The following is a 144,179-nucleotide window of genomic DNA, read 5'->3' as shown; positions in this document are numbered from 1 at the left end:
TAAAAATTCATTCTCGGGAAGTAGGTGTCGCTGGCAAGGCCGTCATTTATTGTCTGTAGTGTTCGAGTATCAATAATACACGGACTGCAGGAGAACAATAATAACAGGTATTTACTGAACAGAGGGTAAACTTAAAACTGAAGTACAGAAGCCTGCTATGGCTTTATATACAGGTGTGGTCACTGCCGGTACTGCAGTATAAAATCAGTTCTCTCTTAAAGGTACATACACAACAATTCCTCCCCTTTTAGATAAACAGTACATAACATTCATTTAACAACTAAATAATAACTAAATACAATTACAATTTCTCTGTACTATATACATCAACGGAAATAATCATTTATAAGTTCAGTCTTTGAGGAGACTTCCTGATCCTGACTGGATAGCGCCTTTCTTGAGTATCCTGTTCTTGCGGCGGAGTCGATTCTGGCTCATTGTCATTGGTTGGTTCGTCAGCTTCCAATACCACTGATTCTGAGGTAGACGCAATCTGTACTTCGGGTTCATTACCAGGTGCACCTGCTCGTGGTATGGGTTTGGCTTGTTCCTGTGACTCTAGAATCTGGTCAGCATGGCATCTCACGATGCTCTCTCCAACGTCCACTGTGTACATTAGTGGTCCCTGCTGTGTGCATATCGTTCCTGGCTGCCATTTTTCTGTTTGGTAGTCGCGGGCCAAGACTGGTTGCCCTATCTTGAAGCTCCTGGTTGGCTTCTCATTGATGTGCTGGAATTGCTTATCCTCAACATCTCATCTTATGTTTGGTTTGAGCAAATCCAGGCGACATCTTAGCCTTCGGTTGCAGAACATTATGGCTGGAGCTTGGTTGGTGACTGCATGTGTCGCATTCCAGTAAGCAAACAAGAAATTATCCACCTTGTGTTGTAGTGGTATGTCGTCATTATACATCGCCTTTATTGCCTTTTTAAAGGTCTGAACAAACCTCTCAGCCAATCCGTTTGTGGCTGGATGATATGGGGCAGATGTGTAATGTTTCACCCCATTATTCCTCAGAAACCTCCGGAAATCCTCGGACACAAACTGTGGCCCATTGTTGGAGCAAATCTGTTCTGGCAAGCCATTCCTGGCGAAGATGGTCCGTAGGACTGCTATAGTTTTCTCCGTGGTGGTGGAGGACATTTTGATGACCTCTGGCCATTTCGAATGGGCATCCACGGTGATTAGAAACATTAGCCTAGAAATTCGGTGGTCTTTGCGCCCAGTTAAGGCGCAAAGAGGGCCTCTGCACCATTGGAGGAGTTTGCGCTGAAATTGAGCCCTGCGCAAATGGCGGCAGTAGTCAGTAGCGCTGCGCCGGCACCGATGATGTCATCGGTGTGCGCAGTGCCCCGGTTCCGCCCCGATGCCGGCCCAACCCCCATATTTAGTTGCGGCGCCTCCTCCGTGGCGGCCGCTACTAACATCGGGAGACCAGGACCTTCCTGCAGCCTTAGTGGGGCGCATAAAGGTGGAGGTGCGGCCGGCCGCTTTTTCGGCGGCCGCCTGGCTGCACCTCCCTCCCCGGCCTCCTCCACCACCGCCCCCGCGGCATTGCCGGCTGCTTTCCGTGAGCCCGGCACTTCTCCGTGGTGCCGGGCTCATTTGCCGGCACAATCCAGCGGCGATCTCCCCCTTGCAGGCACCTCCTCCTTAAGAGAAGGAGGAGGCCTGCAGTACAGCAGCCTGCCGCACCGCATCGGGTGGCGCAGCGGCTCCTGGAGCGCTGAAATTCACTTTCAGCGCCCCAAGCGGGTGCGGGCACACCCTGGAACAGCGCCCGGTTCCGCCTTGGGGTGCTAAAAGTGAATATGGGACGGGCGCAACTGGCTCCGCGGCCAGCGCAAAAGTTTCGGCGCAACCGAGCTGGCGGGGCTATACCTAATTTCTAGGCCATTGAGTCCATAAATGGACCAGCAAAATCAATGTGTACCTGTTGCCATGGAGATGAGGGCCACTCCCATGGGTGTAGCGGGGCCTGTGGTGGAGCGTTTTGGACCTTCTGGCATCCTGTGCACCTCTTGGTCATATCCTCGATTTCTTTATTGATTCCCGGCCACCACACAAACGCCCTGGCTAGGCTCTTCATTTTTACCCCTCCCAGATGACCCTCATGAAGCTCATTGAGCACTCTATCTCTCAACTTGGGTGGAATTACCACTCGGGATCCACACATCAAGGTCCCCTGGCACACTGACAGTTGTTCTCTCCTTGGCGAGAATGCTGGCAACAGTGAGTCGCCATGTGCTGGCCATCCCTTCACCGTCAAATCATAAACCCGAGAGAGTGTCGCGTCATTTCGGGTTTCCTTCTCTATACTTGAGTTTGTAACAGGTAGACATTCGACTATGGTCGCATGGAATATCTCAACAGGGTCCACTGCAGGTGCTTCCTCTACCGTAGGCAACGGTAAGCGCGACAGCCCATCAGCGTTTCCATGCTGTTTCGTACCCTTGTACTCTATGTCGTACTGATGTGCCCCTAGAAAAAGTGACCATCTTTGCAGCCGATGCGCCGTCAGCACCAGAACGCCCTTCTTTGGGTTAAAAATGGAGACCAGGGCTGATGATCAGTCAGTAGGGTGAATTTCTGCCCGTGCAGATAGAGATTGAACTTCTTCACCCCCCACACCAGGCTGAGGGCCTCCCTGTCAATCTGGGCGTAGTTACGCTCGGCTGAGGTTAACGAGCGCGACGCAAAGGCTATTGGCCTCTCTGAACCGTCAAGGAATTTGTGTGACAGCACCGCTCCAATGCCGTAGGGAGACGCATCACATGCTAACCGAATCGGTAGTGTTGGATTGTAGTGGGCCAATACTTCTTTTGAAGTGATTAGGCATTTACATTTCTGAAAGGCACGCTTACACTCATCACTCCATTTTCATGTTACTCCAGTTTGCAGCAGGGCGTTCAGTGGGTGCAGAATTGTAGATAAATTCAGCAACAACTTATGGTAGTAGTTCACCAACCCGAGGAACGACCTCAGTTGCGACATATTTTCTGGTGCTGGAGCCTTCACTACAGCCTCAATCTTGTCTGGCGACTTATGCAACCCTTCCTCATCAATCATGCGGCCACAATACGAGATTTGTCTCCTGAAGAACTCGCATTTGGGGCGGTTGGCTCGTAGTCCATATTCTTGTAATCTAGTGAGCACCTGCTCCAGGTTGGCGAGGTGTTCACTGTCATTTTTGCCCGTAACCAGGATGTCGTCCAAATAATACTGGGTCCCCGGGATCCATTGCAGGACTTGTTCCATCGCCCTCTGCCAAATAGCTGGGGCTGATGCTACCCCGAATACCAGTCGGTTGTACTGGTAAAGACCTTTGTGAGTGTTTATCGTGAGGTATTTCCTAGATGCTTCTTCCACCTCCATTTGTAGATACGCTTGGGCCAGATCAATCTTCATAAAGCGTTTCCCTCCAGATAGTGAGGCGAAAATATCTTCTATCCGTGGAAGTGGATATTGTACTGTGTGCAGGACTGGGTTCACAGTTAACTTGAAGTCCCCACAGATGTGAACCTTCTTCGGCTCCCCAGGCGTGCTGCTCAATGATTTCTTCATTACATGAACGATGGGTGTGGCCCACTCACTCCAGTCCACCTTGGACAGCACACCCGAATGCTCCAGACTCTCCAGCTCTGCTTCAACGGCTGGGCGGATCGCGTATGGTACCGGTCTGGCCTCAAAAAATGTTCAGTTTGCGTTATCTTCGATTTTTATCATTGCCGTTACTCTTTTTAGAGTCCCAAGTCCTTGTTGGAACACCTCTTTCGCGTCAGTTAGAAATTTTGACAGTCGTCCAGGTGTGATGTCATCATCCTTTTTGTCAGCCACAGTTAGCGACTGAATGGAATGCCAATCCAATTGTATTTTTCGGATCCATTCACGTCCCAATAATGGTGGTCCTCCATCTTGCAGTATATATAGATACAATTTCTGTGTTTCCTTGCCGTTGTATTTAACTGGCACCCTTATTTTTCCTCTGGGGTAGACTTTTTGCCCCGTGTATGTCTTCAATACAATGGACGTGTCCTTCAAGGGTATGTGTGAGAATAGCTGCTCATAGTCTCGTCAATTCATGACAGTTAGGGCTGATCCTGTGTCCAATTCCATCTTTACTTGGGACCCTGCTATCATGCGGGTGACCCAAATGGTTCGGTGATCCTCCTTTGCGATCACGTTGTGTAACTTTAGACAACTTAGTCTCCTGCTCCCGGAGTCCTTATCACTCTCCTGATCTTCCGAACTACTGTCTGTCATTTTTTTTACCTTCTTGTACTTTTCCTTAGTAGTTCTTTTAGTGTTGGTTTTCTTTCCCGACCTGCAGACTGTTGCTATGTGTCCCATTTTCCCACATTGCCTGCATACTTTGTCCTTAAACCAGCAGTCCTTCTGATCATGGGTTGTTCTGCTGCAGCAATAGCACTTTTCTGCTCCATACGCCATTTCGTTAGCGCTGTATTCTTGTGGTTTCTGTTGTATTTCCGCAGCTCCCCGTGCTGCTGATTCGTAGGATACTGCCACGCTGAAAGCCTGTTCTAGCGTCAGGTCCTTTTCCGAAAGTAGTCGTTTCTGGGTTCCTTCACTCTGGAGCCCGCAGACAAACTTATCCCGTAAGGTGCCTGCCAGTCCTGCTCCGAACTGGCAGTGCTTCGATAACTTGCGTAGTTCCGTAAGATAGTCAGCATTGCTCTCATCTTTGTGCTGGTTTCTTTTATGGAACTTGAATCTTTCTACTATCAGCAGCGGTGTAGGGTTTAGGTATTCCTGTAAGATATTAACAATCTCTTCAAAACTTTTCTCCATTGGTTTAGCTGGGGTAATTAAATTCTGCAATAGGCCGTACGTTCTCGCACCCATCAAATTTAATAATACCGATGCCTTCTGTTGTGTATGTACCTTTAAGAGAAGAACTGATTCTATACTGCAGTACCGGCAGTGACCACCCCTATATATAAAGCCATAGCAGGCTTCTGTACGTCAGACTTAATTTACCCTCTGTTCAGTAAAATACCTGTTTTATTGTTCTCCTGCAGTCCGTGTATTATTAAGGCGCGGACACTACAGTGGCGACGAGCAGGTTCGAACTCACCTGCAGTGCTGCATCACCTCACGGGGATCTTTCCCTGAGAAGAAGCTTTTGGAGGTCGAAGTTAGAACAACAGGTGTCGACCGCGGGCAACCGCCCAAGGATCCATCGGAGTTCGGAGAGTTGCAGGAGAGGCTGTGGAGAGCTGGGCTTGGCTCCCCAGTCAAGGTGTTCCAGCAAATCGTGCTGGTAGCAGGTAGTGCGCTGACCCTTCCGGACTGCGGCGGGCTCGAGCTCGATCGAACAGCTCTGCAAAGGGGCCGCGCAGCATCGTCGGGCGGAAAAGAGAGAGAGAGAGGGTGGAGCGCACAGGGTGCTCAAGAACCAGGCAGCATAGCGAAAATAAAACAAGGGGAAGGAAAAGTGAGACGCGCCGAAGCTGCGGTTCGCCGCCATTACCCTGCAGAACGCTAGGAGCAGCGTGGCAGCAAGGGGAAGAAGGAAAAGCGCCAGAGGCGCCATTTTATTCCATTGGGGAAGAAGGAAAAGCGTGGGAGGCGCCATTTTAATCCATTGGTGAAGAAGAAAAAGCGCGGGAGGCGCCATTTTAAATCACCCAAGATGCCGAAAAGTGGCAGTATCACTGCTTTCGACAATGAGGTAGAAAACTGGACCACGTATTTGGAAAGAATTGAAGTGTACTGCAAGGCAAATGAGGTGGCCGATGGAAAGAAGGCGTCGGTATTATTAAATTTGATGGGCGCGAGAACGTACGGCCTATTGCGGAATTTAATTACCCCAGCTAAACCAATGGAGAAAAGTTTTGAAGTGATTGTTAATACCTTACAGGAACACCTAAACCCTACACCGCTGCTGATAGCAGGAAGATTCAAGTTCCATAAAAGAAACCAACACAAAGATGAGAGCAATGCTGACTATCTTACGGAACTACGCAAGTTATCGAAGCACTGCCAGTTCGGAGAAGGACTGGCAGACACCTTACGGGATAAGTTTGTCTGCGGGCTCCAGAGTGAAGGAACCCAGAAACGACTACTTTCGGAAAAGGACCTGACGCTAGAACAAGCTTTCAGCGTGGCAGTATCCTACGAAGCAGCAGCACGGGGAGCTGCGGAAATACAACAGAAACCACAAGAATACAGCGCTAATGAAATGGCGTATGGAGCAGAAAAGTGCTATCGCTGCAGCAGAACAACCCATGATCAGAAGGACTGCTGGTTTAAGGACAAAGTATGCAGGCAATGTGGGAAAATGGGACACATAGCAACAGTCTGCAGGTCGGGAAAGAAAACCAACACTACAAGAACTACTAAGCAAAAGTACAAGAAAGTAAAGAAATTGACAGACAGTAGTTCGGAAGATCAGGAGAGTGATAAGGACTCCGGGAGCAGGAGACTAAGTTGTCTAAAGTTACACAACGTGATCACAAAGGAGGATCACCGAACCATTTGGGTCACCCTCATGATAGCAGGGTCCCAAGTAAAGATGGAATTGGACACAGGATCAGCCCTAACTGTCATGAATCGACGAGACTATGAGCGGCTATTCTCACACATACCCTTGAAGGACACATCCATTGTATTGAAGACATACACGGGGCAAAAAGTCTACCCCAGAGGAAAAATAAGGGTGCCAGTTGAATACAACGGCAAGGAAACACAGAAACTGTATCTATATATACTACCAGATGGAGGACCACCATTATTGGGACATGAATGGATCCGAAAAATACAATTGGATTGGCATTCCATTCAGGCGCTAACTGTGACTGATAAAAAGGATGATGACGTCACACCTGGACGACTGTCAAAGATTCTAACTGACGTGAAAGAGGTGTTCCAACAAGGACTTGGGACTCTAAAAGGAGTAACGGCAATGATAAAAATCGAAGATAATGCAAACCCAACATTTTTTAAGGCCAGACCGGTACCTTACGCGATCTGCCCAGCCGTTGAAGCAGAGCTGGAGAGTCTAGAGTGTTTGGGTGTGCTGTCCAAGGTGGACTGGAGCGAGTGGGCCACACCCATCGTTCCTGTAATGAAAAAATCATTGAGCAGCACGCCTGGGGAACCGAAGAAGGTTTGCATCTGTGGGGACTTCAAGGTAACTGTGAACCCAGTCCTGCACACAGTACAATATCCACTTCCACGGATAGAAGATATTTTCGCCTCACTATCTGGAGGGAAACGCTTTACAAAGATTGATCTGGCCCAAGCATATCTACAAATGGAGGTGGAAGAAGCATCTAGGAAATACCTCACGATAAACACTCACAAAGGCCTTTACCAGTACAATCGACTGGTATTCGGGGTAGCATCAGCCCTGGCTATTTGGCAGAGGGCGATGGAACAAGTCCTGCAAGGGATCCCGGGGACCCAGTGTTATTTGGACGACATCCTGGTTACGGGCGAAAATGACAGTGAACACCTTTGCAACCTGGAGCAGGTGCTCACTAGATTACAGGAATTTGGGCTACGAGCCAACCACCCCAAATGCGAGTTCTTCAGGAGACAAATCTCGTATTGTGGCCACATGATTGATGAGGGAGGGTTGCATAAGTCGCCGGACAAGATTGAGGCTGTAGTCAAGGCTCCAGCACCGGAAAATGTGTCGCAACTGAGGTCGTTCCTCGGGTTGGTGAACTACTACCATAAGTTCTTGCCGAATTTATCTACAATTCTGCACCCACTGAACGCCCTGCTGCAAACTGGAGTAACATGGAAATGGAGTGATGAGTGTAAGCGTGCCTTTCAGAAATGTAAATGCCTAATCACTTCAAAAGAAGTATTGGCCCACTACAATCCAACACTACCGATTCGGTTAGCATGTGATGCATCTCCCTATGGCATCGGAGCGGTGCTGTCACACAAATTCCTTGACGGTTCAGAGAGGCCAATGGCCTTTGCGTCGCGCTCGTTAACCTCAGCCGAGCGTAACTACGCCCAGATTGACAGGGAGGCCCTCAGCCTGGTGTGGGGGGTGAAGAAGTTGAATCACTATCTGCACGGGCAGAAATTCACCCTACTGACTGATCATCAGCCCCTGGTCTCCATTTTTAACCCAAAGAAGGGCGTTCCGGTGATGACGGCGCAACGGCTGCAAAGATGGTCACTTTTTCTAGGGGCACATCAGTACGACATAGAGTACAAGGGTACGAAACAGCATGGAAACGCTGATGGGCTGTCGTGCTTACCGTTGCCTACGGTAGAGGAAGCACCTGCAGTGGACCCTGTTGAGATATTCCATGCGACCATAGTCGAATGTCTACCTGTTACAAACTCAAGTATAGAGAAGGAAACCCGAAATGACCCGACACTCTCTCAGGTCTATGATTGGACGGTGAAGGGATGGCCAGCACATGGCGACTCACTGTTGCCAGCATTCTCGCCAAGGAGAGAACAGCTGTCAGTGTGCCGGGGGACCTTGATGTGTGGATCCCGAGTGGTAATTCCACCCAAGTTGAGAGATAGAGTGCTCAATGAGCTTCATGAGGGTCATCTGGGAGGGGTAAAAATGAAGAGCCTAGCCAGGGCATTTGTGTGGTGGCCGGGAATCAATAAAGAAATCGAGGATATGACCAAGAGATGCACAGGATGCCAGAAGGTCCAAAACGCTCCACCACAGGCCCCGCTACATCCATGGGAGTGGCCCTCATCTCCATGGCAACGGGTACACATTGATTTTGCTGGTCCATTTATGGACTCAATGTTCCTAATCGCTGTGGCCGCCGATTCGAAATGGCCAGAGGTCATCAAAATGTCCTCCACCACCACGGAGAAAACTATTGCAGTCCTATGGACCATCTTCGCCAGAATTTGCTCCGACAATGGGCCACAGTTTGTGTCAGAGGATTTCCGGAGGTTTCTGAGGAATAATGGGGTGAAGCATTACACATCTGCCCCATATCATCCAGCCGCAAATGGATTGGCTGAGAGGTTTGTTCAGACCTTTAAAAAGGCAATAAAGGCAATGCATAATGACGACATACCACTACAACACAAGGTGGATAATTTCTTGTTTGCTTACCGGAATGCGACACATGCAGTCACCAACCAAGCTCCAGCCATAATGTTCTTCAACCGAAGGCTAAGATGTCGCCTGGATTGGCTCAAACCAAACATAAGACGAGATGTTGAGGATATGCAATTCCAGCACATAAATGAGAAGCCAACCAGGAGCTTCAAGATAGGGCAACCAGTCTTGGCCCGCGACTACCGAACAGAAAAATGGCAGCCAGGAACGATATGCACACAGCAGGGACCACTAATGTACACAGTGGACGTTGGAGAGAGCATCGTGAGACGCCATGCTGACCAGATTCTAGAGTCATAGGAACAAGCCAAACCCATACCACGAGCAGGTGCACCTGGTAATCAACCCGAAGTACAGATTGCGTCTACCTCAGAAGCAGTGGTATTGGAAGCTGACGAACCAACCAATGACAATGAACCAGAATCAACTCCGCCGCAAGAACAAGATACTCGAGAAAGGCGCTATCCAGTCAGGATCAGGAAGCCTCCTCAAAGACTGAACTTATAAATGATCATTTCAGTTGATGTATATAGTACAGAGAAAATTGTAATTGTAATTAGTTATTATTTAGTTGTTAAATGAATGTTATGTACTGTTTATCTAAAAGGGGAGGAATTGTTGTGTATGTACCTTTAAGAGAAGAACTGATTCTATACTGCAGTACCGGCAGTGACCACCCCTGTATATAAAGCCATAGCAGGCTTCTGTACGTCAGTCTTAAGTTAGTAAAATACCTGTTTTATTGTTCTCCTGCAGTCCGTGTATTATTAAGGCGCTGACACTACACCTTCGTTCCATCGGCCACCTCATTTGCCTTGCAGTACACTTCAATTCTTTCCACATACGTGGTCCAGTCTTCTACCTCGTTGTCGAAAGCAGTGATACTGCCACTCTTCGGCATCTTGGGTGGTTTAAAATGGTGCCTCCCGCGCTTTTTCTTCTTCCCCAATGGATTAAAATGGCGCCTCCTGTGCTTTTCCTTCTTCCCCAATGGAATAAAATGGTGCCTCCCACGCTTTTCCTTCTTCTCCTTGCTGCCACGCTGCTCCTAGCGTTCTACAGGGTAATGGCGGCGACCCGCGGGTTCGGCGCGTCTCACTTTTCCTTCCCCTCATTTTATTTTCTCTACGCTGCCCGGTTCTTGAGCACCGACCGTGCCCTATGTGCTCCACCCTCCCTCTCTCTCTTTTCCTCCCGACGACGCTGCACGGCCCCTTTGCAGAGCCGCTTGATCGAGCTCTAGCCCGCCGCAGTCCGGAAGGGTCAGCGCACTACCTGCTACCAGCACGATTTGCTGGAACACCTTGACTGGGGAGCCAAGCCCAGCTCTCCACAGCCTCCCCTGCAACTCTCCGAACTCCGATGGATCCTTGGGCGGTTGCCCGCGGTCGACGCCCGTTGCTCTGACTTCGACCTCCAAGAAGCTTCTTCTCAGGGAAAGATCCCCGTGAGGTGATGCAGTACTGCAGGTGAGTTCGAACCTGCTCATCGCCAGTGTAATGTCCGAGTATCAATAATACTCAGACTGCAGGAGAACAATAATAACAGGTATTTACTGAACAGAGGGTAAACTTAAAACTGAAGTACAGAAGCCTGCTATGGCTTTATATACAGGTGTGGTCACTGCTGGTACTGCAGTATAAAATCAGTTCTCTCTTAAAGGTACATACACAACATTGTCCACCCCTAGTTGCCCTGAGAAGGCTGCCCCAAGCCTTCTCTTTGAACCACTGTAATGCTTTGAATGGCTTTCTAGGCAGTTAAGATTTAACCACGTTGGTGTGACACCGGAGTTATATATAGGACCAGACCGGGTGAGGACGACATGTCTCCTTCCCTATTAGGACATTAGTGAACCAGTTGGGCTTTTACGACAATCCGACATGTTCACTTTTACTGATACCGGCTTTTTATTTCCAAGTTTGTTGAAATTGAATTCAAATTCTCAAACTGCTACTGTGGGATTTAACTCGTGTTCTCTGGATTATTAGTCCAGCAGCATAACCACTGCACTACCGCACTCCCATTGTATGCCAAAATACGTAACTTAAAGAAAAATGAATTTAATAGCACAGCTAAGAACTAGTGGTTAAGAGGAGTGAATTAAATAGGTGGGGAAACAAATGAGGTGGGGTTCTATCTTCGGGACATAAAGGTTAATTTAGGATATTTTCAGTTAAATGAACTCGATTGCTTCTCAAAACTGCAGCGTCTGCTGAAAGGGGGCTCCAGTTCACCGTGACTATCTGACTGCTGCCAAAGCCTGACCAACTGTTCCCGTGGGATGCTGCCTTGACCTTGTGCGGATCTCCCCGGGCAAAGGTCGCATCACAGCTCCAGCTGACACTCCGATTGAACAACTTCACTTGCTGGGAGCTTGGTAGGGTCACGGCCTTGCCACAAGGTGGAGCAAAGTGTGACAGCAGACGGGAGTAAAAATTATTTATTATCATCTCACTGTTTCGGCCACACGAATATTAAAGAAAGAAAGGCTTGCATTTCCATCGCGCCTTTCATGACCTCAGGACATCCCAAAACGCTTTACAGCCAATGAAGTGCATTTGAAGTGTAGTCACTTTGGAAACACGGCAGCCAACTTGAGCACAGCAAGCTCCCACAAACAGCAATGAGCTATTGACCAGATAATCTGTTTTGGTTATGTTGGTTGAGGGATAAATAATGGCCAGGACACCGGGGATAACTCCCCTGCTCTTCTTCAAATAGTGTCAAGGAATTTCTTAGGTCCACCAGAGAGAGCAGATGTGGCCTCGGTCCGAAAGAACATAAGAATATAAGAGCAGGAGTATGCCATATGGCCCGTCGAGCCTGCTCTGCCATTCAATAAGATCATGGCTGATCTTCTACATCATCTCCATTTTCCTGCCCGATCTCCTTATCCCTTGATTGCCCTAGCGTCCAAAAATCTATCGCTCTCAGCCTTGAATATGCTCAAACACTCAGCATTTACAGCCCTCTGGGCAGAGAATTCCAAAGATTCACAACCATCTGAAAGCCGGTACCTCAAACAATGCAGCACCCCCACAGTACTGCGCTGCAATTTTAACTCAGTGGCCTGAATGGGAAGCTGCTGTAGTGAGATTCCCATCAGGTGAAGGCAGTGGGGGGTGGGGGGTGGAAACGAGAGGGGGAAGGTGGAGGAGGGGGAGGGAGGAGTAGTGGGGAGAGGAACATGTTGTGAAGAGGTCCCTAAAGGTACTTTTTAAAAACTTTTCCTGTGCGGCCAGGAAGAGCAGGAGTGATCCTCTGAGCCCTGCGAGGAAAGCTTGGGCCTTCTCTGTCATGGGTTAACCCCCCATTCCTGATCACGAGACACCTGTGGAATGGCCCCGGCATCCAATCCTGCCCCCTACCTGCTCTTGACGGGCACGTTGTTTTTGTATGCACAGCAATGTGCAGTCAGTACAGTAGGGCCAGTTCAATATGACAGTGGCTCTGAACCTACTCCTCAAAGATCCTTCCGATCGGCTGGCCACAATCACAGATAAAGCACGTAAGCCGGAGGTTCGTGACGATCTTCTGCCGAAGTTACGGCAGCCAATCGGGATAGGACACGCTCCCACTGCCCCCCGCCCCCCCCAACTTCGCCGAGTATGGACATATTCCTAGAGGTTTCATCACATGACCCGCCACGCCCAGTCAGACAGTAATTTTTCCCGACCTCCAATATTGTTATCACTAATAGACAAAAGTGTTCAAGAAAACTGGGAAAAAAATACATTTTGTTCTCCTGTATTTTTGCTGGCTGTGATGTCCAAGAGATTAATCTTTCATTCCTGGAGACGCCAGGGCAATCCTGGTGGGTTGGGAGCTGAGGAGCTTCCCGGTGAGTGTCCCAATTAAAGAGTGAGAGGAGGATACTGGAAATAGATCAATGAACTGATAACGATTGGTGAACACTGGAGGTTCTAGGGCAAGTAACTTTCCAGGATAAGTCTGACTAAACTAACGAAAACACCGGGAAAAAACAGAATTGTACCAGGGATGAGGGACTTCAGTTATGTGGAGAGACTGGAAAAACTGGAATTGTTCCCCTTAGAACAAAGAAGGTTAAGGGAATATTTAATAGAGATGTTCAAAATTATGAGGGATTTTGATAGAGTAAATAAGGAGAAACTGTTTCCACTGGCAGGAGGGTCAGTAACCAGAGGACACAGGTTTAACATAATTGGCAAAAGAACCAGAGAGGAGATAAGGAGATTTTTTTTTACGCAGTGAGTTGTTATGATCTGGAGTGCACTGCCTGAAAGGGTGGTGGAAGCAGATTCAATAGAAATGTTCAAAAGGGAATTGGCTATACACTTAAAAAGGAGAGATTTGCAGGACTATGGGGAAAGAGCAGGGGAGTGGGACTAATTGGAGAGCTCTTTCAGAGAGCCGGCACAGGCACGATGGGCCGAATGACCTCCTTCTGTGCTGTGTGATTTTATGATTCGAAAACCTAATCATCACATAGTAGGGAAAATGTTTCTGAAAAGACAGTGAAGCTTTTCAAAAAACGTATTCAGAAGGAATTATGTAAAATATGACTTGATCCACAAGCAAAACAGCAATTTTGTTTCTTCACGCAACCTTAAAAAATCTATGTAGGGATTGATTGAGTTGGCCATTTATCACACGTTTTTCCTTTATCGATTGGCCAGCTTTACTGTCAGTTACAGTTCACTGCCTAACAATTGATCAAATTGACAGCTGATTAGTCTTTAGCCTGCTATGCCACAAAACAATGCAAGCTCGATGAAGACAGAGTCCTATAGATATTAGAACATAAAATCATAGAATGGTTACAGCACAGAAGGAGGCCATTCGGCCCATCAAGTCCATGCCGGCTCTCTGCAAGAGCATTTCAGCTAGTCCCACTCCCCCACCCTTTCCCCGTAGCCCTGCAATTTTTTTTCCTTCAGGTACTTATCCAACTCCCTTTTGAAAGCCACGATTGAATCTGCCTCCACCATCCTTTCAGGCTGTGCATTACAGATCCTAACCACTCGCTGAGTAAAAATGTTTTTCCTCATGTCGCCTTTGGTTCTTTTGCCAATCACCTTAAATCTGTGTCCTCTGGTTCTTGACCCTTCTGCCAATGGGAATAGTTTCTCCCTATCTACTCTGTCCAGACCCCTCTTGATTTTGAACACCTCTATCAAATCTCCTCTCAACCTTCTCAGCTTCAAGGAGAACAACCCCAGCCTCTCAAGTCTATCCAAGTAACTGAAGTCCCTCATCCCTGGAACCATTCTCGTAAATCTTTTCTGCACCCTCTCTAAGGCCTTCACATCCTTCCTAAAGTGTGGTGCCCAGAATTGGACACAATACTCCACTTGAGGTCGAACCAGTGTTTTATAAAGGTTCATCATAACTTCCTTGCTTTTGTACTCTATGCCTCTATTTATGAAGCCCAGGATGCTTTTTTAACTGCTTTCTCAACCTGCCCTGCCACCTTCAATGATTTGTGCACATATACCCCCAGGTCTCTTTATTCAAGCACCCCCTTTAGGATTGTACCCTTTAGTTTATATTGCCTCACCTCATTCTTCCTACCAAAATGTATCACTTCGCACTTTTCTGTGTTAAATTTCATCTGCCATGTGTCTGCCCTTTTCACCAGCCTGTCTATGTCTTCTTGAAGTCTATCACTATCCTCCTCACTGTTCACTATACTTCCAAGCTTTGTGTCATCAGCAAATTTTGAAATAGTGCCCTGTACACCCAAGCCTAAGGCATTAATATATATCAAGAAAAGCAGTGGTCCTAGTACCGTCCCCTTTGGGAACACCACTGTATACCTTCCTCCAGTCCGAAAAACAACCATGCACCATTACTCTGTTTCCTGTCAATTAGCCAATTTCGTATCCATGCTGCCACTATCCCTTTTGTTCCAAGGGGTTCAACTTTGCTGGCAAGCCTATTATGTGGCACTTTATCAAACGCCTTTTGGAAGTCCATGTACACCATGTCAACCGCATTGCCCTCATCAACACTCTCTGTTACCTCATCAAAAAACTCAATCAAGTTAGTTAAACACGATTTGCCTTTAACAAATAGTGCTGGCTTTCCTTAATTAATCCACACTTGTCCAAGTGATTGTTAATTTTGTCCCTGATTATTGTTTCTAAAAGTTTCCCCACTATGGAGGTTAAACTGACTGGGCTATAGTTGCTGGGTTTATCCTTACACCCTTTTTGAACAAGGGTGTAACATTTGCAATTCTCCAGTCCTCTGGCACCATCCCCATATCGAAGGAGGATTGGAAGATTATGGCCAGTACCTCCGCAATTTCCACCTTAACTTCCCTCAGCATCCTAGGATGCATCCCATCCAGACTTAGTTACTTTAAGTACAGCCAGCCTCCTCTTTATCAAATTTTATTCCATCCAGTATCTCCACTACCTCCTTTTTCACTATGACTTTGGCAGCATCTTCTTCCTTGGTGAAGAGAGATGCAATGTACTCATTTAGTACCTTAGCCATGCCCTCTGCCTCCATGCGTAGGTCTCCTTTTTGTTCCCTAATCAGCCCCACCCCTCCTCTTACTACCCGTTTACTATTTATATGCCTATGGATGACTTTTATGTTCGATGCCAAACTATTCTCATACTCTCTCTTTGCCCCTCTTATTTTCTTTTTCACTTCCTCTGAACTTTCTATATTCAGCCTGATTCTCACTTGTATTCTCAACCTGACATCTGTCATATGCCCCCTTTTTCTGCTTCATCGTACTCTCTATCTCTTTTGTTATCCATGGAGTTCTGACTTTGATTGCCCTATCTTTCTCCCTAGTGGGAATGTACCTCGACTGTACCCGAACCATCTCCTCTTTAAAGGTAGCCCATTGTTCTATTACAGTTTTGCCTGCCAATCTTTGATTCCAATTTACCCGGGCCAGATCCATTCTCAACCCACTGAAATTGACCTTCCTCCAATTAAATATTTTTACTTTAGATTGCTCTCTGTCCTTTTCCATAGCTAACCTAAACCTTATGATACTATGATCACTGTTCCGTAAATGTTCCCCTACTGACACTTGCTCCACTTGACCTACTTCATTCCCCAGAACCAGACCCAGCAATGCCTCCTTCCTCGTTGGGCCGGAAATGTACTGATCAAGAAAGTTCTCCTGAACACACTTCAGAAATTTTTCCCCATCTCTGCCCTTTACACTATTACTATCTCAGTCTATATTAGTTGAGGTCCCCCATTATCACTACTCTCTAGTTCTTGCACCTCTCTGTAATTTCCCTGCAAATTTGCTCCTCTATATCCTACCCACTTGTTGGCAGCCTATAGAATACATCTAGTATTGTAATGGCACCTCCATTGTTTCTTATCTGTAACCAAATAGATTCTGTCCTTGACCCCTCCAGGACATCCTCTCTCTCCAGCACTGTAACATTCTCCTTAACCACCTCCTTTCTTTCCTTCTTCTATCTTTCCTGAACACTTCATATCCAAGAATATTTTATACCCAATCCTGTCCTTTTTTGAGCCAGGTCTTTGTTATTGAAAAGAAAAGAAAGAAAGACTTGCCTTTATATATGGCCTTTCACGACCACCAGACGTCTCAAAGCACTTTACAGCCAATGAAGTACTATTTGAAGTGGAGCTACTGTTGTAATGTGGGAAACACAGCAGAGCGGTCAAGGCAGCAGAACTGTTGCTTGAGTATGCTGATGGTCTGCTCGATGATGTTCCTGGTGGCGGCATGGCTCTCATTATATGAGTGCTGGGCAGGAGTGATGGGGTTGCGGAGGGGAGTCATGAGCCAGGTGGAGATTGGATTGCCCTTGTCTCCGACCAGTCAGCTGCGAGCTTGATGTGGTGGCTGGAAGAGTGCTGGCACAGGATGAAGGCATCATGGCTGCTGCCAGGATAGCGGGCATTGACATTGAGGATTCGCTGTCTGTCGTCACACACCAACTGGACATTAAGTGAGTGGTAGCCTTTGCAGCTACGGAAGATCTTAGGATTGTTATGTGGTGCCCGCAAAGCCATGTGGGTGCAGTCAATGGTGCCCTGCACCATGGGGAAAACCGCTATCCTGCCAAAGCCACATGCACGCTTGTCCTGCTTCTCTCTGGTAATGAGGAAGGAAATGTAGTCCCTTCTCTTTCTGTAGAGAGCTTCTGTAACTTCCCGGATGCAGCGATGGACAGCGAACTGCAAGATGTTAGCTATGACTCCTGCTGCAGACTGGAAGGATCCGCTGGCAAAGAAATTGAGGGCGATGATGACCTTGACTGCCACTGGGAGAGCCGTGGTGATCCTGAGCTGAGGCTCAAGGTCTGGCTGCAGGAGGTGGCAGAGCTCTGTGACCACCTCCTTGTTGAAGAGAAGCCTTCTAAGATACTGTGCCTCAGTTAACTTTATGTAGGAGAAGTGCTCCTGGAATACCATGGGAGGGTAAGGCCTCCTGATGAGAGCCCTGTTTGCCCACCTCCCTCTGGCCACATTTTCCAATCTTTGTCTCCGCCTCCGCTGCCTCTGACGTTGATGCTGGAGGGCGAGGTCGCGTGCCAGTACAGCCCCCATTAACGTAACCAAGTATAGGATTTTGAAATCTTAGCAGAATGAAAGTGGCAAATTTTTAGCAGCCAGACCACTCCTGAAAGTATGAAACATTTACCTCATTGAAAAAGGCTGTTTCACAATGTGAAACTGAGAAGGCAGCATTGATTGGCCACTAAAATGAAAGCCGATGTTGATCCCTTTAAATACCGCTCCTGCAGCGGCCATCCAACTGCATAATGCCTCCTCTTCCTGCCGTTGTTCATGCCTGGCGCTAAGGCAGGGGGCGACAGCCAATGTTGCATCTGGGCCTTTAACGGGGCGTTCCAAACTCATTGACGTCATGATCTGCCAGGCGCTAAAGGCCTAGGCGCTAACTGTTAGCGCCAGCGCTAAATCCTGGGTGAATTTCGCTTGTGGCATTGGATTCACCGCGCCCCGCTGCAAACCCATTAATGCCCCATTAGCGCCCCCCCCAGGCGCTAACAGGAGGCGCTAACATGCCGAGTTTCTCCCGCTGTGTCTTCTGCAGCCTAACCAATCTCCTAACCAGGTCAATAAATTGCCCTCAATTCCATGAGCTTTAATTTTAGCTAACAGTCTCTTATATGGAATGAGGAGAAGCAATATGAACTAAATGGTACAATTTTAAAGGTGGTGCAGGGACAGAGAGACCTGGGGGTGTACGTACACGAATCTTTGAAGGTGGCAGGACAAGTTGAGAAGGCTGCTAAAAAATTGTATAGATCCTTGGCTTTTTAAACAGAGGAATAGAGTACAAACGCAAGGTTGTTATGCTAAACCTTTATAAATCACTGGTTAGGCCCCAGCTGGAGTATTGGCCAGAATTTTCTGGGGTCCGTGCGGGCGCGATCGGAGGCGGGTCAGGTGGGAAATTTTAAAAAAGTCAGAGCGGGTTGGGAACTCGCCGTCATCCCACCCCCCCACATGCCTTTCCCTCAGGCATGTTTGCCGGTGTGTCAGCGACCCGACCGGCAGAGGCGGGAGACCTAATTGAAATCATTATAAGCTTGTCGTCAGACACTTAAGAGCCTTTCTGCCCCTACATTTCAAATTTTCCTGCATGGCCACGGGATTCACGCAGCTCGGGAACCATGTCTGTCAACCTGAGGTGGGAGTTGAGTGCCCATTGCTCCAGCTGATTACTTGACAGCATCAAATGTACTATAAAAGCTCCGACCTCACAGCTGATCACCTTCCTCAGGCAGAAGCTGTTGCTGCCTACATTGCCAGCACAGATTTAACTTTCTGCAGGCTGTAAGTGTTTCCAGCAAAGTCTCCATCCAATGTCACCTCACTGGAAGAACCTCTCTCACCATTGACAGAATGCTTCTGTCAGCTCTACTTGACCTGCCATCTATTCCATCAGCATGGGTGCCGGTTATACTGCCTCACCTTGGTCCTCAGAATCTGTCTACGATCAGCCCCAACACCAGCAGTATCAGGCACACCAGCAGCACCAACAACATTACTACCAACCTTCTCTGCAACCACCTGATGCTGCACAGGACAGAGGGCATCAGCACCTGAGCACATTGTTGCCCGGAAGGCCAGGGATGGCCTCATCATGGCCAGATTTACTTAACTTTATGCTGTACACCCATATGGCTGCCACATGCTGTGCCAGGTTGGCACTACCCCAGAGCAACACCATAAACCATTCCCACAATGACCAAGCCATTCACCATTGGTGGAGGTACCATTATGTCTCACCATTCAATGCGACTCACTAAGCCACTTTCAAAGGTGCACACAAATTTCTCCAAGATCGGAAAGTGGTAAAAATAAAGATTTTTATGGTTGAGATCACATTAACAGAAACTTGACATTAACATTGAATAAAACACCCAAGTGGTTACCTTTGCAAATCTACTTGTGTGTCATCTTTTACTTCTGCGTGCTTCTACGAGGTGCTACCCCTATGGTTTCAGCAGAGGTAGAGGTAATCTGCTCACTTCCCTGCTGCGACAGCTTAGACATGCTTGGCAGACGTCCTCTGGGTTTTGGAGCCTGTGGGTCTGACCAAAGTCTGCTCCTCCTGCGACTGTGCAGGGGCAGGCTCAGCCATCACTGACCAGGGAGGCATCTGGGGCTCTGACTGAGGGAGTGGCATTGGGGGAGAAGTGTGAGCGCTTTGAGAGGAGCCCACACTTGCATGTTCCCTCTCACCATCAACCCTCTCATGGGCCACCTGCACTTCCCTGCTAGCAAGGAGCTGGAGAGCACCTTGCTGCAAACCAGTGGGACCATGAGGACCCATGTCTAAGCTGACATCCCTCCTAGAGAGGAGGTCTATGAGCCTCTGCCATCTATTCTCCACAGAGACCATGTGCTCCTGCGAGTGGCACATTAGCTGCTCCATGCAGGTGGCCATCCTATCCATGGAAGAGCCTACAGTCGCCATTGACTGCGACATGGTGGTGCTCATGTTGGAGATGGACTCCTCCATTCTCTGAACATTTGCAGACATCACGTTCGCAAAAACTGTCAGAGCCCCCTGCACTTCTTGCTGCACCTCCAGGATCGCTCTCTTTCTGGATGGCCCCCGAGGCTCAGCATCTGCATGCAGCTGAGCAGAGCTGGGAGTGTCCTGTGCCCTCCGGCGAGGAGCCTCCACTGCTGTTCCTGTCTCCACCATCTGCTCTTGCTCACTTGTGAGTTGTGAGACACCAGGTGACAACACTACTCTATGACGTGAGGGACCCACAGAGGTGCGTGTACCTACGCTGGTGCTGGGTGCGCCCTCAGAGTTTGCAGGCTCCTTTGAGGAGTTGTCTTCCTCTTCCTGTACAGTGGTGGGTGGGGGAAGAGTAAAGAGATGAGTTAGATATGTCATATGAATAATGGGTACAGATACCATTATGCACATGATGACCATTCAGTGGCTGATGACATCAGTCCCCATATGAGTGACTGATGTATGCCATGTCGCTGTATGAGATGTAATTCTGTCACCAGGTTGTTGAGATGTCTCCCTCTCTCCGTCTCCCACCTCCAGCTGCTCGGCGAATCGCGATACTTCTAGTGCAAGCTCCTCTGTTGTTGTGAAGGTGGAAAATGATCGCATTCCACCTCCGGTTCTCTCCCTCTCCCTCTTATTGTGTGCTCTCTTCTCCTGCAAGGAGGGAAAGAAGAGAAGGTTGAGTGAGAGTGATGGAATGAGTGTACGGAATGGATGGGTTAGATTTTAGAGGGAGACTATAATGGAGTGGGGTGCCAAAGCCAAGTGGCCTCCTTGTGTGTTGTTAGTTGATATGATTGCATTAGGATGAGGCTGAGTGTGAGGGGTGGCTAGTGAGAGTGGGAGAGATGGGTGGAGGTGCAAGGTATGTTGGTGCGAGTAAGGATGTGCAGGAGTAGGGTTGGGAAGGCAGAGTGATGGGGATGTGATGAGAGGCACAGCAGGATGCGGTTGAGTGTGGCTTTGTACACACCTTTCCTGATCTAATGAGATCATTGAAACATTTCCAGCACTGCACCCAGGTCCTCCCTGCTGTTGATCGCCTCGGCAAATTGGAGCCAGGCTCGTTTTGTCTCCTGGTCTCTTCCGCCCATTGGAAGGGAAGAGGACCTTCCTGCGTGCTCTGACTCCCTCCACAAGCATATGGAGAGAGTCATCAGAGAACCTGGGTGCAGCCCTCTGCCTCTGTGCAGTCATGTTTCCAAGTGTTTGGAACAATCAAAATCTCTAGTGCAGTGACTGCACACTCCTAGATGAGCCTTCAAATGCAATGTGACCATGGCTCCTTTAAATATCCCGGCTGAAGACACGTCATGGGTGATGTCATCAGACCCGCACCATTTAATTGGGCCGGGTAACGTGCTGGGCAGACTTAATAGGCCCCATTGACGCAAAGTCGTTTTCTGCAGTGGGATGGATGCTGCAACGGAGTCGTGACCCACCAAGCTGACCGCCCGTGCCCGACCCGCCCAGGTACAGAAAATTCCAGCCATTGTGTCCAATTCTGGGCACCACACTTTAGGAAGGATGTCTACGCCTTAGAGAGGGTGCAGAGGAGATTTATTAGAATGGTACCAGGGATGAGGGACTTCAGTTATGTGAAGAGACTAGAGGAGCTGGGATTGTTCTCGTTAGAGCAGAGAAGGTTAGGGGGAGCTTTAATAGAGGTGTTCAAAATTATGAATGGTTTTGATAGAGTAAATAAGGAGAAATATGCAGAGGGGTCGGTAACTAGAGGACACACATTTAAAGTAATTGGCAAAAGAACCAGAGGCGAGATGAGAAGAATTTTTTTTACACAGCGAGTTTTTATGATGTGGAATGCACTGCCTGAAAGGGTGGTGGCAGCGGATCTAATAATAACTTTCAAAAGGGAATTGGAAAAATACTTGAAGGGGAGGAAATTGCTGGGCGATGGGGAATGAGCAGGGGAGTGGGACTAATCGGAGAGCTCTTTCACAGAGCCAGCACAGGCACGATGGGCTGAATGGCCTCCTTCTGTGTGGTATCATTCTATGATTCTATGTCACAGAGGGATATCTTTTTCTAACCTTTATCTAACTCAATGCCAAAGACAAGTATTTTATTTGATTCTATATCAAGTTAATACTGAAGAGGTGTATTTTGATTGAACTTCAGTGTAGGATTTGTTTGTGAAAGGCTTGATATTGTTAACAGACACAAGGCAGAATCTATGCTTGTCTTGATTATGGCAACACTTAAATCTCACACATTGGTTTTTCAGCTATGAATGAAAAATCGTGGCTGCCACAGGCATAGAATCCTAAATCAACCAATCACTCCCCGCACTTCCTTCATCATTCCTGGTGCATACACCCAGGACACTGACGCCTGTCAGCCCATGTATTGAAGCAGACTCCTCACCTCCTATTGATCCAAACCTGCTGGTAAAAGAGCAAGGTTTGATTTTATTTTTGCCAAACAATGGGTGATTAAAGGGGCCGGGTCACACACATTGCAGCTTCCTCTTTTTAAAATAAATCTGCTTCTTATAAAATTCTTGACCCAAGTGTAATCTTCATGATTGGAAAGAAATGATATTTTTTCCAAATGATCTTTCAGTTCTGCTGTAGCAATCTATTTGAACGCGTTGTGCAATGCTGTGTTATTGTTTTGTATGCAGGATGATAGTATTCATAGCCCCGTGAAGCTGGGAAATCTCAGTGCTCGGTATAATCTGATTTGATCTTTTATATTCAATCTACTGCACACCGTGTTAATATTGGGATTTTTGTTCGGCCTCCATTGCAACGTATATTAGAGGGTCTCTCTTCTTGCATGAAATCCTCTGGAACTAATATCATTATTCTCATTTTTGTTCCAGGCATTAGAAATAAAGACTTGCATTTATATAGCACCTTTCACGACCTCATGACGTCCCAATGCGCACTACTGCCAATTAAGTATTTTTGAAGTGTCGTCACTGTTATAATGTAGGAAACATGTCAGTCAATTTGCGCACAGCAAGGTCCTACAAACAGCAATGAGATCATCTGTTGGTTGAGGGATAAATATTGGCCAGGACACCAGGGAGAGCCCCCCTGCTCCTCTAAGTAGTGCCATGAGATCTTTAATGTCCACTTGAGAGGACAGACGGGGCCTCGGTTTAACGTCTCATCCGAATGATGGCACCTCTGACAGTGCAGCACTCCCTCAGCACTCTGGCAGAAGGTTGTGGGTTCGAGTCCCACTCCAGATCTCGGCTGACACTGCAGTGCAGTACTGAGGGAGTGCTGGCTTTCAGATGAGACGTTAAACCGAGGCTCCGTCTGCCCTCTCAGTGAACGTAAAAGATCCCACGGCAGTATTTCAAAGAAGAGCAGGGGAGTTATCCCCGGTGACCTGGCCAATAGTTATCCCTTAATTATCATCACTAAAACAGATTATCTGGTCCTTATCTCATTGCTGTTTGTGGGAGCTTGCTGTGCACAAATTGGCTAACGTGTTTCCTACATTACAACAGTGACTACACTTCAAAAAAGTACTTCATTGGCTGTAAGGCACATTGGGACGTCCTGAAGTCATGGAAGGTGCTATATAAATGAGAGTCTTTATTTATTCTTCTCTTCAAGTTCATGTCCAATTGCCTTTTGAAAGTTCCTATGGAATCTGCTTCCACCACCAATATTCCCCGTAATATTTTTTGGACCACGCGGCCGCTTTAACAGGCTGCGTGGCCCCTTTAATGGGCTGCGCAGCCCCTTTAACAGGCCGCGCATGAGCGTTTTTTTCCCAATTTAAAAGCCAACTCACTGGATGCTTGGGATCCCTGGAGTGGGAACATTATCCACCACCCTTTCAGGTAGTGGGTTCCAGATCTTAACAATCCTCTGCGTGAAAAAAAAACTCATTTCCCCTCTCGTTCTTTTGCCAATTATGGTTACTGACCCAGTTGCCAGGGGAAACAGTTTCTCCCTACTTGCTCTATCAAAACCCCTCATAAGTACTTTTATTATGTCTCCCCTTAGCCATCTCTACTCTAAAGGAGAACAATACAAGCTTCTCCAGTCTCTCCTCTGTACCCTCTCCAAGGCTTTGACATCCTTCTTAAAGTGTGGTGGCCAGAATTGTACACAGTACTCCAACTGACGCCTATCTTGTAAAGGTTTAGAATTACTTCCTTTTTAAAAAAAAATTCAATGCTCCTATTATCAAAGTCAAGTATCCTATACGCTTTCTTAACCGCCTTATCAACTTGCCCTGCCACCTTCAAGGATTTGTGACTATGCACCCCCAGGTCCCTCATTTCTTGCACTCCCCTCAAAATAGTACCATTTAGAATATGCTGCCTCGCCCATGTTGTTTCACCCAAAGTGCATCACTTCACACTTATCCACGTTACATTGCATCTGCCATGTGTCTGCCCATTTCTCCAGTCTGACCATGTCCTCCTGAAGCCTGCTGCTATCATACTCACTATTTACTATGTTGCTAAGTTTTGTATTCTCTGCAAATTTCAAAATTGTACTCCCTATATCCAAGTCCCGGTCCTTTATATATAACAAGAAAAGCAAAGGTCCTAATACCGACCCCTGTGGCACTGTACTACATGCTTATAAGAACATAAGAAATAGGAGCAGGAGTAGGCCATTCGAGCCTGCTCCGCCATTCAATAAGATCATGGCTGATCTGATCTTGGCCTCAACTCCACTTTTCTGCCTGTTCCCCATAACCCTCGACTCCCCTGTAGTTCAAAAATCTGTCTATCTCAGCCTTGAATATATTCAATGACTCCGCCTCCGCAGCTCCCTGGGGCAGAGAATTCCAAAGATTCACAACCCTCTAAGAGAAGAAATTCCTCATCATCTCTGCCTTTAATGGGAGACCCCTTATTCTGAAACTATGCCCCCTAGTTCTAGATACCCCCACTAGGGGAAACATCCTCTCAGCATCCACCCAGTCAATCCCCCTCAGAACCTTATATGTTTCAATAAGATCACCTCCCATTCTTCTAAACTCCAATGAGTATAGGCCCAACCTGCTCAACCTTTCTTCATACGTCAACTCCTTCATCCCAGGAATCAACCTAGTGAACCTTTTCTGAACTGCCTCCAATGCAAGTATATCTCTCCTTAAGTAAGGAGACCAAAACTGTACGCAGTACACCAGGTGTGGTCTCACCAACGCCCTGTACAGTTGTAGCAACACTTCCCTACTTTTATACTCCATCCCCCTTGCAATAAAGGCCAACATTCCATTTGCCTTCCTAATTACTTGCTGTACCTGTAGGCTAACTTTTTGCGTTTCATGTACGAGGACACCCAGATCCCTCTGTACCGCAGAATTCTGTAGTCTCTCTCCATTTAAATAATATTTTGCATTTCTATTCTTCCTACCAAAGTGGATAATCTCACATTTTCCCACAATATACTCCATCTGCCAAATTTTTGCCCTCTTACTTAACCTATCTATATCCCTTTGCAGATTCTTTGTGTCCTCCTCACAACTTGCTTTCCCACTTATCTTTGTATCGTCAGCAAATTTGGCTACATTACACTCAGTCCCTTCATCCAAGTCATTAATATAGATTGTAAACAGCTGCGGCCCCAGCACTGATCCCTGTGGCACCCCACTAGTTACAGTTTGCTAACTTGAAAATGACCCATTTATCCCGACTCTTTTTTCTGTTAGTTAACCAACCCTCCATCCATGCTAATATATTACCCTCAACACCTTGAGCTCTTATCTTGTGCAGTAACCATTTATGTGGCACCTTGTCAAATGCCTTTTGGAAATACAAATACACTACATCTACCGGTTCTCCTTTATCCACCCTACTCGTTACATCCTCAAAGAACTCTAATAAATTTGTCAAACATGATTGTCCTTTCATAAAACCATGTTGACTCTGCTTGATTGTATTATGATTCTCTAAATGTCCTGCTACTACTTCCTCAATAATGGATTCCAGCATTTTCCCATTGACAGATGTTAGGCTGACTGGCCTATAGTTTCCTGCTTTCTGTCTCCCTCCCTTCTTGAATATGGGCATTACATTTGCAGTTTTCCAATCCGCTGGGACCTTTCCAGAGTCTAGGGAATTTTGGAAGATTACAACCAATGCAGCCATCATCTCTGCAGCCACTTCTTTTAGACACTAGGATGCAGGCCATCAGGCCCAGGGGACCTGTCAGCCTTTAGACCCATTAGTTTGCCTAGCACTTTTTCTCTAGTGATAGTTTTAAGTTCCTCCTTCCCCTTTGCCCCTTGATTTTCCACTATTATTGGGGTGCTTTTAGCGTCTTCTACCGTGAAGGCAGATACAAAATATTTGTTCAAAGTCTCTGCCACTTCCTTGTTTCCCATTATTAATTACCCAGTCTCATCTTCCAAGAGACCAACATTTACTTTAGCTACTCGCTTCCTTTCTATATACTTGTAGGAGCTCTTACTGTCTGTTTTTATATTTCTTGCTAGTTTACTCTCAATCTATTTTCTCCCTCTATTATTTTTTTAGTCATCCTTTGCAAGTTTCTAATAATTTCCCAATCCTCTGGACTACCACTAATCTTTGCAACATTGCATGCCTTTTCTTTCAATTTGATACCATCCTGAACTTCCTTAGTAAGCCATGGATGGTTCATCCTTCTGTTGGAGTCTTTCTTTCTCACTGGAATATATTTTTATGAGTTATGAAATATCTCCTTAAAAGTCTGCCACTGCTTTTCTACCGTCTTACCTTTTAAATCAATTTCCCTGTCCACTTTAGCCAACTCTGTCTTCATACCCTTGTAATTGCCTTTATTTAATTTTAAAGACACTAGTTTGAAACCCAAGTTTCTCACCCTCAAACTGAATTTGAAATTCTTCATTTTATAATCATTCTTTCCTGGAGGATCTTTTACTATGAGATCATTAATTAATCCTGTCTCATTACACATTTCCAGATCTAAAATAGCCTGTTCCCTGGTTGGTTCCACAACATATTGTTCTAAGAAACTGTCGCGAATACACTATGAACTCGTCCTCAAGGCTACCTTTGCCAATTTGATTTGTCCAATCTATAATGAAGATTAAAATCACCCATGATTATTGCAGTACCTTTCTTACAAGCCCCAATTTATACTTTGTCCTACAGTGTAGCTACTGTTAGGGGTCCTATAAACTACTCCCACCAGTGACTGCTTTCCCTTATTATTTCTTATCTCCACCCAAACTGATTCTACATCTTGATCGTCTGAGCAAAGATAATTCCTCACTACTGTACAGATCTTGGCCTAGAAATTGGGTATAGCCCCGCTTGGGGCATTAGAATTGGCGCTGTGCAAATTTTATAGCCAGATGCAGCTTATCGCTACCTCACGTAATATTGAGTTGCAGCGCCCCTATAGGTGATTGCGGCGCAGAATCAGGCGTTACATGGGACTCCTAAGGTGCTACTCAATATCGGGGCGGGCGGGCGCAGTGCAGGTGCTGTCAAAAATCGACCACGAGACTTTCAGGCGCCGGCCAGCTCTTAAAGGGGTGGGTCAGTAAGGATCAGCAGCCACACTCTGCGCCTTGTAAGTCTCAAAATCGGCGCTGGGCATTCTGAGGCGTTACAAACTTTGACCAGATGGAGAAGGTGAGGCAGAGAGCGGAGCGCTTTACCGAGAGGGCATTGGATGCTTTGGTTGGCGCAGTGGAGCGCCGGCGAGCTGTGCTGTACCCCGACAATGGCAGGAGGCCTCATCAGAAGGGACACCGCAGAGCTTGGAGGGAAGTTTCTCAAAAGGTCAACTCCAACAGCGTGGTGACCAGGAGCCCTGTGCAATGCAGGAAGAAATTCAACGACCTCACTCGGGTCGTTAGGGTGAGTGGTGTTTTGGCAATCTTCTTCATCCCTCCATCTGCACCTGACTTTATGGCCAGAGGGTGCGCGATACCCCATTGGCCATCTGTCAGCCAGCACCCATGGCCCTTTCTGGGATCACACATGCACATTAAACTCAGGGCATCATGTAAGGGCTAGTCCACCATGGGGGGCATGAGCTGACAGCTCAGGGCATCATGTAAGGGCTATTCCACCATGGGGGGCATGAGATGACAGTTCAGGGCATCATGTTTCATCACGTCCCGTCCTTTCTCCTGCAGGCCAAGCTGGCCAGGAACCGCAAAGAGCAGCTTTGGAGCGGAAGAGGACGTCCTCACCTCCAGACCCTCATGGACCTTGAGGAGAGAGTTCACCAGATTGTTGGAGGCTGGATGACTGGACCTGTCACCACTGGAGCTGCCGACCCCATTGTGCACAGCAATGGTAAGGTCATCACCTTTTTGATCTGTCTCTTTCCACTTGTTCCCCCCACCAGCATGCTTTTCACTCTGGACCCATGTCATAGCATTGCAGCAATCTTGCATCCCTTGCTGCCACCCTGTCCTTTCGCTAAAGCCACTCTTCAACCTCCCTGCTTTCAGATGCTGCATCACCAGCTCGGGAGATGGGCCCTCAAGCTGCCAGTGCCACGGACTCTGGAGGCGACCAGCAGGAGGAAGCCGGAACATCCGTGCCAGCCTCAGGCGAGCCAGCCCATCTGGAGACTGGGGATAGTACTTCCCTGGAGGGGAGCGGGGTGGGGGGGTGGCTCTGATGAGGAACCAGTTCCAGGAACCAGCGGGCTGCAGCAATGCAAGGGGGGTAGGGAAGCTCGGGGGCCGTCTCCCCGGAGGGCGAGTCAGGCCACGATGACTGCTGCACAGAGCGCGGAAGAGGTGCGGTCCCTCGCTGAAATGAGCGCTCAGGCTCGGCTCAGGCACACTGAGCTGATGGCTGCAGTGGCAAGGATGCCTGAATCCATCGAGACACTGGCAAGGTGTGTCCAAGACTTCAGGGCAGCACAGGCAAGGAGTGCGCAGGACTTCGGGGCAGCACAGGCAAGGACTGTCCAGGACTTTGGGGCAACACTGGAAAGGACTGTCCATGGCTTCGGGTCAGCCCTGGAAAGGACTGTCCAGGGCTTCACCGAAGCAGTGGAAAGGACTGTCCCGGCCTTCAGCGAAGCACTGGAAAGGACTGTCCAGGGCTTCACCGAAGCACTGGCACCTGCCATGCAAGTGCTGAGTGCTGCCACGCAGTCACTCGCTGGCCTCATGCAGATGCAGATTGAGGCCACGCGAGCACTGACTGCTGCCACCCTCGATGGATCAGGCAGGATTACCCGGGGCCCTTGCAGCACCACAGCAGGCCGTCAATCTGTGGACCAGCCGATTGGGGCGCATGCTGCGGTGCTGCCCCATCAGAGTGCCAGTGTGTCGGCTGACGACGGAGCAGGTGTCCGCTCTCAGGATGTCAGCATTCCTGATGCCACCGCTGGGACGTCTCCCCTGCAGCTGCCACCACCTGCAGGACAGACTGCTTCCACCCATGCACAGTTAGAGCAGTCAGCATCCAGGCCCTCCAAGCCCAGAAGTCGCCCACGCCGTCCCTCAGGGGCTTCTGCATTTTCGGACACTCAGCAGGCGTCCCCCAGCCTTGATGCAGCCACTGGGGTCCAATTATGGAGGAGCTGCAGGGAGGGAAGGGGCCGATCTCGTAAGAGAAGTAGGTCACCATCAAGGGGTCAAGAGTAGAGGGAGCTGGTGAGACGTCTTATTTGTAGAATTCAAGGCCGTATACACCTGCTGTGAATGTTAGTAATGTTTTGGGTAGTCTGGCGGGTTTGCGAGACAGTTATGTGTTATTTCGCTAGTTATGCTTTCAGTTGCCATTGCTTTGCCATGTTGGAAGGAAGCACATTTTTGAAAATAAAGAAAAGGTTTTATTTACAATGGCCATCTATACTATTTACAATCATTCTGGCCTTCATATGCCTTGAGTGACCTGGACGGTTCTCTCCCAATGACACCAAGCATTCCGTCAGAGGGGCCTAGAACCGACCCCTTATGAGCCTCTGACGGACGGCCCTTCCAGTTTCTGGAAACCTCCCGTCTTCCTCCTCTGCCTCCTCCTCCACCTCCTCCTCTGCTGGTCCTTCAAAGTCGGCTGGCATTGGCTGGGTGCGTTGGATGGCGAGGTTGTGGAGCATGCAGCAGACAACGACGACGTGGGCGATTCGCTCCGGCGAGTACTGCAGGGCGCCCCCCGAATGGTTGAGACAGCGGAACCGCTGCTTGAGCACACCGATTGTTTGCTCCACAATGTTCCGTGTCGCCTGATGGCTGGCGTTGTACTGCTCCTCTGCTGGGGTGCTGGGCGAACGAAGCGGGGTCATCAGCCAGGTGCACAGAGGATAGTCCTTGTCTCCGAGAAGCCAGCCTCGTGGGTGAGCCGGGGCCTCGAAAAGGTCTGCCACTGAGGTCTGATGCAGGATGAAAGAGTCGTGGCTGCTGCCAGGGTATTGTGCGTTGACCGCGAGGATCAGCTGCCGGTGGTCACAGACCAGCTGTACATTGAGGGAGTGGAACCCCTTGCGGTTGTGGAACTCCTCAGGATTCTGTACAGGCGCGTGCAAAGCCACGTGCGTACAGTCAATGGCACCCTGCACCATGGGGAAGTCAGCTCTTGCCGCGAAGCCCTGTGCGCGCTCCCGCTGCTTCTCCGGTGTCAAAGGGAATGAGATGAATTGCCGCCTCCTCTTATATAGGGCATCTGTAACTTGGCGGATGCAGCAATGCACCGCAAACTGGGAAATGTTAGCAATGTCCCCAGTTGCTGCCTGAAACGAGCCGCTGGCAAAGAAATTCAGGGCTACAGTAACCTTTACGGCCACCGACAGAGAGATCCTGCACCGTATCTTCAGCTACAAATCGTCCTGAAGCAGGTGGTACAGCTCAGTCACCACCTCCTTGTGGAATCGCAGCCTTCTGACACACTGCTCCTCTGACATGGTGTAGTAGGAGAACTGTTTCCTGAAAACCCTCGCTGCGTAAGGTCTGGTGTGGCGACGTCTGTTGGCCCTCCTCCGTCTGGCCACTCCTGGCCCTCTCTCCCTCCGTCTCTGTGCCCTCGCAACATGGTCGACCAGCAGGACGTTCCCCTCCAGAGCAGCCCCAATAATAAGAGCGAACAAGGTAAAGGTTGTAATGTCTCACCAGCAACAAGGTAATGTTCACAGGGCTGACGGTCCTCTGGCACCGCTGGCTGAATGGCAATAAGGCTCTCCCACTGCAGCTCTGCAACTCGCTCAAACCAACCAACAAGTTGTGCTCTCAAAATGGCTGACGCTTTGATAACAGTGCAGTCCCCTTTAAAGAGCGCCCCCCTAGCCCGAGAGTGCCTGGGGAACATTCCAGTGAGCTGTCACTATTAGCGCCAGGTGCAACGGAGGTGGGCGCCAGTCAATTTCCGGTCCGGGGTGCCAAAAAGGTGTTGCACACTGAAATGACGTCATGATCAGCCTGCGGAGCGGGCGCTAAGTTTTTGCACCGGCACTAAGTGCCCACTCAATATGGGACGAGGCGCTCGCCTCGCGGCGCCTGGCCGCTAGCAGCTTAGCCCCCCGCGCCTCGGCCTCTTTAGGCACTAAGCCCTGGCGCTACCAACCGAATTTCTCCCCCCTTATCTTTTATTAACAGAGCTACACCACCTCCTTTTCCTTTCGGCCTGTCCTTCCGAAATGTCAAATACCCCTGAATATTCAGTTCCTAGTCTTCGTCACCTTGTAACCACGTTTCTGTAATGGCTATCAGATCATACCCATTCATTTATATTTGTGCCGTCAGCTCATCTATCTTGTTACGAATGCTGCGTGCATTCAGATAAAGAGCCTTTAAATTTGTCTTTTTACCATTTTTTCCCTACTCTGACCCCATTTGCTGGTGCACTCTTAAGTTTGTACACTCTGACCTTTCCTGTCACACTCTGGTTATCGCTATCCTGCACTATTGCCTTTTCCTTTCTCTTTAACTTTCTAAGTTCCCCCTCACCTGAACCCTCCCCCCCACTATTTAGTTTAAAGCCCTGTCTACAGCCCTAGTTATTCGATTCGGCAGGACACTGGTCCCAGCATGGTTCAAGTGAAGGCCATCCAAATGGAACAGCTTCCTCTTTCCCCAGTACTGGTGACAGTGCCCCATGAACGAAACCCATTTCTCCCACACCAATCCTTGAGCCAGGCATTTAACTCTCTGATCTTATTGACAGTATGCCAATTTGCTCATGGTTCAGGTAGTAATCCAGAGATTATTACCTTTGTGGTTTTGCTTCTTAATTTAGCCCCTAGCTGCTCATATTCCCTCAGCAGAACCTCTTTCTTAGTCCTACCTATGTCGTTGGTATCTACGTGGACCATGACAACTGGATCCTTCCCCTCCAAGTTCCTTTACAGCCCCGAGGAGATGTCCTTAACCCTGGCAGGCAACACAGCCTTCGGGACTCATGCTCTCAGCTGCAGAGAACAGTATCTATCCCCCTAACTATACTGTTCCCTACTGCTACTACATTCCTTTTCACTCCCCCAACTTGACTGGCCCCCTGTACCACGGTGCTGTGGTCAGTTTGTTCATCCTCCCTGCAGTCCCTGCTCTCGTTCACACAAGCTGCAAGAACCTCATACCTGTTGGACAAGTGCAAGGGCTGAGGCTCCTCCAATGCTACCTTCTGGATCCCCATACCTGCCTCACTCGTAGTCACACCCTCCTGTCCTAGGCCACGGACTAAATCTGAAGTATTTAACCTAAGGGGTGTGACTGCCCCCTGGATCAAAGTGTTCAGGTAACTCTCCCCCTCCCTGATGTATTGCAGTGTCTGAAGCTCGGACTCCAGCTCATCAACTCTGAGCCGAAGTTCCTCGAGCTGCAGACACTTACTGCAGATGTGGTTGCTGTGGATCACACTGGGGTCCACCAGCTCCCGTATGCTACAGCTGCAACACATCACCTGCCCTGCCATCTCTATTGTATTTTATTTAACTAATTAGGTTTCCAAGTTTTGAAATACTCAATTGTCTATTAATAGTTTTTAATCTAGGTAATAACCTTGTTTAACTTATTAAATTTAGTTATATGCTTTAGGTCTTTACTGTAACTTTGCCCACGGTCCTAATTTAACCCTAGTTGTTTATATTTTTTATGCATCAAACAGCACCTCTTATCCCCACCTCACCGAATTCCTGAATTCAGTACCCTGTGCTACTTACCTCCATGCATTAGCAAACGCCTCTTGTTTTTATACCAGCAGAAATTCCAAAGCCCTGAGTCAGCCCCTGCTGACAGTAATTACCACAGAGCCAGTTCTAGCTAGCCACCTAATTACCTGTGCATCTGCCACTAGCAGGCACATTGTTTACCACTGTGAACGAAACAAGTTAAGGTGAAAGTTAAGTTAAATGCCAAATGTTAAATGCAAAACTTTACTAAATTTTAGAAAGAAATCAACCCTTAAAATTCCCTCACTCACCAAATTCCCGAGTTTAGTACTCTGTAGAAGCAGTACTCCGTAGACTCTGTGCTACTTACTTCTCTCCAATCAGAAGAACATCCGTTCACCACTACTCTCTGCCTCCTATCCCTTATCCAATTAGGTGTGCAAGTTACCACTCTCCCTTTAATACCATGTGTTTCTATTTTCTGAATAAGTTTGTTATGTGGTACTTTATCAAATTCCTTTTGAAAGCCCATATATTCAACATCTACTGCCACTCCCTGCATCAACCATCTCTGTTACTTCATCAAAGAACGCAATCGGGTTAGTCAGTCACAATTTGCCTTTAACAAATCCATGCTGGCTGTCCTTTATTAACCCATGCTTCGCCAAGTGGCAATTAATTTTGTCCTTGACAATGGTCTCCAGTAATTTTCCCACCACTGAGTTAGACTGACTGGCTTGTAGTTACCAGGTTTACCCCTCTCCCCTTTATTGAACAGGTTGTAACATTTGCAATTCTCCAGTCTAGCTTCTGCTATCTCCACCTTAGCTTTCCGCAGCAACCTAGGATGCAACCCACCTGGACTGGGTGACTTGTTAACTTTGAGTGATGCCAAACAATATAGCACCTCTTTTCTATCTAGTTTTATCCTTATCCAATATCTCTACTCCCCCTCCTCCAGTGTGGCATTAACTTCATCCTTTCCTTTTGTGAAGACAGATGCAAAGTACTCATTCAGCACCTCAATCATGCCCTCTGTCTCCACAAGAAGATCTCCTTTTTTGTCCCTGATCAACCCCATCATTCCTTTAACTATCCATTTACTTTGATGGCCTTTATTTGAATGTGAGATTATTCACTTGGTATCCTAATCTGAGAGGCAGTGTATGACCTTTTCCCCTTTAACGTACACAATAAGAAGTTCCTTTAACTTCTAAATAATGGGAACCCATTCCCCTGCTATGATTTACGAGAAGAATCATTGCCTCTGGATAAAATGGAATTGGTGGGAGACCTCAGACATGAAATATGAATCATCATTATCCTGTCCTAGAAAGATAAGGTACATTTAAAACCTGGCATATGAGATTGGTTGGCAATGTCAAAGTGTTAATAATTACATTTATACATGATGACTGCACCAGTGCTAAGGCAAGAATTAAGTAGATTATGTTTAAAAATAATCTAGTCAGAAGCCTGACTTTTGATGTTCTCTTATGACTAGCATACTATTACAGCAGTGTAATCCATTTAAAAATTAGGATTCTTTAGTAAAATTATAAGTGACCATGATGCTGCATCAAATGATGGGATAACTCAATTGCTTCACATATTGATTCTAGAGTTAGGGAAAGACCATGGCATAAAATGTGATTAAAGGAAATAACTTGCATTTCTTTAGCGTATTTCACAACCTCAGGATGTCCCAAAGCGCTTCACAGCCAATGAAGTACTTTTGAGTGTAGTCACTGTTGTAATGTAGGAAAGGCGGCAGCCAATTTGTGCACAGCAAGATTCCACAAACAGCAATGTGACAAATGACCAGATCATCTGTTTTTTAGTGATGTTGGTTGAGGGATAAATATTAGCCAGGACACTGGGGAGAACTCCCCCCTGCTCTTTGAATACAGCCATGGGATCTTTTACACCCACCTGAGAAGGTAGACAGAGCCTCAGTTTAACGTCTTATCTGAAAGACAGCACCTCCGACAGTGCAGCACTGGGAATGTCAGCTTGGACTATGTGCTCAAGTCTCTAGTGTGGGACTTGAATGCCTTAAATCGTAGATCATGGGCTAATTTCTAGAAAAGGCAATGGCTGGGGTTTCCCACCCAGTGAAAAGTCATAGGCCAGCAAAGGCAGATCTAGAAAGCCAACAAGTCCAGGATGCATCATTGCTTCAAATGCGGAGAAGGGCTGAGGGGATCAAGGTGATTGAGCACTAAGAATGGACTGAATCTGTGCAGGAATAGAGCGTTCGGGGGGACAGGGGCAGTTGTAGGGATGGGAGAGGTCAGAGATAGGGAGAAGTAAGGCCAGTAAGGGATTTAACGGGGTGGTGGGGTGTGAGAATCTTAAGTTGGAAGTATTGAGGACTGAGGGCCAATGTGAGGGTGGGCGGATTGGGCTTGGCGGAGAGTTTTGGATGAGCAGAAGTTTATGGAAGGTGGTGAATGGGAAGCTGGCAATGATGTAATATTCCTTTAAGTTCTTCTCTGACATGTGAAAATAAGTTGGTTAATGCCTCTGTTAGATGGCTGACAGTGGAATCTCAAATGAGCGCATTAAGTGTTTGTCCGCTCTTATCACCAACCATGATTTTGAGCTTAGAAAGTTATGGGAAAGCCCTATCTGATCCTTGCTTCTCCTAACTCCATGCTGGAATCAGCAGACAACCATTGGTGATCGGAATCTGGGACACTGGTCTCCCTGAAAGATCTACTCGACAGATGCAGCAACCACCACATGTTTATTCATCAACAGAACTGTCAAAATGTTTTATTTTAAAATGTAATTTTATTGTACATTCAGTTCCGTAAACCTACAATTGATATCATGGTGCTTAAAGAGTGGTGTTACTGATAACCAACTGTACAAATTAATTGGCCCTTCCGACAAGACAGGTCCATGAATAAAAATACACTTGCGAGTGGAAGAATATGAACAAACAAATGGGAAGAGAAGACTTATTACACTTTTGCAGTTGGCTAAACATTTCCTTTGTAACAGTAGTGTCTTAAACTAAGCTAATGAAAGCAAGCTGAACTTTAAGCATGTTTCAGTAATCGGAGGAGTGGGCGGTGAATTTGCCTGTGAGATTCTCCTCCTTGTCTGCTGTTAGCTTTGGCAGAACACCTGTGGAAAACCCCTATCCCTGACACTGTGAGGTACATATAGATTGAAGCTCAAGTGTTGTCTTTGGTAGTCACCCATTGCCATCTGTGGGAAGAGGCCTTAATGATCTCTTTATTACGATACACTAATATTCCTTCGTTGACACGGGCACTTGGTGTCCTTCATTTGGAAGATGACAACACAAATATCCTCCTTTTGTCTTCTCATCAAGCTTCTGTTCATCATGAAGGAAGAATCGTGCGCTAGTTGCGATGGGTGGCGACGTCATAAATATATTTGCCAAGCTGTCTTCTCCGCCCCACCTCAGCACATCTGCTGCTGAAACCCTCATCCATGCCTTTGTTACCTCTAGACTTGACTATTCCAACTCACTCCTGGCTGGCCTCCCATGTTCTACCCTCCGTAAACTTGATGTCATCCAAAACTCGGCTGCCCGTGTCCTAACTCGCACCAAGTCCCGATCACCCATCACCCCCATGTTCACTGACCTACATTGGCTCCCGGTTAAGCAATGCCTCGATTTTAAAATTCTCATCCTTGTTTTCAAATCCCTCCATGGCCTCGCTTCTCCCTATCTCTGTAATCTTCTCCAGTCCCACAACCCACCCTGAGATATCTGCGCTCCTCTAATTCTGCCACCTTGAGCATCCCTGATTATAATCACTCAACCACTGGTGGCCGTGCCTTCAGCTGCCAAGGCTCTAAGCTCTGAAATTCTCTCCCTAAACCTCTCCGTCTCTCTACCTCTCTTTCCTCCTTTAAGACACTCCGTAAAACTTACCACTTTGACCTGCACAATATCTCCTTATGTGGCTTGGTTCAAATTTTTTTTAGAACGCTCCTGTAAAGTGCCTTGGTGCTATATAAATATAAATTGTTTTTCTGTTCAGTGTCTCTACTACAATCGCAAGCACACTCCATTCCAGCACCCTTGTGATATCCCTGGAAATAGGATAGAGCGAGGTTGTTCGCAAACCATTTATGTCGCCTCTTTGCAGAGCCTGCGGGTTGGGGGGTGCAGAAATTGTTACTCCCACCCCATCTCTTCTACCTCTAAGTATGAGGCTAGGAGGCAGGCAATGAGGCGGGACAGCCGGTAAATTAGGAGAAAGTGGGGGCAGATGGCAAACCCGCCCCCATCCCACCTCTGTGCCCTTTTGCCAGGAGGCGGGAAGATGTGCTGCTTCGGATCCCATCTCCTGGAGGCGGGAAAGGCATTTAATCCTTTTAGCTGCCTGTTAACAGGTAGTTAACAGGCAGAAAAAAGGATTAGTGCCATTTTACCTTCACAGGTGAAGGCTTCCCGACCTCGGAGAACCCCGCCGGATTGGAGGAGACGTGAATGAGGTCTGTGGTGGTCGGAGGCACCTGGAAATAAGATGTAGAGGTGAGTGATGGGTGCAAGTGTGGAGTGGTAAGTATGTAAGGTGAGTGATAATTTTTAAAAAATGTTCACTTACCTTGTTTTCTTCCTACAGCCTTCAGCCGCACTGGATCGGGAGAACCAACATCCTCCTTGTCAATTTCACAGACTGGCTGTTGGAACCTTCGAACTAACAGCCATGTGAAATTCACAAAGTTGAAAGGTTTGATGAGTCCTGAACACAAGGACTAATCAAACTAAGGAGAATGTCAGTGTTTGACAGCTTCACAGAGCTGTCAAACGTTGACATTTCTTCTTTCAAGAAGTCTTGACAGAAAGCATGTCTGACGCTGACGTGCTCTGTCAGTGGCTTCCCCCCTAATTGGCCTGCTGAGCCTGCAGGGCGGGCTTAACAAGGTCAATCAGGGGAAAATGGTTGGTCAGGTGAGGATGGAGGTGGGACATTGACACGACAAGCACAGTCCCACCTCCAACTTGACTCCATTCACAAAATTCAGCCCTAGTAGTCCGATTAGCAAATTTGGCATAAATCAAAATCATCACAGTTAAAGCGGGAAAAATAGCGGGAAACAGGAGAGGAATGATTTCAGTTTGAAGCATTGGGGTGAAACTGGTCTTGGTTGGTAACGCAAAACAGGCAAAAGCAAACTGGCCTCCCATTTTACACTCTGTCCATAGACTTCATTGGAAAGGAAAATGGGGTGGGGTGTAAAGTGGGCTGCCAATTTACTAGTGCCTGTTTTGTGCTACTAATTTCAAAACTGAGAGGTTTATGCCCTATAGGCACCCTGAACAGCTATTGTTTTGTGGGACAATGGGGAATCCTCTTGGCTGTTTCTTTAGGATGGAGTTAGTGGCCAGTAGGGATTTTTTTTAATGGTATAACTGCACCACAAGAGTCACAGGGGACCAGTTAATGTATCAGAGAACGGGAGGTGACCATTCAGCCCCTCGAGGTTGTTCTGCCATTCAATTAGATCACAGCTGATCCACACCTCAACTCCATTTATCCACCTTGGCCCATATCCATTGATACCCTTATCCAACAAAAATCTGTCTATCTGCATCTTGATAGCTGCAATAGACCCCCAGAATCCACAGCCTTTTGGGGGAGTGAGTGCCAGATTCTTACTATGCTTTGTGTGAAAAAATGCTTCCTGATTCCACTCATAAACGGCCTTGCTCTAATTTTAAGATTGTGCCCCTTGTTCTGGATTCCCCAATCAGAGGAATTAGTTTCTCTGTATCTACTCTATCAAATTACTTTATCATTTTAACACCTCCACTAGATCACCCCTCAATCTTTTAAACTCAAGAGAATACAAATCAAGTTTACGTGGCATGTCCTCAGAATTTAACCCCTTTAGCCCTGGTAGCATTTTGGTAAATCCGTACTGCATTCTCTCCACGGCCAATATATTCTTCCTGAGGTGTGGTGCCCAGAACTGAACACTGGACTCCAAATGGGGTCTAACCCAACATGAATGGGGTATAAATCCAACTTGGGTGGTAGTGCAAAATGGGCGATAGCGAATCGGCAGTGTGTTTCACAACCTGCCCGATTTTCTTTTCCATCAACTTCAATTTATGCATTAAGTGTAGGTGTTTATGAAAAATAAATCATAAGTGTCATGATCAACATAACTTCACAAAACTGTCAGGATCAGAGCAATATTAGGAGTGAGACTGAAATATATGAAGGTGAGTTTATTTTTAAAAGTGACATACTTTCATTATAGATCATAAATCTGTAAACCAAAATGCCTCATGTCAGTCCTAATGAATGACACTGGGCAGTAGTCCCAATGGTACTTGTGGTTTGTTCTCCTCAATCTTTGTCAAGAATTCTTCATCTAGTCCAATGGTGTTGGACATCAGTCACAATCTCCCAGGGGCCATCTAGACCAATGGGTTTGATGGACATCAGTCACAATCTCCCAGGGGCCATCTAGTCCAATGGGTTTGATGGACATCAGTCACAATCTCCCACTGGCCATCTAGTCCAATGGGTTTGATGGACATTGGTCACAATCTCCCACTGGCCATCTAGACCAATGGGTTTGATGGACATCAGTCACAATCTCCCAGGGGCCATCTAGTCCAATGGGTTTGATGGACATCAGTCACAATCTCCCACTGGCCATCTAGTCCAATGGGTTTGATGGACATTGGTCACAGTCTCCCACTGGCCATTTAGTTCAATGGGTTTGATGGACATCAGTCATAATCTCCCACTGGCCATCTAGACCAATGGGTTTGATGGACATCAGTCACAATCTCCCACTGGCCATCTAGTCCAATGGGTTTGATGGACATCAGTCATAATCTCCCACTGGCCATCTAGACCAATGGGTTTGATGGACATTGGTCACAATCTCCCAGGGGCCATTTAGTTCAATGAGTTTGATGGACATCAGTCACAATCTCCCACTGGCCATCTAGTCCAATGGTGTTGGACATCAGTCACAATCTCCCAGGGGCCATCTAGTCCAATGGGTTTGATGGACATTGGTCACAATCTCCCAGTGGCCATTTAGTCCAATGGTGTTGGACATCAGTCACAATCTCCCAGGGGCCATCTAGTCCAATGGGTTTGATGGACATTGGTCACAATCTCCCAGTGGCCATTTAGTCCAATGGGTTTGATGGACATTGGTCACAATCTCCCACTGGTCATTTAGTTCAATGAGTTTGATGGACATCAGTCACAATCTCCCAGTGGCCATTTAGTCCAATGGGTTTGATGGACATCAGTCATAATCTCCCAGTGGCCATCTAGTCCAATAGTTTCTCTCAGTGCTTGATGGACATTTCATTCTAATGAAAACAAAGTATATAATCAGTTTTACTTTGAACAATGACGCTAACCCATCCAGGAATAGTCAGAAAAATATATACAATAAATGTGCCAGTGGTTCTGTTATAGCCGATATTATACATATAAATGGGTAATGCACCATGACTCCTGTGATCTCCTGTGTGTATTCCGATTAATACACATCCAATTTTACATGCAAATAGAACTCAAACCATTGTGTTAATGACAGGGCATTCATTAACTGTAAAATTTGAAATAACATACAATTACCTTTTTTATACCTTCTGCATGCTTAACTTTCAGAAATGTGTTAAGTGGCTAAATCAGTACTGTCCAGATCGAATTGTTTTTAAGTTTCACTTTTGTGGATGTTTTTACGTGCTCCAGACAAGTCGTTCTTATACTGGTTTAACCAGATTTCATGTTGAGGAAGTGATTAGCCGAATAAGCGTCCAGCACTGGAAAAATATGTTAACCCCTCGATACCACAGTGAGCATTGAGAAAAGGCCAGTTAAAGACTCTCCTCTTTAAGTCCTGGAGGAATACTGTTGAGTGCGTTGTTGTCACTTTGAGGAATTCTGGGAACAGCCAGCAGAACTCTGTTGCGAATCAGCCACGTTGAGGTAAATCTGTACAGCAGGCACAGCTGTAATTGAGGGTGAGGTTTTGTAATCTAGACTTTTCCATTTCCAATTAAAGTTCAGGAATTTTTCTGGCAGACGTGATTGGTGGCACATGTCATTGTGGCACCACTGATCACATCATTGCACACAATTCTGATCAGAGGCCTGGGTAAAGTATCAATTTATCCAATGCCAATGGGTTATAGTTTCCTCTGTACGATTAATTTTAATAGATAGTAGACATGGAGTGAGATCTGCCAATTTGCGCACAGCAAGGTCCCACGATCAGCAATGTGATAATGACCAGATAACCTGTTTTTAGTGATGTTGATTGAGGGATAAATATTGGCCAGGACATGAGGGATAGCTCCCCTGCTCTTCTTTGAAATAGTGCCATGGGATCTTTTACACCCACCTGAAAGGGCAGACGGGGCCTCAGTTTAACATCTCATCCAAAAGACGGCACCTCTGACAATGCAGCACTCCCTCAGCACTGTACTGTAGTGTCAGCCTGGATTATGTGCTCAAGTCCCTGGAGTCGGACTTGAACCCATAATCTTCTGACTCCCACTGAGCCAATGGTTAGATAGGTGAAAAAAATAGGAGAGAAGATGGGATAAATCAAGTCGAGGTTAGATGACGCCAAACTAGGATTTAAAAAGCATGTAGTGGAATAGGAATAGGGTTTGGTAAAAGAAAGAAAGGAAGGTTGTACTGGACGCAGAGAAAGATTGGAGGTTAGAAGAGACAGGACGATCAGCTGCTGCAAGCTCTCAATTCTGCTGAAAGAGCATTTTGAGAATTACTTGTAACGAATAATTGATGACAGAACCCTGCCCAGTTTTAACTTCTAGGCACAGTTAGAAAACATTAAAGTACTTTGTGAAGAAGAGTTCGGTTTCAGGACCGTAATGATATCAGACACATCTTCGTATTCAGCTATGTTGCTTCAGAGAACGTGGAAGCTACTTGATTCGGGAGGTAACTATGCCTTTGAGCCTATGTAACAGGTTACAATGTTGGGTAAAACAAAGGTTATCCCACTTCTGTTTCAATTACGTTTTTGAATCAATATGAACAAGTACGGAGGAATACTCAGGAACAGGAGGAGGCCATTTAGCCCCTTGAGCTTGTTCCGCCATTCAATCAAATCATGGCTGATCTGTACCTCAACTCCATTCACCCGTCTTTGCTCCATATCCCTTGACACCCTTACCCAACAAAAATAATTGATCCAACCAAAGCTCCAATTGACCCCCGGCATCAAGAGCCTTTCTGGGGAGAAAGTTCCACATTTCCACTCCCCTTTGTATGAAAAAGTGCTTCCTGATTTCACTCCTGACCTCCCTAGCTCTAATTTTAAGATTGTTCCCCCTTGTTCTGGATTGTCCTGAAAAGAAATGGATTCAAAAGTTACCAGCTGGATTCAGTCAAACATCACCTCCTTTTGCCAAAGAGGTGATAAAATGGCAGAAGGTGTTCCACTGAAAACAACTCAGCACTGTGGATTTCTTTTGTTGGCCGTTACTGTTTCTCCTCCTCTTCAAAGTTGCTTCTCCAGATTTCTGACCTTCTCTGTTCTTCTGAAAAGCTACATTGTCCTTACATTTGGGGCAAAGCCTCCTCCTTGTTGAGCTGATTGAATTACCAGTTAGAGCCCGGGGGCATTTTCTCCATGATAGAAGGAGCAAGTATCCGCAGAAAAGGGAAGCACTTGGCCTTCTGTTCTCCCCAGACTGTACAATGATGCGATGATTGGTATCATGAATGCTGATGAGGTTTTTATTTTAATAAAATGTTCTGTTGGCCGTGTTGGAGCTCACCAGCTCACCTTCTGATGTTGGGACTTCTCTTGTGCGGCTCAAGAGGTCACGCTCTCCTACGTAGCAAAGAGCTCCGCGTGTGTCCATCTAGGTTAGTGTCCTACAAATGGTTGTTCTTGGACAGGTAGGCTATCAGGGCCACTGCAACACCCACGTAAATGCCAGTCCCAATGGTGATGGAGAGCACAGCCAAGAAGAGGGCCCGTCTGGAGCTGGAGCTCGCATGGTGGTAGTCTCCCTTCGCCACACCCTTGTTGGTCTAGAGAAGAATGAATAAAAATAAATGGTTTTAGTCAATGCGAAATGGCGAACTTTTCAATGATGAAACTGCCTCTTTATCCAAAGCTGTTTAGCAGCATATCCCACAGTACTGGTTTAGCATCATAACACTTTTTGATATACCGCTGTTTATAAAGTCTTTATATCGTGAGTGTTGTGCTCTTCAAGGTGAGTCATATTAGTGGTGCTGAATGGAACACTTCAGCTACCCAATGCTGGTATCAAGCATTGAGATCAGGGTTAGATGACGAATACACATCACCGTGTCAACTGCGGCTCAGTGGGTATCTCTCTCTAGGTGGGAGGGGCTAGGAGTGAGCAGGTGTTTCCGGTTGCCTGATTGCTGCAGGGAGTTGGAGTGAGTTTGTAAAAAGTTGGTGGTGGGTTTTTGTTTTTTTTCCAGGTTTTATGGCCTTTTTGGCCCATAAACAACAGCCAGATGGCTGCTGAGGGGTCCAGAGTGCCGGGCCCCTCAGAAGACAGTGTTCCTAAGATTAATTTAATTAGGGGAGAAACTGTGGTTGGAAGGGAAAGAAAAAGGCCCAAAGATTTGGGTCGGGACCCCAGGAGGTTTGGAAAAGAAAACATGGTGGTGGTTCAGTGCGAGGATAAGGAGATACAAGCTTGGGATATTATCCAAGCGGTACATGAGGACTGTGGCGAGGGAAGCTGCTTTGCCTGCCGACCAAAGCCGAATGTTGGGTTTGAGGTGACGGTCAGTGGCCGAGAGGAGGTAGAAAGACTTTTACTCAGTTTGAAAGTTGGCGATAAGTTCTTGGAAGTATCTCTGCTATATTCGGAAGAGGTGGTGGTCTCATTCTTAAACTTGCCAGTTTATATTGAGGACGAAGTGCTAATCAAAAAGTTGGAGTCGTGGGACATTAAATTTGCTCAGCAACAACTATCCAGGAACACGGGTAGCAGATGGAACCCATTACGTAAAGGTGCGGTTCCCAGAGGGGGTGAAGTCATTACCGTACAGCATGAAATTTGAGACAATGGAAGGAGTGCAGTACTTCCGAGTACTGCATGATAACCAAGTGAAGGTTTGTTATTATTGTCTTGGACATGACCATCTTGTAAGAAACTGTCCAGACTTGTACTGTTATAATTGCGGTGAGTCTAGCTACATCGCTCGGAGCTGCAAGGCGGAGAGCTGTGGGGTGTGTCACAAAGGCCCCACCCGCTGTGAGTGTGAGGCAGAAGGAAGCTCTATGAGTGACGAGGAGATGGGAGAAGGAGCAGGAGGTGTGAATGGAACAGCCGGAGGAACGGAGCATTCGGAGGACACAGCTGGTAAATTGAAGGAGAAAAGAGCACAGGAAGAGGCAGAAAATTGCGGAGCAGAGAACAGGATGGAGATGGTGGAAAACACACCAAGTACAGTGGAAAAGAAGAAAGACAGCAGAGGGTAGCAAGGGTCAAGTGCAGACTCGAGCCTTAATATGGTTCAGCTCTCCCTAAAGAATCTGGTGTCCGCGGGGGGAGAGGAGGCGGGAGCGGGGTGCGTGGTAAATGTAAGTACTCCAAAGAAAGATGGGGAGTCGGACATCTCGGTGAGCAGGAGGGGACAAGACAAGGAGAGGGTGCAAGAGGCAGGAGCCTTAAAGGGGCAGCAGGATGGGAGCGGCGAGACAAAGATGCCAGAAGGGAGCAATATAGGTGCGCCATTGTCCCAGAGAGAGAAGGATCAGAGAGCAAGGGTCAGCGGTGGAGGTGAGGTCGAAGGGAGCGGCACTGTTGGAGAAACCGCAATAGCAGGAAGACTCTCTATGGGAGATGATGTATCTGACGGGGAGTAGGATTATGTATCTGATGGGGAGCAGGCACAGAGGGTTACAGAAGAGCTTGAGAGTGAGGAATTAGAGAGGGACAGAGACATGGAAGTGGGGGGTGGGGTGGCATCATGTGGAAAGGGAAAGGTTAGTGAGGGGCAGAAGGAGGGAGAAAGGGCAGCTCCTTGGCCCAAACTTAATGCAAGGAAGAGACTGAAACAGCAGGGAAGGTTCAATCAGGAGGTGAAAAAGAGTCGGAGGCTGCAGGAAAAAGCAACAGCTGGCTGAAAAGTTGGGAAGGAGCATGAGAGGAGGGAAGGGCCAGAGATGAAATGATGGGGAGATTATCAGGCATACTTCCCTTCTTCGGAGCCATGATTACATTGGTCTCGATTAATGTGAACGGACTGAGGGGTGAGAAGAAATTGCAGCAGTTGTTGCAGGGTTTTAAAGACACGGACTTGTGTCTGCAAGAAACCCTTTGGGATGAGGATATCCTAGAAAGAGTTCAGAAGGTTTGGAAGGGAGAGGTGTTTGCAAGTTGTGCAAACAATAACCGTAGAGGGGTGGCTGTTTTGGTGAGTCCGTCTATAAAAGAGAACGTTGCCTTGGTGGACAAGGACACTGAGGGGAGATTTTTACGGCTAAGGGTAGAAATGGAGGAATTTATTTGCGATCTCTTTAATATCTATGCATCGAACGAACATTGCAAGCGTCGCAAGTTTTTTCAGAGGTTATTCACTGAAGTGGCAGAGGTGGAAAATCCTTGTATAATGGGGGATTTTAATGTATTTTTATCTCAGATGGACATTTCAGCCCAGATGACCTTTAAGGATGATAACTCCAGAGGGATGATTGTAAAAATGATGGCAAATTTAAATTTGAGAGACTTATGGAGTGACCGGAACCCCATAAAAAGGGAATTCTCCAGAACAGGTTGGGTGGGTGATGTTTTAAAACAGAGCCGAATAGATTTTGTGTTAATGCGGGAAGGGTTAAGTTCTGAGGTGATGGAGATTTATTATAAAAAAGTATTTTTTAGTGACCACTCGGCTTTGGTTCTTAGAATTAGGAACAGCAGAGTTAAGATCAGTTCAGGACTGTGGATTTTAAACAATCAATACCTGAAATAAATTGCTTATAAAGAAGGGATTTTAAATATAATAAAGAATGCTCAGAAGGAACCTTTGTTCTTGAAAGAAAGAAGAGTTTGGTGGGACAATTTCAAATATGAGGTAAAAGTTTTTTCGGTACGTTATGGGAAAAAGAGAGCGGCAGCTAACCGGCATTGAGAAGAGAATATAAACAAAAGGTTTACGGATGTCTGTAAAGCAGTTGACGGAGGGGATAAGGGAGCTGAGACTAAGGGCAGGGATTTCATTGGGCCGTGGAGGTGGGATTGGAGGTGTGTGGGGGGTTAAAATTGCAAAAACTGGTGTGCGGGCCCAACCCCGCCTCCAAGCAATTTTCATTAATTCGTGTCTAATGGTCCCGTCTCCGTCCCGCCTCCAAGAGGCGGGATAGGCCGTTAAGGCCCTTAACAAGCACTAAATTGCCTCTATAATGCCATTTTGAAAGGCCTTTGCGATTTTAACCCTTTTCCCTCGTGAAACACGCCTGTTCTGAAACACGACGGTGAAACCTGGCGGTAGCACAATTGGATTGCTGACTATCAGTTGCAGCTCAACCATTAAAGAGGAGATTTGATCAGCCATCATTTGCAGGTGGCGGGACTTTGTAGTCTCAGGTCTGGGGCAACTTTTAGAAGGCATAACCACAACTGTGGAAGTTTGGAGCCTGACACCCATCTCCAGTGTGACCTCCTGGGAAACCCCTCTCGCCACCCTCACTGAGCACTTCCTCAACTGAGGCATATACCAGAAGCATGGGAGCCATTTATTTCCTTCCCTTCTGGACATTAGATGAGGACGAACACCAGCCGCGGCACCAGCAGAACCATGAACAGCAGCAGCACCAACAGCAGCAGCACCAACCGCAGCAGCACCAACAGGAGCGCCAAGCTACTGCTCACTCACCTAAAGCTGCACAGGCCAGAAGGGGCCAGCGCATGGAAGCCCGTTGGTGCAGGAGATACCCCCAAACAGGGTCTACAGACACAGGGTCAGCTACCTCAACATGTCTGAGCAGCAGTGCCAAAGGCGGCTCCGACTTTCGCGAGAGGTAGTGGGTGACATCTGCGCAATGCTGCAACAACACCTACAGGCCAGAGGACCAGGTGGACAACCCTTACCAGTGGCCGTCAAAGTCATCACCGCACTCAACTTTTTTGCCTAAGGCTCATTCCAGGGATCAGCAGCAGGCATCAGCGGCATCTCCTAGGCGGCCGCACACACTTGCATCACGCAGGTAACCGATGCCCTCTTTGCCATCGCGCACAATCACATCCATTTCATCAAAGATCAAGCAAGTGTCACGGCGCATGCGGTTGGATTAGCTAATCTGGCAGGCTTACCAAGAGTGCAGGGCATTGTTGACTGCACACATGTGGCCCTTAAGGCACCCCATCGCAATCCAGGTATTTTTGTCAACCGCAAGGGCTTCCACTCCCTTAACGTTCAGCTGGTGTGTGACCACAAGAAGGAAATTTTGCATGTTTGTGCCAAGTACCCTGGCAGTTGCGCCAGGGTACTTGGCACAATCATGCAAAATTTCATACTGCGCCAGTCTAGTGTGCCTCCGCTATTCAGTCCGCCAGACCAACTTAACGGATGGCTACTTGGAGACAAGGGCTATCCCCTGAAGACGTGGCTAATGATGCCGTTGAGGAGACCATCCAACGAAGCTGAGGAGAGCTACAACTCCAGCCACATGTCCATCAGAGCCATAATCGAGCAAACCATCGCTTTGCTGAAGATGCGCTTCAGATGCCTGGATAGATCAGGTGAAGCCCTGCCGTACTCAGCAGCCAGGGTCTCCAGAATCGTCGTGGTTTGTTGTGCACTTCACAACATGGCACAACGTCGTGGCTTGCAGATTCCTGAGGACCAAGTGGCTCGTCACATATCCTCCTCAGATGAGGAGGAGGAGAGCGAAAACGAACATCTTGCAGAGGCCCATCAACCAGCGCCAGCAGTATGCGAGAACATTGCTGCCCGGGATGCAAGGAACGCTCTCATCTTGGCCAGATTTGCTTAGCCTAGCCAATCAAGCACTTTTGCCTTGCAGCTTCTTACCTGAGCATCGACAATGGCCAAGGACCAGCGGATTCCCATCAATTTGACCACCATACTGACAATTGCAAGTAATCCTAAGCCCTCAATGTGAAAATCCCATTCGCGAAATGACACTCGCCACAACTACAGCAGTAGCCATCAGATTTTTTATTTACAGTATTCATCTGATGGCTTTTTAACATAAAACATCAAATTTCACCCAAGTGACTACCCTTGTGACTATTTGTGCAGTACCTTTCTCTTACACATGCTCCTACGTGGTGCTTCCCCTGAAGCTTCAGCAGATGTGGAGGCCCCTTGCTCACTTTCCTGCTGCTCCTGTCTCAACACCTTTGGTGGGCGTCCTCTGGGGTTGTGAACCTGTGAGGGCTTGGTAACAGTCTGCTGCTCCTGTGGCTGTGCAGGGGTTGAGATGCCGATCTCAGATGGGTGTGGACTCTGGTGGGGCTCTGACCAAGGGCTTTGCAGTGGCATAGAAGTGTGAGCACCTGGATTGGAGTCCCCACTTCCTTGATGTCTGCCACCAACTTCCCTCTCATGGGTCAGGTCCCCCTCAGCACTTGCAAGTGGCTTGAGAGCACCTTGCTGCACATCAGGGGTGCCACGGGGACCCGTATCTGTACTGGCAGTTCTACTCAGAAGGACTTCTATGAAGGTCTGGTTTCTCTGTTCAATAGATGACCATCACTCCTCCAGAGATGTCATTCTATTCTGAACACTCACCATGTTTTCTGCACTCTGGCGACTTATCCCCTCCATGGAGGTTGCCATCCTTTCCGTGGTGATGCGTTCATGCGCCAATGACTCCACAAAGGCTCTGCTCATGTTCGCTATGGACTCCTCCATTCGCTCCACACTCGCAGCGACCCTGGAGACAAAACCTGCCAGAGACTCCTGCATCTGTTCCTGGAGTTCCAGCACCGCTGATCTTAAGGATGGACCCAGAGGCAGAGGGTCGACATGCTGCTGAGCTGAGCTGGCAGGGTCCTGCATCCTCCGACTAGGACTCTCCACTGCTTTCCCTGTCTCTACAATCTGCTGATGTTCACTTGTGAGCTGTGATACACCAGGTGACAACACTACTCTGTCCCGAAGGTCCCACCGAGGTGTGAGTATCTGCGCTGGTGCTGGGTGCGCTGAATTCTGCTGGCGCTGCACCCTCAGAGGTTGCAGTTTCCTCTGAGGAGTCTTGAGGCTCATGCTGTTCCTCCTGGCTAGTGGGGATGGGTGCTTGCGGTGGTCCTGTGGGGGAGTAAAGGAAAGAGTCAGAGATGTGATGCCAAGGTTACATGCACATTGCATATTGCAGATGATCATTAGTCCATCTGTTAGAGCTTCCGAATCATTATCAGCGACTCATGCAATCTCAATGAGAGAGATGGAAAACTATTCTGTCACCAGCTTGCTGTGATGCACCCCTCTGTCCGTCCCCCACTTGCGCATCTTCCTCCACTCCCATGATCTCCAGGACCGCCTCCTCCCAGGGGGTGAGGTGGGCTACTGAGGGTGGCCCTCCTCCTGTCCTCGCTCTTTCTCGCTTATTATGAGCTCTCTTTTCCTGCAATGAGGGAGACAAGTGGAGGTTGAGTGAGAATGAAGGAGTGAGTGTAGAGAATCCATAGCATAGATACTTAGAAGGAGACAAAGATGGAGTGAGGTGGCAAGACCAAGGGCCCTCCCTGTGTGTTGTCAGTTGTTTTCATAGCATCACAGTGATAGGGAGTGTGAGGACTGCATAGTCGAATAGTTAGGTGAATGTGACCATAGAGAGCGAGGGAATGGGTAAGGGTGCATGGATGTCAGTGTCAAGTGGGATGTGGAGGAAGAGATTGCTAAAGCTGAGTGCTGGTGAGGAAAGGCAATGGGGATCAGATTGAGGGTGATGGGAAATTCATACTCACTTTTCCAGTGCGCAGAAGGTCCTGAAATCTCTTTCTGCATTGAATCCAGGTTCTGTGGGCTACTGATAATGAGTTGACCTCTTCTGCCACCTGGATCCACACAGCCTTGGTCTGCTGGGGAGGCTTCTTCCTCCCTGAAGAAGGGAAGAGCACCTCTTTATGAGCTCTTGCTCCCTCAATTAAAGCCTGCAAGGCAACGTCATCAAACCTCGGAGCAGCCCTAGCTCTCTCGCTGGCCATTCTTCCTCCAGGTCCCTGTAGCATGAAAGGCCAAAAGGTTGGCAGTCTGCAGAAGAAGCAAGGCTTGTTGCAGACCTTAAACGCAGCAGCAATGATGACGTCATCGGAGGCGACTTTCAGACTGGAAAATCTCATTGGCCATGTTGGAACTCAATTGGCCAATCAAGTAAAAATCGCATCAATCTCCCACATCGATTTAGATTCGGGTGGATAACACGAAATGCGGATTACACGACCCCAGCCCGCCCCTGAATTAAAATCCAGCCCTAAGTTCCGGGTGCTAAAGGAAGAGTGGGAATTATTGGAAGCTGAAAAATGCAAGGGGGCCATTCTCCATGCAAAGGCTAGAGATGCATTGGAGGGCAAAAGATGCACTAGATATTTTCTAGAACAAGAGAAGCTGCGACAGAGATTATCATTAATTGGAGAGTTGAAGGTTGGGAGAAGATCATTCATGAAAGTGGGGAGATTTTAGAGGCGGCTAGCAGCTTTTATCAAGAGTTATATACAAAAGAAGACATTGTAGGCGTCTACATACTCCTAGCAAAAAATACTGAACTCGGAGAGGTTCATCAGAAAAGGTGTAATTGTTGAGGTTGCATGCTGAACACAAAATGGAGTCAGAGACTACACAAAGTACGACTGCCTTTCATCAGTGCACAGCTTCGACTGCTTCTCCCCCGCTCTGGGCTTAACTATGTTGCAGATCGAGTTTCTTAAAGGTGTGATCCTTCTTAAAGACATGACGCCTGATTTATAGTCTACGGACCGGAAAGCGGATTGTGTCCTTTCTGTGATCGGTACGCCACAACATTTCCAATTTGGCGATGGAGAAGATTAGTGCTTTTATTAAAGAGGGTTTAAAGGAGGATGAGAGAAGCATGTGTGACAAAGAAGTAGGATTAGCGGAAATAAAAGTAGCAATAAGTGGAATGAAGGGAGGGAAAAGCCCAGGGTCCGATGGACTAAGTGCAGAATTTTATAAAGAATTTTTCGAGATTTTAAATCCATTACTCTTAGAAGTTTTTAAGGAAATTAAAATTGAGGGAAGCCTGGCCCCATCTATGAGGAGAGGTGTCATAAGCTTAGCTTATCTATATATATAAAACGGTCTGTCTTTCTGTCTGTCTTTCTGTCTGTCCGGCTATACAATCAAAAGTTATAGAGCGTACCTACACATGTGTTATATCAAAAGAAAGCTTATGATTATCGAAACCTCATAAGCGTATTTACTTTTTGTTCAGACGGATAGACGGGATCTGAAGAATTGGAGGCCCATCACATTATGAAATGTGGATTATAAGATCTTGGCGAGGGTTATGGCAAACCCTATGAAGGAGGTGTTGCCATAGATAGTTTTGCCCTCTCAGTCCTATGGAGTCATAGGCCGGGACATCGCAGACTCTGTGGTCTCAATCCGAGGTGCAATAGAGCTCATGGAAGAGAGTGGGAGAGAGGCTTATGATTAAAGATAGATCAAGAGAAAGCCTTTGATAGGGTCTCTCATGAGTTTTTATTGAAGGTTTTGGAAGCATTTGGCTTCGGGGAAAATTTCATTGAGTGGATAAGGATTTTTTATTCAAACATATTTAGCTGTGTTAAATGTAATGGTTTTTTATCCAAGTATTTTCTGATACAGAGACCAGTGAGACAGGGTTGTCCCTGTCCCCATTGTTGTACACATTGGTTGCAGAACCATTAGTTTACATGATGCGAAAGAAACTGGGATTGTGGTTCCCAGTTCTGGGCTGGTGTCGGTGATACACCAATATGCAGATGACACAACCTTAACATTGAGAAATGGGGAGTCAGTGAGGAAAGCTATGGATGTAGTGGAGGAATATTGTAGAGCTTCAGGAGCCAGAGTGAATTATAGTAAGTCCCAATGCCTGGTTGCAGGAAGGGGTAGGGGGGAATGGTTGGGGGAAAGTCCCTTTAAGGTGGTGGAGGTTTTGGAAGTTCTGGGGGTGCATATGGGGTGCAAGAAAGACAGGGATGAAGTGGTGTCTGCTCTCCTGCTATCTAAGCTATGGTACTTATTGACGGTGGATGATATTCCTGAGTGGGCGGAAAAGTCCATCCGAGAGGCTTGTGTAAGGTTTTTATGGGAAAGGAAACCAGCCTTGGTGGCTTACAATACCATAATTGGATGGAGAAATCAAGGACTCAATTTCCCAGATATTGATTTGAAGAAAAAATCCTTTAGAATCAAATGGGTGAAGAGATTTCTTCAGAAGTCAAATACAAGTTTTTGGAAGAGTTGTTTTGAGCATTTTTAAAAACGAAGTGGGATAAGAGAGCAGGGGATATTGTATATGGATATTGTATATGGAATACAATAATATATTTTATAAATCGATTAAACTTCTCCCCAGGTTTAATAAGGGGGTTGTAGAGACTTGGGCCCAATTTTTAAAAAGTGCGCAGTTTATGCCCAAGGGGGCTGAGGAATTTTTAGAACAGCCCTTATTTTTAAATACGTGGGTCAACATCGAAGGAGAGGTTTTATTTAATCAAGCTTTTATAAAAAGCTGGTATTATATGTGTGAAAGATGTATTATACGAGGTAATTCCAGGTTGGTTGTCGGAAGCGATAGTGAGGGACATGGTGTGGGAGGAGGATCAGGAGGTAGAGGAAAAAACAATAGGGATCATGTATAAGAAGATTGTGAGGGCAATGCCACAGGATTGGATGGAAGAAATAAATGCGGAAATCTCCAAAGGAAGTAAAATGCGTCCTGCTTTTCCAAGCTTTCTACTGGAGAAAGGGGGAGAGTTGGTCCAATTTGACAACTGTAATACTTGAGATTTCTATGAAGTATTTAGAGAATGGAGATTCAAGACACCTGCTGGTCAGGAGTTTTGGCAGAGTATATACCCACAGCTGGGCTTCAATAGGATTTGGAAGGGAGTGTGGGTGAATTTTAAATGTCCAGAGTGGATTGAACTGGATTTCAAATTGGCTCATAACTGGATTTTTACCATGACGGTCTTGTGCAAGATTGGACGAGTGGAGGGGGCAACTTGTCCAGTGTGTGGGACACAGGATGAGACTCTGTCCCATTTACTGGTGTTATGTCCACAGTTAAATGATTTTAAGTACTATGTTCAACAGTTGTGTGAAGCTTTTTTGCTGGGTGGGGACCGAAGAGCGAGAATGGGAATCCCGTGGGACTCAATTTTGAGATGGGGATTGCAGGAGAGTCTGGCACCAACAATAACAACAACATGTATTTATATAGTGCCTTTAACATAGTAAAACATCCCAAGGTGCTTCACAGGAGTATTAAAAGACAAAAGAAATTTGACACTGAGCCACATAAGGAGAAATTATGACAGATGACCAAAAGCTTGGTCAAAGAGGTAGATTTCAAGGAGCGACTTAAAGGGGGAGAGAGGTAGCGAGGCGGAGAGGTTTAGGGAGGGAATTTCAAAGCTTAGGGCCTGGGCAACAGAAGGCACAGCCACCAATGGTTGAGTGATTATAATCAGAGGACTTTGGAGAGGAAAGGGAGGTTGGCGATGGGGCAGTAGTTTGCAAGGACGGAGGGGTCAAGCATTGTTTTTTGAGGAGAGGCAGATTTGAGGGAGAGGGGGACAGTACCTGAGGAGAACCATAAACACCACCCCACACCAACACCATAAAGCATCCCTACAATGACCAAGCCATTCCTTTCACACTCATCACCATTGCAGGGGGTACCGTTATGTCTCACCATTCACTGCAACTCACTAAGCCACTTCCAAAGGTGCACACAGATCTGTCCAAGAACGCAAGTGTTGAAAATAAAGATTTTTATGTTTGACTCCACAGTAACAGAAACTTTGCATAAACATTGCATAAAACATCCAAGTGGCTACCCTTGTGTGTTATTAGTTGGTATGATTGCACTAGGATGAGGGTGAGTGTGAGGTGTGGCCAGTGGGATGGGAGATGTGATAACATAGATAGAGAGAGATGGGTGGAGGTGCAAGGTAAGTTGGTGTGAGTAAGGATGTGCAGGGGTAGGGTTGGGAAGGCAGAGTGATGGGGATGTGATGAAAGGCACAGCAGGATGAAGGTGAGTGTGGCTTTGTACTAACGTTTCCTGATCTAATGAGATAATTGAAACATTTGCGGCACTGTACCCAGGTCCTGAACACACCCCTGCTTGTGACCTCCTCTGCAATCTGCAACCAGGATGTCTTGGTCTCCTGGGGAGTTCTCTTCCGCTCATCAGAAGGGAAGAGGACCTCAATGTGTGCTGTGACTCCCTCCATAAGCATATGGAGGGAGTCATCGAAGAACCTGGGTGCAGCCCTGTGCCTCTGTGCAGTCATTGTCAGTGTTTGCAGCACTCCAATGCTGTACTGCACTGACAGCACTATGTTAGATTAAACATCAAATGTAATGTGGCCATGGTCCCTTTAAAGATCTCGGCTGAAAACGTGTCATGAATGACGTCACCAGACCTGCTCCATCTTATTGGGCTGGGTAACGCGCTGGGTTAGTTCATTTTCAACAGCGGGATGGAGCCAGCAGGGGGGGTCACAACCCACCATGGACACCGCCCTCACCGGACCCGCCCAGGTAAGCAAAATTGCGGCCATAGACTTTTACAGCACAGAAACAGGCCATTCTGCCCAACAGGTCTATGCCAGTGTTTATGCTCCACATGAGGTCAGAAATGGGGATGTTCGCTGATGACTGCACAGTGTTCAGTGCCATTCACAACTCCTCAGATAATGAAGCAGTCCATGCCTGCATGCAACAAGATCTGGACGACGTTCAGGCTAGGGCTGATAAGTGGCAGGTAACATTCGCACCACACAAGAGCCAGGCAATGACTATCTCCAACAAGCAAGAGTCTAACCACCTCCCCTTGACATCCAATGGCATTACCATCGCCGAATCCCCCACTATCATCCTGGGGGTCACCATTGACCAGAAACTTAACTGGACCAGCCACATAAATACTGTGGCAACAAGAGCAGGTCAGAGGCTAGGTATTCTGCAGCGAGTGTCTCACCTCCTGACTCCCCAAAGCCTTTCCACCATCTACAAGGCACAAATAAGGAGTGTGATGGAATATTCTCCACTTGCCTGGATGAATGCAGCTGCAACAACACTCAAGAAGCTCGACACCATCCAGGACAAAGCAGCCCGCTTGATTGGCACCCCATCCACCACCTTAAACATTCACTCCCTCCACCACCGGCGTACCGTGGCTGCAGTGTGTACCATCTACAAGATGCACTGCAACAACTCGCCAAGGCTTCTTCGGCAGCACCTCCCAAACCCGTGACCTCTGCCACCTAGAAGGACAAGGGCAGCAGGCGCATGTGAACACCACCACCTCCAAGTTCCCCTCCAAGTCACACACCATCCTGACTTAGAATTATATCGCCGATCCTTCATCGTCGCTGGGTCAAAATCCTGGAACTCCCTACCTTACAGCACTGTGGGAGTACCTTCACCACAGACTGCAGCGGTTCAAGAAGGCAGCTCACCATCACCTTCTCGAGGGCAACTAGGGATGGGCAATAAATGCTGGCATTGCCAGCGACGCCCAGATCCCATAAGCGAATAAAAAAAAGAGCCTCCTCCCACCTTACTTCATCTAACCCTATCAGCATATCCTTGTATTCCTTTTTCCCTCATGTGCTTATCTAGCCTCCCCTTAAATGCATCTATTCTATTCGCCGCAACCACTCCAAGTGGTAGCGAGTTGCACATTCTCGCCACTCTCTGGGTTAAGAAGTTTCTCCTGAATTCCTTATTGGATTTATTAGTGACTATCTTATTTCTTCTTTAACACAAAGAAGGACTATTTGGATGAGAAGCCGGAAGGCACTTCAGAACCGTACCACAGGCTTCAGGAGAGGGATAGAGGCACGAGAGCAAATATTCAAAACAATTTATCCATGTCTTCACAGATCTCTGGACGGAATGCGAGGAGCCAACAAAAAGGTCTCCCCTGAACTCTATTTCCCTCAGTGATTGTTCGCAACTTCTGAACCATCAAAGTGCAATGTACGCCACATGGATACTGTCAACTGCATCAACCGGATTCCATTTCATTTGGCTTTCTTGTTGGGCCTGTGAGTGCATCGCTTGTCTTGGATATAAGTCAGGATATTGTTAACTCCACTGAGGGAGTGCTGCACTGTCGGAGGTGCTGTCTTTCGGATGAGACGTTAAACCGAGGCCCCATCTGCCTCCTCAGTTGGATGTAAACGATCCCACAGTACTATTTCAAAGAAGAGCAGGGGAGTTATCCCAATGTGGCCTGGCTAATATTTATCCCTCAACCAACATCACTAAAATGTTACCACATTGCTGTTTGTGGGATCCTGCTGTGTGTAAATTGGCTGCTGCATCTCCTACATTACAACAGTCACTACACTTGAAAAGTACTCCATGGGCTGTAAAGCACTTTGGGATGTCCTGAGGTTGTGAAAGGTGCGACATAGGACTTCCTTTCTCAGCTGGCAACATTCAGCGGGAGCTTTTAATTATTCATGCACGGTCTTTGTAGCTGCCTCGAATGTAAATAAGTCACATTTATGGCGGAAGGAACATTACAAATATAGCTGCACAGCCACAAGGTGAAGCTGCAGTACTTGACTCGCTCAGTGCTGGAATCCGGTTGATATTTTCAGTGTACTTGCTGCATATTACAAGTCACTGAGAGGCACAGGAACCTCAAGGTGAGTCCCTGGGAGGGGAGGAGAATGGGGGGGGGGGAGGCAGGGGGGCTGATCACGGGCTGTCAAGAGTGCTCTTGCTCATCCCGGCTCCACTGGAATGATTTTTTTTTAAGCATAATTTGAATGGCAGCGGCCGCTGAAGAATCTGGAGTGGGGCCTTTGCGGACCAATTTGGCAGATGGGCCTGAATCAGGTCGTGGGCCCAGCGTTTCTGTAAGTGAGGGGGCCTAAGGCCCGTTTTAGGCGGCCTGAAAAATGGCCTGACCCATTCTCGGATTGGATGTTTTTCAGGGCTCCTCGGGGCGCCGGACACTGGGGCCTGAAATCAGACCGCGTTGCGCCTATTTTACACCCTTCAAAGGGTGCAATGAAGTCCAATTTCTACTTGCATAAATCGACAACAAAACAGCACAAATACAATGCATGGCAGTGCGACACAAAATACACACTCAAATGACGCATAATACGCAACAATTTTCTTTGTGTTGAGTAACTGATGAATAAAACTACTAAATCATTTTTTATGAGCCAGTGGAACAACCCACTCCATCACTGGTGCAACACACCACTGCACCAGCTGCTCCACTTAATTGACAGGAGGTCACTGCATATTCCAGAAATATTTCAGGCGTAGTTGTTTGGGTCACACAAATAGCTGAGGAAGATTGAATTCAAGCAGAGCCTCAGCATAATCCAAGGTTGGTGAGATAGTGTGAAGGGCACGTTTCTCTATTGATTCACATTTGTCTCTGTCAGGTGTCATCTGCTCAATTCACTTTCGGTCTCTGCTGGCTAGAATCAAAATGTTAATCATTTCTCGCCTCCCAACATTTCCTTAGCAGGCAAAAGCACTTTGGGGGAAAAATTGGGTTGCTTTGCGTCTCCCGTTAGTGCCCCCGGCGGGCGCTAACGGGGCACAAATCCCTTAGCGTCTGTCGTGGCGCCGCTAATGCCTCCCGCTATATTCAGTGTGAGGTTAGCGGCGGTGGTAGCCGGTAGCGCCTCGCGGCACTGCGCCTCCGGCGATGACGTCATCGCCATGTACAGCACCCCGCTCGCGCCCCAGCCGCAAACTTAGGCTGCGCCCCCTGACCTATCCTTGGACGATATGTTCGACAGGGTCAGGGGGCGTTTGTGCAGCTGCGGCAGCGGTATTTAAAGGGGCAGGTGTCGGGCGGCCATTTTTTTCCGGCCGCCTGCCAGCACCTGCCCCCTTCCCCTCTTTCATATGGGGTGCGGGCCGCGATCGCTCAGCCCGGCACTCCTCCAGCAGGGCCCCTGTCCGCGCAGCGCTAGGCCCCTTCCCTTTAAGCAGGGGAGGAGGTCTGCAATGACGTGGCGCTGACGCGCATGGTGCTGTTACACGTTGCGCCGCGATATTCAGTGGTAGCGCCCCAGGAAGGAGGGTGAGCGCTTCCAGTAGCGTCCCGCCTCCTGCTTGGGGTGCTACCACTCAATTTACAGTGCAGGGGTGCTAACTTTATCCGGGCGCTGGGGCACCACCGAATCTTTCCCCTTTTGTGGTTACACAGCCGGATATTGTCCTCTGTGTGTTTGGTGCAATAAAAGGTGGATTTACTCGAGATTGCTGCTTGGTTTTTCATCCTTTTGAATCATAAACCGAGGTCCCGTCTCCCCTCAGTTGATCATAAAAGATCCGAGGGCAGTGTTTTGAAGAAGAGAAGGGGAGTTCTCCATGGTGTCCTGGCCAATATTTACCTCTGAACCAACATCACTAAAAAAAAAATTACCTGCTCATTACCACATTGCTGTTGTGGGATCTTGCTGTGTGCAAATCGGCTGACACTTTTGCTACACTATAACAGTAACTACACTGCAAGAGTACTTCATTGGCTGTAAAATGCTTTGGAACATCCTGAGTTCATGAATGGCGAGTGTTACCGACTGGGCCATGGCCTGACCACCTAAATAAAGGGCAAGCTGCTAAACTGCTACCACAGCAGTGGAAGGAATGATTGGTGGACAAGGTATACAATAGCCAATCTGGTACAGCTTGCCGGATTGAGACCTCAAGATTGGGGCGGGGGAGTGGGGCAGGGGAAGAGGGGGTGGAATGGTTGCGATCGCGGAGGGTGTGGGTACGGGGTGGCAGCGGCCCAGATTATTTTTGTGGGCCACATAAGGTGCACTCCTGCAGCTCCACAAATTAATTGTACACTTAGCTTTAGACGGCCTCTGTCTCGTCTATCACCCATAGAATTGCCAGAGCCTATTCAGTGCAGCCTCAGACTAATTCCGACCCAGAACACTAGTCGGGGTCTCTATTTACATCATAGGGCCATGGTTTCCATATTAAAAGGGTTCTGTTGCCTGAAACAGGCGGGCATTTTGGACACTCGGCGGTAGGTCCCTTTTCAAAATGGAGCCGGCAGCACGGCTGGTGTTAATGGGGACGTTACGGCTGCTGATCCCATTTTGAGGTGGTTACTGACCAGTTAACATCAGTGCAAATCCACCCCCATGTGCGAGAAGGCCTCGGCCTAGTTACTGAGTAACTTACGTAAGTGGTGACAACATGCAAGATGGAGACTTTTAATGCCTTTGATTCATTTGTCTCAGAAAGCTCTTCACTTACAGAGAAAAATTAGAAGAATGTGGCAATTGCTCCAATTATTTATTCTCATCATGCAAGATATTAATCTCTAATGGAGGACTAAGTACTCAGTTTTACAATTCTTCAACAAATGGCCATGCCACTGCTCAGAACACTGCTGATGATAAATTAAAACATGAAGGGTTTCTTAGCAACCAAGTAGGTTTCCAAGCAACTGACATGTAAAATAATTCAACAGATAATGAAGAAGTGCACATTTAAACGTTTATGGTCTTTTCCCAAGACATTTGATTTGTTTCCCTGATTAAGAAATTGTGGTTGACGTTGTATTTTATTTATTGAACATTTTAGTGATGTTGGTGGAGGGATAAATATTGGCCAGGACACTGGGGAGAACTCCCTCTGCACTTCTGCAAAATAGTGCATGGGATCTTTTACAGCCACCGGAGAGGGAGGACAGGGCCTTGATTTAAGATCTCATCTGAAAGATGGCACCTCCAACAGTGCAGCATCCCCACAGTACTGAACTGGGAGTGTCAGCCTGGATTTTGTGCTCAAGTCTCTGGAGTGGGCATCTGACTCAGAAGCGAGGGTGTTACCACTGAGCCACTGCCAACACGGGAGGGAAGGAGGTTAGGGAAGTGAATGGTGAATGATGGCATCTGCCTGATGTTCATGAGGCTAATGGGGGAGAATGGGCCACTAGCACAGGGAGTGATATGAAGTTTTGCTGTGAGCACAAAACAGATGGGAATCAATTGGACTGTTGCCCTAAAGGCAGGCTGACTTAACAGATGGACTTGTTGTTTTTGCCACTTTTGTCTTACATCTCTGCACAAGGTCGTGTGATATCTGACGATGTCAACACATCAAGGCTCTAATGAATTGCAGTCAGATTTAAAATGAGCTATAAATGCATTGTATAATTTCCATGTAATGGATAGGCCTTCTGCAAAGTCTTAAGTGGAGATATATACACACACACATACATGTGGGTCTCTCATGGTGTGGGGTGAGAGCTGGCTGTGCAGGGTTAGCATCTCAGGATCCAGCAGTACTTTGAGGTGGGCTCCCAAGTTCTGGGTGCCATTATGGGATTGGGAGCACTGGGTACAGTGTCTAGGGGTTTGCAACCACTAAGAAGGAGTGTCACAGGGTCTAGGGGTGTCGTGGGGAAATCTGAGAACATAAGAACATAAGAAATCAGAGCAGGAGTAGGCCATACGGCCCCTCGAGCCTGCTCCACCATTCAATAAGATCATGGTTGATCATCAACCTCAACTCCACTTTCCTGCCCAATCTCCTTATCCCTTGATTCCCCTAGAGTCCAAAAATCTATCTATCTCAGCCTTGAATATACTCAATGACTCAGCATCCACAGCCCTCTGAGGCAGAGAAGTCCAAAGATTCACAACCCTCTGAGTGAAGAAATTCCTCCTCATCTCACTCTTAAATGGCCGACCCCTTATCCTGAGACTATGCCCCCTAGTTCTAGACACTCCAGCCAGGGGAAACAACCTCTCAGCATCTACCCTGTCAATCTCCCTCAGAATCTTGTATGTTTCAATGAGACCACCTCATTCTTCTAAACTCCAGAGAGTATAGGCCCATTCTACACAATCTCTCATCATAGGACAACCCTCTCATCCCAGGAATCAATCTAGCGAACCTTCGTTGCACCGCCTCCAAGGCAAGTATATCCTTCCTTAGATCAGGAGAGCAAAACTGTGCACAGTACTCCAGGTGTGGTCTCAACAAGGCCCTGGGCAATTGTAGCAAGACTTCCTTACTCTTATACTCTAGCCCCCTTGCAATAAAGGCATGGAGATACTGAGGTCCAGCAGCTTGGGAAGGTGTTTTGGAGCATGGGAGGTTGCTGTGATCTGGTAGTGTTGTGGAAAACAGGATCTAACACCCCTGTGGGGAGAAGGGGCCCAGGAGAATGGGACCCAAATTCCAGTTGGCCCCTAATCAAACCATCAAGTCTGCACCCTCAAGTACCAGGTACCCTTCACATCATTTCCCCCATCATTGGTGGGTGCCATTCTTTGCGTTCTTGCCTTCAAGCATTTAAGTGTAAATTCTTGTTAAAATTAATGAGTAGAGAGAAAGATTTGCATTTCTATAGCATCTTTCACAATCTCATGATGTCCCAAAGTGCTTTACAGTCAATGAAATACTTTAGAAATGTAGTCACCGTTGATACAAGAAAGAGATTTAGAAAGCAGAGGCATTTTACCGACATGCAACATGCTAACAATTTGAGCTGGGTGTTCACAGCTGGCACATCACAAAGACCCGGTCTTCCAACCACTGCTCCTCTATCTGCAATGGGTTTCCTGCAAAATGGTCAACAGTAAATACAAAGGCCCGGAATTTGTGGTCAGCGGCGAAGCAAAGGCATTCGCTGCTGGCCCCGAAGAAAGCTGCCCACAGAGATCTCGCAATCTCTGTGGCGAGAAGTTTGCCTTTTTCGCCGTTCAAGTGATTTCAGTGCACTGTAGTGGGAATTTCCCAGTACGATCCACTGTGATGTCAACAAGCTGTCTAAGCAGCCAATCACATTGCAGAATTCTCACAGACAGGGAACCAGGAAATGAGAAGCTGCTTTTATCCAGACTTTTAAAAAATGTTACACAGAGCATAACAAAGATTGGGGCTCTCACATGAAGATAAGGTAGAACCTGAAATATCATAAACAAAATGTAAACATTTTTTTTAATGTCCTAAAAATTGTAATTTTTATCATAATGGAGAAATTTGACACTGCACAAAATTAAAATTAGTTTTTCAGGGCCATAACATTTGTTTAGCAGTCAATACGCTGTTAAAACCCCAGTTACACCTAATCCAACAAGGCCTAACATTTAATGGGGTGTTTAACAGCGATATTACCACGGAAAAGCTGGAGTTTTCATCAGTTTCACTGATTTCACTGATTACACTGATTGCCGGCTATGGGGGGAGGGGCCACAGCACAGCCAGTGTCCGAGCAGTGAATGACTGACCACAACTTCAGGATTTCCGCATTTAGATGCGCACGCATTACATCCTGAAGTTGCGGTCAGTTTCAAAGTGGTTATAACTGCAAATGCTGTTAGTTCGCCGTTATTACCCACCACAAATCCCAGCCCAGTATCAAACTGCAACCTCCTCCACCTTCTCAAACCGTTGCTGCCCTCTCTGAATCAAGACTTGAATCTGTTCAATTTGACTGGCATGCACAGATTCACCACGGGGACAGACTGCATAACATTGCGTGAAGGAAGCCGCCATGTTACTTACTTTCACTTCAGGGACGCACAGGCCCCTGACAAGTTGAGAGGCAACTAATATTACAGACTTGAAATGTTTCCATTCAGGGCTGTGTGAAGAAAATTCACAAAACTACTGCCATGGTGCCTCGGGGGCCCAGTGCATACAGAAAGTTATTTCCTTTGAGGTCTCTGGATTATAATTTAATATCTGTCTGAATTTTACAGTGTTCTCTACCTTCATTGTAATGCAGTCCTCAGGAGCTGTACTATAATGAAGAACGTGCTGGAGTGCACATCCCACAACACTGCATAAAATCAACCTAAGTTCCAATCGCTTTCTAACGGGGACTTTACACTTATGTTTAATGAGGCTCTCTGCTGACAATCTGAACATTACCTACACACTACACCTCCCCCACATCAATATCGGGCAGATTAATCTGTTGTATTCTGTAATCGCTGTTTTACGTGGAGCTATTCGATTGTTGGAACGCATCCCCGTTTCATACACAAAACATTCCAGAAAAGCAAAATGTTGCAAACGCCAAAAATCCCAAGACAAAGCCATAAGGACCTGGAAAGATGCAGGAGATCGGGCAGTATCTGAAACCGAAGTCAATGCTTCAGGTCTGTTCATATATCTAACGACCCTTCCTCGGTGTGATAGCTTGAGACACAGCATATATATACAGCAGCACAACATGGCATCTGGTAAGAACTGTACTGCATATGGCTTTATTTTTACATACATCAGTAGTTCCCCAGGTGGCTCTATTACACTTCTCCCTCCTTTATTGAAGAAGTTAATCATAGCAAATAATCATTGTACAAGACTTGCATGGTATACACAACTCTTGGTATACATTTCTCAAATGGAACCCATTTTATGTTTCCAAATTCTACTATAGAATTCTGTAACACAAACAAAAGATATGAACTTATTTTCCATATTTACAGATTAAACTTAACCACTGGTTTTCTGTTTCGAAGAGGATACCTTCTTTCTTGAACAGAACCTTCAGATCTTGTTGTAAGACTTTGACTCATTCTAGGCTGAGCCTGTGGAGATTTTTTCTCCAAGGGTTGACCTTGATCTACATTTGACTCTCTACACTTTCATACTGTTTGTCTGCCTGGCTCGGGCTCAGACTTAAATTCTGACTTTGTCTTGAACTTGTTTCTGGTACGTCTGATGTAGGATTTGCTACTGGTGCTCTACTTGTAACAAGACTATCTTCACTACTCTTCCTGGTAACCACTTTAACCATTTATGGCGATGGTTCTTCACTCTAACCTTCTGGTTCAAATTCACACTTCTCTCTCTAACTCTACCTATATCATGACTCTCTTTCTGCCTTGATTGTTTCTCTTCTACGGACTGTGCCAAGTTTGGCTTTAACATAAAACATAAGAACAGAAGAAATAGGAGCAGGAATAGGCCATTTGACCCCTCGAGCCTGCTCCGCCATTCAATAAGATCATGGCTGATCTGATCTTGGCCTCAACTCCACTTTCCTGCCCGCTCTTGAGAACCCTTGACTTCCCTATACTCCACCTTAAACATATTCAATGACTCCGCCGCCACAGCTCTCTGGGGTAGAGAATTCCAAAGATTCATGACCCTCAGGGAAGAATTTCCTTCTCATCTCTGTTTTAAATGGGTGACCCCTTATTCTGAAACTATGCCCCCTAGTTCTAGATTGCCCCACTAGGGGAAACATCCTCTCAGCATCCACCCTGTCAAGCCCCCTCCGAATCTTATATGTTTCATTAAGATCACCTCTCATTCTTCTAAACTCCAATGAGTATAGGCCCAACCTGCTCAACCTTTCTTCATAAGACAACACCCTCATCTCAGGAATCAACCTAGTGAACCTTCTCTGAACTGCCTCCAATGCAAGTATATCGTTCCTTAAATAAGGAGACCAAAACTGTATGCAGTACTCCAGGTGTGGTCCCACCAAAGCCCTGTACAGTTGTAGGAAGACTTCCCTACATTTATACTCCATCCCCTTTGCAATAATGGCCAACAATCCATTTGCCTTCCTAATTACTTGTAGTGCTTGCATGCTAACTTTTTGTGTTTCATGTACAAGGACCCCCAGATTCCTCTGTACCTCAGCATTTTGTAGCCTCTCACCATTTAAATAATAAATTGCTTTTTTATTCTTCCTATCTAAGTGGATAACCTCACATTTTCCCACATTATACTCCATCTGCCAAATGTTTACCCACTCACTTAACCTATCTATATCCCTTTGCAGATTCTTTGTGTCCTCCTCATAACTTGCTTTCCCACCACCTGTATCATCAGCAAATTTGGTTACATTATACTTGGTCCCTTAATCCAAATCATTAATATAGATTGTAAATAGTTGAGGCCCCAGCATTGATCCCTGTGGCACCCCACCAGTTACAGTTTGCCAACCTGAAAATGACCCATTTATCCTGACTCTGTTTTCTGTTAGTGAGCCAATCCTCTATCCATGCTAATATATTACTCCAACCCTGTGAACTCTTATCTTGTGCAGTAACCTTTTATGTGGCACCTTATCGAATGCCTTCTGGAAATCCAAATACACTACATCTACTGGTTCCCCTTTATCCACCCTGCTCGTTACATCCTCAAGGAACTCTAGCAAATTTGCAGTTTTCCAATCCACTGGGACCTCTCCAGAATCAAGGGAATTTTGGTAGATTACAACCAATGCATCCACTATCTCTGCAGCCACTTCTTTTAAGACCTTAGGATGCAGGCCATCAGGTCCAGGGGACTTGGCCACCTTTAGTCCCATTAGTTTTCCTAGTACTTTTTCTCTAATGATAGTGATTGTTTTTAGTTCCTACCTCCCTATAGCCCCTTGATTATCTATTATTATTGGGATGCTTTTAGTGTCTTCTACTGTGAAGATCAATACAAAATATTTGTTCAAAGTCTCTGCCATTTCCCTGTTTTCTATTATTAATTCCCCAGTCTCATCCTCTAAGGGACCAATGTTTACTTTAGCTACACTCTTCCTTTTTATATACCTGTAGAAGCTCTTACTGTCTGTTTTTATATTTCTCGCCAGTTTACTCTCATAATCTATCTTCTCCCTCTTTATTATTTTTTTAGTCGTCCTTTGTTGGTTTCCAAAAATTTCCCAATCCTCTGGTCTACCACTAATCTTCGCAACATTGTATGCCTTTGTTTTCAATTTGATACCATCCTTAACTTCCTTAGTTAGCCATGGATAGTTCATCCTTCTCTTAGAGTCTTTCTTTCTCACTGGAATATATCTTTCCTGAGAGTTATGAAATATCTCCTTAAATGTCTGTCACTGCTTATTTACCATCTTACCTTTAATCTATTTTCCCAGTCCACTTTAGCTAACTCTGTCTTCATACCTTTGTATTTGCCTTTATTTAAGTTTAGGACACTAGTTTCAGACCCAAGTTTCTCACCCTCAAAATGAATTTGAAATTCTATCATGTTATGATCACTCTTCCCTAGAGGATCCTTTACTATGAGATCATTAATTAATCCTATCTCATTACACAATACCAGATTTAAAATAGCCTGCTCCCTGGTTGGTTGCACAATGTATTGTTCTAAGAAAACATCCCGAATACACTCTATGAACTCATCCTCAAGGCTACCTTTGCCAATTTGATTTGTCCAATCTATATAAAATTAAAATCGCACATGATTATTGCAGTACTTTTCTTACAAGCCTCAATTATTTCTTGATTTATACTCTGTCCTACAGTATAGCTACTGTTAGGGGGTCTACAGACTACTCCCACCAGTGACTTATTTCCCTTATTATTTCTTATCTCCACCCAAACTGAATCTACATCTTGATCTTCTGAGCCAATGTCATTTCTCACTACTGCACTGATCTCATCCTTTATTAACAGAGCTACCCCACCTCCTTTTCCTTTCTCCCTATCCTTCTGAAAAGTCAATTACTCCTGAATATTCAGTTCCCAGCCTTGGTCACCTTGCAGCCAGGTCTCTGTAATGGCTATCAGATCATACCCATTTATTTCTATTTGTGCCGTCAAATATGGGGACTCTAGAATGAGGGGTCACAGTCTCAGGATACGGGGTAGGACATTTAGGACTGAGATGGGGTGAAATTTCTTTACTCAGAGGGTGCTGAACCTTTGGAATTCTCTACCACAGAAGGCTGTGGAGGCCAAGTCACTGAATATATTTAAGAAGGAGATAGACAGATTTCTAGGCGCAAAAGGTGTCAATGGGTATGGGGAGAGAGTGGGAATATGGTATTGAGATAGAGGATCAGCCATGATCACATTGAATGGCGGAACAGGCTCGAAGGGCCGAGTGGCCTACTCCTGCTCCTATTTTTCTATGTTTCTAACTCAGCTATCTTGTTACGAATGCTGCATGCATTCAGATAAAGAGCTTTTAATTTTGTCTTTATACCATTTTTCCCTACTCTGACTCTACTTTCTGGTGCACTCTTATATTTATATGCTCTTTCCCTTCCTGTCAATTATCCCTATCACTACCTTGCATTATTGCCTTCTACTTTCTCTTTGGCTTTTTACATTTCCCCTCACCTGAACAATGAGCACCTGATTTGTTGCTGTCGTTTGAGAAACAACTCTACTGGTTTTCTACCAGTAGTGGTCTGAGGAGTATTCCAAAAGGTAATCAGAAAATTTGCCAGTTTGTGGTCCAACGACAACTGACGTTTCTTTGGATTTGGATCCAACATTTGCTTGATGAGGGCACGTTTGACAATTTGTACTGTGCGCTCTGCTGCACCATTTGAAGCAGGGTGGCACAGTGGAACTTTGGTATGTTTCACACCGTTTCTGCTCATGAACTGTGCGAACTCTTCTGAACCAAACTGCGGCCCATTTTCAGACACAATTTCTTCTGGGAGGCCGTATGAAGAAAACAATCTTCGTAAATTGTCTAGTGTTTTGCGTGCTGTTAATATCTGCATCGGAAACACAGATACTTCGAGTGACTATCTAACACTATGAACAATTGCTTTCCTTCTAGCTCAGCAAAATCTACATGGAACCTTTGCCACACTCTGGGAGGCCATTTCCATGGCTGTAATGGTACTGATGGTGGTTTCTTGCTCACCGATTGACATGTTGTACACTGACTGACTATGTACTCTATCTCTTTATCTAAATCTGGCCACCATAAGTAACTGCTTGCAAAGCTCTTGGTCAAGCACATTCCACATGCTGGTCATGAAGATCTCCTAACAATGTAGAGCTGAACCTATTTGGGATAACCATTCTTGCTCCCCACATGATACAATCCTTATCCACTTACAATTCATTCCTACGAACGAAGTATGGATGGATATCTTCCTCTGAAACCTGGTTTGGCCATCCATTTGCTACGTAATCATAATTGTGTCACGTTTGGTTGCCCTATCAATCTCTTCAGCTGTGACTGGCAGCTCATCAATGTATGAGAAATAGAACACTTCTTCCTTATTGGGTGTAACTTGTGATGGGGATGGCAACCTGGACATAACATCAGCATTACTGTGATCAGCTGATCATCTATACTCAATGTCATACGTATACGCTGACAAAATCAAAGCTCATCTCTGCAATTGGGCTGCAGCTAAGGTTGGAAGTGGGGACATTGGATGGAGGATTGCTGTCAGGGGTTTATGGTCAGTAACTATGGTAAACTTACAACCAAACAAGTACTTGTTAAACTTCTTGATCCCAAAAATCAATGACAAAGCTTCCCTTTCGATCTGCGCATAATTCCGTTCACATAAGAACATAAGAAGTAGGAGCAGGAGTAGGCCATACGGCTCCTCGAGTCTGCTCCGCCATTCAGTAAGATCATGGTTGATCATCAGCCTCAACTCCACTTTCCCGCCCAATCCCCATATCCCTTGATTCCCCTAGAGTCCAAAAATCTATCTATCTCGTCCTTGAATATACTCAAAGACTCAGCATCCACAGCCCTCTGGGGCAGAGAATTCCAAAGATTCACAACCCTCTGAATCTTTGGAATTTACTTCTCACTGGCACTGAGAGTGCGTGAAGCAAATGCAATTGGTCTCTCCTCCCCACTATCTAGTACGAGAGATCACTGGCCCAGCTCCGTACGGATCACGCTAGCTTGATCTCCTTAGATACATCATAGTGAACTAACATGGTACTCTCTACTAACTGGCTTTTACACTCTTTGAATGCTGTGTCGCATTCTTTTGACTACTTCCAAAGGACAGCTCATTCAGTGGATGTAACAATGCAGTCAAGTTTGGGAGGAACTTTCCATAATAATTCAAAAGACCCAAAAATGATCGAAGTTCGGAGACATTCTTGGGAGTGGTTGCATTTCTGATTGCATCCAGCTTTCCCTTGGTTGGATGTAAACCATCTTTGTCTACTCTGTACCCTAAGTACTCCACTAAGTTTTGAAACAACTCACTCTTACTCCGTGCTTCTCTAGCCATTTGAGCACTTCATTCAGCACCTTTTCATGGATTTGCCTGTTTGGTGCTGAAATGAGTATGTCATCCAAATAACACACTACCCCTTCAATCCCTTGCAAAATTTGGTTCATCACCCCCTGGAATATGTCGGGGGCAGAAGACACTTCAAACGGTAGCCTATTCAACTGATATAGGCCTCGGTGAGTATTTATAGTCAAGCATGACTTCGACTCTTCATCTAACTCAAGTTGTAGGTAGGCGTTTGTTAGATCTAACTTCGAAAAGATCTGGCCACCTGTCAGCGCTGTGAACATATCTTCCACATTTGGCAACGTATTGGATAGATTACACTCTAGAACCTGGTTTATGGTTACCTTATAATCACCATACAACCTTACCTTACCTTCTGACTTAGGTACAATAACAATGGGTGTAGCCCATTACTCAGATCTACCTTAGAGATAATGGGCCAGAAATTCGTGAACGGGGCTTGCCGCGCGTGCAAGCCCCGTATATGCACTTACCTGACGCTCCTGCCGATCACCTCCAGGGACGCCTGGAATTGGTGTTTCAAAAAGAAGAATCCCGGGCAGCGTATGACGTCACGCCGCCCAGGAGTGCAGCCAGCGCGAAGCCTGGAGCGTGCAGTGCAAGTGAGACACGCCCCTTAAGGTCTCATTGTAGTAGGACACGCCCCCAATCTCTCCAAGCAGCTGCAGAGGACTTTGTAGTTACACAGCTGCAGGGAAAGTAAGTTATCTGCTATTTTATGAATGTTTTGTGAACTTTTATAAAATTTTAAAAACGTTTACATTATTTTGAAGAATCTGAAGTAGTTTTAAACAGAATTAAAGCAATTTAAAGACTTTTAAAAGCCCTAAAAGAATTTTTTTAATTCCATGTATTTATTTAGCAATGTCGTCGTCATACGTGTCTTCACACTGTTCCCTTTGGGGAACTGTATGAAGTGGTGGAAGGATTTATGGCCATGATTAACGCTCATTCCGTGACCGTAACCATCTTTGAACCAGCCATTAGGGCGGTTAGTCCTATGGCGGGAGGGTTTTACGGGCTCCCACAAGCTATACAAGGAGTGGGGGCCACCCACACCCACGGATGCAAATATCCCACTGGATGTTAACCCAGAATTTAGAGCCGGAGCTCCGACTCCACTTGCCGGGACTGTCTGGAGCGGGGTTCGAAACCCTACCCTGATCTGGCCCAGCGGCGGGGATCCTACTGCTATGACAAAGGCCCAATCCGATTAGCAACGTGAAATGGCTGGAATGAGCACAATTCACGGCATTAAAAGAACTCACAATTGAACTGATGATGACCTCAGCAATCTCCTCAAGGAGGTGGAGGCGCAGCGCCTGCTCATCATTGGCAATGAGAAGTCAAAGGCGCCGCAAAAAGGGCAGATGATGGCTTGGTCTTTCAAGTGGCAGCATAGGGCTCCAGTCACGGGGAGGGAAAAGGCGCAGGAAACGTATGGGTGTCACCTTTTGTGCGGAGTGGGCCTTTTGCGTAGCAGTAAGCATCCCCGCCGCTGGGCCAGAAGGAGTAGGGTTTCGAACCCCACTCCAGACAGTCCCGGCAAGTGGAGTCGGAGCTCCAACTATAAATTCTGGGTGGACATCCAGCGGGATACTTGCGTCCGTGGGTGTGGGTGGCCCCCCCCCCTCAGATGGGTTGTGGGAGCCCGTAAAACCCTCACGCCATAGGACTAACCACCCTAATGGCTGGTTCAAAGATGGTTACGGTCACGGAATGAGCGTTAATCACGGCCATAAATCCTTCCACCACTTCATACAGTTCCTGAAAGGGAACAGTGTGAGGATATGTACGACGATGACCTCTTGCACAATGCACCTCCTTGGACCCTCAGTCGCAGATGCGAGGGGGCAAATCGTGCAATTGTTAAATTTTTCATTTTTTTTACATGTAAAATGTTGGCCCAGTAATTCCCTTCCAAATGCGCGAGTACAGTCGGGGTACTTACGCGTCTGGCCGGAGGAAATGCCGGTTTTCAGCATGCACAGCGCATGCGGGGAAAACCGGCATTTCCTGTCCTCTGAATGAAGGGGTTCAGAGGCAAAACGCGTGCGCAGTAAAATTCGCCGCTTTCATTCATGATTTCAGTGAGGTCAAGTCCTTACAACTTACACATGAAAAAAGCATGGGTACAGTTGCTCCAGAGGCTGCGGAGGAAGATATTTCTTATCGTGGAGCTTCTGAAAGTATGTATGTCTGTATATATTCCTTTGCGTGTTATGTATATTGTAGTGGCGCTTCTTAGTTTCCAAACAGGCAGGCCACTGGGCTGTGGGGCTTTTAACATCGAGTAGACGCGTGTCGAAATAAAACGTTCCCAAACGTAGCTTTGTCTTTTAAATGGTTTACTATAACACTTAACAAACAGAATTACAAAGCAAACACGTATAAACGAACACGGTCAAAAACTGTACTGCTCCAAACCTCACAGCTTCTGCCTCTTTCACCACGTGCAGTTTAAAACTGTAAGATGGCTGCACCCATGTGTGGCTTAGGGACTGTCCCATTGTGGCAAGAATGAAGGGGGTGTCGGACTATACTACTGGAGCAAGAAAATAGGGGGTTTCTTAATACAATAAGTCGTTCAGGTAAATTAACTGTATTATGCCATTTAGCCACTATTTTAAAGTATTTTCTTAAGCTTTTATGGCTCTTACATTCCGGCCCCTAATTGACTAGGCACATGAAGCATATCAATTACTCAAACATTAAGAGTCATAAACTAATGAGTTCAACATATTTACAATACAAGTGTCCACTTTTTTCTTTCATTCAGGAGCTTTTCACGCTGCTTCTTGTAGCAGGCAGAGCTTTGTGATCGGTCTCTCCAGGGTACTGGTCTTGGTTTGCAAACAGACGCGACGAACGACGCCTCTGGAGTCTGGCATGGTCTTAATTATTTTTCCCATCAACCAAGAATTTCTAGGGGCTGAATCATCCACAATTAAGACAATGTCTCCGACGATGAAGTTCCTCTTTATTTTGGACCATTTTTGACGCTCCTGTAGCAGAGGTAAGCATTCTCTTGTCCATCTGGTCCAGAAGAGGTCTGACATATACTGAACTTGCCTCCACTTCCGACGGGCATACAGATCTTCCTTTTTGAAGACTCCCGGGGGCATGGCTGGCTGTGTTTTCAACAACAACAGGTGGTTCGGAGTCAGGGCTTCGAGGTCATTGGGATCATCTGATGTCTTGGTTATCGGTCGGTCATTAATGATGGCTTCGACCTCGCACAGAACGGTTTGGAGTCCCTCGTCGTCCAGCGCTTGCTGCTTCAGTACAGAACTGAGTAGTTTTCTTATGGTGCGTATCTGTCTTTCCCAGACACCTCCGTGGTGGGATGCAGCCGGAGGATTGAAGATCCACTTAATTCCTGTTTGCATCATGGCTTCCTGTATTTTAAGCTGATTCCAACCTTCAATAGCTTCCCGTAGTTCTCTCTCCGCTCCGACGAAATTAGTGCCATTATCAGAACGCATAATGGACACCTGTCCTCTTCTACAGACAAAGCGCCGCAAGGCGTTAATACAGGAATCAGTGTCAAGCGTGTGTGCCACCTCAATATGAACTGCTCTGATGGTCAAACAAGTGAAAAGCACACCATATCTCTTGACAAGGCTCCGTCCTCGCTTTACCTCGAAAGGCCCGAAATAGTCCACCCCTACGTTTGTAAATGGGGGCTTGTCTGGTAACAAACAGTCTTCAGGCAGGTCTGCCATTTTCTGCTCCCCAGCTCTAGCATGTAACCGTCTGCAAACAATACATTCAGAGAGTATTTTTCTTATTACGGAATTAGCTCCTGGAATCCAGTATCTTTGTCTTAGCTTCGCAAGCACGTGATTCCTCCCACTGTGTCCAATACTCTGGTGTATATGCTGAAGAATGAGAGTAGCAACCCGGAGGTCCTTAGAAAGGATAGCAGGATGCTTGGCCTCCTCTGGCATAGCAGATTTGTTTAGTCTCCCTCCCACCCTCAGTACTCCATCTTGCAGTGTAGGGTCCAGCTTGTAGATATGACTACCTTTCTTGATTGGAGTATTTTGCTGTAGAGCTTCGGTTTCTTCTGGGTATCTTTGTCTTTGACTGAAGCAAACTATCTCCTTCTCAGCCTTGGCCAAATCCTCCACGGTCAATGAATTCTTGCTCAATGTGGTCTTGTGCTGATGCATATACTGCTGTAGAAGCATTCTCTGCTTATCAGGGTTACTTTCAGACTGACTGATAGTGGCTCGGTACTCTTTTCTCTTACCGCTCAGGTGTAGCAGCAACTCTTTCAACCTTAGAAACCATGCAACTGCTTTCCTCAACTGGTGCCATCCTGAGAAATGGTTAACAAGCTTGTTCACTGTGTCAAAGTTCTCTTTCGTAGTTATGAAATTTACTGTGACTGATCTCTTGACTTCGACGTCGTCTTCAGTAATCTGACTTGGCATATCTGGTCTTTCTGGCCATGATCTCTCTGTTTCCAGCAGATAACTTGGGCCTTGTATCCAAGTTTCACTCCTCATGAAGTTTTCAGCCTTCAATCCCCGTGAGGCTTGATCTGCTGGGTTTAATGAGGTGTTTACATACCTCCATTGAGATGGTTGTGTAGCTTCTCTAATGGATGAGATTCTGTTTGCTACGAAGGTCTTGAAGCGTATCTTCTCATTCTCTATATACTTCAGCACCGTCGTGCTATCCGTCCAGAAGACAGATTCTTCTAATGGGAGCTGTAACTCTTTACGCATCACCTGGTCAACTTTAACTGCAACAACCGTTGCCGTCAATTCCAGTCTCGGGATGGTGACCTGCTTCAGCGGAGCCACCCTGGATTTTCCCATGAGGAAGGCACAATGTTTCTGGCCCTGTTGATTTGTCAGCAAGAGGTAGGTAGCCGTGCCATAGCCGTCCTCACTGGCGTCCGAGAAATGATGTAGTTGAGCCGTCTTTGTAACTCCAAAACTCGCGGGCTTGATGCATCTACTGACGTTGAAGCTAGAAAGTTGTTGCAAGTCTGTCAGCCATCTGTGCCATCTCTGAGCTTGACCTTCTGGGATATCTTCATCCCATCCTCTCTTGTCTCTACACAGCTCTCGTAGCATCAGCTTCACCGGCAGAATGAGTGGTGCCAGGAATCCGAGAGGGTCGTAGATGGAACTGACCACGGAGAGAATCCCTCGTCTTGTGGATGGTCTTTCGTTCACCATTATCCTGAAGTTGAACGTGTCTGACTCGATGCACCATTGTACACCAAGAGCTCTCTCGATAGGAAGGACATCGTGGCTCAGGTCCAGATCTTTGACTTCAGTGGCTCTTTCCTTTTCTGGGATAGAAGCTAGAACTGCTGTACTGTTGCTTATCCACTTAGTCAGATGGAATCCTCCATTCGAACACAGAGTTCTAAGGTCTCTTGACAGTGCGATGGCATCGTCTTCTGTTGACACGGACTTCAGACAGTCATCGACATAAAAGTTTCTGAAGATTGTCTCCACAGCCTCGGATGGTGCTTTGCCCTTGCCATCTTCTGCAGTTTTTCTGAGAGCGTAGCTTGCACAGCTGGGAGATGATGTGGCTCCAAACAGGTGTACGGCCATTCTACATTCCACCATCGCTTCACTAACGTCGCCATCTGGCCACCAAAGGAAGCGCAGAAGATCAGCATCTTCGTCAGGGATTCTGACTTGGTAGAACATTGATTCTATGTCTGCCATCATGGCAACGAGCTCTTGTCTAAACCTAGTCAAGACGCCAATGAGGGTATTAGTAAGATCAGGACCTTGAAGCAGCTGGTCATTCAATGAAGTTCCTCTGAATGAGGCGGCGCAGTCAAACACTACACGGATCTTTTTCTTCTTTGGGTGATACACCCCGTGATGAGGAATGTACCAGACCCTTCCATCATCTCTGTTCAACTGTTCTTCGGGCACTTTTACAGCATAGCCTTTCGCTATGATGTTTCTCATGAAGTCTTTGTAGTCTTCGTGAAAGTCGGGGTTCTTGTTCAGCTTTCTCTTTAGACTGATGGCGCGTTGCTCTGCTATGCAGCGATTGTTCTGCATCTTCGCGGTCTGTCTTCTCAGTGGCAAACCAATGTGATAGTGGCCATCAATGAACTGTGTAGACCTTGTCATCAAACCCATGAACTGATGGTCTTCTTGTGACATCTCTGTCTTTTCCTCACAGCTGCGTTCTGAGAAGTCTGCGTTGAACTGCTGTATCAACAGCTCTTCAATGCTTGTGATAGAGATGCGATTAACTGTGACGTTTTGTCGTTCCTCCTTGTTCGACTTGTGGCCATCATCTCTCCTTACCGGTCCATTGATTACCCATCCAAGGGCTGTCCTGACGGCGTAGGGTCTGTCATCCTTGCTGTTTATCACCTGCCATGGCTCCATAGTTTTGTAGGCATTGGTTCCAATTAATAGGCCAATTTCTGCTTCAATGTATGGGAGACGCACCTTTTCTAGGTAGGGCCATCTATCCACATCCTTCTGCAGGGCTAGGTTCCCTATTCTAACAGGAATCTCCCTCTGTGTGAAAACATTAGGCAGGTCTATGAAGTCCTTCTCTTCAAGTCCACACACTTCTAGGTCTGACAGGATATAACTTTGCATTGACTTCTCATGACCCATGGTGCGTAATAGGATTTCTGTTCTTCTGCCTCTAACGTTCAGCTGTCGCATGAGTGATTCTGTGCAGAACGTTGCTGAACTACCTGGATCCATGAAGGCGTAAGTCTCCACAACCTTCTCACTCCTCTTAGACTTGATCCTTACTGGTACGATGGCAAGAATACAGTCACTGTCACCGGCCCCAGTGAGTCCACAAGTCTCTGGTTCTAGCGACACCAGAGCACTTGAAACAACCTTCTCGTCGGTATTGTTTTCTTCACTCTTCTTAGAGACTTGTTCTTCTTTATGGATATGCAGCAGACTGGGATGTTTCCGAGTGCACTCTCTGCATGTTGTTCTTTGCTTACAGTTTCTACTCAGGTGCCCCTGAGAGAGACATCCAAAACATAGGCCGTTGTACTTCAGGAATTCGATTCTGTCCTTATGTGGCTGTGCTTTGATGTCGCTGCAGAAATCCAATGTATGATTCTTCTGGCAGAATAAGCATGGCTTCTGAAAGGCATTAGCAGGCGTCACTGTGCTGCTCTTTTTGGGAGATGAGTTCTGGGGCCTTTCTTCCTCAGCCTGAGTGACGATAGTTGCAAAGCTGCTTCCCCTGGAACCACCTTTCCTGAGAGTCTTTGATTCAGCAGGCTTGGCTTTCACTCTTCCATCGGTGGTCGGGCTGACATCCTGGATGTTTCCAAACAATGGGTCCCTAGCAATTTTAGCCTGTTTGTCTATGAAATTCACTAAGTCTGCAAACCTGGCTCTACTTTTCCGTCTCTCCATTATCTCAAAGGCTGTTCTTCTCCATTGTTCTCTCATCCTGTAAGGAAGCTTAGAGATGACGATTCTCATAGTCGTAGGATTGTCCATCTCTTCCATGAATTCAACATCCTCCATGGTGTTGCGACATCCTATGAGGAAGAGAACATATGCGTTCAATGCCTCTCCGTCTTCCGATCTGATCTGTGGCCACTTGGTAGCCTTTTCGAAATATGCAGTGGCTATCTTCAGCTCGTTACCATAGTGCTCCTGCAGCAACTTCCTGGCTTCTATGTATCCCCGGTCCGGTCTCATGTGTTCACAGCTTCTGACCAGGTCTTGTGGTTTACCACTGGTGTACTGTCCCAGGTAGTACAACTTATCACTGCTGCTCTCTGTCTTGGAGTCAATGGCTTGTTCAAAGGATCTGATGAAGGGCTTATACTTGAGTGGGTCGCCTTGGAACACTGGTATGTCTCTTTGAGGGAGTCGAAACAGATTCTGTTGTTTTACAAGCATCTCTGTAATTTCGTTCTGACGTTGCATCACTCGGTATAGGCTTCTCCCTGTGTCTTCAGGCCTCTGGTGGTCATCAGCAGGGTCTAGTCTAGACCGTCTGACGTCTGGGGTAGCATCACGTGCTCCTGTTAGTGGAGAGGCCACTCTTCCACGCTGTAATGCCGGGGAATTGCTTTCGGGCTCTGTTGTAACTCTTGAAGGTGCCCTGGATCCAACTCTATGTGGCAACGTTGACTGGCAGTGGCTCCCGCCGTCCCGTGAGCCTTCATAATCTTCGTACGCACTCAACCTGGCATCTGAGACCTCGATAGCTGTTTTCATCTCCAGCCGTTCTTTCTTTGCCTGCACCTGGGCCCGCTGGGCCTGCACTTGGGCCTGTTGGGCCTGCACTTGGGCCTACAGTTGGGCCTGTTGGGCCTGCAGTTGAGCCTGCAGTTAGGCCTGTTGGGCCTGCAGTTGGGCCTGCAGTTGGGCCTCTTCCCGTTCAAGAGCTTGCTTCTCATCTAAAGATGCTGCGCGCGCCATCAACGCCGCCCGTTCAGCCTCCGCTCTCATGCGTCGCGCCGAGCTTGTGGTAGAAGCGACTGACCTGCGTCCAGAAACAGAGCTACCTTCTTTTCGATTTTTGCTCGGTCTGGCGGAAGTCTCTGAAATGCTATTGTCTGGTCCAACTTCATCGTCAACCTTACCTTTCTCTGCTGTATCAGCATCTTGATGAATTTTTAACATCCACTGCTCCGTGGCCTTGATATAGTCCTTAATGCTGGTTGATTTAAGATCAAACCAGTCGTGCTGATCAGTGCTTCCCTCTTCTTCAGACAGAAGTGCTAATACATCTTCATTGAGTATATTAAATTCTTCATGCAGCTTGGAGAAATCGTAATACATCATGTCTTCAGCTTTCTTAATATTAGCATTATCTTCCATGAGACGATCAATTATCTTCATTTTTCCAGTTATCTGAACTAATTTAGCCTTCCTTGCACCTATGCTTCTATGTAACTTCTCTTCCCTTGCCTTTGGGGTGAGCTTTATTTCCCTCTTTTGGCCAGCAATCCTTCTGGCTGGGGGAAGCTCCTGGCTCCGTAAGGCCTCGGCCATTTTACCCGCAGCTCTTATTTAGCTTCTCAACAGAATGAACAAAGCAAGTAACAGTCACTGTACCTTCGCTTTCTTAAATTGTCGTCTGGCTCCGTGACCATTCATGTATACGTTCGCCGACGATTCCGTCCCTTCCTTCTTAGGGAGCTAGTTTTTGACTAATGTAGTGGCGCTTCTTAGTTTCCAAACAGGCAGGCCACTGGGCTGTGGGGCTTTTAACATCGAGTAGGCGCGTGTCAAAATAAAACGTTCCCAAACGTAGCTTTGTCTTTTAAACGGTTTACTATAACACTTAACAAACAGAATTACAAAGCAAACACGTATAAACGAACACGGTCAAAAACTGTACTGCTCCAAACCTCACAGCTTCTGCCTCTTTCACCACGTGCAGTTTAAAACTGTAAGATGGCTGCACCCATGTGTGGCTTAGGGACTGTTCCATTGTGGCAAGAATGAAGGGGGTGTCGGACTATACTACTGGAGCAAGAAAATAGGGGGTTTCTTAATACAATAAGTCGTTCAGGTAAATTAACTGTATTATGCCATTTAGCCACTATTTTAAAGTATTTTCTTAAGCTTTTATGGCTCTTACATGCGTGTTATGTATATATTCCTTCACTTATGTGTATGAATGTATTATTTAATTATGACTTTCAGAGAAAGTAACTTATTGGAAAATCATAATTAAAAACATACATTCATACACATTAGTAAAGGAATATAAAACATACATACATATACGTAAAGGAATATATGTGGACATACAATTACTTATTACTGATGAAAAGTTTCTTTCTTAAAAGTGCTGGAAATGTTACATTACTCATTTTAGAACACTCATTTTCACATTCCATTCACACAGCCACAATTGCTCCTTCTACCTACCGTTCTGAAAACCCGTTTAAAAAAAAAAATTTAAACTTTAAAACTTACTTAAAATTTCTTAAAATAACTTCCCTCCCTTTCCCAAACAAAAATATTGCCTTTCAGAAGCTCCACGATAAAATATATCTTCCTCCGCAGCCTTGGAACAACTTTACACCTGCTTTTTTCAAGTGTAACTTGTAAGGACTTACCCTCACTGAATCCATGAATGAAATCTACGAAGTTCACTGCGCAAGCGCTGCCTGTGCAGTCGCACGCGCTGTGCCTATGAACCCCTTCGTTCCGAGGTCTGGAAATGCCAGCGTTCCCCGCATGCGCTGTTGATGCTGAACGCCGGCATTTCCAACGGCCAGATGCGTGAGTACCCCGACCGTACTCACGCCTTTGGTCACGAATTTCTGGCCCAATGTTCTCAGTTTCTAGTCTTTTGAGTTCTTGCTCAACTTTCTCCTTGAGTGCGTATGGTACGGGACGTGGCTTGCAGTAAACTGGTCTTGCGTCCTTCTGCACTCTGACACTCGCCTTGAAGTCTTGGAGCGGACTGCCCATTTCACCGAACCCCTTCGGACACTGCTTGATGACATCATCTTTCGATGCAAATTTAGCTTCCACACGAAAAATCTCATTCCAATCCAGCTTCAGTGATCCCAACCAATTTTTACCTGTCAAGGCAGGCTTGTCTCCTGCCACTACTATGAGAGGCAAGCTCTGACACTGATCCTTGTATTTCACTGGTATGATGACACTTCCTACTACAGGGATTTGCTCTCCTGAGTAGCCTCGCAGCTCCACCTTCGATTTCACTAGTCGATAATCACGCAACTTGTAGCAATATAGTGATTCCGGTACTACGCTCACGATGCACCAGTGTTGATTTCCATGGGTATCTTGTTTCCTGCAACATTTACTTGGATGACGATACCTTGCGAATCGCTGTTAGATACCTTCGTGCTCCTGATGATGTGAATCTCCAGAAACTCTTCGTCCTGCTGCTTCTCTTCAGCGGTATGTAGTGTCTGGCGATTTCTACTTCTAGCATTGCCAGTCGATTTACTCTTCTGTCGGCACACCTTCGCAAGATGCCCAGTTTTCTTGCAGTAGAAACACTCTGCCTTCACATATGGACAGCTTTGAGTGATATGTTGTTCCAGGCACCGATAGCATGACTTCAATGCACTGTTACCTTTGCCAGTTGCTGAGGCCTTGGGGCCCAACTGCCTTTTACTTTTAGCTTGCAGCTGATTCACCTTGGTTGTCTGCTGACTGGAAATGGCGCGGAACTCTCGGGAGTATCGGTCGGCCATATCCATCGACATAGCTGTCGGACAAGCTAAGTCAAAAGTCAAGTTAGGGGTTGTCAACAATTTACTTTTGATACGTTCATTTTTCAACCCACAAACAAAGCGGTCACGCAAAGCTTGGTCCTGAAAGTTTCTGAAATGACAGTGAATGGATAGCGTTTTTAAAGCTACAATGTACTCACTGATACCCTCGTCGTTTAATTGATCACGTGTTCCAAAACGTTAACTTTCAGCAATTTCCAGGGGCTCAGGACTGTAGTGCTGTTCTAACTTGGTTAGGATCTCCTTCAGTGGCATGTCCTTCCACTTGGCAGGAACAAACAAATAGCCCGTTTCATTTCTAAAACTTCCCGGTTATGGTTTACATCATCGGGGACTTCGACAATACTATTCGCAGTGAAAAACATTTCTAGCCATTCCACATACGCTCCAAAAGTCTCTCGGTTGTGATAGAACTCACCCAATTATTCCCATAGGCACAGCCATCTGGACTCTGGCAACGTTGACAGTTCAGCCACGTGTGCTCAAAATTTACCTCGGATTTTTAAGTTTTTCTGCAAAACGAAGAACCTCTAGCAGTCCCTCTGTCAGTTGACAGGATTATCCTCCAACAAAAATATCAGCTAGGGCATCCGCAATCGCATCCCCATCACCAATTCTGTGATATCTTGAGACACAGCATATATATACAACAGCACAACATGGCTTCTGGTAAGAACTGTACTACACATGGCTTTATTATTATATACATCAGTGGTCCACCAGGTGGCTCCATTATACTCGGTCCTGAGGTAAGCCAATGAAGGAATGGTTTTCTGGCCTCTAAACCACTCTGTGTGGCTAATATGGCCAGTTAACATGGGTTTCACATTGATGGATCCCTATCGCAAACTGACCAATGGTAGGAGAAACTAAGCACTCATAATTTACGAGCAATGGTAAAGCTATCTGTGGTTAATGTTCCTCTGTTTCAAATGTCCTGGCCAATAGTCATCTTTCAAACAACATCACTAAAACAGATTCTCTGGTCGTTATCTCACTGCTGTTTATGGGAGCCTGCTGTGCACAAATTGGCTGCCATATTTCCTATGTTACAAAAGTGACTACACTTCAAAAAATTGGCTGTAAAGCGGTTTGGGACGTCCTGAGGCCATGAAAGGCACTATATAAATGCAAGTTTTTCTCTTTTGTGTGCAAAATTAAAGAATAGTTTTATTTACTGAACTGTCATTACAAATCAATGATACTTTAGTTAAACATTGTTTTTTCTTCAGTCATACACACAGAGAAATAATCACAGGGGCCACACTATCTACAGCAGGGTGGGTAAATTCAAAGCGATCTAAATGCTGTCATTTTTCACCTCACTCATGGTCAATGCTGTTAGTCATGGCCTCCACACTCAACTGCTACTTGGGTGAATAAGAGAACAACAGCATGCTCTCAGCATGGTAAAGCATATCTCTGGCAAACACCTCATTCTCGTGTTCAAATCCATTCATGGTCTCTCCCCCTCTCTCTCTCTCTGTAACCTCCTCCAGGTTACAACCTTCCAAGATTTCTGCATTCCTCCAAATCTGGCCTCTTGTCCATCCCTCAGTTCCTTCACCCTACCATTGGCAGCTGTGCCTTCAGCTGCCTAGGCCCTAAGTTCTGGAATTCCCTTCCTAAATCACTTTGCATCGCCACCTCTCACTCCTCCTTTAAGACCCTTCTTAAAGCCTACTTCTTTGAGTAAGCTTTTGGTCGCCTGTCCCTTCTTTGTCACTGTCAATTTTTGTCTTATTACACTCCTGTGAAGTGCCTTGGGTCGTTTTACTACATTAAAGGCATTACATAGACTATACAGCACAGAAACAGGCCATTCAGCACAACTAGTCTATTCTGGTGTTTATGCTCCACTCAAGCCTCCTCCCATCCTACTTCATCGAACTCTATCAGCATAACCCTCTATTCCTATCTCCCTCATGCACTTATCTAGCTTCCCCTTAAATGCATCTATGCTATTCACCTCACCTACTCCCTGTGGTAGCGAGTTCCACATTCCAACCACTTTCTGGGTAAATAAGTTTCTCCTGAACTCCCGATTGGATTTATTAGTGACTATCTTGTATTTATGACCCCTATTTTGGATTCCCTCAGAGAAAACCAGTCACTCGATACTGGAGGAAGGCACAGAGCCATTTAATACTTATTTATACAGACAATGTGTGTCATAAGGTCATAGAGTCATAGAGTTATACAGCACGGATAGAGGCCCTTCGGCCCATCGTGTCCGCGCCGGCCATCAAGCCCTGTGTGCTTTGGAATAAATGCTTCCTACATTGCAACAGCGACTACACTTCAAAAAAGATGTACTTCATTGGCTATAAGGCGCTTTTGGACACTGAGGTTGGGGATGGCGCTATAGAAATAGAAGTTCTTTCTTTTTCCCCGAAGATCACACGGCATCAGAGTGGCTGTCACACTCCCTGATGTAGTGATATTGGGGCCGAAACTTTCAAAGAGGTGACTACGTCAACAGCCTGGCTCTAGTTATTTCAATAAGAATCACAACGATAATGAAATCCAGCCTTTTGATTCTGTCGGGTTTTTTGTTTCTGGCCATCAGGCCTGATTCTGCCCTGCTTTGAGCTGCTGTTTTTTTAACATCAGTGTATTTTATTTTAAGCAGTTCCCTTGTGGAATGACTCAGGTCAGCATGGTTCCTTTTGTTTGTCCCCAACTCTCCAGCGTAATTTAAAGCTGACAGCTGAAAAGTCTTGGGTGCATATGGAAGATGATTTGGAATCTCAAGAACCTTGGGTCACCTGCCACCCGGATTCAGGCGCCACCTTCTTCTCCTGGTGCTATCCAGGAGCAATAGGTGGGGCAAGCACTGGAAGTGCCCTCCACTGGAACCTGGAGCTCAGTCCCCCAAAATCACTCTTGTGCATAACGAAAATAAAGAAGACGCCATGTGGCCGCACAGTTGGCCACAGCCATGAAGGCAGGAGGAAGTCTGGGTGCTTCCTGGGCCTTAGAAGGCACTAGCAGCATTAAAGGGGCAGGCATAATTAATGGTCCATGGGAGAGCCAGAAGGATTTTATTTTTTTGCAGTTAATGTGGCCTGTGTGTCAGCCGTGGCTCAGTTGGCAGCACCCTCGCCTTTGAGTCAAAAGGTTTTGGGTTCAAATCCCACTCGAGAGGCTGACACTCCAGTGCAGTGCTGAGGGAGTGCTGCACTGTCAGAGGTGTCGTCTTTCGGATGAGATGTTAAACCGAGGCCCGTCTGCTCTCTTAAGTGGACGTAAAAGATCCCACAGCACTATTTCGAAGAAGTGCAGGGCAGTTCTCCCCGGTGTCCTGGCCAATATTTATCCCTCGATAAATGTCACTAAAACAGATTATCTGGTCATTATCACATTGCTATTTGTGGGAGCTTGCTATGCACAAATTGGCTGCCGTATTTCCCACATTACAACAGTGACTACACTTCAAAAGGTACTTCATTGGCTGTAAAGTGCTTTGGGACATCCAGTGGTCGTAAAAGGCACTAAATAAATATGTCTTTCTATGTTGTTGATCCAATAGTGAATGACCGTATGTGTGCCAGAAGCATGAACTGCGTGTTGTTAAGTCTTCCAGTTTCTGTCTCTGTGTGCGAACTTGTGCTGCTGTGCCATGATTAAGATGGGAGTAGTCTGACACACTTGCAATCTTCTTTGTAGGGAGCTGTTGAGAGGGCGGTAGGTGGAGGATTGGGGATAACGAGTGCGAATATGAACAATTATGACATGAGAATAGGAGTGGGTGCTGTAATAAGTCTTTAGATGAGAGGATTGTTATTAATCCCTACATTTACACAGGACCCAGGTACTGTAATAGTTCTTCAAATGAGATTATGACAGTTATTCATCTCTACATGTACACAGGACACGGGTATTTTACATAGAATATACAGCACAGAAACAGGCCATTCGGCCCAACCAGTCCATGCCCGCGTTTATGCTCCACTTGAGCCAACTCCCATCTTTTCTCATCTAACTCTATCAGCATAACCCTCTATTCCCTTCTCCCTCATCTGCTTATCTAGCCTCCCCTTAAATGCATCCATACTATTCGCTTCAACCACTCCCTGTGGTAGCGAGTTCCACATTCTCACCACTCTCTGGGTAAAGAAGTTTCTTCTGAATTCCCTATTGGATTTCTTAGTGACTATCTTATATTGATGGTCTTTAGTTTTGTTCTTACCCACAAATGAAAACACTCTCTCTGTATCTACTCTATCAAAACCTTTAAAAATTTTAAAGACCTCTATTAGGTCACCGTTCAGCCTTCTCTTTTCAAGAGAAAAGAGACCCAGCCTTTTCATCCTTTCCCGATAGGTATAACCTAACATTTCTGGTATCATCCTTGAAAATCTTCTCTGCACCCTCTTCAGTGCCTCTATAGCCTTTTTATAATGTGGTGACCAGAGCTGTACGCAGTACTCCAAGTGTGGGCTAACAAGTTCAATACAGGTTTAGCATAACTTCTCCACTTTTCAATTCTACCCCTCTAGAAATAAACCCTAGTGCTTGGTTTGCTTTTTTTTATGAACTTGTTAACCTGTGTCGCTACTTTTAGTGATTTGAGCATTTGTACTCCAAGATCCCTTTGATATTCCATCCCATTTAGATTCTTATTTTCCAAGTAATATGTAACCTCATTATTTTTCTTACCAAAATGTATTACCTCAAATTTATCTGTGTTGAAATTAATTTACCAATTATATGCCCATTCTGCAAGTTTATTAATGTCTTCTTGTAATTTGTTGCAGTCCTCCTCAGTATTGACTATCCCCCCTCCCCCAATTTGGCACTACACCTTTTTCTAACAAATTATTACATATCTGCTATCTTTTCTATAGATTCTTTTAAAATGCGCTGATGCAATCCGTCCTGACCTCTTTGAGTTTGATTAGTTTATTTAATATTTCTCCTCTTATTATAAATGTGATGATATTATTTCTAGTCTAATCTTCCAATGTCATGTCCACCTGATCTGTCTCCCTGGTAAATACTGAAGCAAAGTAATTATTTAATATCTCTGCTATTTCACTATCACTGCCTGTGATTTTATCCTGCCCATCCCTTAGTGGCCCTATTCCGATCTCGACGTTCCTTTTTTTATTGATGTGCCTGTAGAATATTTTACTATTTTGTTTTATGTTCCTTGATAATTTAATTTCATAGTTCCTCTTTGCCTTCCAAATTGTTTTCTTGACTTCTCTCCTAATCTCTTCATATCTTCTCTTGTCATGCTCTCCCCTGCTGTCCATGTACTTAGTGTATGCCTCTTTCCATACCCTCAATTTTTCCCTTATGTCTTTATTCATCCATGCTGTCTCATTAGTGTTTAGTTTGTTTCTGAGCAGAATATATTTTTCCTGGACTCTGTTGAACACCATTTTAAATGTTTCCCATTGCTGTTCTCATCATTATTTACCAATATAGTTGTCCATTTTATTTTCCCCAAGTTCTATTCTCAGGACCTCAAAATTGGATTACCCTTGTCTCTGTCGTGCTTATGTCCTTCTCAATTATTGGCCCAGTAATTCGGGTCCCAACGCATGAGTAAGCACCGTGTACTCACGCGTGGGCCCGATGGAAGTGCCGGTTTTCAGCATGCACAGCGCATGCGCGGAAAACCGGCATTTCCTTGGTGGAACGCGTGCGCGCAGGAGTCTGCGCGTGCGCGCTGAAATTCCTTTTTTTTTACAGGGTTGCCCGTGCGATAAGGCCTCCAGTTTTTATGCGAGAAAAAAGCAGACGTAAGTACTTAGTTTTAAAAGGTAAGTGGTCTATTAATTAAAGTTAGAATTTTTTTTCCACAGGTTTATTATTTTTAAAGACTTTACAGTGTATTTTTAGACCCGATTTAAAAAAAAATTATTTTTTTCAAAAATTTGAATAATTGTTTAAATTAGTTTTTTACAATTATTAATAGTTCATTTAATTAGTGGGATTTTTTAAAACTTTTATTTGATGTTTAAGTACTGTTCTGGGCGCCTGGAGTTTTCGTGAGTTTGACAGTTCTTACTATCAAACTCATGAATGAACTTTTGCAACCTCCGATTGGTTGCCCAGTGCTCACGTGATCCCAGCCGGCTCATCGAACTAGCTACGTCGCTGGATCACGCAAGCACAGCGCGCCGGGAGCTGAACCGGGCCACTGACAGGAAATCCACGCAGGGCCAGGCTTCAACTGTCAGCGCGCTATGTAAGTGTAGGTCGGGGGCTTGCACCTGCGGGAAGCCCCCGACACCAATTTCTGGGCCAGAATCTTAATGTGTATTATGGTCACTAATGCCTAGATGTTCCCCTACTTTTACTTTTCATTCCCCATTACTAGATCCAGTAGTGACTCTTCCCTTGTCGGGCATCTTACAAACTGGGTTATAAAGAAGTCCTGCACACTTGTAGGAACTCTAATCACCTTATTCCCTTTACCTACCTTTTCTGGCCAATTAATTTCAGGGTAGTTGAAATCCCCCATGATTATTATTCTATGTGTTTTACTCATTTCTCTAATTTGTCTGCATATTTCTTCCTCCACCTCCCTTCCACTATTAGGTGGTCTGTAGACTACCTCTATTAGTGTAATTGATCCTTTATTATCTTTTATCTCTATCCACATGGATCCTATTTCTGTCTTACTGATGGCTGTGTCACATTTTTCTACTGCTGTTATGTTATCTCTAATAAGTACAGTGACTCCACCTCCCCTTTTTCCCTCTCTAGCTTTTCTAAATATGTTATAATGTGCAATGTTTAATTCCGAGTCCTGATTTTTCTGTAGCCATGTCTCAGTAATCCCTACTATATCCGGTCCCTCGCAATGTATTATTGCCTCCAGTTCTATTACGTATACTGTGTGCATTGCTGTACAGACAGTTTAACTCATTTTTAATAGCAGTTTCACCCTTTCCCTTTCCAAATTCCTCTTCAGTTGCCTTGAGATATCCCTTACCCTGGCACCGGGGCTGGTACTGTAATTCTTCTCTGTAAGGCTGAAATAACTAGTGAATCAAACCAATCAGGAGTGGCTTCATGAGTTTTGACCGAACATAGAGTCATAACGGCACAGAAGGAGACCATTTGGCCCATCGAGTCCGTGCCGGCTCTTTGTAGAGCAATCCAGTCAGTCCCATTCCCCCGCTCTATCACCATAGTTTATTTCCCTCAAGTGCCTATCCAGTCTCCCCTTGAAAACATTGAGTGTCTCCGTTTGCACCACTTCCATCAGCAGCGAGTTCCAGGTCCTCACCACTCACTGCGTAAAAATGTTTTTCCTCACATCCCCCCATGTATCTCTTGCCAAAACCTTAAATCTGTGTCCCCTAGTCCTTGTACCATCAACTAGTGGGAACAGCCTTCCCCCGTCTAGCCTATCCAAACCCGTCATAATCTTGTACACCTCTACCAAATCACCCCTCAACCTCCTTTGCTCTAATGAAAACAAATCCAGCTTCTCCAACCTGTCGTAGCTAAGATCCCCCATCCCCAGAACAAGATATATTGACCTGATATATGTAGAATGTGGAATAAAGCTACAATGCTCACTAATCACTCCCACGCCAGCTCGTGTTTGACGATGAATTATGATGTTTCCTTCAATTAGCAGTCCTTGTGACCTTTCACCCAGACTTACCTCATGTGAAAGATAGAAGGCAGCAATTCCCAAGGGCCAGAAGCAGCAGAGCATGGAGAAAACGCTGAGGCCCAGATGGTCCCTCGGCGGCATCATTAGGAAATTGTCCTCACTTTCTGTCTCACTCGAGTAATCACTCTGCATGAAATCAAAAGGGAAGACAGCTGGTTACTTACATAACTCGGGATTGTTTCATCATTTCATAACAAGGGCACAAGATAGTGGGAAAATATAGGATCTTAGTAAGGAAATAGTGAACTGCGATCAACTTGAAATACATTTGGGTTTCTGTCACAAAGGCTTATAACCTGCACTATTCATTATCAGATATGAAGCAACTCTCAATACTGTAAATCAGTGCGAATCAGAAACTTCTACGAAACACAAATCCAAATACAATAGAGCTGGTGATGCAGCTTGGTAGCTACAAGACTGGAGTCTAGAATGACGGGCCAGACTCGACTGACGTTCAAGTGATCCATAGGGGTATGTTTGTGGGTCTCAGCTTAGTTCTTTAGGGAGGGAAAATCTGATTGGCTTGGGATTCTTCAATTCTTGGCAAATTAACTTAAGGCGCAACATTGACCCAGTGTCTGCAGAGAGTCAGGCGATAGACTGCCCCATCATCAGAACATCAGAAAACTGGGGACGAACTCAACTGAGGATAGTGGGGACTGCCCTGAACTGGCTGGTTATTTCAAAATTACCCTCCCACACACTTAAAAAAAATGAACAGGTGCTCACAATAATTGACTTTAATCATCCAATTTGCAATTCCACCCCCACACCCCCCTTTGTTTGTTCACTAGTTTTGTTCAGCAAGTGAATGTTGATGACATGTTTTAGGAGAATTAGGCTTTCTGATGAGCCCAACAATGTGAGGGAGGAACACCCACAGCTGAAGGTGCAAGGCTGCTATGGGGCAGAGTAATCTCTGCAATCCAGCATAACCGCCAGAACTTCATAGAAGAGAGAGAGAGCGGGAGAGAGAGAGGGAAAAACAACTTCTGCAGTAAAAAATTAAACGTTGTCGTCAATATTAACTGAACTGAATTTATAAATAATCTTGTACATTAAGAAATAAATAAATTTGCATTTATATTACACCTTTCATGACGCAAGGACATCCCAAAGCGTTTACAGCCAATGAAGTACTTTTTGAAGTGTAATCACTGTTGTAATGTAGGAAACACGGCAGCTAATTCGCGCACAGCAAGCTTCCACAAACAGCAATGAGATAATGACCAGATATCAATGACAAGAAATGACCCGACTCTCTCACGGGTCTACGATTTAACAGTGAAGGGATGGCCAGCACATGGCGAACCACTGTTGCCAGCATTCTCGCAAAGAAGAGAACAGCTGTCAGTGTGCCGAGGAACCTTGATGTGTGGATCCAGAGTGGTGATTCCACCCAAACTCCAGGATAAAGTGCTAAAGGAGCTTCACGAGGGGCATCTGGGTGGAGTGAAAATGAAGAACCTAGCTAGGGCGTTTGTATGGTGGCCAGGTATCGATGGAGACATCGAAGACATGACCAAGAGCTGCCTAGGATGCCAGAAGGTCCAAAATGCTCCGCCACAGGCCCCTCTACATCCATGGGAGTGGCCCTCATCTCCCTGGCAAAGGGTGCACATCGACTTTGCTGGTCCATTTATGGACTCAATGTTCTTAATCGCAGTTGATGCACACTCCAAGTGGCCGGAGGTAATAAAGATGTCCTCCACCACCACGGAAAAAACCATCACAGTATTAAGGACCATATTTGCCAGGAATGGGCTGCCGGAGCAGATATGTTCTGATAATGGACCGCAATTTGTGTCTGAAGAATTCAGAAAGTTCTTAAAGAACAATGGGGTAAAGCACTACACATCCGCCCCATACCATCCCGCCACCAATGGATTGGCTGAAAGGTTTGTCCAGACCTTCAAGAAGGCCATCAAGGCCATGGGTAATGAAGACATAAAACTTCAGCACAAGGTGGACAACTTCTTATTTGCATATAGGAATGCAACGCATATGGTTACTAACCAAACTCCCGCCATGATGTTCTACAATAGAAACCTAAGATGCCGGCTGGATTTGGTCAAGCCCAACATCCGAAGGGACGTGGAGAACCGGCAGTTTCAGGGCATGAATGAAAGGCCAACTAGGGCCTTCCAGATAGGCCAACCGGTTTTGGCCCGGGACTACCGTACTGAGAAATGGCAGCCTGGAACTATCTGCACACGATTAGGACCACTGATGTATACCGTGGACATCGGAGACAGCATAATAAGGCGCCATGCTGACCAAATCATCAAGTCATCCGAAAAGGGACAACCTACACCACCACTCTATACATCTAACGATGAAGTAGAGATACCCATATCTACCTCCGATCCGGTGATACTGGAGCCCGATGAACCCGACACTGGCCTTCAAGCCGAATCAGCCTTGCCAGAAGAACCTACTACACCACCAGAAACTACTACACCCCCGAGGCGTTATCCGGACCGAGTCAGGAAGCCTCCTGAGAGACTAACTTATAATTAATTAATACAGCAATGTATATTATTTTGCATATAACATGTAATTAATAATTACTTAAAATATGATGTACTAGTTAGCTAGAAGGGGAGGAATTGTGGTGTATGTGCCTTTAAGAGCAATTATGGTGTATGTGCCTTTAAGAGCCCCAGGTGTGCGTAATGCCGGTAATTGCCACTTGGGCTATATAAGCCTGTGTATTGTGTATATCCTTTAGAAACCCCCCCCAGACTTGCTTAGTAAATACCTATGAACCAACTCCTGTCTTCAGTGTCTTTATCTACACACGGACACTACATAATCCATTTCAATAATGTTGGTTCAGGGATAAATTCTGGCCAGGACACCAGGACAACTACTCTGCTCTTCTTTGAATAGATGAATGCCATGGGATTTTTTACATCCACCTGAGAGGGCAGATGGGACCTTGGTTTAACGTCTCAGCTGAAAGATGGCACCTCCAACATTCACTGAAATGCCAGCCTAGATTATGTGCTCAAGGTTCTAGATTGAGGCTTGAACCCACAACCTTCTGACTCAGAGATAAATAGGTGAGCCAAGGCCGACAGCTACTAGATAAATAAATACTTTACAAGCGTACTGACTGCCCCACGAACGAGAGAAGGTGTAAGAAAGCCTGTGTTGCTGGTGAGTGTCGGGCGATAGGATACAGGAACCTATGATTCCCACCTGGAGAGCTTTGTTTTCCAGCTAGCCTGTCTGGAGAAATCACTGGGAAATCTGCCGTCCTTACCCGGTCTGGCATATATGCAACTCCAGACCTACAGCAATGTGGTTGACTCTTAACTACCCTCTGAAATGGCCTAGCAAGCCACTCAGTTGTAACAAACCGCTAGGAAACACAATAATAAGAATAAAACAGGATGGACCACCTGGCATCGACCTTGGCACCGGCTACAGACACGGCAACGACACACTCAGCCCAGTCGACCCTGCACAGTCCTCCTCACCAACATCTGGGAACTTCTGCCAAAATTGGGAGAGCTGTCGCACAGACTAGACAAGCAACAGCCTGACATTGTCATACTCACAGAATCATACCTTTCAGCCAATGTCCCAAACTCCTCCATCACCATCCCTGGGTATATCCTGTCCCGCAGGCAGGGCAGACCCACCACGGGTGGCGGCACAGTGGTATACAGTCAGGAAGGAGTGGCCCTGGGAGTCTTCAACATTGACTCCAGACCCCATGAAGTCTCATGGCTTCAGGTCAAGCATGGGTACGGAAACCTCCTGCTGATTACCACCTACCGCCCTCTCTCAGCTGATGAATCAGTACTCCGCCATGTTGAACACCACTTGGAAGAAGCACTGAGAGTAGCAAATGCACAGAATGTACTCTGGGTGGGGGACTTCAATGTCCATCACCAAGAATGGCTTGGTAGCACCACTACTGACTGAGCTGGCCGAGTCCTGACGGGCATAGCTGCCAGTCTGGGCCTGCGACAGGTGGTGAGAGAAACAACATGAGGGAAAAACCTACTTGACCTCGTTCTCACCAATCTACCTGTCGCAGATGCATCTATCCATGACAGCATTGGTAGCAGTGACCACCGCACAGTCATTGTGGAGATGAAGTCCCGTCTTCACACTAAGGACACCCTCCATTGTGTTGTGTAGCACTACAAACGTGCTAAATGGGATAGATTCAGAACAGACCTAGCAGCTCCAAACTGGGCATCCATGAGGCGCTGTGAGCCATCAGCAGAATTGTATTCCACCACAATCTGTAACCTCATGGCCTGGCATATCCCTCACTCTACCATTACCACCAAGCCAGGGGACCAAACCTGGTTCAATAAGGTGTGTAGAAGAGCATGCCAGGAGCAGCACCAGGCCTACCTAAAAATGAGGTGCCTCCTGGGGAAGCTGCAACACAGGACTACATGCATGCTAAGCGATCCTACTATCAGCGGATTAGATCACAGCTCTGCAGTCCTGCCACATGCAGTCGTGAATGGTGGTGGACCATTAAACAACTAATGGGAGGAGGAGGCTCCATGAATATCCCCATCCTCAATGATGGTGGAGCACGTGAGTGAAAAGACAAGGCTGAAGTGTTTGCAACTATCTTCAGCCAGAAGTGCCAAGTGGATGATCCATATCGGCCTACTCCTGAGTTCCCCATCGTCACAGAAGCCAGGCTTCAGCCAATTCGATTCACTCCATGTGATATCAAGAAACAGCTGAGCACACTGGATACAGCAAAGGCTATGGGCCCCGACAACATCTCGGCTATCATGCTGAAGACTTGTGCTCCAGAACTAGCCGCGCCTCTAGCCAAGCTGTTCCAGTATAGCTACAACACTGGCATCTAACCGACAATGTGGAAAACTGCCCAGGCATGTCCTGTCCACAAAAAGCAGGACAAATCCAATCCAGCCAATTACCGCCCCATCATTCTACTCTCAATCATCAGCAAAGTGATGGAAGGTGACATCAACAGTGCTATCAAGCAGCACTTACTCACCAATAACCTGCTCACTGATGCCCAGTTTGGGTTCCGCCAGGACCACTCGGCTCCTGACCTCATTACAGCCTTGGTCCAAACATGCACAAAGGAGCTGAATTCCAGAGGTGAGGTGAGAGTGACTGCCCTTGACACCAAGGCAGCATTTGACTGAGTGTGGCATCAAGGAGCTCTAGTAAAACTGAAGTCAATGGGAATCGGGGGGAAAACTCTCCACTGGCTGGAGTCATACCTAGCACAAAGGAAGATGGTTGTGGTGGTTGAAGGTCAATCGTCACAGCCCCAGGACATCGCTGCAGGAGTTCCTCAGGGCAGTGTCCTAGACCCAGCCATCTTCAGCTGCTTCATCAATGACCTTCCCTCCAACATAATGTCAGAAATGTGGATGTTCACCGATGACTGCACAGTGTTCAGCACCATTCACAGCACCTCAAATAATGAAGCAGTCCATGCCCGCATGCAACAAGACCTGGACGACGTTCAAGCTTGGGCTGATAAGTGGCAGTTAACATTCGCGGCACACAAGTGCCAGGCAATGACTATCTCCAACAAGTGAGAGTCTAACCACCGCCCCTTGACATTCAACAGCATTATCATCGCCAAATCCCCCACCATCAACATCCTGAGGGTCACCATTGACCAGAAACTTAACTGGACCAGCCACATCAATACTGTGGTAACAAGAGCAGGTCAGAGGCTAGGTATTCTGCGGCGATTGTCTCACCTCCTGACTCCCCAAAGCCTTTCCACCATCTACAAGACTCAAGTAAGGAGTGTGATGGAATACTCTCCACTTGCCTGGATGAGTGCAGCTCCAACAATATTCAAGAAGCTCGACACCATCCAGGACAAAGCAGCCCGCTTGATTGGCACCCCAGCCACCACCTTAAACATTCACTCTCTCCACCACCGGCGTACTGTGGCTGCAGTGTGTACCATCTACAAGATGCACTGCAGCAACTCGCCAAGGCTTCTTCGACAGCACCTCTCAAGCCCGTGACCTCTTCCGCCTAGGAGGACAAGGGCAGCAGGCGCATGGGAACACCACCACCTCCAAGTTCCCCACCCAAGTCATACACCATCCTGACTTAGAAGTATATCGCCGTTCCTTCATTGTCGCTGGGTCAAAATCCTGGAACTCCCTCCCTAACAGCACTGTGGGAGTACCTTCACCACACGGACTGCAGCGGTTCAAGAAGGTGGCTCACCACCACCTTCTCAAGGGCAACTAGGGATGGGCAATAAATGCTGGCCTTGCCAACGACGCCCAGATCCTATAAATGAATAAAAAATAACAAATCAACACAAGACTGTAGTCTGACTCCTCCCAGTGGCCAGTCCAAGTGAGGAACTAAGAGAGCAATGGAATTGATCCTTACTTAATCCCATAGTTAAAAATAGAGAGGCAAGGAATCTATTTAAAAAACACACACATTAGAACAGCCAATATATCCATAAGTAAGGATGGGTCATAAAAAGGATGTTTTGTGACTATTTTCTCCCCCGGGTGCCACCGATGAGATAACTATGTGTCCATCAATCCTCCCACTTGGATTTGAATTTAACTTTAATATAAAGGGGGTGTATATGTCCTTTACCAATTAAGTAGATACGTACAACTGGGAGACAGTAATATGTTTGATAATTCACTTCATTTATTATTGTCTAAGGATAAGGGGTTGGCCATTTAGGACAGCGATGAGGAGGAATTTCTTCACCCAGAGAGTGGTGAACCTGTGGAATTCACTACCACAGAAGGCAGTTGAGGCCAATTCATTAAATATATTCAAGAAGGAGTTAGATATATTTCTTAAGGCCAAAGGGATCAAGGGATATGGGGCGAAAGCAGGGACAGGGTACTGAATTTGGATGATCAGCCATGATCTCATTGAATGGCGGAGCAGGCTCGAGGGGCCGAATGGCCTACTCCTGCTCCTATCTTCTATGTTTCTATTGACGAAACATTAATCTTAACCACCCTAACCAACCACACAGAGTAGTGTACATTAGCCCTGATTCCAACAATTACTTCTCCAAGCCTGGGTCTTGAGTGCAGCAGTGGTCTTTCTTTCCTTCTTTCTAACCAAGTAAAACATGACATCTGTCTTATCTTTTCTTTTCTCATTCTCTTCCTGTTGGATGCAACCCTATGTTATGTTTTATGACCACCCACTTGCTTGAATAGTTTGCCAAACAGAGATGAGGCTCCATGCCTTTTCACACCATACTGTTACTTCCTATCTTGCTTTCCCGTGCCATGGCTCTACTGTAAACACACCTTTGATGTGTGCACTCATAGCAGAACATTACCTGCTATATTACACCAACCGCTGCTGTGATGAAAAGCCTGCTCTTCAAAGGCTTCATCTTATCAACAGCCTTGCGGAAGAACGAACAAGCTTTTTGAGAACATGAATTACACCAATTCTTTCTACGTTACAGTTTTGCTTCTATTAGAAACAAGTAGTAATGCAACAACATGTTGATATTCTTACAAAGGGCATAAAGCACTCTATTTGAAGGCCACTTCAGAATTTCCATTCAATCAGCTAAGTTACACAAGACGCAAGTGGGTGTAGTTTTGACTCCAAATTAAACTGAATAAAGTCTGGTGAAACTGTGTTCAATCAAGGTTTACAAAGTGAGATGGTAAATGGTGGCAGGGAATTATTGGCCGAGAAATTGATCCTACCAAGGCCCCAATATGGCGGGCAGGAAGTGTGCGCACATTTCCGGCCAGAAGTGCGCTACCCGCCATATTAGGAAAGGACAAACAAGAAGCATCCTTTACCCACGCCTGAAGCAGGTGTTAGGCCCTTTGCATATGCACTCTCACCTCCGAGTCAGAACGTTGTGGGTTCGAGTCCCACCCGAGACATGAGCACATAATCCAGGCTGACACTCCCAGTGCAGTACTGAGGGAGTGCTGCACTGTCGGGGGTGCTGTTTTTCAAATGAAACATTAAACTGAAACCCCATCTGCCCTCTCAGGAGGACCATAAAAGATCCCAGAACACTATTTCGAAGAAGAGCCAGGGGGAGTTCTCTCAGCATCACAAAAAACAGATTCTGTGGTCATTATCAACCCAGGATCTTGTGCCTCAGGCAAGACTGAGTGCTCTGAGCCAAGTGCTGACAGCCATAAAAGATGCAAGTATAGCGATTCGTGTGCATCGCCACTAAATAATCGAGTTCGAGTTCGACGAACTATAAATAAGTTGTTTATTTACAGGAACAGGTTAAATACAACAGGTAAGGTAGCAGGTAAGATGGCTGACTGTAGGAGCACCGTGGTGTAGGTCTTTCCCCAGCGGGGACGCCACGAGGACTGAGTTCGCAGTCCTGTGGAGAGCGTGATGACGTCATCACGTTTGTGTTGTGACGTCATCACGTTGTTCACGTTTCCCGTGCTTAGGGCATCACGTGATGCGTGTCGTTGCGTCGCTGGCCGTTGAAGTCGAAGTCGCGAGCGCGGGAGCTGGAGGCCAGGCTGAGCACGGTGCTTGCCGCGGGAGAAGAAGATCGCGTCGCTCCCGTCGGCTGGCCGATGCGGCAGAAGTCGCGAGGCCGGGCTGTGCCGGCGGCTGTCCTGGAAGGCCGAGTCGGGCCGGCGGCCGCCGCACGTGTACGTGACGTGACGTCAGCATGTTAGGGCGCGTCTTAAAGGGGCAACGGCCCAAACAGGTAGGTTAAAGGGGCAACAGCCCAAACAGGTAAGTTATACATACAGAAAGGTAAGTTAAAGGGAATTATGTATCTCAATGTAAGGGACAACCGGTGGTACCGCCACACAAGTGCATTTAAAACCGAGAATCAGCATTACATAACAAATATGCTGAAAGTTCACTTCCTCCAAGTATTCACAAGGGAAGGCATGAGCCACATGGTCTCCTCAAGCACAGGCAACTAAGGATGGAACTGCCAGTCAGGTTTAATGGGCTCAAAAGAAACACATCGCCAGGGATAGATGGTATTTATCCCTGAGAGCTGAGAGAGATTAGGGAGGGGATTTGTGAGGTACTGACAATCATTATCAAGGGGTCAATGGACACTGGGGAGGTATCAGTGGATTCAAAACAGGCAAATGTAGTGTCCACATCCAAATAGGGGGACAAAACAGACACAGGTAATGACAAACCCATTAGATCCCATTGCCTCAGCAAAATCCTGCAAATCCATTGGCAGGGTAGGCGCACCAACATCAGTGTTCTCGCTCAGGCCAACATCCCCAGCATCGAAGCTTTGACCACGCTCGATCAGCTCCGATGGATGGGCGACATCGACCGCATGCCCGATATGAGACTCCCAAAACACGGTCTCTACTCAGAGCTCCGACACGGCAAGAGAGCCCCAGGTGGGCAGAGGAAACGCTTCAAGGACACCCTCAAAGCCTCCTTGAAAAAGTGCAATATCCCCACCGACACCTGGGAATCCCTGGCCCAAGACCGCACAAAGTGAAGGAGAAGCATCCGGGAAGGCGCCGAACACCTTGAGTCTCTTCACCGGGAGCAAGCGGAAGCCAAGCGCAAACAGCGGGAGGAGCGCACATCAACCCAAGCACCCCACCCACCCGCCCCTTCAACCACCGCCTGCCCCACCTGTGACAGAGACTGTAGGTCCTGCATTGGACTCATCAGTCACCTGAGAACTCATTTATAACGTGGAAGCAAGTCATCCTCGGTTCCGAGGGACTGCCTAAGAATAAGAAGACTTCAATCCCACTAAAAATAATAGAAATAACTATCAGGAGTAAGCTTGAGGAATATCTGTACAATAATAGCCTAGTAAACGGTAGTCAACACAGCTTTAGAAGGGACAGATCCTGGTGGACCAACCTTCTCGAATTCTTTGAGGAAGTGACAGCCCAAGCGGACTTCTACAATGTAGTGTACCCAGACTTCCAAAAACAACTGGACAATATTCCACAGGCTAACTTCGGAGCTGTAGGGATTATTGCAGAACCATGGGAATAGATAAGAAACTGGCTGAAGAGTAGAAAACTTCAGGTTAGAGGGGTAATGTCAGTGTTGGGGAGGTCAGGGGTGGGGGTGTCGAATAGAGTACTGTGTGAGGACCCCAGGGCTGAGTGTTGGGACAACTAATGTTCCTAATTGACATCAATGGCGGTAATCTGAGGAGATTGGATTGGCCACCTGCTTTCCACCCCTCCTGATTTTACTTTCCATTGACGTAAGGCAGCTAACTTGCAGATGCTACCGAACTGGAAGATGCAGTGGAACTGGAGGGGAGAGCTCAGAAACGACAGAATCAGTTGGGCAAAAATATCAAGGTGGACAGAAAAATGGCAGATGAGACTTAAGGCAGACTTAAAATGACACACATAGGAAAGGAAAATTGGGTTGAAATAGCTACGGAAGAAGTTGAAAGAGATTGAAGAGTTGTAGTAGATGCAACACTCAACATGGCCAAACAAACCAATAGGATGTTGCACTCCATCATCAACACAGTCGAATACAAGTCAAGGGAAGTCATGATCAAACTCTACAAGGCTCTGGTCATAACTCACCTTGAGTACTGGATCCGGTTCTAGTGAAAAAGCACCTTGAGTACTGGGTCCAGTTCTGGTGAGTTTGCACCTTGAGTACTGGGTCCAGTTCCAGTGAGACAGCACCTTGAGTACTGGGTCCAGTTCCAGTGAGACAGCATTTTGAGTACTGGGTCCGGTTCTAGTGAGACAGCACCTTGAGTACTGGGTCCCGTTCTAGTGAGACAGCAGCTTGAGTACTGGGTCCCATTCTAGTGAGACAGCACCTTGAGTACTGGGTCCAGTTCTAGTGAGACAGCACCTTGAGTACTGGGTCCAGTTCCGGTGAGTCAGCACCATGAGTACTGGGTCCAGTTCTAGTGAGAAAGCACCTTGAGTACTGGGTCCAGTTCTAGTGAGACAGCACGTTGAGTACTGGGTCCCGTTCTGGTCAGAGAGCACCTTGAGCACTGGGTCCAGTTCTAGTGAGACAGCACCTTGAGTAATGGGTCCCGTTCTGGTCAGACAGCACCTTGAGTACTGGGTCCAGTTCTAGTGAGACAGCACCTTGAGTACTGGGTCCCGTTCTGGTCAGACAGCACCTTGAGTACTGGGTCCAGTTCTAGTGAGACAGCACCTTGAGTACTGGGTCCAGTTCTAGTGAGACACCACCTTGAGTACTGGGTCCAGTACTGGTGGGACTGCACCTTGAGTACTGGGTCCCGTTCTAGTGAGACAGCACCATGAGTACTGGGTCGAGTTCTAGTGAGACACCACCTTGAGTACTGGGTCCCGTTCTAGTGAGACAGCACCTTGAGTGCTGGGTCCAGTTCTGGTCAGACAGCACCTTGAGTACTGGGTCCAGTTATGGTGAGACAGCACAATGAGTACTGGGTCCAGTTCTAGTGAGACAGCACCTTGAGTACTGGGTCCAGTTCTAGTGAGACAGCACCTTGAGTATTGGGTCCAGGTCTAGTGAGACAGCACCTTGGTTACTGGGTCCAGTTCTAGTGAGACAGCACCGTGAGTACTGCGTCCAGTTCTAGTGAGCGAGCACCTGGAGTGCTGGGTCCCGTTCTAGTGAGACAGCACCTTGAGTACTGGGTCCAGTTCCAGTGAGACAGCACCTTGAGTACTGGGTCCGGTTCTAGTGAGCGAGCACCTGGAGTGCTGGGTCCCGTTCTAGTGAGACAGCACCTTGAGTACTGGGTCCAGTTCCAGTGAGACAGCACCTTGAGTACTGGGTCCGGTTCTAGTGAGACAGCACCTTGAGTACTGGGTCCCGTTCTAGTGAGACAGCAGCTTGAGTACTGGGTCCCATTCAAGTGAGACAGCACCTTGAGTACTGGGTGCAGTTCTCGTGAGACAGCACCTTGAGTACTGGGTCCAGTTCTGGTGAGACAGCACCATGAGTACTGGGTCCAGTTCTAGTGAGAAAGCACCTTGAGTACTGGGTCCAGTTCTAGTGAGACAGCACCTTGAGTACTGGGTCCTGTTCTGGTCAGACAGCACCTTGAGTACTGGGTCCAGTTCTAGTGAGACAGCACCTTGAGTACTGGGTCCCGTTCTGGTCAGACAGCACCTTGAGTACTGGGTCCAGTTCTGGTGGGACTGCAACTTGAGTACTGGGTCCCGTTCTAGTGAGACAGCACCATGAGTACTGGGTCCAGTTCTAGTGAGACAGCACCTTGAGTGCTGGGTCCCGTTCTAGTGAGACAGAACCTTGAGTACTGGGTCCCGTTCTAGTGAGACAGCACTTTGAGTACTGGGTCCAGTTCTGGTGAGACAGCACCATGAGTACTGGGTCCAGTTCTATTGTGACAGCACATTGAGTACTGGGTTCAGTTCTAGTGCAACTGCACCTTGAGTACTGGGTCCCGTTCTGGTCAGACAGCACCTTGAGTACTGGGTCCAGTTCTAGTGAGACAGCACCTTGAGTACTGGGTCCAGTTGTGGTGAGACAGCACCATGAGTACTGGGTCCAGTTCTGGTGAGACTGCACCTTGAGTACTGGGTCCAGTTCTGGTCTGACAGCACCTTGAGTACTGGCTCTATTTCTGGTCAGACAGCACCTTGACTACTGGGTCCAGTTCTGGTGAGACAGCACCTTGAGTACTGGGTCCAGTTCTGGTGAGAATGCACCTTGAGTACAGGGTCCAGTTCTGGCGAGACAGCACCTTGAGTACTGGGTCCAGTTCTGGTCTGACAGCACCTTGAGTACTTGGTCCAGTTCTGGTGAGACTGCACCTTGAGTACTAGGTCCAGTTCTGGTGAGACAGCACCTTGAGTACTTGGTCCAGTTGTGGTGAGACTGCACCTAGAGTACTGGGTCCAGTTCTGGTGAGACAGCTCCATGAGTACTGGGTCCAGTTCTGGTCTGACAGCACCTTGAGTACTGGGTCCAGTTCTGGTCTGACAGCACCTTGAGTACTGGGTCCAGTTCTGGTGAGACTGCACCTTGAGTACTGGGTCCAGTTCTGGTGAGACTGCACCATGAGTATTTGGTCCAGTTCTGGTGAGACTGCACCATGAGTACTGGGTCCAGTTCTGGTCTGACAGCACCTTGAGTACTTGGTCCAGTTCTGGTGAGACTGCACCTATAGTACTGGGTCCAGTTCTGGTGAGACAGCTCCTTGAGCACTTGGTCTAGTTCTGGTGAGACTGCACCATGAGTACTGGGTCCAGTTCTGGTCTGGCAGCACCTGGAGTACTAGGTCCAGTTCTGGTCTGACAGCACCTTGAGTACTGGGTCCAGTTCTGGTGATTCAGCACCTTGAGTATTGTGTCCAGTTCTTGTCTGACAACACCTTGTGTACTAGGTCCAGTTGTGGTGATTCAGCACCCTGAGTACTGGGTCCAGTTCTGGTGAGACAGCACCTTGAGTACTGGGTCCAGTTCCAGTGAGACAACATCTTGAGTACTGGGTCCAGTTCTGGTCAGACAGCACCTTGAGTACTGGGTCCAGTTCTAGTGAGACAGCACCTTGAGTACTGGGTCCCGTTCTGGTCAGACAGCACCTTGAGTACTGGGTCCAGTTCTGGTGGGACTGCACCTTGAGTACTGGTTCCAGTTCTAGTGAGGCAGCATCTTGAGTTCTGGGCCCAGTTCCAGTGAGACAGCATCTTGAGTACTGGGTCCAGTTCTAGTGAGCAGCACCTTGAGTACTGGGTCCAGTTCCAGTGAGATAGCAGCTTGTGTACTGGGTCGCGTTCTAGTGAGACAGCATCTTGAGTACTGGGTCCAGTTCTGGTGAGACTGCACCTTGAGTACTGGGTCCAGTTCTGGTCAGACAGCTCCTTGAGTTCTGGGTCCAGTTCAAGAGAGACAGCACCTTGAGTACTGGGTCCAGTTCTAGTGAGACAGCACCTTGAGTACTGGGTCCAGTTCTAGTGAGAAAGCACCTTGAGTACTGGGTCCAGTTCCAGTGAGACAGCATCTTGAGTACTGGGCACAGATGCAGTGAGACAGCATCTTGAGTACTGGGTCCAGTTCTGGTGAGACAGCACCTTGAGTACTGGGTCCAGTTCTGGTCTGACAGTACCTTGAGTACTGGGTCCAGTTCTGCTGGGACTGCACCTTGAGTACTGGGTCCAGTTCTGGTGAGAGAGCACCTTGATTACTGGGTGCTGTTCTCGTGAGAGAGCACCTTGAGTACCGAGTCCAGTTCTGGTGGGACTGCACCTTGAGTACTGGGTCCAGTTCTGGTGAGACTGCACCTTGAGTACTGGGTCCAGTTCTGGTCTGACAGCACCTTGAGTACTGGGTCCAGTTCTGGTGAGACAGCTCCTTGAGTACTGGGTCCAGTTCTGGTCTGACAGCACCTTGAGTACTGGGTCCAGTTCTGGTGAGACAGCTCCTTGAGTACTGGGTCCAGTTCTGGTGAGAGAGCACCTTGACTACTGGGTGCTGTTCTCGTGAGAGAGCACCTTGAATCCCGAGTCCAGTTCTGGTGGGACTGCACCTTGAGTACTGGGTCCAGTTCTGGTGAGACTGCACCTTGAGTACTGGGTCCAGTTCTGGTGAGAATGCACCTTGAGTACAGGGTGCAGTTCTGGCGAGACAGCACCTTGAGTACTGGGTCCAGTTCTGGTCTGACAGCACCTTGAGTACTTGGTCCAGTTCTGGTGAGACTGCACCTTGAGTACTAGGTCCAGTTCTGGTGAGACAGCACCTTGAGTACTTGGTCCAGTTGTGGTGAGACTGCACCTAGAGTACTGGGTCCAGTTCTGGTGAGACAGCTCCATGAGTACTGGGTCCAGTTCTGGTCTGACAGCACCTTGAGTACTGGGTCCAGTTCTGGTCTGACAGCACCTTGAGTACTGGGTCCAGTTCTGGTGAGACTGCACCTTGAGTACTGGGTCCAGTTCTGGTGAGACTGCACCATGAGTATTTGGTCCAGTTCTGGTGAGACTGCACCATGAGTACTGGGTCCAGTTCTGGTCTGACAGCACCTTGAGTACTTGGTCCAGTTCTGGTGAGACTGCACCTATAGTACTGGGTCCAGTTCTGGTGAGACAGCTCCTTGAGCACTTGGTCTAGTTCTGGTGAGACTGCACCATGAGTACTGGGTCCAGTTCTGGTCTGACAGCACCTGGAGTACTAGGTCCAGTTCTGGTCTGACAGCACCTTGAGTACTGGGTCCAGTTCTGGTGAGACTGCACCATGAGTACTGGGTCCAGTTCTGGTCTGACAGCACCTTGAGTACTGAGTCCAGTTCTGGTGATTCAGCACCTTGAGTATTGTGTCCAGTTCTTGTCTGACAACACCTTGTGTACTAGGTCCAGTTGTGGTGATTCAGCACCCTGAGTACTGGGTCCAGTTCTGGTGAGACAGCACCTTGAGTACTGGGTCCAGTTCCAGTGAGACAACATCTTGAGTACTGGGTCCAGTTCTGGTCAGGCAGCTCCTTGAGTTCTGGGTCCAGTTCTAGTGAGACAGCACCTTGAGTGCTGGGTCCCGTTCTGGTCAGACAGCACCTTGAGTACTGGGTCCAGTTCTATTGAGACAGCACCTTGAGTACTGGGTCCAGTTGTGGTGAGACAGCACCATGAGTACTGGGTCCAGTTCTGGTGAGACTGCACCTTGAGTACTGGGTCCAGTTCTGGTCTGACAGCACCTTGAGTACTGGCTCTATTTCTGGTCAGACAGCACCTTGACTACTGGGTCCAGTTCTGGTGAGACAGCACCTTGAGTACTGGGTCCAGTTCTGGTGAGAATGCACCTTGAGTACAGGGTCCAGTTCTGGCGAGACAGCACCTTGAGTACTGGGTCCAGTTCTGGTCTGACAGCACCTTGAGTACTTGGTCCAGTTCTGGTGAGACTGCACCTTGAGTACTAGGTCCAGTTCTGGTGAGACAGCACCTTGAGTATTTGGTCCAGTTGTGGTGAGACTGCACCTAGAGTACTGGGTCCAGTTCTGGTGAGACAGCTCCATGAGTACTGGGTCCAGTTCTGGTCTGACAGCACCTTGAGTACTGGGTCCAGTTCTGGTCTGACAGCACCTTGAGTACTGGGTCCAGTTCTGGTGAGACTGCACCTTGAGTACTGGGTCCAGTTCTGGTGAGACTGCACCATGAGTATTTGGTCCAGTTCTGGTGAGACTGCACCATGAGTACTGGGTCCAGTTCTGGTCTGACAGCACCTTGAGTACTTGGTCCAGTTCTGGTGAGACTGCACCTATAGTACTGGGTCCAGTTCTGGTGAGACAGCTCCTTGAGCACTTGGTCTAGTTCTGGTGAGACTGCACCATGAGTACTGGGTCCAGTTCTGGTCTGACAGCACCTGGAGTACTAGGTCCAGTTCTGGTCTGACAGCACCTTGAGTACTGGGTCCAGTTCTGGTGAGACTGCACCATGAGTACTGGGTCCAGTTCTGGTCTGACAGCACCTTGAGTACTGGGTCCCGTTCTAGTGAGACAGCACCATGAGTACTGGGTCCATTTCTAGTGAGACAGCACCTTGAGCACTGGGTCCCGTTCTAGTGAGACAGCACCTTGAGTACTGGGTCCCATTCTGGTGAGACAGCACTTTGAGTACTGGGTCCAGTTCTGGTGAGACAGCACATTGAGTACTGGGTCCAATTCTGGTGAGACAGCACCATTAGTACTGGGTCCAGTTGTAGTGTGACAGCACCTTGAGTACAGGGTTCAGTTCTAGTGCGACTGCACCTTGAGTACTGGGTCCCGTTCTAGTGAGACAGCACCTTGATTACTGTGTCCAGTTCAAGTGAGATAGCATCATGAGTACTGGGTCCAGTTCTGGTGAGACTGCACCTTGAGTACTGGGTCCAGTTCTGGTCAGACAGCTCCTTGAGTTCTGGGTCCAGTTCTAGTGAGACAGCACCTTGAGCACTGGGTCCCGTTCTGGTCAGACAGCACCTTGAGTACTGGGTCCAGTTCTAGTGAGACAGCACCTTGAGTACTGGGTCCCGTTCTGGTCAGACAGCACCTTGAGTACTGGGTCCAGTTCTGGTGGGACTGCACCTTGAGTACTGGGTCCCTTCCTAGTGAGACAGCACCATGAGTACTGGGTCCAGTTCTAGTGAGACAGCACTTTGAGTACTGGGTCCCGTTCTAGTGAGACAGCACCTTGAGTACTGGGTCCCATTCTGGTAAGACAGCACCTTGAGTAGTGGGTCCAGTTCTGGTCAGACAGCACATTGAGTACTGGGTCCAGTTCTGGTGAGACAGCACCATGAGTCCTGGGTCCAGTTGTTGTGTGACAGCACCTTGAGTACTGGGTTCAGTTCTAGTGCGACTGCACCTTGAGTACTGGATCCCGTTCTAGTGAGACAGCACCTTGATTACTGGTTCCAGTTCTAGTGAGGCAGCATCTTGAGTTCTGGGCCCAGTTCCAGTGAGACAGCATCTTGAGTACTGGGTCCAGTTCTAGTGAGCAGCACCTTGAGTACTGGGTCCAGTTCCAGTGAGATAGCAGCTTGTGTACTGGGTCGCGTTCTAGTGAGACAGCATCTTGAGTACTGGGTCCAGTTCTGGTGAGACTGCACCTTGAGTACTGGGTCCAGTTCTGGTCAGACAGCTCCTTGAGTTCTGGGTCCAGTTCAAGAGAGACAGCACCTTGAGTACTGGGTCCAGTTCTAGTGAGACAGCACCTTGAGTACTGGGTCCAGTTCTAGTGAGAAAGCACCTTGAGTACTGGGTCCAGTTCCAGTGAGACAGCATCTTGAGTACTGGGCACAGATGCAGTGAGACAGCATCTTGAGTACTGGGTCCAGTTCTGGTGAGACAGCACCTTGAGTACTGGGTCCAGTTCTGGTCTGACAGTACCTTGAGTACTGGGTCCAGTTCTGCTGGGACTGCACCTTGAGTGCTGGGTCCAGTTCTTGTGAGAGAGCACCTTGATTACTGGGTGCTGTTCTCGTGAGAGAGCACCTTGAGTACCGAGTCCAGTTCTGGTGGGACTGCACCTTGAGTACTGGGTCCAGTTCTGGTGAGACTGCACCTTGAGTACTGGGTCCAGTTCTGGTCTGACAGCACCTTGAGTACTGGGTCCAGTTCTGGTGAGACAGCTCCTTGAGTACTGGGTCCAGTTCTGGTGAGAGAGCACCTTGACTACTGGGTGCTGTTCTAGTGAGAGAGCACCTTGAGTACCGAGTCCAGTTCTGGTGGGACTGCACCTTGAGTACTGGGTCCAGTTCTGGTGAGACTGCACCTTGAGTACTGGGTCCAGTTCTGGTCTGACAGCACCTTGAGTACTGGGTCCAGTTCTGGTGAGACAGCTCCTTGAGTACTGGGTCCAGTTCTGGTCTGACAGCACCTTGAGTACTGGGTCCAGTTCTGGTGAGACAGCTCCTTGAGTACTGGGTCCAGTTCTGGTGAGAGAGCACCTTGACTACTGGGTGCTGTTCTAGTGAGAGACCACCTTGAGTACTGGGTCCAGTTCTGGTGAGACAGCTCCTTGAGTACTGGGTCCAGTTCTGGTGAGACTGCACCGTGAGTACTGGGTCCAGTTCTGGTCGGACTGCACCTTGAGTGCTGGGTCCAGTTCCGGTGAGACAGCACCTTGAGTACTTGGTGCAGTTCTGGTCTGACAGCACCTTGAGTACTGGGTCCAGTTCTGGTGAGACAGCTCCTTGAGTACTGGGTCCAGTTCTGGTCTGACAGCACCTTGAGTACTCGGTCCAGTTCTGGTGGGACTGCACCTTGAGTACTGGGTCCAGTTCTGGTGAGACAGCACCTTGTGTACTGCGTCCAGTTCTGGTCAGACAGTACCTTGAGTACTGGGCCCAGTTCTGGTGAGACAGCACCTTGAGTACTGGGTCCAGTTGTGGTGAGACAGCACCATGATTACTGGGTCCAGTTCTGGTGAGACTGCACCTTGAGTACTGGGTCCAGTTCTGGTCTGACAGCACCTTGAGTACTGGGTCTATTTCTGGTCAGACAACACCTTGACTACTGGGTCCAGTTCTGGTGAGACAGCACCCTGAGTACTGGGTCCAGTTCTGGTGAGACTGCACCTTGAGTCCGAGGTCCAGTTCTGGCGAGACAGCACCTTGAGTACTGGGTCCAGTTCTGGTCTGACAGCACCTTGAGTACTTGGTCCAGTTCTGGTGAGACAGCACCTTGAGTACTGGGTCCAGTTCTGGTGAGACAGCACCTTGACTACTTGGTCCAGTTGTGGTGAGACTGCACCTAGGGTACTGGGTCCAGTTCTGGTGAGACAGCTCCATGAGTACTGGGTCCAGTTCTGGTCTGACAGCACCTTGAGTACTGGGTTCAGTTCTGGTCTGACAGCTCCTTGAGTACTGGGTCCAGTTCTGGTGAGACTGCACCATGAGTACTTGGTCCAGTTCTGGTGAGACTGCACCATGAGTACTGGGTCCAGTTCTGGTCTGACAGCACCTTGAGTACTTGGTCCAGTTCTGGTGAGACTGCACCTATAGTACTGGGTCCAGTTCTGGTGAGACAGCACCTTGAGTACTTGGTCCAGTTCTGGTGAGACTGCACCATGGGTACTGCGTCCAGTTCTGGTCTGACAGCACCTGGAGTACTGGGTCCAGTTCTGGCCTGACAGCACCTTGAGTACTGGGGCCAGTTCTGGTGAGACTGCACCGTGAGTACTGGGTCCAGTTCTGGTCTGACAGCAACTTGAGTACTGGGTCCAGTTCTGGTGATTCAGCACCCTGAATACTCAGTCCAGTTCTGGTGAGACAGCACCTTGAGTACTGGGTCCAGTTCCAGTGAGACAGCATCTTGAGTACTGGGTCCAGTTCTGGTCAGACAGCTCCTTGAGTTCTGGGTCCAGTTCTAGTGAGACAGCACTTTGAGTACTGGGTCCCGTTCTGGTCAGACAGCACCTTGAGTACTGGGTCCAGTTCTAGTGAGACAGCACCTTGAGTACTGGGTCCAGTTGTGGTGAGACAGCACCATGAGTACTGGGTCCAGTTCTGGTGAGACTGCACCTTGAGTACTGGGTCCAGTTCTGGTCTGACAGCACCTTGAGTACTGGCTCTATTTCTGGTCAGACAGCACCTTGACTACTGGGTCCAGTTCTGGTGAGACAGCACCTTGAGTACTGGGTCCAGTTCTGGTGAGAATGCACCTTGAGAACAGGGTCCAGTTCTGGCGAGACAGCACCTTGAGTACTGGGTCCAGTTCTGGTCTGACAGCACCTTGAGTACTTGGTCCAGTTCTGGTGAGACTGCACCTTGAGTACTAGGTCCAGTTCTGGTGAGACAGCACCTTGAGTATTTGGTCCAGTTGTGGTGAGACTGCACCTAGAGTACTGGGTCCAGTTCTGGTGAGACAGCTCCATGAGTACTGGGTCCAGTTCTGGTCTGACAGCACCTTGAGTACTGGGTCCAGTTCTGGTCTGACAGCACCTTGAGTACTGGGTCCAGTTCTGGTGAGACTGCACCTTGAGTACTGCGTCCAGTTCTGGTGAGACTGCACCATGAGTATTTGGTCCAGTTCTGGTGAGACTGCACCATGGGTGCTGCGTCCAGTTCTGGTCTGACAGCACCTGGAGTACTGGGTCCAGTTCTGGTCTGACAGCACCTTGAGTACTGGGGCCAGTTCTGGTGAGACTGCACCGTGAGTACTGGGTCCAGTTCTGGTCTGACAGCAACTTGAGTACTGGGTCCAGTTCTGGTGATTCAGCACCCTGAGTACTCAGTCCAGTTCTGGTGAGACAGCACCTTGAGCACTGGGTCCAGTTCCAGTGAGACAGCATCTTGAGTACTGGGTCCAGTTCTGGTCAGACAGCTCCTTGAGTTCTGGGTCCAGTTCTAGTGAGACAGCACTTTGAGTACTGGGTCCCGTTCTGGTCAGACAGCACCTTGAGTACTGGGTCCAGTTCTAGTGAGACAGCACCTTGAGTACTGGGTCCAGTTGTGGTGAGACAGCACCATGAGTACTGGGTCCAGTTCTGGTGAGACTGCACCTTGAGTACTGGGTCCAGTTCTGGTCTGACAGCACCTTGAGTACTGGGTCCAGTTCTGGTGAGAATGCACCTTGAGTACAGGGTCCAGTTCTGGCGAGACAGCACCTTGAGTACTGGGTCCAGTTCTGGTCTGACAGCACCTTGAGTACTTGGTCCAGTTCTGGTGAGACTGCACCTTGAGTACTAGGTCCAGTTCTGGTGAGACAGCACCTTGAGTATTTGGTCCAGTTCTGGTGAGACTGCACCATGAGTACTGGGTCCAGTTCTGGTCTGACGGCACCTTGAGTACTTGGTCCAGTTCTGGTGAGACTGCACCTATAGTACTGGGTCCAGTTCTGGTGAGACAGCTCCTTGAGCACTTGGTCTAGTTCTGGTGAGACTGCACCATGAGTACTGGGTCCAGTTCTGGTCTGACAGCACCTGGAGTACTAGGTCCAGTTCTGGTGATTCAGCACCTTGAGTATTGTGTCCAGTTCTTGTCTGACAACACCTTGTGTACTAGGTCCAGTTGTGGTGATTCAGCACCCTGAGTACTGGGTCCAGTTCTGGTGAGACAGCACCTTGAGTACTGGGTCCAGTTCCAGTGAGACAGCATCTTGAGTAATGGGTCCAGTTCTGGTCAGGCAGCTCCTTGAGTTCTGGGTCCAGTTCTAGTGAGACAGCACCTTGAGTGCTGTGTCCCGTTCTGGTCAGACAGCACCTTGAGTACTGGGTCCAGTTCTAGTGAGACAGCACCTTGAGTACTGGGTCCCGTTCTGGTCAGACAGCACCTTGAGTACTGGATCCAGTTCTGGTGGGACTGCACCTTGAGTACTGGGTCCCGTTCTAGTGAGACAGCACCATGAGTACTGGGTCCATTTCTGGTGAGACAGCACCTTGAGCACTGGGTCCCGTTCTAGTGAGACAGCACCTTGAGTACTGGGTCCAATTCTGGTGAGACAGCACTTTGAGTACTGGGTCCAGTTCTGGTGAGACAGCACATTGAGTACTGGGTCCAATTCTGGTGAGACAGCACCATTAGTACTGGGTCCAGTTCTGGTCTGACAGCACCTTGAGTACTGGGTCCAGTTCTGGTGAGACTGCACCTTGAGTACTGCGTCCAGTTCTGGTGAGACTGCACCATGAGTATTTGGTCCAGTTCTGGTGAGACTGCACCATGGGTACTGCGTCCAGTTCTGGTCTGACAGCACCTGGAGTACTGGGTCCAGTTCTGGTCTGACAGCACCTTGAGTACTGGGGCCAGTTCTGGTGAGACTGCACCGTGAGTACTGGGTCCAGTTCTGGTCTGACAGCAACTTGAGTACTGGGTCCAGTTCTGGTGATTCAGCACCCTGAGTACTCAGTCCAGTTCTGGTGAGACAGCACCTTGAGTACTGGGTCCAGTTCCAGTGAGACAGCATCTTGAGTACTGGGTCCAGTTCTGGTCAGACAGCTCCTTGAGTTCTGGGTCCAGTTCTAGTGAGACAGCACTTTGAGTACTGGGTCCCGTTCTGGTCAGACAGCACCTTGAGTACTGGGTCCAGTTCTAGTGAGACAGCACCTTGAGTACTGGGTCCAGTTGTGGTGAGACAGCACCATGAGTACTGGGTCCAGTTCTGGTGAGACTGCACCTTGAGTACTGGGTCCAGTTCTGGTCTGACAGCACCTTGAGTACTGGCTCTATTTCTGGTCAGACAGCACCTTGACTACTGGGTCCAGTTCTGGTGAGACAGCACCTTGAGTACTGGGTCCAGTTCTGGTGAGAATGCACCTTGAGTACAGGGTCCAGTTCTGGCGAGACAGCACCTTGAGTACTGGGTCCAGTTCTGGTCTGACAGCACCTTGAGTACTTGGTCCAGTTCTGGTGAGACTGCACCTTGAGTACTAGGTCCAGTTCTGGTGAGACAGCACCTTGAGTATTTGGTCCAGTTGTGGTGAGACTGCACCTAGAGTACTGGGTCCAGTTCTGGTGAGACAGCTCCATGAGTACTGGGTCCAGTTCTGGTCTGACAGCACCTTGAGTACTGGGTCCAGTTCTGGTCTGACAGCACCTTGAGTACTGGGTCCAGTTCTGGTGAGACTGCACCTTGAGTACTGCGTCCAGTTCTGGTGAGACTGCACCATGAGTATTTGGTCCAGTTCTGGTGAGACTGCACCATGAGTACTGGGTCCAGTTCTGGTCTGACGGCACCTTGAGTACTTGGTCCAGTTCTGGTGAGACTGCACCTATAGTACTGGGTCCAGTTCTGGTGAGACAGCTCCTTGAGCACTTGGTCTAGTTCTGGTGAGACTGCACCATGAGTACTGGGTCCAGTTCTGGTCTGACAGCACCTGGAGTACTAGGTCCAGTTCTGGTGATTCAGCACCTTGAGTATTGTGTCCAGTTCTTGTCTGACAACACCTTGTGTACTAGGTCCAGTTGTGGTGATTCAGCACCCTGAGTACTGGGTCCAGTTCTGGTGAGACAGCACCTTGAGTACTGGGTCCAGTTCCAGTGAGACAGCATCTTGAGTAATGTGTCCAGTTCTGGTCAGGCAGCTCCTTGAGTTCTGGGTCCAGTTCTAGTGAGACAGCACCTTGAGTGCTGTGTCCCGTTCTGGTCAGACAGCACCTTGAGTACTGGGTCCAGTTCTAGTGAGACAGCACCTTGAGTACTGGGTCCCGTTCTGGTCAGACAGCACCTTGAGTACTGGATCCAGTTCTGGTGGGACTGCACCTTGAGTACTGGGTCCCGTTCTAGTGAGACAGCACCATGAGTACTGGGTCCATTTCTGGTGAGACAGCACCTTGAGCACTGGGTCCCGTTCTAGTGAGACAGCACCTTGAGTACTGGGTCCCATTCTGGTGAGACAGCACTTTGAGTACTGGGTCCAGTTCTGGTGAGACAGCACATTGAGTACTGGGTCCAATTCTGGTGAGACAGCACCATTAGTACTGGGTCCAGTTGTAGTGTGACAGCACCTTGAGTACTGGGTTCAGTTCCAGTGCGACTGCACCTTGAGTACTGGGTCCCGTTCTGGTGAGACAGCACCTTGATTACTGGGTCCAGTTCTAGTGAGACAGCATCTTGAGTACTGGATCCAGTTCTGGTGAGACTGCACCTTGAGTACTGGGTCAAGTTCTGGTCAGACAGCTCCTTGAGTTCTGGGTCCAGTTCTAGAGAGACAGCACGTTGAGTACTGGGTCCAGTTCTAGTGAGACAGTACCTTGAGTACTGGGTCCAGTTCTAGTGAGAAAGCACCTTGAGTAATGGGTCCAGTTCCAGTGAGACAGCATCTTGAGTACTGGGCCCAGTTCCAGTGAGACAGCATCTTGAGTACTGGGTCCAGTTCTAGTGAGCAGCACCTTGAGTACTGGGTCCAGTTCCAGTGAGATAGCAGCTTGTGTACTGGGTCCCGTTCTAGTAAGAGAACACCTTGAGTACTTGGTCCAGTTCAGGAGAGACTGCACCTTCAGTGCTGGGTCCAGTCTGGTCAGACAGCACTTTGAGTACGGGGTCCAGTTCAGGTGAGACTGCACCTTGAGTACTGGGTCCAGTTCAGGTGAGACTGCACCTTGAGTACAGGGTCCAGTTCTGGTCTGAAAGCACCTTGAGTACTGGGTCCAGTTCTGGTGAGACAGCACCTCGAGTACTGGGTCCAGTTCTGGTGGGACTGCACCTTGAGTACTGGGTCCAGTTCTGGTGGGACTGCACCGTGAGTACTGGGTCACTTTCTGGTGGGATTGCACCTTGAGTGCTGGGTCCAGTTCTGGTGCGACAGCACCTTGAGTACTGGGTCCAGTTCTGGTCTGACAGTACCTTGAGTACTGGGTCCCGTTCTGGTGGGACTGCACCTTGCGTACTGGGTCCAGTTCTGGTGAGACAGCACCTTGAGTACTGGGTCCAGTTCTGGTGGGACAGCACCTTGAGTACCGGGTCCAGTTCTGGTGAGACAGCACCTTGAGTACTGGGTCCAGTGCTGGTGGGACTGCACCATGAGTACTGGGTCCAGTTCTGGTCTGACAAAACCTTGAGTACTGGGTCCAGTTATGGTGGGACTGCACCTTGAGTACTGGGTCCAGTTCTGGTGAGACAGCACCTTGAGTACTGGGTCCAGTTCTGGTGAGAGAGCACCTTGACTACTGGGTGCTGTTCTAGTGAGAGAGCACCTTGAGTACCGAGTCCAGTTCTGGTGGGACTGCACCTTGAGTACTGGGTCCAGTTCTGGTGGGACTGCACCGTGAGTACTGGGTCCAGTTCTGGTGCGTCTGCACCTTGAATACTCGGTCCAGTTCTGGTGAGACTGCACCTTGAGTACTGGGTCCAGTTCTGGTGGGACTGCACCGTGAGTACTGGGTCCAGTTCTGGTGCGACTGCACCTTGAGTACTAGGTCCAGTTCTGGTGAGACAGCACCTTGAGTACTGGGTCAAGTTCTGCTGAGACAGCACCTTGAGTACTGGGTCCAGTTCTGGTCTGACAGCCCCTTGAGTATTAGGTCCAGCTCTGGTGGGACTGCACCTTGAGTACTGGGTCCAGTTCTGGTCTGACAGCAACTTGAGTACTGGGTCCAGTTCTGGTGGGACTGCAGCTTGAGTACTGGGTCCCGTTCTGGTGAGACAGCACCTTGAGTACTGGGTCCAGTTCTGGTGGGACTGCACCATGAGTACTGGGTCCAGTTCTGGTTGGACTGCACCTTGAGTACTGGGTCCAGTTCTGGTGAGACAGCACCTTGAGTACTGGGTGCAGTTCTGGTCTGACAGCACCTTGAGTACTGGGTCCAGTTCTGGTGAGACAGCACCTTGAGTACTGGGTCCAGTTCTGGTGGGACTGCACCTTGAGTACTGGGTCCAGTTCTGGTGAGACAGCACCTTGTGTACTGCGTCCAGTTCTGGTCAGACAGCACCTTGAGTACTGGGCCCAGTTCTGGTGAGACAGCACCTTGCGTACTGGGTCCAGTTGTGGTGAGACAGCACCATGAGTACTGGGTCCAGTTCTGGTGAGACTGCACCTTGAGTACTGGGTCCAGTTCTGGTCTGACAGCACCTTGAGTACTGGGTCTATTTCTGGTCAGACAGCACCTTGACTACTGGGTCCAGTTCTGGTGAGACAGCACCTTGAGTACTGGGTCCAGTTGTGGCGAGACAGCACCTTGAGTACTGGGTCCAGTTCTGGTCTGACAGCACCTTGAGTACTTGGTCCAGTTGTGGTGAGACTGCACCTAGAGTACTGGGTCCAGTTCTGGTGAGACAGCTCCATGAGTACTGGGTCCAGTTCTGGTCTGACAGCATCTTGAGTACTGGGTCCAGTTCTGGTCTGACAGCACCTTGAGTACTGGGTCCAGTTCTGGTGAGACTGCACCTTGAGTACTGGGTCCAGTTCTGGTGAGACTGCACCATGAGTACTGGGTCCAGTTCTGGTCTGACAGCACCTTGAATACTTGGTCCAGTTCTGTTGAGACTGCACCTATAGTACTGGGTCCAGTTCTGGTGAGACAGCACCTTGAGTACTTGGTCCAGTTCTGGTGAGACTGCACCATGAGTACTGGGTCTAGTTCTGGTCTGACAGCACCTGGAGTATGATGCACTATCAATTGCTACAAAAGACTGGAGATTGAGAAAGTAATAAACAGGCTTTTATTACCAAAGAACAGAGCATGCCTCTTGTGGTTGCCTGGTATCCAAAAGGGCCGGGGGCTGCCGAGCAGCGACGTTTATACCCAGCCATGAGGGTGGAGCCAGGGGCGGAGTCAGCTGAGGCATGCACAGACAAGTACAACAATATGCAAGAGTGAACAACAGTACTAACAGTGAACAACAATACTAACAACAGTGGTTTACCACATTCACCCCTTGTTTAGAATTGAGTCCGGCGGGGTGAAGTGCACTAAAAATTCGTGTACTGAAGTCTATCAGGAGGCCTTGTAAGCCGTCCTGAGCGTCGTAGCAGCGGCAGTGATGGTGCAGCATCCAACGGTGAACCCGGTGTCTCGTTCAGAGGAGGAGTAGCAGGTGGCGGACCCTGGGGCTGCTGCATGCCGTCTACAGGGGTCAGAGCATGGGTAATGGGAGGTAGCGATGGTGGTCTCTCAGAGGCACCCGAAGGTGCGAGGTCTCGTGCGGGGACTGTGTCCTGGGGGTAGGCAGGAGTAGCGGTGGGTGGCGAAGAGGGTGTTTCAGGAGCACCCGCAGGTGCGAGGTCTCGAATGGAGACTGTGTCCTCCCGCCCGTCCGGGTACACCACGTAAGCATACTGCGGGTTGGCGTGGAGGAGGCTCATCCTCTCGACCAGGGGGTCCGCCTTATGGGTCCTCACGTGCTTCTGCAGTAGGACGGGGCCTGGAGAAGTCAGCCATGTTGGTAGCGAAATCCCCGACGTGGACTTCCTGGGGAAGGAGAACATTCTCTCGTGAGGAGTGGCATTGGTGGGTGTACAGAGCAGCGACCGAATGGAATGGAGCGCCGGAAGGAGGACCTCCTGCCAGCGGGAGGTCGGAAGGCCCTTAGATTTTAAGTTTAAAAGGACTGCCTTCCAGACTGTCGCATTCTCCCTTTCCACCTGGCCGTTACCCCGGGGGTTATAGCTGGTGGTCCTGCTTGTAGCAATGCCTCTCGCGAGCAGGTACTGCCGAAGTTCGTCGCTCATAAAAGATGAGCCCCTGTCGCTGTGGATATAGCTCGGGAAACCGAACAATGCGAAGAGGTCATTCAGACATTTAATGACCGTGGTACTGGTCATGTCCGAGCAAGGGATGGCAAACGGGAAACGGGAGTACTCATCAATTATATTGAGGAAGTACACATTGCGGTCAGAGGAGGGGAGGGGCCCTTTTAAATCGATGCTCAGCCGCTCGAAGGGGCGCGTGGCTTTGATCAGGCTCGCTCTGTCTGGCCTATAAAAATGCGGCTTGCGCTCGGCACAGATCTGGCAGTTCCTGGTCTTGGTCCTGACCTCCTCGATGGAGTAGGGCAGGTTACGGGATTTGATAAAATGGAAGAACCTGGTGACCCCCGGGTGGCAGAGGTCATTGTGGAGGGTCTGTAATCTATCAACCTGCGCGTTGGTGCACGTACCACGTGATAGGGCATCTGGGGGCTCATTGAGTTTCCCGGGCCGGTACAAGATATCGTAATTGTAGGTGGAGAGTTCGATTCTCCACCTTAATATCTTGTCATTCTTGATTTTGCCCCGCTGCTTATTATGAAACATAAAAGCTACTGAACGCTGGTCAGTGAGCAGGGTAAATCGTTTTCCGGCCAGGTAATGCCGCCAATGTCACACGGCTTCCACAATGGCCTGGGCCTCCTTTTCGACAGAGGAGTGTCGAATCTCGGGGCCCTGGAGGGTCCTTGAGAAAAAGGCCACGGGTCTCCCCGCCTGGTTAAGGGTTGCAGCTAGGGCAAAGTCGGATGCGTCGCTCTCCACTTGAAAAGGGAGGGACTCATCCACAGCGTGCATTGTGGCCTTCGCAATATCGCTTTTTATGAGAGTGAAGGCTGCACAGGCCTCTGCTGTCAGGGGGAAGGAGGCGGACTTGATGAGGGGTCGGGCTTTATCCGCATAGTTGGGCACCCACTGAGCATAGTAAGAGAAAAACCCCAGGCATCTCTTCAGTGCTTTCTGGCAGTGGGGGAGGGGGAGCTCCATAAGAGGGCGCATTCTATCGGGGTCTGGGCCGATGACTCGGTTCTCCACTACGCAGCCAAGAATAGCAAGGCGCTTAGTACGAAGCATACATTTATCTTTGTTGTATGTGAGATTCAGCCGCTGGGCCGTCCGGAGGAATTTCCCTAGATTAACGTCGTGGTCCTGCTGGTCGTGGCCGCAGATGGTGACGTTGTCTAGATATGGGAAAGTGGCCTGGAGCGCGTTCTGGTCAACCATCCGGTCCATCTCCCGTTGGAAGACAGAAACTCCGTTGGTGACGCCGAAGGGAACTCTGAGAAAGTGATAGAGCCGACCGTCAGCTTCAAAAGCTGTGTACTGGCGGTCCTCAGCCCTGATGGGGAGCTGGTGGTATGCCGACTTCAGATCAATCGTCGAGAACACCTGGTATTGTGCTATCTGATTGACCATGTCAGATATGCGGGGGAGTGGGTATGCATCCAACTGGGTGTAGCGATTGATTGTCTGGCTGTAGTCAATAACTAGGCACTGTTTTCCGCCAGTCTTCACCACCACCACTTGTGCTCGCCATGGGCTATTGCTGCTCTCGATAATCCCTTCCTTCAGGAGTCTCGCTACCTCGGATTTAATGAAACCCCTATCCCCGGCACTGTAACGCCTACTTTTGGTAGCGATGGGCTTACAGTCGCGGGTGAGGTTAGCGAACAAGGAGGGGGGGGAGACTTTAAGGGTGGAGAGGCTGCAAATGGCGCGCGGCGGGCGATTTAAAAACTGCTGGCTGCAGACCGTGAGAGGGGGGAGGGGTCCACCGTACACTAAAGTGACACTCTTAAGGTGGCACTGAAAATCCAACCCCAGTAGGACGGCAGCGCAGAGATCGGGCAGGACCAGAAGTTTAAAATTTTTGTATTCAGTACCCCGCACTGAAAGAGTCACCATACAGTAGCCACCGACTTCCGCTGACTGGGCTTTGGAAGCCATAGAGATGCGATGACACGTTGGCAGGACCGGGAGAGAGTAACTGCGCACCGTGTCGGGGTGTATAAAACTCTCCGTGCTCCCGCTGTCAAAAAGGCAGGTAGTGGCGCGGCCGTTTACCGTAATGTCCATCATGGACCTGGACAGTTGATGCGGGAGAGATTGATCCAGCGTCACGGAAGCCAGCGTATGTTCAAGCGCGTCGATGCGGTCGTCCGATGAAGCGGTGGTGGAGTCCGGGTCCCCCGTAACCGAAGTCGGAGGCGTCCAAGATGGCGGACAAAATGGCGGCGCCCACGGTCCCGATCCCCACGCGGCTGGGGGAGCCCAAGATGGCAGGCAAGATGGCAGGCAAGATGGCTGCACCCACGGTTCGCACGCGGCACTGCTGGCATTAGCGGTCTTCACTTTGCAGGCGCTAACGTAGTGACCTTTCTTCCCGCAGCCGGAGCAGGTAGCATTCTTCGCGGGGCAGCGTGCTCTAGGGTGTTTAGCTTGGCCACAAAAATAGCATTTTTGTGCCTTGGACATCGCTGCAGCAGTCGGAGGTGGCGGTCCCATGGCCCAAGATTGCGGCGTCCACGGCGCGGGGCGATTAGGGGAGAAAGCGTCCATATTTCTGTGGGCCGCGTCGAGCGAGAGCGCGAGGGACACTGCCTTTGTCAGGTCTATTTCACCCTTCTCCAGCAGCCTCTGCCGGGAGTAGTCGGACCTTAGACCCGCAACGAAAGCGTCTCGTATCAGTCCCTCCGCATGTGCCGCGGCCGATACTTCCTTGCAGTCGCAGCCGCGTCCAAGTACCTGCAGTGCCCGTAGGAAGGCCTCCACTGATTCCCCGGGCTGCTGTCTGCGAGATCTTAAAAGGTGCCTGGCATAGACCGTGTTAGCCGGGCGTGCATACTGCCCTTTCAGTAGGTCGATAGCCGCCGCGTAGGTCGTCGCATCTTGGATTAAAGTATAGACTTGGTGGCTCACCTTCGAGGCCAGGATTTTCAGTTTATTTTCATCAAGAGTCACGGTCGAGGCTTCCAGATACGCCTCAAAGCAACGCAGCCATTGTGCGAATTTAGTCGACGAACCCGCTTCTTGGGGGTCTAGGTCCAGGCATGTTGGTCTGAGGGCTCGCAGCAGCGCCTGCTGCTCAGCGTTTTGCGCCATCGGTTGATCAGCATCCGCAGCCAACATGTAATTTTGGTAATAAAATTGATGCACTATCAATTGCCACAAAAGTCTGGAGATTGAGAAAGTAATAAACAGGCTTTTATTACCAAAGAACAGAGCATGCCTTTTGTGGTTGCCTGGTATCCAAAAGGGCCGGGGGCTGCAGAGCAGCGACCTTTATACCCAGCCATGAGGGTGGAGCCAGGGGCGGAGTCAGCTGAGGCATGCACAGACAAGTACAACAATATGCAAGAGTGAACAACAGTACTAACAGTGAACAACAATACTAACAACAGTGGTTTACCACAGAGTACTGGGTCCAGTTCTGGTGAGACTGCACCGTGAGTACTGGGTCCAGTTCTGGTCTGACAGCACCTTGAGTACTGGGTCCAGTTCTGGTGATTCAGCACCTTGAGTATTGTGTCCAGTTCTTGTCTGACAACACCTTGAGTACTAGGTCCAGTTCTGGTGATTCAGCACCCTGAGTACTCGGTCCAGTTCTGGTGAGACAGCAGCTTGAGTACTGGGTCCAGTTCCAGTGAGACAGCATCTTGAGCACTGGGCCCAGTTCTAGTGAGCAGCACCTTGAGTACTGGGTGCAGTTCTAGTGAGACTGCACCTTGAGTACTGGGTCCAGTTCTGGTGGTACTGCACCGTGAGTACTGGGTCCATTTCTGGTGGGACGGCACCTTGAGTACTGGGTCCAGTTCTGGTGAGACAGCACCTTGAGTACTGGGTCCAGTTCTGGTGGGACAGCACCTTCAGTACTGGGTCCAGTTCTGGTCTGACAGCACCTTGAGTACTGGGTCCAGTTCTGGTGGGACTGTACCTTGAGTACTGGGTCCAGTTCTGGTGAGACAGCACCTTGAGTACTGGGTCCAGTACTGGTGGGACTGCACCATGAGTACTGGGTCCAGTTCTGGTCTGACAAAACCTTGAGTACTGGGTCCAGTTCTGGTGGGACTGCACCTTGAGTACTGGGTCCAGTTCTGGTGAGACAGCACCTTGAGTACTGGGTCCAGTTCTGGTCTGACAGCACCTTGAGTACTGCGTCCAGTTCTGGTCTGACAGCACCTTGAGTACTGGGTCCAGTTCTGGTGAGAATGCACCTTGAGTGCTGGGTCCAGTTCTGGTGAGACAGCACCTTGAGTACTGGGTCCATTTCTGGTGAGACAGCACCATGAGTACTGGGTCCAGTTCTGGTGAGACTGCACCTTGAGTACTGGGTCCAGTTCTGGTCTGACAGCACCTTGAGTACTGGGTCTATTTCTGGTCAGACAGCACCTTGACTACTGGGTCCAGTTCTGGTGAGACAGCACCTTGAGTACTGGGTCCAGTTCTGGTGAGACTGCACTTTGAGTACTGGGTCCAGTTCTGGTGAGACAGCACCTTGAGTACTGGGTCCAGTTCTGGTCTGACAGCACCTTGAGTACTTGGCCCATTTCTGGTGAGACTGCACCTAGAGTATTGGGTCCAGTTCTGGTGAAACTGCACCTTGAGTACTGTGTCCAGTTCAGGTGAGACTGTACCTTGAGCACTGGGACCAGTCCTGGTCAGACAGCACCTTGAGTACTGGGTCCAGTTCTGGTGGGACAGCACCTTGAGTACTGGGTCCAGTTCAGGAGAGACAGCACCTCGAGTATTGGGTCCAGTTCTGGTGGGACTGCACCTTGACTACTGGGTCCAGTTCTGGTGGGACTGCACCGTGAGTACTGGGTCCATTTCTGGTGGGACTGCACCTTGAGTACTGGGTCCAGTTCTGGTGAGACAGCACCTTGAGTACTGGGTCCAGTTCTGGTGGGACAGCTCCTTGAGTACTGGGTCCAGTTCTGGTCTGACAGCACCATGAGGACTGGGTCCAGTTCTGGTGGGACTGCACCTTGAGTACTGGGTCCAGTTCTGGTGAGAAAGCACCTTGAGTACTGGGTCCAGTTCTGGTGGGACTGCACCTTGAGTACTGGGTCAAGTTCTGGTCTGACAGGACCTTGAGTACTGGGTCCAGCTCTGGTGGGACTGCACCTTGAGTACTGTGTCCAGTTCAGGTGAGACTGTACCTTGAGTACTGGGACCAGTCCTGGTCAGACAGCACCTTGAGTACTGGGTCCAGTTCTGGTGGGACTGCACCTTGAGTACTGGGTCCAGTTCTGGTGAGGCAGCACCTTGAGTACTGTGTCCAGTTCTGGTCAGACAGCACCTTCAGTACAGGGCCCAGTTCTGGTCTGACAGCAGCTTGAGTACTTGGTCCAGTTCTGGTGAGACTGCACCTAGAGTACTGGGTCCAGTTCTGGTGAAACTGCACCTTGAGAACTGGGTCCAGTTCTGGTGAGACAGCACCTTGAGTACTGGGTCCAGTTCTGGTGAGACTGCACCTTGAGTTCTGGGTCCAGTTCTGGTCTGACAGCACCTTGAGTACTGGGTCCAGTTCTGGTGAGACTGCACCTTGAGTACTGAGTCCAGTTCTGGTGAGACAGCACCTTGAGTACTGGGTCCATTTCTGGTGAGACAGCACCATGAGTGCTGGGTCCAGTTCTGGTGAGACTGCACCTTGAGTACTGGGTCCAGTTCTCGTCTGACAGCACCTTGAGTACTGGGTCTATTTCTGGTCAGACAGCACCTTGACTACTGGGTCCAGTTCTGGTGAGGCAGCACCTTGAGTACTGGGTCCAGTTCTGGTGAGACTGCACTTTGAGTACTGGGTCCAGTTCTGGTGAGACAGCACCTTGAGTACTGGGTCCAGTTCTGGTCTGACAGCACCTTGAGTACTTGGCCCACATCTGGTGAGACGGCACCTAGAGTACTGGGTCCAGTTGTGGTGAAACTGCACCTTGAGTACTGTGTCCAGTTCAGGTGAGACTGTACCTTGAGTACTGGGACCAGTCCTGGTCAGACAGCACCTTGAGTACTGGGTCCAGTTCTGGTGAGACAGCACCTAGAGTACTGGGTCCAGTTCAGGTGAGATAGCACCTCGAGTATTGGGTCCAGTTCTGGTGGGACTGCACCTTGAGTACTGGGTCCAGTTCTGGTCTGACAGCACCTTGAGGACTGGGTCCAGTTCTGGTGGGACTGCACCTTGAGTACTGGGTCCAGTTCTTGTGAGACAGCACCTTGAGTACTGGGTCCAGTTCTGGTGGGACAGCTCCTTGAGTACTGGGTCCAGTTCTGGTCAGACAGCACCTTGAGTACTGGTTCCAGTTCTGGTGAGACAGCACCTTGAGTACTGGGTCCAGTTCTGGTCAGACAGCACCTTGAGTACTGGGTCCAGTTCAGGTGAGACTGCACCTTGAGAACTGGGTCCAGTTCTGGTCAGACAGCACCTTGAGTACTGGGTCCAGTTCTGGTGAGACAGCACCTTGAGTACTGGGTCCAGTTCAGGTGAGACTGCACCTTGAGTACTGGGTCCAGTTCAGGTGAGACTGCACCTTGAGTACTGGGTCCAGTTCTGGTCTGACAGCACCTTGAGTACTGGGTCCAGTTCTGGTGAGACAGCACCTCGAGAATTGGGTCCAGTTCTGGTGGGACTGCACCTTGAGTACTGGGTCCATTTCTGGTGGGACTGCACCTTGAGTACTGGGTCCAGTTCTGGTGAGACAGCACCTTGAGTACTGGGTCCAGTTCTGGTGGGACAGCACCTTGAGTACTGGGTCCAGTTCTGGTCTGAAAGCACCTTGAGTACTGGGTCCAGTTCTGGTGGGACTGCACCTTGAGTACTGGGTCCAGTTCTGGTGGGACTGCACCTTGAGTACTGTGTCCAGTTCTTGTGGGACTGCACCTTGAGTACTGGGTCCAGTTCTGGTGAGACAGCACCTAGAGTACTGGGTCCAGTTCAGGTGAGACAGCACCTCGAGTATTGGGTCCAGTTCTGGTGGGACTGCACCTTGAGTACTGGGTCCAGTTCTGGTGGGACTGCACCGTGAATACTGGGTCCATTTCTGGTGGGACTGCACCTTGAGTACTGGGTCCAGTTCTTGTGAGACAGCACCTTGAGTACTGGGTCCAGTTCTGGTGGGACAGCTCCTTGAGTACTGGGTCCAGTTCTGGTCTGACAGCACCTTGAGTACTGGGTCTATTTCTGGTCAGACAGCACCTTGACTACTGGGTCCAGTTCTGGTGAGACAGCACCATGAGGACTGGGTCCAGTTCTGGTGGGACTGCACCTTGAGTACTGGGTCCAGTTCTGGTGAGAAAGCACCTTGAGTACTGGGTCCAGTTCTGGTGGGACTGCACCTTGAGTACTGGGTCAAGTTCTGGTCTGACAGGACCTTGAGTACTGGGTCCAGCTCTGGTGGGACTGCACCTTGAGTACTGTGTCCAGTTCAGGTGAGACTGTACCTTGAGTACTGGGACCAGTCCTGGTCAGACAGCACCTTGAGTACTGGGTCCAGTTCTGGTGGGACTGCACCTTGAGTACTGGGTCCAGTTCTGGTGAGGCAGCACCTTGAGTACTGTGTCCAGTTCTGGTCAGACAGCACCTTCAGTACAGGGCCCAGTTCTGGTCTGACAGCAGCTTGAGTACTTGGTCCAGTTCTGGTGAGACTGCACCTAGAGTACTGGGTCCAGTTCTGGTGAAACTGCACCTTGAGAACTGGGTCCAGTTCTGGTGAGACAGCACCTTGAGTACTGGGTCCAGTTCTGGTGAGACTGCACCTTGAGTTCTGGGTCCAGTTCTGGTCTGACAGCACCTTGAGTACTGGGTCCAGTTCTGGTGAGACTGCACCTTGAGTACTGAGTCCAGTTCTGGTGAGACAGCACCTTGAGTACTGGGTCCATTTCTGGTGAGACAGCACCATGAGTGCTGGGTTCAGTTCTGGTGAGACTGCACCTTGAGTACTGGGTCCAGTTCTCGTCTGACAGCACCTTGAGTACTGGGTCTATTTCTGGTCAGACAGCATCTTGACTACTGGGTCCAGTTCTGGTGAGACAGCACCTTGAGTACTGGGTCCAGTTCTGGTGAGACTGCACTTTGAGTACTGGGTCCAGTTCTGGTGAGACAGCACCTTGAGTACTGGGTCCAGTTCTGGTCTGACAGCACCTTGAGTACTTGGCCCACATCTGGTGAGACGGCACCTAGAGTACTGGGTCCAGTTCTGGTGAAACTGCACCTTGAGTACTGTGTCCAGTTCAGGTGAGACTGTACCTTGAGTACTGGGACCAGTCCTGGTCAGACAGCACCTTGAGTACTGGGTCCAGTTCTGGTGAGACAGCACCTAGAGTACTGGGTCCAGTTCAGGTGAGACAGCACCTCGAGTATTGGGTCCAGTTCTGGTGGGACTGCACCTTGAGTACTGGGTCCAGTTCTGGTGGGACTGCACCGTGAATACTGGGTCCATTTCTGGTGGGACTGCACCTTGAGTACTGGGTCCAGTTCTTGTGAGACAGCACCTTGAGTACTGGGTCCAGTTCTGGTGGGACAGCTCCTTGAGTACTGGGTCCAGTTCTGGTCTGACAGCACCTTGAGGACTGGGTCCAGTTCTGGTGCGACTGCACCTTGAGTACTGGGTCCAGTTCTTGTGAGACAGCACCTTGAGTACTGGGTCCAGTTCTGGTGGGACAGCTCCTTGAGTACTGGGTCCAGTTCTGGTCAGACAGCACCTTGAGTACTGGTTCCAGTTCAGGTGTGACTGCACCTTGAGAACTGGGTCCAGTTCTGGTCAGACAGCACCTTGAGTACTGGGTCCAGTTCTGGTGAGACAGCACCTTGAGTACTGGGTCCAGTTCTGGTCAGACAGCACCTTGAGTACTGGGTCCAGTTCAGGTGAGACTGCACCTTGAGTACTGGGTCCAGTTCAGGTGAGACTGCACCTTGAGTACTGGGTCCAGTTCTGGTCTGACAGCACCTTGAGTACTGGGTCCAGTTCTGGTGAGACAGCACCTCGAGAATTGGGTCCAGTTCTTGTGGGACTGCACCTTGAGTACTGGGTCCATTTCTGGTGGGACTGCACCTTGAGTACTGGGTCCAGTTCTGGTGAGACAGCACCTTGAGTACTGGGTCCAGTTCTGGTGGGACAGCACCTTGAGTACTGGGTCCAGTTCTGGTCTGAAAGCACCTTGAGTACTGGGTCCAGTTCTGGTGGGACTGCACCTTGAGTACTGGGTCCAGTTCTGGTGGGACTGCACCTTGAGTACTGTGTCCAGTTCTTGTGGGACTGCACCTTGAGTACTGGGTCCAGTTCTGGTGAGACAGCACCTTGAGTACTGGGTCCAGTTCTGGTGAGACCGCACCTTGACTGCTGGGTCCTGTTCTAGTGAGAGAACATCTTGATTACCGGGTCCAGGTCTGGTGGGACTGCACCTTGAGTACTGGGTCCAGTTCTGGTGGGACTGCACCGTGAGTACTGGATCCAGTTCTGGTGCAACTGCACCTTGAGTACTGGGTCCAGTTCTGGTGAGACAGCACCTTGAGTACTGGGCCAAGTTCTGGTGAGACAGCACCTTGAGTACTGGGTCCAGTTCTGGTCTGACAGCACCTTGAGTACTGGGTCCAGTTCTGGTGGGACTGCAACTTGAGTACTGGGTCCAGTTCTGGTGAGACTGCACCATGAGTACTTGGTCCAGTTCTAGTGAGACTGCACCATGAGTACTGGGTCCAGTTCTGGTCTGACAGCACCTTGAGTAAAGGGTCCAGTTCTGGTGATTCAGCACCTTGAGTATTGGGTCCAGTTCTTGTCTGACAGCACCTTGAGTACTGGGTCCAGTTCCAGCGAGACAGCATCTTGATTACTGGGTCCAGTTCTAGTGAGCAGCAGCTTGAGTACTGGGTTCAGTTCAGGTGAGACTGTACCTTGAGTTCTGGGACCAGTTCTGGTCAGACAGCACCTTGAGTACTGGGTCCTTTGCTGGTGGGACTGCACCTTGAGTACTGGGTCCAGTTCTGGTGAGACTGCACCTTGAGTACTGGGTCCAGTTGTGGTGGGACTGCACCTTGAGTACTGGGTCCAGTTCTGGTCTGACAGATCCTTGAGTACTGGGTCCAGTTCTGGTGGGACTGCACCTTGAGTACTGAGTCCGGTTCTGGTGAGACAGCACCTTGAGTACTGCGTCCAGTTCTGGTGATACAGCACCTTGTCTACTGGTTCCTGTTCTAGTGAGAGAGCATCTTGAGTACCGGGTCCACTTCTAGTGGGACTGCACCTTGAGTACTTGGTCCAGTTCTGGTGGGACTGCACCGTGAGTACTGGGTCCAGTTCTCGTGCGACTGCACCTTGAGTACTGGGTCCAGTTCTGGTGAGACAGCACCTTGAGTACTGGGTCAACTTCTGGTGAGAGTGCACCTTGAGTACTGGGTCCAGTTCTGGTGGGACAGCTCCTTGAGTACTGGGTCCAGTTCTGGTCTGACAGCACCTTGAGGACTGGGTCCAGTTCTGGTGGGACAGCACCTTGAGTACTGGGTCCAGTTCTGGTCAGACAGCACCTTGAGTACTGGGTCCAGTTCAGGTGAGACTGCACCTTGAGATCTGGGTCCAGTTCTGGTCAGACAGCACCTTGAGTACTGGGTCCAGTTCTGGTGAGACAGCACCTTGAGTACTGGGTCCAGTTCAGGTGAGACTGCACCTTGAGTACTGGGTCCAGTTCAGGTGAGACTGCACCTTGAGTACTGGGTCCAGTTCTGGTCTGACAGCACCTTGAGTACTGGGTCCAGTTCTGGTGGACTGCACCGTGAGTACTGGGTCCATTTCTGGTGGGACTGCACCTTGAGTACTGGGTCCAGTTCTGGTGAGACAGCACCTTGAGTACTGGGTCCAGTTCTGGTCTGACAGCACCTTGAGTACTGGGTCCAGTTCTGCTGGGACTGCACCTTGAGTACTGGGTCCAGTTCTGGTGAGACAGCACCTTGAGTACTGGGTCCAGTTCTGGTGGGACTGCACCTTGAGTACTGTGTCCAGTTCTTGTGGGACTGCACCTTGAGTACTGGGTCCAGTTCTGGTGAGACAGCACCTTGAGTACTGGGTCCAGTTCTGGTGAGACCGCACCTTGACTGCTGGGTCCTGTTCTAGTGAGAGAACATCTTGATTACCGGGTCCAGGTCTGGTGGGACTGCACCTTGAGTACTGGGTCCAGTTCTGGTGGGACTGCACCGTGAGTACTGGATCCAGTTCTGGTGCAACTGCACCTTGAGTACTGGGTCCAGTTCTGGTGAGACAGCACCTTGAGTACTGGGTCAAGTTCTGGTGAGACAGCACCTTGAGTACTGGGTCCAGTTCTTGTCTGACAGCACCTTGAGTACTGGGTCCAGTTCCAGTGAGACAGCATCTTGATTACTGGGTCCAGTTCTAGTGAGCAGCACCTTGAGTACTGGGTTCAGTTCAGGTGAGACTGTACCTTGAGTTCTGGGACCAGTTCTGGTCAGACAGCACCTTGAGTACTGGGTCCAGTTCTGGTGGGACTGCACCTTGAGTACTGGGTCCAGTTCTGGTGGGACTGCTCCGTGAGTACTGGGTCCTTTGCTGGTGGGACTGCACCTTGAGTACTGGGTCCAGTTCTGGTGAGACAGCACCTTGAGTACTGGGTCCAGTTGTGGTGGGACTGCACCTTGAGTACTGGGTCCAGTTCTGGTCTGACAGATCCTTGAGTACTGGGTCCAGTTCTGGTGGGACTGCACCTTGAGTACTGCGTCCAGTTCTGGTGATACAGCACCTTGACTACTGATTCCTGTTCTAGTGAGAGAGCATCTTGAGTACCGGGTCCACTTCTAGTGGGACTGCACCTTGAGTACTGGGTCCAGTTCTGGTGGGACTGCACCGTGAATACTGGGTCCAGTTCTCGTGCGACTGCACCTTGAGTACTGGGACCAATTCTGGTGAGACAGCACCTTGAGTACTGGGTCAACTTCTGGTGAGAGTGCACCTTGAGTACTGGGTCCAGTTCTGGTGGGACTGCACCTTGAGTCGTGGTTCCAGTTCTGTTCTGACAGCACCTTGAATACTGGGTCCAGTTCTGGTGGGACTGCACCTTGAGTACTGGGTCCAGTTCTGGAGAGGCAGCACCTTGAGTACTGTGTCCAGTTCTGGTGAGACTGCACCTAGAGTACTGGGTCCAGTTCTGGTGAAACTGCACCTTGAGAACTGGGTCCAGTTCTGGTGAGACAGCACCTTGAGTACTGGCTCCAGTTGTGGTGAGACTGCACCTTGAGAACTGGGTCCAGTTCTGGTGAGACAGCACCATGATTACTTGGTCCAGTTCTGGTGAGACTGCACCATGAGTTCTGGGTCCAGTTCTGGTCTGACAGCACCTTGAGTACTTGGTCCAGTTCTGCTGAGACTGCACCTAGAGTACTGAGTCCAGTTCTGGTGAGACAGCACTTTGACTACTTGGTCCAGTTCTGGTGAGACTGCACCTAGAGTACTGGGTCCAGTTCTGGTGAGACAGCACCATGAGTACTGGGTCCAGTTCTGGTCTGACAGCACCTTGAGTACTGCGTCCAGTTCTGGTCTGACAGCACCTTGAGTACTGGGTCCAGTTCTGGTGAGACTGCACCTTGAGTACTGGGTCCAGTTCTGGTGAGGCAGCACCTTGAGTACTGGGTCCATTTCTGGTGAGACAGCACCATGAGTACTGGGTCCAGTTCTGGTGAGACTGCACCTTGAGTGCTGGGTCCAGTTCTGGTCTGACAGCACCTTGAGTACTGGGTCCAGTTCTGGTGAGACTGCACTTTGAGTACTGGGTCCAGTTCTGGTGAGACAGCACCTTGAGTACTGGGTCCAGTTCTGGTCTGACAGCACCTTGAGTACTTGGCCCATTTCTGGTGAGACTGCACCTAGAGTACTGGGTCCAGTTCTGGTGAAACTGCACCTTTAGTACTGTGTCCAGCTCAGGTGAGACTGTACCTTGAGTACTGGGACCAGTCCTGGTCAGACAGCACCTTGTGTACTGGGTCCAGTTCTGGTGAGACAGCACCTTGAGTACTGGGTCCAGTTCAGGTGAGACAGCACCTCGAGTATTGGGTCCAGTTCTGGTGGGACTGCACCTTGCCTAGTGGGTCCAGTTCTGGTGGGACTGCACCATGAGTACTGGGTCCATTTCTGGTGGGACTGCACCTTGAGTACTGGGTCCAGTTCTGGTGAGACAGCACCTTGAGTACTGGGTCCAGTTCTGGTGGGACAGCTCCTTGAGTACTGGGTCCAGTTCTGGTCTGACAGCACCTTGAGGACTGGGTCCAGTTCTGGTGGGACTGCACCTTGAGTACTGGGTCCAGTTCTGGTGAGACAGCACCTTACGTACTGGGTCCAGTTCTGGTGGGACTGCACCTTGAGTACTGGGTCAAGTTCCAGTCTGACAGAGCCTTGAGTACTGGGTCCAGTTCTGGTGGGACTGCACCTTGAGTACTGGGTCAAGTTCTGGTCTGACAGAACCTTGAGTACTGGGTCCAGTTCTGGTGGGACTGCACCTTGAGTACTGGGTCCAGTTCTGGTGAGACAGCACCTTGAGTACTGCGTCCAGTTCTGGTGAGACAGCACCTTGACTACTGGGTCCTGTTCTAGTGAGAGAGCATCTTGAGTACCGGGTCCAGTTCTGGTGGGACTGCACCTTGAGTACTGGGTCCAGTTCTGGTGGCCATGGTGTGGAGATGCCGGAGTTGTACTGGGGTGGACAAATGTAAGAAATCACACAACACCAGGTTATAGTCCAACAGCTTTATTTGAAATCACAAGCTTTCGGAGCGCTGCACCTTCTTCAGGTGAAGTGGAGAAATGCATAAAGACACAGGTTATATAGTCAGAGAATCATCTCAGATGTTTACAGGTAACCTTTCCAACTGCCATTTATCACACCTCGGCAGAGAGATAATCACAGCAGTCAAAGGTGTGAATGGTGTCCAAACAGGTCAGTCAGGGAAACATTACATCAAAGAACAATGAGGTGTGGTCACAAGGGGTCAAATATTGCAGATGCTGGGGTCTGTATGAAAAACAAAAAAACAGACAAAAAACATTTTTTTTTTTTTTTTGGCTGGAAATCACAGCAGGTCCGGCCGCATCTGTGTAGAGAGAACAAGCCAATGTCGACTCGAGTCTGGATGACCCTGCATCAGGTGGGGTTACATGTAGCGTGACATGAACCCAAGATCTCGGTTAAGGCCGTCCTCATGGGTGCGGAACTTGGCTATCAGTTTCTGCTCGACGATTTTGCGTTGTCGTGTGTCTCGAAGGCCACCTTGGAGAATGCTTACCCGAAGATCGGAGGCTGAATGTCCTTGACTGCTGAACTGTTCCCCGACTGGGAGGGAACACTCCTGCCTGGTGATTGTTGCGCGGTGTCCGTTCATCCGTTGTCGCAGTGTCTGCATGGTCTCGCCGATGTACCATGCTCCGGGGCATCCTTTCCTGCAACGTATGAGGTAGACAACGTTGGCCGAGTCACATGAGTATGTACCATGTACCTGGTGGGTGGTGTCCTCACGTGTGATGATGGTATCTGTGTTGATGATCTGGCATGTCTTGCAGAGGTTGCTGTGGCAGGGTTGTGTGGTGTCGTGGTCGCTGTTCTCCTGGAAGCTGGGTAATTTGCTGCGAACGATGGTCTGTTTGAGGTTAGGCGGCTGTTTGAAAGCGAGTAGTGGAGGCGTGGGGATGGCCTTAGCGAGGTGTTCGTCGTCATCGATGACATGTTGAAGGCTGCAAAGAACATGGCGTAGTTTCTCCGCTCCGGGGAAGTACTGGACGATGAAGGGTACTCTGTTGGTTGTGTCCCGTGTTTGTCTTCTGAGGAGGTCTATGCGATTTTTCGCTGTGGCCCGTCGGAACTGTCGATCGACGAGTCGAGCGTCATATCCCGTTCTTACAAGGGCGTCTTTCAGTGTCTGTAGGTGTCCATCGCGTTCCTCCTCGTCTGAGCAGATCCTGTGTATTCGCAGGGCTTGTCCATAGGGGATGGCTTCTTTAACGTGGTTAGGGTGGAAGCTGGAGAAGTGAAGCATCGTGAGGTTGTCCGTGGGCTTGCGGTAGAGTGAAGTGCTGAGGTGTCCGTCTTTGATGGAGATTCGTGTGTCCAGGAATGAGACTGATTCTGAGGAGTAGTCCATGGTGAGTTTGATGGTGGGATGGAACTTGCTGAAGGAGCAGCGCTCCGAAAGCTTGTGATTTCAAATAAAGCTGTTGGACTATAACCTGGTGTTGTGTGATTTCTTACATCAGTTCTGGTGGGACTGCACCGTGAGTACTGGGTCCAGTTCTCGTGCAACTGCACCATGAGTACTGGGTCCAGTTCTGGTGAGACAGCACCTTGAGTACTGGGTCAAGTTCTGGTGAGAGTGCACCTTGAGTACAGGGTCCAGTTCTGGTCTGAGAGCACCTTGAGTACTGGGTCCAGTTCTGGTGGGACTGCACCTTGAGTAGTGGTTCCAGTTCTGTTCTGACAGCACCTTGAGTACTGGGTCCAGTTCTGGTGGGACTGCACCTTGAGTACTGGGTCCAGTACTGCTGAGGCAGCACCTTGAGTACTGGGTCCAGTTCTGGTCAAACAGCACCTTGAGTATTGGGCCCAGTTCTGCTGAGACAGCACCTTGAGTACTGGGTCCAGTTCTGGTGAAACAGCACCTTGAGTACTGGGTCCATTTCTGGTGAGACAGCACCTTGAGTACTGGGTCCAGTTCTGGTGAGACTGCACCTTGAGTACTGGGTCCAGTTCTGGTGAGACAGCACCATGTTTACTTGGTCCAGTTCTGGTGAGACTGCACCATGAGTACTGGGTCCAGTTCTGGTTTGACAGCACCTTGAGTACTTGGTCCAGTTCTGGTGAGACTGCACCTAGAGTACTGGGTCCAGTTCTGGTGAGACAGCACTTTGACTACTTGGTCCAGTTCTGGTGAGACTGCACCTAGAGTACTGGGTCCAGTTCTGGTGAGACAGCACCATGAGTACTGGGTCCGGTTCTGGTCTGACAGCACCTTGAGTACTGCGTCCAGTTCTGGTCTGACAGCACCTTGAGTACTGGGTCCAGTTCTGGTGCGACTGCACCTTGAGTACTGGGTCCAGTTCTGGTGAGAGAGCACCTTGAGTACTGGGTCCAGTTCTGGTGAGACAGCACCATGAGTACTGGGTCCAGTTCTGGTGAGACTGCACCTTGAGTACTGGGTCCAGTTCTGGTCTGACAGCACCTTGAGTACTGGGTCTATTTCTGGCAAGACAGCACCTTGACTACTGGGTCCAGTTCTGGTGAGGCAGCACCTTGAGTACTGGGTCCAGTTCTGGTCTGACAGCACCTTGAGTACTTGGTCCAGTTCTGGTGAGACTGCACCTAGAGTACTGGGTCCAGTTCTGGTGAGACAGCACCATGAGTACTGGGTCCAGTTCTGGTCTGAGAACACCTTAAGTACTGGGTCCAGTTCTGGTCTGACAGCACAATGAGTACTTGGTCCAGTTCTGGTGAGACTGCACCATGAGTACTGGGTCCAGTTCTGGTTTGACAGCACCTTGAGTACTTGGTCCAGTTCTGGTGAGACTGCACCTAGAGTACTGGGTCCAGTTCTGGTGAGACAGCACCTTGACTATTTGGTCCAGTTCTGGTGAGACTGCACCTAGTGTACTGGGTCCAGTTCTGGTGAGACAGCACCATGAGTACTGGGTCCAGTTATGGTCTGACAGCACTTTGAGTACTGGGTCCAGTTCTGGTGAGACTGCACCTTGAATACTGGGTCCAGTTCTAGTGAGATAGCACCATGAGTACTTGGTCCAGTTCTGGTCTGACAGCATCTTGAGTACTGGGTCCAGTGCTGGTGAGACGGCAACTTGAGTCCTTGGTCCAGTTCTGATCAGGCAGCACCATGAGTACTGGGTCCAGTTCTGGTGAGACTGCACCTAGAGTACTGGGTCCAGTTCTGGTGAGACAGCACCATGAGTACTGGGTTCAGTTCTGGTCTGACAGCACCTTGAGTACTGGGTCCAGTTCTGGTGAGACTGCACCATGAGTACTTGGTCCAGTTCTGGTGAGATTGCACCATGAGCACTGGGTCCAGTTCTGGTCTGACAGCACCTTGAGTACTGGGTCCAGTTCTGGTGATTCAGCACCTTGAGTACTGAGTCCAGTTCTGGTCTGACAGCACCTTGTGTACTGGGTCCAGTTCTGGTGATTCAGTACCCTGAGTACTGGGTCCAGTTCTGGTGAGACAGCACCATGAGTACTGGGTCCAGGTCTGGTCTGACAGCACCTTGAGTACTGGGTCCAGTTATGGCCTGACAGCACCTTGAGTACTGGGTCCAGTTCTGGTGAGACTGCACCTTGAGTACTGGGTCCAGTTCTGGTGAGACATCACCATGAGTACTGGGTCCAGTTCTGGTGAGACAGCACCATGAGTACTGGGTCCAGTTCTGGTCTGACAGCACCTTGAATACTGGGTTCAGTTCTGGTCTGACAGCACCTTGAATACTGGGTCCAGTTCTGGTGAGACTGCACCATGAGTACTTGGTCCAGTTCTGGTGAGACTGCACCTAGAGTACTGGGTCCAGTTCTGGTGAGACAGCACCATGAGTACTGGGTTCAATTCTGGTCTGACAGCACCTTGAGTACTGGGTCCAGTTCTGGTGAGACTGCACCATGAGTACTTGGTCCAGTTCTGGTGAGATTGCACCATGAGTACTGGGTCCAGTTCTGGTCTGACAGCACCTTGTGTACTGGGTCCAGTTCTGGTGACTCAGCACCCTGAGTACTGGGTCCAGTTCTGGTGAGACAGCACCATGAGTACTGGGTCCAGTTCTGGTCTGACAGCACTTTGAGTACTGGGTCCAGTTCTGGTGAGACAGCACCATGAGTACTGGGTCCAGTTCTGGTCTGACAGCACCTTGAGTACTGGGTCCAGTTCTGGTCTGACAGCAGCTTGAGTACTGGGTCCAGTTCTGGTGAGACAGCACCATGAGTACTGGGTCCAGTTCTGGTCTGACAGCACCTTGAGTACTGGGTCCAGTTCTGGTCTGACAGCACCTTGAGTACTGGGTCCTGTTCTGGTCTGACAGCACCTTGAGTACTGGGTCCAGTTCTGGTCTGACAGCACCTTGAGTACTGGGTCCAGTTCTGGTCAGACAGCACCTTGAGTACTGGGTCCAGTTCTGGTCAGACAGCACCTTGAGTACTGGGTCCAGTTCTCGTCTGACAGCACCTTGAGTACTGGGTCCAGTTCTGGTCTGACAACACCATGAGTACTGGGTCCAGTTCTGGTGAGACATCACCATGAGTACTGGGTCCAGTTCTGGTGAGACAGCACCATGAGTACTGGGTCCAGTTCTGGTGAGACAGCACCATGAGTACTGGGTCCAGTTCTGGTCTGACAGCACCTTGAGTACTGGGTCCAGATCTGGTGATTCAGCACCCTGTGTACTGGGTACAGTTCTGGTCTGACAGCACCTTGAGTACTGGGTCCAGTTCTGGTCTGACAGCACCTTGAGTACTGGGTCCAGATCTGGTGATTCAGCACCCTGAGTACTGGGTCCAGTTCTGGTCTGACAGCACCTTGAGTACTGGGTCCAGTTCTGGTCTGACAGCACCTTGAGTACTGGGTCCAGTTCTGGTGAGACAGCACCATGAGTACTGGGTCCAGTTCTGGTCTGACAGCACCTTGAGTACTGGGTCCAGTTCTGGTCTGACAGCACCTTGAGTACTGGGTCCAGTTCTGGTCAGACAGCACCTTGAGTAGTGGGTCCAGTTCTGGTCAGACAGCACCTTGAGTACTGGGTCCAGTTCTGGTCTGACAGCACCTTGAGTACTGGGTCCAGTTCTGGTCTGACAGCACCATGAGTACTGGGTCCAGTTCTGGTCTGACAGCACCTTGAGTACTGGGTCCAGTTCTGGTCTGACAGCACCTTGAGTACTGGGTCCAGTTCTGTTGAGACAGCACCATGGGTACTGGGTCCAGTTCTGGTCTGACAGCACCTTGAGTACTGGGTCCAGTTCTAGTCTAACAGCAGCTTGAGTACTGGGTCCAGTTCTGGTGAGACAGCACCATGAGTACTGGGTCCAGTTCTGGTCTGACAGCACCTTGAGTACTGGGTCCAGTTCTGGTCTGACAGCACCTTGAGTACTGGGTCCAGTTCTGGTCAGACAGCACCTTGAGTACTGGGTCCAGTTCTGGTCAGTCAGCACCTTGAGTACTGGGTCCAGTTCTGGTCTGACAGCACCTTGAGTACTGGGTCCAGTTCTAGTCTGACAGCACCATGAGTACTGGGTCCAGTTCTGGTCTGACAGCACCTTGAGTACTGGGTCCAGTTCTGGTCTGACAGCACCATGAGTACTGGGTCCAGTTCTGGTCTGACAGCACCTTGAGTACTGGGTCCAGTTCTGGTCTGACAGCACCATGAGTACTGGGTCCAGTTCTGGTCTGACAGCACCTTATGTACTGGGTCCAGTTCTGGTCTGACAGCACCATGAGTACTGGGTCCAGTTCTGGTCTGACAGCACCTTGAGTACTGGGTCCAGTTCTGGTCTGACAGCACCTTGATTACTGGGTCCAGTTCTGGTCAGACAGCACCTTGAGTACTGGGTCCAGTTCTGGTGAGACAGCACCATGAGTACTGGGTCCAGTTCTGGTCTGACAGCACCTTGAGTACTGGGTCCAGTTCTGGTCTGACAGCACCTTGAGTACTGGGTCCAGTTCTGGTCAGACAGCACCTTGAGTACAGGGTCCAGTTCTGGTCAGACAGCACCTTGAGTACTGGGTCCAGTTCTGGTCTGACAGCACCTTGAGTACTGGGTCCAGTTCTGGTCTGACAGCACCACGAGTACTGGGTCCAGTTCTGGTCTGACAGCACCTTGAATACTGGGTCCAGTTCTGGTCTGACAGCACCATGAGTACTGGGTCCAGTTCTGGTCTGACAGCACCTTGCGTACTGGGTCCAGTTCTGGTCTGACAGCACCATGAGTACTGGGTCCAGTTCTGGTCTGACAGCACCTTGAGTACTGGGTCCAGTTCTGGTCTGACAGCACCATCAGTACTGGGTCCAGTTCTGGTCTGACAGCACCTTGAGTACTGGGTCCAGTTCTGGTCTGACAGCACCTTGAGTACTGGGTCCAGTTCTGGTCTGACAGCACCTTGAGTACTGGGTCCAGTTCTGGTCTAACAGCACCTTGAGTACTGGGTCCAGTTCTGGTCTGACAGCACCTTGAGTACTGGGTCCAGTTCTGGTCTGACAGCACCTTGAGTACTGGGTCCAGTTCTGGTCAGACAGCACCTTGAGTACTGGGTCCAGTTCTGACCACTGAGAAACAAGGGAGACATTCAAGCACTGGAGGCAGTGCAGAAAAGAGCCAGGAGGCTGATTCTGTAGGGACAGGTGTCCGAGTTATGAGGAAGTACTGGAAAACACTTGGGCTTGTCTGATTGGGAAGGAGGTGTCTGAGAGGAATTGATGAGAGTCCTGGGAGTGGAAACGGTAAATCCTGAATATTATGTTAAATTAAATGAGAGTAAGACATGGGTTCAAACTAGTAAAAATCTACATTTAAGACTGAAATCTTACTCACATAAAGAATGATCCGCACCTGGAATGGACTTCCAGATCGAGTAGAGGAGAGAGAAATTCTGGCATCATTTAAAGGCTGGTGAAATGGGCGGAGGGTGGGACAATTCTAGAGTTTTCCTGGATGGATGAATTAAGATGGCCCGAGTGGTCTACCTCATTGATAATTACCCTTTGGTCTTGGAACCAGCACACTGGCTGCTCAGTTCCCTAATGACAACATGTTTTTTTATTTGTATATAAAAAAGAACCGGCACAGGCTATATATACATGTATGAATGAGCTATTCAATCACACACATACATACGCACAGAAAACACACACACACAACACACACACGCCCCCTATTTGTGTGTGTGGGGCAGGGGGTGGGGGTGGCATGGACTAATTGGACAGCTCTTTCAAAGAGCTGGCACAGGTTTGATATGTGTGTGCATGTGTGTGCACATGCGCGTGTGTCTGCGTGTGTATGTCTGTGTGCACGTGTGTGTGTGCACGTGTGTGTGTGCACATGTGTGTGTCCAAGTGCATGTGTGTGTGTCTGTGTGCCTGTGTGTGTGTGTCTGTGTGCACATTTGTGTCTGTGTGTCTGTGTGCATGTGTGTGTGTGTGTCTGTGTGCACATGTGTGTCTGTGTGCATGTGTGTGTGTGCGCATGTGTATGTGTGCACGTGTGAGTGTGCACAGGTGTGTGTGTGCCTGTGTGCACATGTGTGTGTCTGTGTGCACGTGTGTGTCTGTGTGTCTGTGTGCACGTGTATGTGTGTGTGCACATATGTGTGTGCACACGTGTGGGTCTGTGTGCCTGTGTGTGTGTGTCTGTGTGCATGTGTGTCTGTGTGTACGTGTGTGTGCCTGTGTGCGTGTGTGTGTGTGCGCGCACGTGTGTGTATGTGCATGTGTGTGTGTGCAAATGTGTGTGTGTGTGCACGTGTGTGTATGTGTGCATGTGTGTGTGTGCACATGTGCGTGTGTGTGCACGTGTGTGTGGAACCTTGGGAATAGCAGCTGTAAAGTTTCCCCAGCTGGAATGTAAGAATATATTTTACAGAGGGTTCTGAGGAATTATACAACAATAACAACTTGCATTGATAGAATCATCGAGTCTTCCAGCTCAGAGGGAGGCCATTCGGCCTGTTGTGCCTGTGCTGGCTCTTTGAAAGAGCTCTCCAATTAGTCCCACTCCCCTGCTCTTTCCCTATAGCCCTGCAAATGTTTCCTTCACAAGTATTTATCCAATTCCCTTTTGAAAGTTACTATTGAATCTGCTTCCACCCCCCTTTCAGGCAGTGCATTCCAGCTCATAACAACTCACTGAGTAAAAAAAGTCCTCATTTTCCCTCTGGTACTTTTGCCAATTATCTTAAATCTGTGTTCTCTGTTTATATGGTTAAACTACCTCACAGTAAATGCTAAAATGGCTGCAGACTTTGTCAGGTAATGGCACGCTCAACATGACCGCTTCCTACATCACCTCCCACACAGTTATTACTGGCAATCTGATTCAGATCATCACAGAACTCTGTTTACTTTCATTTTTACCAACTTAGGCAAAAGAAACAATTTTATGTGGGAACCGAAAGGTGATTCTGTGACCTTCTAATTAATGTTGCAGTTTATCAATCCAGTTTTGATAACAACTGTTGCAATTTGATTGGGTTCAGTTTAATAGAAAGGGGTATGGAATGACCCCGGGTGTAATTTATTGTTAACCATAAGCTCAGTGGTAGCGTTCTTGTCCATGAGAAGGTTGTGGGTCCAGGGACATGAACACATAATCTAGGCTGACACATCAGTGCAGTACTGAGGGAGTGCTGTATTGTCAGAGGTGCCAGCTTTCAGATGAGACGTTAAACTGATGCCCTATCTGCCCTCTCAAGTGGACATAAAAGATTCCATGATGAGCAGAGGATTTCTCCTCAGTGCCCTGGCATATATTTATCCCTCAACCAACATGAGTAAAACAGATGATCTGGTCATTTATCATTGCTGTTTGTGGGACCTTGCTGTGCACAAATTGGCTGCCATGTTTCCCTATATTACAACAGTGACTGCATTTCAAAAGTACTTAATTGGCTGTAAAGCGCTTTGGGACGTCCTGAGGTCATGAAAGGTGTAATAAAGGCAAGTCCAAAACCCTTTCATTATTCCACTGGTGAAAGTGAGAAGACTTATATTGAAATCAGCTCAGTTAACATGGCCTTCAGTACGTACTGGATTGCCGACAATTGTAATTACTCTGTTGAGCCCCTTGTGCTTCTAATTTAGATTATGCAAAAGAGGTCCACGGCGGTGCTCCTCCCCATCTCTGTAACTTCTCCCAGCCCTACAACCCACCAGAATCTCTGCTCTCCTCCAACTCTGGCCTCTTGCGCATCCCCGATTTCCTTCGCCCCAAGCTCTGGAATTCCCTCCCTAAATCTTTTTACCTCGCTACCTCTCCATCAAGGTGCTTCTTAAAACCTACCTCTTTGGCCAAGCTTTTGGTCACCTGTCCTGATATCTCCTTCTGTGGCTTGGTGTCAAATCTTGTTTGAGGACGCACCTGGGAACTTTTTACTATGTTAAAGGCGCTATATAAATGCAAGCTGTTGTTGCTGAAGCTTCCGCCATCTCCCTAGGGAGCCTGTTGCATAGATTGACCATTCGCTCAGTGGAATAATGTTCCCATTGACTTCAGCAGTATGTAAATTCGGGTGAGGTTGTAAAGGGGACATCAGACCTGATCCTGCACTCATTCCCATCGGGCGGGTTAGATTAAAATTACTACCCCTGCCCCCAGAACTTGGTTTCTGAAACTACAATTTGAAAAAATTTCCTACCTCCAGCTCTTGGAACTCATCCTCATCCTCCACATCGTAAGACAGGGTTTGGACTTTGCCGGCCTCTGCTGACAGGTCTATAAATTGGCTGCCTCCATAGTCCAGGCCATCCTTTGTGGGGGACCTGCTTTCAATAAAAGTTGTTTCACAGCAGTCTGAACTGTTGTTCTCAGCCCAGGGTCTCAGCATGCCCTCGGAGTACAAAATGATATTAGGTCGGTACTGGGTCTCAACTGTGTGCTGCAGGGTACTGGGGTTGAGGACCTGTTGCTCGCCGGAGTCATTCCTGCTATGTTCTATGTAGTTCTGAGGCGGAAAGCTCCCCAGCATGTGTCCCTGGTATTGCGGAGCCGAATAGAGAGACACCAGCCCATCCTTGCCGTCTTTCGCCAAGTCTTTGGTGTTGATCAGACCGTTCCTCTTCCCAGTCTCGACACGAGCTTTGTGGCTCAAGCCCTTGCTTTGATCCATGTGACTCTCCATTTTCTTTATTACCCCCCCACCTACTTTCCTCAGAATTCCCAATGCTGTCCAAGAGGAAAGTTATTTAAGTGGAGCCCACATCCGACCTCTAGGTCTTCTTCCTGTTGAGAAAACAAAAAAGTTCTTTTGCTCATCACTGTAATGTTATCTTAATAACGTAACTACGAGTCTCCCAAGCAGTTGTAGTGGAGTGCCATTTATTCAGTCCTGACTCTGTGTCCTGGTACAGTACCTCTAGCATGGCCAAGATGGCGTCGGATCACGCCCCCGGATATGACATCAGCCGTCAACCAGCTGTCAATCAAACCCCGCTGTCTTTATGACAGCTACGGTTATCCGTACATCTTCCCCCTTCAATGAAGACATAACACAGTAACAACATAACATAACATAACACATAGAACACTTGTTAACATCATATAGAAACAGTCAGTGTAACTACACCATTGAACTAATTGCAGGTAGGTATAAACCTTACCCACACCCAGGAGTCCATTAACTGTTTACAGTCTTATCAATCCCTGTCTACAGGTCAAGTTTAACTACAAGCTTTCTGGTGTGCTGTGACCTGCGTGGCTGAATGGGTGTTTGCTGAACCACCCCAGTTGTATCCCTTAAGTTCATGTCTGTACCACACAGGTCCCTTGTCACATTATCACTACTGTATCCTTCGTCACTTTGTGGCATTTCCCTCATCTCGTCTCTTTGTGGCATTTCCCTCATCTCGTCATCCTCTCTGTCCTCCTGAGGCTGAAAGGTCTCTGTGGTTTTCAGTAGGTGCCTCCTGTTTCTGCGAAACACATTGCCGTTCTCTGTCATGACACTGTATGACCTGGGGGCGACCTGTTGTAGAACGGTGGCTCTTTTAGGCCAAGACTCAGGCCCTTCAATGCGAACTATATCCTTCTCCTGTAGAGGCGCTAGTGTAGTGGCTGTGCGGTCATGAAGTGTTTTTTGTTTCTGTTGTAGTTTCCGAGCCTTGTCTGCCCACACCTCATCTCTGTGGTCAGGTGTTACATTAACTGGGAAGTCGTGTACGGATTTTCCGACCCAGTAAGAGCTCAGCTGGAGACTTGAGACTTGCTAGCGGGCCCGCCCTGTACGACATCAGGGCCAGATATGGGTTAGTGTTGCTGTGTGCTGTTTTCTTTAATAGTCTTTTCACAATCTGTACCCCCTTCTCCGCTTTTCCATTAGCCTGAGGATAGAGCGGACTGGAGGTTACATGATTAAACTCATACTCTGAAGCAAATGACTGAAACTCATGACTGGCATAGGGAGGGCCATTATCAGAGACCAGGGTTAGAGGGATGCCCTGCCTGGCAAAGGTTGACTTCAGGTGAGTTATCACAGCTCTTGCTGTGGTACTGGACAAGAGAGCCATCTCCAAATAATTGGAATAATAATCAATAACTAACAAATAGTCTTTTCCTTCATAGTGAAATATATCAGTTCCGACCTTTTCCCAAGGTTGTGATGGGAGCTCTGTGGTAATGAGGGGCTCTTTTGTTTGCTTGTAGTGATACTCCTGACATGTAGCACACTCGCTGATCAACTGGTCAATATCAGAGTTCATGTTTGGCCAGTAGAGTGCCTCACGTGCTCTCCTTTTTGACTTTTCTGCACCCAGGTGCCCTTCATGTATCCTGTTGAGCATTTCTCATCGCATAGAGGTGGGCAATACTATCCTGTCACACTTAAGCAGTAGTCCATTGACCACAGAGAGCTCAGACTGAATGTGATAATATTGTTTACATGACCCTTTCTTCCAGCCCTCTTGAAGATTTCTCATTACTTTACTCAGGACTGTGTCCTTTGATGTCTCTGTGACTATCACTGATAGTTGTTCCTGTGTGGCGGGCAATGCTGCGTAGACCATATCCACATGAAGAGCCACATCCTCTTCTGATTCACTGTTTTGTGTGGCGTAAGACGCAGCCCTGGATAGTGTGTCTGCAATGAACATTTGTGTCCCTGGCACATATGTTAGCTCAAAATCGTAACGTTGAAGTCTCATCATTAGGCGTTGTATCCGTGGTGACATATCACACAGATTCTTCTTTGCGATCCCTAGCAGTGGCTTATGGTCCATTTCTAGGATAACCTTGGGAAGACCATAGATGTAGGTATGAAATATTTCACACCCAAATGCCAAGCCAAGGCACCCCTTCTTGATTTGAGCATACCGGCACTCTGTAGCCATCATGGAGCGTGACGCATACGCCACTGGTCGCCATTCTCCTTCATCTTCCTGTAGAAGGACAGCCCCTAATCCATTCTTAGAGGTATCTGTGGACACTTTCATCCTCTTTTTAGGGCAGAAGAACTTCAGTAGGGGTTCACTTGCTAGAATGTGTAGCAGCCCCTTCCATTCTCTCTCATGTTCATGTCCCCATTGGAACTCTGTCTCTTGGTGCAGCAGTTTTCTCAGATGAACAGTTTTCACTGCTAGATTTGGAATGAATTTTCCTAGGTAGTTAACCATGCCAAGGGCCCGCTGAACCCCTTTCTTGTCCATGGTTTCTCCATGTCATGTATAGCCTTTACCTTTGACTTGTCTGGCTGAATCCCCTCTGTAGAGATCTTGTCTCCGAGGAATGTGGTTTCATTGACACTGAACTGACATTTGTCTTTATTTAGTTTGAGTCCATACTACTGTATTCTCTGAAGTGTTTTCTCCAGTCTGGTGTCGTGCTCCCCCTGAGTGGCGCCCCATACTACCAGATCAGCCACGTACACCCGCACTCCCTCCAGGCCCTCGATAATTTGCTCCATTGCTCTGTGAAAGATTTCTGGGGTGGAGCTAATACCAAAGGGCAGACGCTGGTAGGAGTATCGACCAAACGGGGTGTTAAAAGTGCACAGCTTAGCACTTTCTTCATCAAGTTTCAACTGCCAGAAACTATGCGAGGCGTCCATCTTGGAGAAGACTTTCCCTTCTGTCATTTCGCTGACTATTTCCTCTCTCTTTGGAATTTGGTAGTGCTCTCTTTTGATATTGGCGTTAAGGTCCTTGGGATCCATGCAGACACGCAGTTTATCAGTTTTCTTTGAATTGACGCAGACCATGGAATTTACCCAGTCAGTCGGTTCCTCAATCTTCTTTATGACAGCTAGTCCCTCCATGCGGTCTAGCTCTTTCCTCAGTTTTTCACGGAGAGCCACTGGAACTCTCCTGGGTGCGTGAATCACAGGTTGTGCATTCTCTCTCAGTTTGATGGAGTATGTAAAGGGCAGTGCTCCGAAACCCTGAAATACATCTGCATATTTGTGTACTATAGTCTCATGAGTCAGATTTGTACTATCTTGGGGGGTCACTCTGCACACAGTTCAGTTCATTGATAGTATAGGCTCGTTTTACCAAGCCCAAATCCACACAGGCCTTATCCCCCAACAGTGACTCATGTCCTTCAGGCACTATAACAAAGGTCAAAGGGTGAATGTGATTTTTTACCTTAACATTCAGCCTACACGTTCCTTTTGTTTCAATGCTTTGTCCATTGTATGCCTTCAAAGACACTGTCTTGTTCAGTATTTTAGGTCGCACTTTGAGATCCCGTGCATCACTCCAGCTTATGAGGTTTGCCTTAGCACCTGTATCTAGCTTAAAGGGAACAATGGTGCCATTTACCAGCAAGGGAGCTATCCAAACTTCAGTCTTTGGTCCTACAGAGTGCACTTCATTAGCATTTCTGCCCTGTTTTGACTCATTTTGCACCATTCCAACAAACAAAGTCTCTGCTCCTGTCTCTTCAGTCTCAATAGCATGCACTGTCTTTTTACCTTCAGTTCTCTCTTCCCAAAAACACATCTTGGCAAAGTGATTCCTGCCTTTACATTTTGCACAGTTCTTCCCATAAGCAGGACACTGTCTGGCTACGTGTTTATTACCGCACCGTCTGCATTCGTAAGGCATCATCGTCTTGAACTCCGTGGGCCCTCTTGTGTCCCTTTTGTGTACCACATCCACCGGCAGGTTTTTCAGCCCCAGGGCGTTCCCGCCCGCTGCTGTGCTGCTCCCTTCGAAAGTTTTCATGTGCATGGCTGAGAGTTCACTAGCATGACATATTTTCACTGCTGCATCCAAATTTAGGTCATTGTCTCTAAGCATTCTCTCCCTCACCTTCTTGTCGAGTATTCTAAAAATGACTTGATCGCGTATCATCGATTCCTTCAGGTCCCTAAAGTTGCATGTTTGTGCTTTTATTTTCAAGTCCGTCAAAAAAAATCAAAGGATTCTCCTTGCTTTTGCACGCGGGAGTGAAACACGAATCTCTCATACGTTTCATTCTTTTTTGGAGTGCAGTATTCGTCGAACCGTTATATCACCTTGTCCAGATCATTTTTATCATCTTTGGCTGCAAACGTAAATGTATTAAACAGCTCGATTGCCTGCGAGCCAGCCACTGTTAGCAACAAAGCTAATTTACGTATTCCAGAGCTAGTCGAAGCGTCAATCGCTGTGAGGTAGAGAAGAAAGCGTTGCTTGAAGACATGCCAATTTTCATCCACATTTCCTTCTAGTTGCAGGCTAGCCGGAGGTTTTATTCCTTCCATTGTTGTAGTATGTCCTTATCGTGAGTTCTATAAATCCTGGTACCATGTAATGTTATCTTAATAACGTAATTACGAGTCTCCCAAGCAGTTGTAGTGGAGTGCCATTTATTCAGTCCT

General features: G+C 48.3%; 1 protein-coding gene across 1 annotated transcript; it reads right to left on the bottom strand.

Moving 5' to 3' along the window:
- Nucleotides 1–35,889: 35,889 nt before the first annotated feature.
- LOC147121534 (synapse differentiation-inducing gene protein 1-like) lies at nt 35,890–139,601 on the bottom strand. Its single transcript, XM_085981866.1, has 3 exons — nt 139,023–139,601; nt 88,136–88,273; nt 35,890–43,150 (listed from the first exon to the last, which is right to left on the bottom strand). The coding sequence occupies exons 1-3, from the start codon at nt 139,503–139,505 to the stop codon at nt 42,992–42,994; spliced, it is 780 nt and encodes a 259-aa protein (XP_085837992.1). The 5' UTR covers nt 139,506–139,601; the 3' UTR covers nt 35,890–42,991.
- Between the last annotated feature and the right edge of the window lie 4,578 nt (nt 139,602–144,179).

This window comes from Somniosus microcephalus, chromosome 3 (assembly GCF_052327205.1).
Source record: "Somniosus microcephalus isolate GS21.2 chromosome 3, FLI_Smic_1.0, whole genome shotgun sequence".
Taxonomy (NCBI): Eukaryota; Metazoa; Chordata; class Chondrichthyes; order Squaliformes; family Somniosidae; genus Somniosus; species Somniosus microcephalus.
The sequence above is the reverse complement of the archived record's forward strand: the minus strand, read 5'-3'. Positions and strand labels throughout refer to the sequence as shown.

Excerpts from the sequence above, each read along its gene's own strand:
- LOC147121534 (XM_085981866.1), bottom strand. The coding sequence starts at position 139,505 with ATGGAGAGTCACATGGATCAAAGCAAGGGCTTGAGCCACAAAGCTCGT. Across the intron at positions 88,274-139,022 it reads ATGAGTTCCAAGAGCTGGAG|AGTGATTACTCGAGTGAGAC; the intron begins GTAGGAAATTTT and ends GATTTCATGCAG. Across the intron at positions 43,151-88,135 it reads CCTTCTATCTTTCACATGAG|ACCAACAAGGGTGTGGCGAA; the intron begins GTAAGTCTGGGT and ends ATTCTTCTCTAG.